This window comes from Chlorocebus sabaeus, chromosome 6 (genome assembly GCF_047675955.1).
Source record: "Chlorocebus sabaeus isolate Y175 chromosome 6, mChlSab1.0.hap1, whole genome shotgun sequence".
Taxonomy (NCBI): Eukaryota; Metazoa; Chordata; class Mammalia; order Primates; family Cercopithecidae; genus Chlorocebus; species Chlorocebus sabaeus.
The window spans coordinates 29,608,792-29,752,970 of NC_132909.1; positions in this window are offsets into that span (position 1 = coordinate 29,608,792).

Below are 144,179 nucleotides of genomic sequence, written 5' to 3' on the forward strand. Positions count from 1 at the left end.
CCTGGACAGGTGATCCGCCCTGGCTCATGCCTTGCATCTTGCCACCACCCTGAACCCTCCTGGTATGTGCCCCATCAATCACTTGCCTTAGCAGCTATGTGTTCCTGTCAAACCCACATGGCTGGGCTGCGGGCATTAGAGGTGGGTGCTGCCAGCACTATCTATCTCCAGCTTTGTTTTCACTTCTGTCTTCCCAGGACTCCTCTCTCAGGCAAAGTCTCCTTTCAATTATTTCAAAAGGTCATGCCCTCAGTGACAATGATGTGTGCCATTAATTTGACTCTGGCTGAGGTGACAGGCTGTGGTGGCTTCATCTCTCCATTCCAGGCCCAAAGATTCTGAAGACCCTGGGTCACCTCCTGCCCCGGGGGCACGAGAAACAGAATGGCTTTCAAGGGAGCCTTGTGGGTCTGCGGAGCTTACAGATTCCGACCCCTGCCGGGTCTCCAGCCTCCCCTGAATCCTCCCTGTATTCCTCCCTTCTGTAGAGCTGGGCACCACACGCATGCTCACTAAATGCTGGTGGAGTGAATGGAGGAAAGAACAGATGAAAGAGTGTCATTAGTCACTAAGCAAACAGATACAACAAAGCAACAGCTAAGCTAAAACTCCTTAGGTGGTTTCAAAGGTCTTTCTGGTCTGTCCCCTGCAGGGTGTTCATTTTCTCTTCTGCTCTGTACCCCTTAATATTTCACACTCCAACGATACAGAACGATGGGCAGTTCTCCAGTGTTGTGGCAGTATTTCAGACCTCCAAGCTTTTGTGCAAGTTGTTACACAGGTCTGGAATGCTTTCCCCCTCTTGGCTGAGCTCAGATTATATCCTCCCAACACCCTACTTCTGCACCCGTTTGCTGAGAGCCTGTCTCAAAAATCCCCCATCACCAGTTTTTGCCTCTCTGGGCCCCCTCTGTAATTAGTGCACTGGGATTCTGCATTGTAATAATCTATGACTTTTTTTTTCAGAGACAGAATTTCACTCTTGCCACCCAGGCTGCAGTGCAATGGCACAATCTCAGCTCACTGCAACCTCTGCCTCCTGGGTTCCAGAGATCCTCCTGCCTCAGCCTCCCAAGTACCTGGGATTAGAGACACCTGTCTCCATGCCTGGCTAATTTTTGTATTTTCAGTAGAGATGGGGTTTCACCATATTGGCTAGGCTGGTCTCTAACTCCTGACCTCAGGTGATCTGCCTGCCTTGGCCTCCCAAAGTGCTGGAATTACAGGCGTGAACCACTGTGCCTGGCCTAAAACATTTGCTATAGTCTATTTGGTGAAATGCTGTCCAAAGATGTGGTCCCGCACAGGGGTTCTGTATCAGCATGTTAGGAGGAGGAGGCTGCAAACTGGACTCTTCTTGTTGAGCTTCACGGCAATCACTGTCATTGTCAAGGTTCCAAGAAGCTCAAGAGTAAAGAAAACTGTTCATTTTTTATGCAGTAGTTCCTAAATGTTTAAATAAAGACCCGCTTTCATTAGTAGTTATTAACGTCCCACACATGAGTTTTCCTTTGCATCCTCTGGGCAACATTACTTGGTTGACATCCCATCATCTCTGAGTGGAAGACCCAAGAGGGCAGGGGCTGGGAACCCGACACCTAGCACCTTGCAGGTGCACAGTCTAGAAATTCAGTTCCTGGGTGTCAACAGGCTCACTTTTCAAGGCAGTGTTCTCCACAGCTGATGCTAAGAATTGTCACTGGTGCTCCTGCTAATGCCCCCCTTACCATCACTTGTGGGTGGTGACACTGATCAGCATTGGCAAATGAAGGTGAGCCCCAATGAGAGGGAGGGAACGTGTGTGCCTTTGGAGCTTTGTGCTTGCCTGAATGTCTTCCTCGGAGGCTGTCAGATGGGCGGCAAATCTGGGCAAATGATCAGGAAGGGAGGCCGAGAGGGGCCACAGGTGATGGTGGTGAGGGGGAGATGAGGGTAGGCACAGGTGAGAAAAGCAAAGGACAAAAGGTACTCATTTATCTAGGAAGCATCAGCCCAGCTGCTGTATTGCGACTGTGCCAGGGCATGATGTGGGCGGAGGTGTTAGGTCTGGAAGCCCTGGGACTGGAAATGCCAGTGGCAGCTTCCCAGGAAGGGTGAGGCTAGAGCTGGCGCCTCCAGATGGACATGAGGAGGAAATGTGTGATGGTTAATATTGAGTATCAAATCGACTGGATTAAAGGATGCAAAGTATTGTTCCTGGGTGTGTCAGTGAGGGTGTTGCCAAAGGAGATTAACATTTGAGTCAGTGGACTGGAAGAGGCAGACCTACCCTGAATCTGGGTGAGAACTGTCTAATCAGCTGCCAGCAAGGGGCTAAAAGCAGGCAGAGGGACATGGATGAACTAGCCTGGCTGAGTCTTCTGTGCGCCATCTTTCTCCTGTGCCGGATGCTTCCTGCCCTTGAACGTCGGACTCTAAGTTCTTCAGCTTTTGGACTCTTGGGCTTACACCAGTGGTTTGCCAGGGCCTCTCCGGCCTTCAGCCACAGACAGCTGCACTGCCAGCTTCCCTACTTTTGAGGTTTTGGGACTCGGACTGGCGTCCTTGCTCTTCAGCTTGCAGACAGTTTATTGTGGGACTTCACCTTGTGGTCATGTGAGTCAATTCTCCTTAATAAACTCCCTTTCATATTGTATGCTATTAGTCCTGTCCCTCTAGAGAACCCTGACTATGCAGAAGGCTTTCTTGGGAAGCTTACAGTGAGTCACACGGTGTATGATAGTGTGAAACAGCAGGGCACACAATGGGCGCCAAAGGGATGCTGGAGTCCAGGGGTAGTGGGTGAAGAGGAGCTTGGACAGCAGGCAGGAGTAAGGTCACCAAGGGCCTCTTAAGTTATGTCATAAAATCTACCTTCTGCGCAGTAGGAAGCCACTGAAGGGCTTTCAACAGGAGGTGGAAATTGCTTTACATTTGTGGAAGGCTAACTCAGCAGAAGCAGAGAGGTTGGAGTAAGTGGGAAATAAACTAGAAGCAAGAAAATTACCAAGGAAGACATGGCACTCAGAAATACAGGGGCAGAACAGTGGCAGAGAAGTCCGAATACATAGGAAAAATTTGGAATCTTTTTTGTTTTTAATTTGCCACTGCTGAAAGACTTGGCGCTTAATGTGATGTGGAAATGGCCAGTGTCTCAGATGGCTTCCAGTTTCTGCCTTGGGTGACTAGATTTGTCTACATGAAAGCATCGGAATTAGAAATTAGCACATAACTTGGCCTTAGCCCTGGTGACCAAAGTGGCTGGTGTTTGTAACAGGTGACAATGGTGGTCAAGTTTCTGTCTTTTTCTTTATTGCTGTTTTCGCCTCCTTCGTTTTTGTCTGAGTCATCTTTTTCTGGCGAAGAAAGGCCCTGCCAGACTAGGTTTATATTTGATAAGTTTATTCAAATTCCACAAATCTTGTTTTCACAGCAGGGAAGAAAAATATCTTCATAGTTTAAAAAACAATTCCTTTTAAAGACAAGATCACGCTCTGTTGCCCAGGCTGGAGTGCCGTGGCATGATCACAGCTCACTGCAGCCTCAACCTCCTGGGCTCAAGTGATCCTCCCACTTCAGCCTCCTCCTGAGTAACTGGGACTACAGGCTACCTTCATATTTTTATTTACAAGTGGCTACAGTCAAGGCAAAAGATACATTTGCCACTCTCTCCCTTTGTGGATTTAGTTAGGACCTACCTGACCCCATGTAAACTACTGGGCTGGGATCTTTTTGGGGATCATGTCTGATCCATTCCTGAGACACAGTGCCATCCACACTGGGTGCAGCATATCGCCAGCACCCAGCAGCACATACTAACACAGTACTACTGCTCCTTGTGCCCTGGCACTTCTGAGCTGTTATTTCTCATTTATGGGGTGTTAGTCTGTACAAGTCCATATTCTACCTTCAAGGCCTGTTCACATGCCCCTTCTCCACAGAGGCTTACATGATCCTCCTGGGAAAATGCAATCTCCATCTTCGGATCCCACCAAACTCTACCTGTGCTTCCTTTGAGGCCCTGGCACTCCTGAGCTCTTATTTCTTATTCATGGAGCGCTAGTCTATACAAGTCCATATTCTGTCTTCAAGGTATGTTAACGTGCCCCTTCTCCACGGACGCTTACCTGATCCTCCTGGGAAGAAGCAATCTCCATCCTCAGATCCCACCAGACCCTACCTTCTCCTGCATTGTTGTGATCAGCAACTGGGTCTCAGAATCAAGCACTCGGGTTCGAATTCCAGCTCCACTGTTTTCTATCTGGTGAAACTTCAAGAGCATTGATTTCCTCCCTGGGGCAAATGCAGTTGGCAGTTGCTCCTTTCAGGGGGTTGTGGATGTCAAATGAGTTCATGCATATAAAGTGCTTAGCGCAGTGCTGGTCATCATAGGGATTTACTTTCTGTTAGCTATTGCTATTGTTTTTATTTTAATGAGTGTTTATGTTAGAATTTTCTCAGATTCATTTGTGGCTCTATCTCCCCTATATACTACGAAGACAGGACTGTGACTGTTTCACATCTTCATCCCTGTAGAGCACTCGTCGCAATGCCTGCCACATAGTAGGTATTCAGCACATGTGTAGTGAGTATTGAATGAATAACCCTGCACAATCCACTCCAGAAACCATCTCCACCCCTGTGATTTCTCTATTTACCAGCCCTTAGCCATGGAGTCACCAATGGTGTGGTGCAGGTGGCCCTCTCCAGCAAGCTCTCACTGTGTTATCTTTGGTCCCTGTCCCTGTTAAGATGTCCTCGAGGAGCTGTGATACACCCTAGCACTAGCATCTGCAAATAGTTTTTGCTTTCATTTGCTCAGGAAAAGAGGCAACCACACAGATTCCCACAGTTTGTGTCCCTACCAATTCAACATACGCATCCTATCAACAGCAGGCAGACATAACAATGTACAAGACAGACTGGGTGCAGTGGCTCACGCCTGTCATCCCAGCCCTTTGGGAGGCCAAGGTGGGAAGATTGATTGAGTTCAGGAGTTTGAACCAACTTGGGCAATGTGGCAAAAGCCCATCTCTGCCAAATATTAAAAACAAAATCTGGATATGGTGACATATGTGCCTGTAGTCCCAGCTACTTGTGAGGCTGAGGTGGGAGGATCACCTGAGCCTGGGAAGTCAAGGCTGCAGTGAGCCATACATCATACTACTGCACTCCAGCCTAGGCAAAAGAGCAAGACCCTGCCTCAACAAAACAACAACAAAAACCCAAAACAATTTCCAAGACTTGGAGCAATAGTAGGAAGCTTGAGTCATGGGTCGATGAACACCTTGAGAAGCACAGTCCAATAACATCTGTCTATATGGTTTTTTCAATAAATTAAGAAAAAAATAATTTTATATTTACCAACATGTTTATCATTTCCAGTGCTTTTAATTTCTTCCTGTAGATCTGAATTTCCATCTGGCATCCTTTCTCTTCAGCATTTATTGTCTACAGGTGACATTTTTCTCCCCTTCCACTTAGCTGCATATGTCTTTATTTCACCTTCATTTTTAAAGGATATTTTCACTAGATATATAATTTTATGTTGACACTTTCTTTCCTTTTTGTTACTTTAAACATATTGTTTTAGATGTCCTATGATCTCTATTATTTCTTTTTTTAACATTTTATAATTTTTAATTTTTGTGAGTACATACTATATATACTTATTAGGTACATGAGATACTTTGGTACAGGCATGCAATGAATAATAATCACATTATGGAAATTATGTATCATCCCCTCAAGCATTTATCTTTTGTGTTGTAGACAATCCAATTATACCCTTTTAGTTGTTTTAAAATATACAATAAAGTTATTGACTATAATCCCTCTTGTGCTATCAAATATAATACTGGATCTTGGCTGGGCGCAGTGGTTCATGCCTGTAATTACAACACTTTGGGAGGCCAAGGTGGGTGGATCCCGAGGTCAGGAGTTCAAGACCAACCTGGCAAAGATGGTGAAACCCCATCTCTACTAAAAATACAAAAATGAGCCTGGCGTGGTGGTGGGCACCTGTAATCCCAGTTACTGGGGAGGCTGAGGCAAAGAATTGCTTGAACCCGAGAAGCAGAGGTTGCAATGAGCTGAGATCATGCCACTGCACTCCAGCCTGGGCTACAGAGCAAGACTCAGTCTCCAAAAAAAAAAAAAAAAACAAAAAAAAAAAACAAAAACAAAACAAAACAAAAAAAAACTGGATCTTATTTCTATTTCTTCTGTATTTTTGTACCCATTAACTATTCCTGTCTCCCCCCATCCCTCCCGCCACCATTCCCACCCTCTGATAACCATCCTTCTACTCTCCATGTCCATGACTTCAATCATTTTGATTTTTAGATCCCACAAGTAAGTGAGAACACATGATGTTTGTCTTTCCGTGCCTGGTTTATTTCACTTAACATAATGATCTCCAGTTCATCTATGTTGTTGCAAATGACTGGATCTCATTCTTTTTACGGCTGAACGGTATGCCATTGTGTAGAAGTAACACATTTTCATTATCCATTCATCTGTTGATGGACTCTTAGTTTGATTCCAAATCTTGGCTATTGTGAGCAGTGCTGCAACAAACACGGGAGTATCTCTTTGATACACTGATTTCTTTTCTTTGGGGTATATACCCAGCATTGGAATTGCTGGATAATATGGTAGCTCTATTTTTAGATTTTTGAGGAACTTCAAAACTCTTCTCCTTAGTCGTACTAACTTACATTCCCACCAACAGTGTACAAGTGTCTCTCCCCTTTTCTCCACATCCCCACCAGTATTTGTTATTACCTGTCTTTTGGATAAAAACCATTTTAACTGGGGTGAGATGATATCTCATCGTAGTTTTAATTTATGTTTCTCTGATGATCAATGATGCTGAGCACCTTTTCATATGCCTGTTTGCCATTTGTATGTCTTTTTTTGAGAAAGGTTTATTCAGATATTTTTTCTGTTTTTTAATTGGATTATTAGAATTCTTTTCCTATAGAGTTGTTTGAACTCATATGTTTTAGTTATTAACTCCTTGTCATATGGGTAGCTGGCAAATATTTTTTACTGTTCTTGGGGTTGTTTCTTCATTTCATCAATTGTATTCTCTTTGCTCTGCAGAAGCTTTTTAACTTGATGTAATCCCATTTGTCCATTTTTGCTTTGATTGCCTGTGCCTGTGGGGTATTACTCAAAAAACTTTTGCCCAGACCGATGTCCTGGAGTTTCCCCAGTGTTTTCTTTTAGTAGTTTCATAGTTTCAGGTCTTAGATTTAAGTATTTAATCAATTTTTATTTGATTTTTGTATGTGGTGAAAAATAGGGGTGTAGTTTCATTTTTCTGAATGTGAATATCTAGTTTTCCCAGCACAGTTTATTAAAGAGAATGTCTTTTTGTCAATGTATGTTCTTGACACCTTTGTAAAAAATGAGTTCACTGTAGGTGTGTGGATTTGTTTCTGGATTATCTATTCTGTTCCATTGGTCTATGTGTCTGTTTTTATGCCAGTACCATGTTGTTTTGGTTACTGTAGCTCAGGAGTATAATTTGAAGTCAGGTAATGTGATTCCTCATTTTTTTCTTCTTGCTCAGGGTAGTTTTGTCTACTTTGGGTCTTTTGTGATTCCATATAAATTTTACAATTGTTTTATTATTTCTGTGAAGAATGCCATTGGTATTTTGATAGGGATTGCATTGAATCTGTAGATTGCTTTGGGTAATATAAACGTTTTAACAATATTGATTCTTCCAATCCATTAATATGAAATATCTTTTTTTGTGGGTGTGTGTGTCCTCTTCAATTTCTTTCATCAGCATTTTATAGTTTGCTTTGTAGAGATCTTTCACTTCTTTGCCATTAATTCATAGGTATTTTATTTTATTTGTGGCCATTATAAATGGAATTACTTCTTTTGATTGCTTTTCAAATTATTCACTGTTGGCATATAGAATTCCTACTGATGTTTGTATGTTGACTTTGTATCCTGCAACTTTACTGAATTTTTTTCTTTTTTCTTTTCTTTGGGACAGGGTCTTGCTCTGTTGCCCAGGCTACAGTGCAGGCTCAGGCGCTCCTCCTGCCTCAGTCTCCTGAGTAGCTGGGACTACAGGGGTGTGCTACCATGCCCAGATAATTTTTAAAAACATATTTTGTAGAGATGGGGTCTCACTATGTTGTCCAGGCTGATCTTTAACATCTAACCTCAAGTGACTCACCTTGGCCTCCCAAAGTGCTGGAATTAGAGGCATGAACTGCTGTGCTCAGCCAACTTTACTGAATTTGTTTATCAGTTCTACTAGTTTTTTGGTGGAGTCTAGTTTTTTCCAAATATAAGATCATATCATCTGCAAACAAGGGTAATTTGACTTCTTCCTTTCCAATTTGGATCTTACTTTTTCTTGTCTGATTGCTCTAGCTAGGATTTCCAGTATTATATTGAATAACATAGTACTGGAAATACTATCTAGAGCACTATGTTCAACAAAATACTATCAAAAAAGTGGTAAAAGTGGGCATCCATGTTGTGTTCCAGATCTAAGAGAAAAGGGCTTTTAGTTTTTCCCTATTAGGTATGATACTAGCTGTGGGTCTGCCATATATGACTTTTAATAGTTGAGTTATGTTCCCTCTATGTCCAGTTTTTTTAGGGTTTTTGTCATGAAGGGATATTGAACTTTATCAAATGCTTTTTCAGCATCAATTGAAATGGTCATATGGTTTTTGTACTCATTCTGTTGATATGATATATCACATTGATTGATTTATGTGTGTTGAACCATCCTTGCATTCCTGGAATAAATCCTGCTTGGTCATGATGAATAATCTTTTTAATGTCTTGTTGAATTCAGTTTGCTAGTATTTTGTTGAACATTTTTGCATCAATATTCATCAGAGATATTGGGCGGTAGTTCTCCCTTTTAAATGTGTCTTTGTTTGGTTCTGGTATCAGGGTAACACTGGTCTTGTAGAATAAGTTTTGAAGTATTCTTTCTTTCCATCTCTATTTTTCAGAACAGTTTGAGTAGGATTGATATTAGTCCTTCTTTAAATGTTTGGTAGAATTCATCAGTGAAGCCATTGGGTCCTGGGCTTTTCTTTACTGGGAGACTTTTTATTATGACTTCAATCTCATTACTTGCTATTAGTCTGTTCAGCTTTTGCATATCTTTATGATTTGATCTTGGTAGGTTGTATGTGTTGAGGAATTTATCCATTTCTTCTAGATTTTCTAATTTGTTGGCATATAGTTGCTCATAGTAGCTACTAATATTCCTTTGAATTTCTGCAGTATCAATTGTAATGTCTCCTTTTTCACCTCTGATTTTATTTATTTTGTTCTTCTTTTTTCTTAGTCTGGCCAAGATTTGTAAATTCTGTTTATCTTTACAAAAAAACAGTTTTTTGTTTCATTGACCTTTTGAATTGTTTTCTTTATTTCAAATTCATTTATTTCTGCTCAGATGTTTATTATTCCTTTTCTTATACTAATTTTGGATTCAATTTACTCTTGCTTTTCTAGTTCTTTAAGATGCTTTATGAGGTTGTTTATTTGAAGTTTTTCTTTTTTTATATAGACAATTATAGCTATACATTTTCTTCTTTGTACTGCTTTTGCTGTATCCATAGATTTTTGTTATGTTGTATTTCTTTTATCATCTGTTTCAAAACAATTTTCAGTTTTCTTCTTAATTTTTTCATTGGCCTACTGGTCATCCAAGAGCATATTTTTCAATTTCCATGTGTTTGTATAGTTTCCAAAATTCCTTTTGTTATTGATTTCTAGTTTTATTTCATTGTGGTCAGATAAGATGCTTGATATTATTTCATTTTTAAAAAATGTTTTAAGACTTGTTTTGTAATCTTATGTATGGTCTATCTTTGAGAATGATGCCTGTGCTGAGGAGAAAAATGTGTATTCTGCAGCCATTGAATGAAATGTTCTGTTAGTATCTATTAGGTCCATTTGTTTTATAGCGCAGATTCAGTCTAATGTTTCTTTGTTGATTTTCTATCTGGTAGATCTGTCCAATGCTGAAAGTAGGGGTGTTGAAGTCTCCAGCTATCAATATATTGGGATCTACCTCCCTTTAGTGCTAATAGTATTTACTTTAGATATGGATGCTCTAGTGTTGGGTGCATGTATATTTACAATCATTAAATCCTCCTGGTGAATTGACACTTTTATCACTATGTAATGACCTTCTTTGTTGCTTCCTACAGTTTTTGTCTTAAAATCTATTCTGTCTGATATAAGTATCTTGGTTTCCATTGGCATGGAATATCTTTTTCCGTCCCTTTATTTTTAGTGTATGTGTGTCTTTATATGTGGAGTGTATTTCTTGTAGGCAACAGATCATTCGGTATTGTTTTTTCATTCATTAAGCCATCTGTGTCTTTTGATTGGAGAGCTTAGTCCATTGGGACTTACTCCAGCCATTTTGTTATTTGTTTCTGGTTGTTTTGCAATCTTCTCTTCTTGTCTTTCCTTTCTCCCTGTCTTTCTTTTAATGAAGGTGATTTTCTCTGGTGATGTGATTTAATTTCTTGCTTTTTATTTTTTGTGTATCCATTGTATGTTCTTTGATTTGAGATTATTATGCCATTTTCAAATACTATCTTATAACCCGTTATTTTAAACTGATGACAATCTAACACTGATTGCATAAACAAACACACAAATAAGAAAACTAATAAAATTCTACACTTCAACTTGATCTCCTCAATTTTTATCTTTTTGTTGTTTCTCTTTGTCTTACTGTACTATATCTTGAAAAGTTGTAGTTATTATTTTTGACTGATTCATCATTTAGTTTTTCTATCTAAATCAAGAGTAGTTTACATAACACAATTACAGTGTTATACCATTCTGTGGTTTTCTGTGTGCTTCCTATTACCACTGAGTTTTGAACTTTCAGATGATTTCTTCTTGCCCATGAACATTCTTTTCTTTCATATTGAAGAACTCCATTTAGCATTTCTTGTAGGACAAGTCTGATGTTGATGAAGTCACTCAACTTTTGATTTTCTGGAAAGGTCTTCATTTCTCCTTCATGCTAAAATAATTTTTTTTTTTCTGGATATACTATTCTAGGATGAAAGTTTATTTTCCTTCAGCACTTTACATATGTCATTCCACTGTCTCTTGTCCTATAAGATTTCTACTGAAAAGTCTGCTGCCAGAAGTATTGGAACTCCATTGTAAGTTATTTTTTTCTTTTCTCTTTCTGCTTTTAGGGTACTTTATTTGTCCTTGACCTTTGGGAGTTTGATTATTAAATGCCTTGAGTCATTTAATAACTTTTGGGTTAAATTTGCTTGATATTTGATAACCTTTTTTACTTGAATGTTGATATCTTTCCCTAGGTTTGGGAAATTCTCTGATATTGTCCCTTTGTAAACTTTCTACCCCTGTCTCTCTCTCTCTACCTCTTCTTTAAGGCCTGTAAGTCTTAGATTTGCTCCTTTGAGGCTATTTCATAGATCTTGTATGTATGCTTTATTGTTTTTTATTCTTTCTTGTCTCCTCTGACTGTGTGTTTTCAAATAGCCTGTTTTCAAGCTCACTTTCTTCTGCTTGTTCAATTCTGCTATTAAGAGACCCTGATGCATTATTTCAATCTCTTTGTTAAATGTATCTGATAGAATTCTTAATTCCTTCCCTGTGCTATCTTGCTTTTCTCTGTTTCTTTAAAACAGCTATTTTGAATTCTCTTTCTAAAAGGTCATATATCTCTGTTTCTCCAGTATTAGTCCCTGGTACCTCATTTAGTTGGTGAGGTCATGTTTTCCTGGATGGGGTTGATGCTTGTAGATGTTCATCGATGTCTGGTGTTGAAGAGTTAGGTATGTATTGTAGTCTTCACAGTCTGCGCTTGTTTGTGCTTGTGCTTGGGAAGGCTTTCCAGCAATTTGAAGGGACTTGGGTCTTAAACCCAATAATACTGTGGTTTTTGCAGACTTGTAGAGGTACTGCCTTTGTGGTCTTGGATAAGATCAAAAAGAATTCTCTGGATTATCAGGCAGACTCTTGTTCTTTTCCCTTACTTTCTCACAAACAAAAGGATTCTCTCTATATCTCTGCTGAGCTACCTGGAACTCAGGATATGGTGATGCAAGCACCCCTATGGACACTACCACTTGGCCAGTGCTGAGTGAGACTGGAAGCCAGCACAGCACTGGCCTCACCCAAGGCCCTTTCCTTCAGGGCAGCAAATTCCTTTGGGACCCAGGCATCTCCAGTGATAATGTCTAGGAGCCAGACACTGGAGACAAAAACCTTAGCAATTTGCCTGATATTCTATTTGACTGAAGCTAAACTGGCATAGAAACCACAATATAAAGTCCTTTCCATCCTTCCTTTCCTTTTCCACAGGCAGAGGAACCTCTTCCTGTGGCCTCCACTTCCACCAGTCCACAAGGGGTTGTGCCAGGCCACCCAAGGGCTCTTCTGTCAGCTGGTGGTGAATGCTGCCAAGCCTGAGACCCACATATCAGGACTGTGAGCTCCCGTCTGGCCCAGGGCAGGTCCAGAGGTGCTGTCCAAGAGCCTAGGCCTGGACTCAGGGACCCTAAGAGCCAGCTTGTTGCTCTATCCCACTAAGGCCAAGCTGGTACCTGATTTTTGGTTCTTGTGACAGTGCTTTCCTACATGCAGGTAGTTGTTAAAATTTGGTGTTTGGGGGAGCAGAGGGGGTAAATGCTGTAGGCTTCTCTTCTGCCATCTTACTCCACTCTCTGTTCTTTATTATTTCTGATGAGAAGTTAACTGTTATTGTTTCCTTGAACATATTGTATGCCAACTCCACCTCTTGGCTGGTTTGAAGATATTCTCCTTATCTTTGTCAATAGTTTGATTATGATGTGCCAAACTGTGGTTTTCTTTGTAATTATTCTTTTGTTTTTTTTTTTTTTTTGACAGAGTTTTGCTCTTGTTGCCCAGGCTGGAGTGCAATGGCACTATCTCGGCTCACTGCATCCTTCGCCTCCTGGTTTCAAGCAATTTTCCTGCCTCAGCCTCCTGAGTAGCTGGGATTACAGGCATGTGCCACCATGCCTGGCTAATTTTGTATTTTTAGTAGACAGGGTTTCTCCATGTTGGTCAGGCTGGTCTCGAACTCCCGACCTCAGGTGATCCACCCACCTTGGTCTCCCAAGTGCTGGGATTACAGGTGTGTGCCACTGCGCCCAGCCTGTAATTATTCTTAAGTGTTCTGAATTTCTTGGTTCTAGAAATTGTTTTTCATCGTTTTAAAAAATTCAGCTATTAGTCTTATAAATATGTTACCTATCTTTTTCGTTTTTCCTCTCTCCTTGCCTTCGTGGAGTCCAAATCACATGTGTTAGACCACTTAAATTGTCTCACAGTTCATGGAGACTCTATTATAATAGTTTTCAGAATCCTTTTTTTTTTTTTCTCTCTCTCTTTCAGGGCTTCACTTTGGACAATTTCTATTAGTTTCTCTTTAAGTTTACTAATTTTTTTTCTTCTGCATTGTTCAGTTGACTATTAAGCCCATCTATCTTAGTCCTTTCAGGCTGCTATGACAAAGTACCTTTGTCTTATACAGTGTACAAGTATACAGGTATCGTGGCTTATACACAACAGAAATTTATTTCTCACAGTTCTGGATGCTGGCAGATTTGATGTCTGATGAGGTTCTGCTTCCTGGTGCATACATGCCTTTCTTTTAGCAGTTCTCACATGGCAAAAAGGGAAGTGAGTCATTGGTGATTTCTTTTATAAGGGCACTAAGCCTGTACATGAAGGCTCTGCCCTCATGACTTAATTACCTCTCAAAGTCCCTATCTCCAAATATCATCACATTGGGAATTAGGTTTCAAAATATAAATTGGCGATGAGGGGCATGGCATAAACATTCAGTCTATAGCACCACCCAGCTGAATTTTCCACTTTAGGTATTGTGTATTTTAAGTTAAAATATTTCAATTTTTAGTGTTTCTGCATCTGTTCCAAAATATGCCATTTCTTCCTTATAATATCTGTGCTTTCGATGACATTGATGAACATCTACAAATTTTACGATATTTATAGTAGCTATTAAATAATATTTGTCTGATATTTTCAATATCTGGTTCATTTACAGGTCTGTTTCTATTGTTTTATTTTTTAAATTATAGGTCACATTTTCCTGCTTGTTTGAATGTCTAGTAATTTTTGATTTCATATCGAACATTACAGATAATAGAGACTCTAGATTCTATTATCTTTTTCTGAAAACTGTTGGGTTTTATTGTAATAGGCAGTTAAATTACTGAAGAATAATCTTGATGTTGTGGAGGCTTGGTTTTAGGTTTTGTTGGAGCACATATATTTCCATTTTTTCTTTATTCTTAGGTCATAGTCCATAGTCCTAGTATAATCTTTATTCTTAAGGTGTGGTTCTTCTGATGTTTCAATAGATAGCTCAATGTATTGAACGAACTCCTCTAACTTGGTAGAATTTGAAAGTCAAACCAGTAGTTGCTGAACTCTCTGCTCAGCATTTTAGCCATTCAGCTGTTGCTAACTTCTTGGTTCTTGGGAGCAGTACCATCAATGCATGACATTTAAGACTCATCCAAGGTTTTGAAGACAGTTGTACACAGATATGAGGATCCACCATTTGTGGCTTCCTCATTCTACGAATTTCCCCCTCAATTTTCAGCAGTGTTCTGGCAGCTCCAAACTCCAACCTTTAACTATTAAGACTGCCATTTTATACCTGAGCTCTATACCCTGTGCTCTGCAAACTTGTAGGACCCTTGAGAAAAATAAGTAATGTAAATCCCACCTAGTCTGCTTCCTTCTTTTTGAGGGTTATGTCTCCTCCATTTTATTCCAGATTTTTGTTGTTCTCTAGTGCCTTCCAACAATTTCCTTTTAAAAAAATTTTATGCAGACTTTATAGTTGTTATTGGCAGGAGGGTTAGTCAGATATAGTCTATGATGCCAGTACTTAAGCTGAAACTGACCTGTCCAAATACATATTTTAAAGCCCTTAAGAGAGTAAGAGGAGCTTCTTTGATTGAATCAAGAAGCTCTGTAAAGACTTTTCTTCCTTCTTTAATTCACTTAGTAATATTTTTTGGGCCCTCAAATGTTTAAGAATCTACCCCAAGAGTGCCACATACTCTATTCCACTTCATTTACCAAGCTACAATTTGGCTGCAACTTATCACAATTGGGAATTGATTTTATAACCTCTGATGTACTTTCTAACCCTCAGAATCTACAGTTTGATGAATTACGTATGGACCCTACCCTCAATTTCTCTGAAGGTGTTTCCGGTACATAATATTAAAATATACAGTTAGCTTTGGTTATAGTGGATGTCATTTTTTTTTTTCCCCTGCCCAGAGTCTATTTTTGCTTCTGATAAATAACTAGAATTTCCCTTGTGAAACAGTTTCTCTCCCCACACTCTTACATCATGGTTCAGGTGGGGATACTCTCAGAGGTGGAGCATGTGACTCTGGTTTGACCAATCAGAACACCAAATCCTAGTAGTCACAGGAGATTGACTAAGGAATTGCAATATGAGTCAAACTTAATCAGTGTAATTACATCTCTTGACCACAGTAATTGTTTCATTATACCAAGGTGAAGATATTGGTCTAAAGAGTGTGAGTTAGATAATGTGAGCAGATCTATTTATTAGAGAATAAACTCCTGCTTAACTCTCAGACCTGAAACTATGTCTTGAAATCACAAGTAACTGAAAGTAAAACCATACAGAAGAGAGCAGAGCCAACATTTGGAGAGAGGTGGGGAGAAAATCATCTGAGGGTTTGGATACAGCTGCACCTGAAGCTCAATGACTGTACTTTCCAGGTATATGAGTCATATAAGTTACCTTTGTTTTTCTTCCTTAAGCCAGCTTGATTTGGGTTCTCTTTCCCTTGAACAGAAATGTTCCTGACTGGCACATCAGTCAAGGGCCTAAATGGGGTGTGTCAATTATGCACCCAAAGAAGAAAAGGTAGGTCTGGCCATCCCAAATTGTTTTTGGCTGAACACACTTAAACAAGCCACATCAATCACCAGGTTCACAGCTGACAGCCTTGCTTTGGCACCCTGCAATCATTCTTCTGCAATTTTCTGGAATAAGTGGAGGCAGGCACTAGATCAACAACACTGATGATATGTTTGTGTGCTACACATTCTGCAATCAAGCTACATCTCTCTTTCCAAGTGGATGGAAATTCTTCAGGGATATTAATATTCTGTGTGTTTCTTCTCTGAGCTGGGTTTTGGTGATTATGCAACCTCAGTCCCTGTCTACTGGATGAGAGGTAACCTTTGAACAATTTGTGGGAACAGTTATACAATCTAATTTCTGACTATTCCTGATATAACTGAACTTTAAAGGTACTTACATGATCAGAAAATTCCACATGTTGGTTTAGAAAATGTGCTTGCTTCTCTTCTCAAATATAAGCCAAAAATTATTCAGCAGTGCCTCCCAGATATTTTCAAAATAGAGTCCCTGACATCTTACCTATTGGATCTGCAGGAACATTTTATTTTTTTTTTCTTTTAATTATTGTAGTTTTCAAGACCCGTTGAGCAAATTTCAAACAGAAAAGGTAATTGCAAAACAGGTATTGTCTTTCCCCCTTTTTCTTCTGTGATTTGCTACAATGGGCCTTTCTCCAGGGCACCTACAAACTCAGAAAGTCATAGGGACATAAAGATTTTCAACAAGCAGCAAACTGTCACTCTTGACCGGATAAACACCCCCTTTTCCTTTCATAATGTCTACTTTCTCCACAGCAGCATGCATCTAGCATGGCCATTATCCCCAATCATAATTTATTTTGGACCAGATTGGCCTGTCAGTCATTTGTCACTCTGTGCCCCTCAGAGTTACCTCAGCAATCCTGTGTCTCCTTCTCACTGAACTTGGATGTGCATCTGCTCTGACTTCTTCAGTTAATTTCACAGATTAGATTTTTGTTGCATTTTTCCCAGGTACATTTATAGAATTCTTTACTCCTGTCTACCAGAAAACATTAGCTCAGCCATGTTTGAAGAAGGGAAACATCTCCCTTTGTTGAAAGAAGGGCACATCATTTACTAAGACCATGTCTGAACACAGGGATGAAATTCTAATAATCATCTGATAGAAAGTTAGACTTTATTCTTCTTTGCTAAAATGGAAGGGCCTGAAGGAAGGTATTGTAGCGGGCATTTCTAATGCTCACCTAGTGTCTAGTTATCCTTTCCTTCATGGGTATATAGGAGCCTGTACTCTTCAACCCTTTGCATTAAGTCTGGGCCATGTGACTGCTCCTGGTCAATAGGATGTGAGAAGAAGTAACTTATGTCATGTCTGGGCAGAGGTGGTTGAAAGCCCCTGCAGGTTCACCAGTCTCTCTTCCTTTTTAAGAAAACTGGCAGAGGCATCATGATGAGATGCAGAGATGTAACACGGAAGGGACCTGAATCTTAGTCACAACGTGAAGGAAGGCCACCCTGGACAGTTGCCCAGTCCTGCAGTATACTTTGAAAAAGAAATAAAAATTAGTTGTATTAAGACATTAAGATTTGGGGATTGTTACCACAACATAGATTGTGGACTTAAACAAAATTGAGATACAATCTATGAACAGTAAAATACTTAGATTTTATGTGCACAGTTTGATCTACCTTGACAAATGCCTACACTTGTGTAGCCCAGACCCATTTTAAGACACAAGGTCAAATATGTCACCCCAGAAAACTTTCATGTGCCCCTTGCCAGTCAATCTCTTCCCTCCAGGAAGATCACTCACCTTATTTCTTTTACCATAGAGAGTTTTACCAATTCTAGAAGTTCATATAAATAGAATCATACAGTGTGTACTTTTGTATGTGTGTCCGGCTTCTTTCACTCACCATAATATTTTTGAGATTTATCCATGTTGAAAGAATATATGAGTAGTTTTTTTCCCTTTCCAAGGAGTGGTCCATTATGAATTTACCACAGTTATTTATTCTTCTTTTGGTGGACATCTAGATGTTTACAGTTTGGGATAATTATGAAGAAATAATTGTTTATAAGGATTTTTGTGGATATATATTTTTGTTCCTCTTGGATAAACACCTTACTGTGGCATTTCTGAGTCATAATATGTATATTTAATATTCTTCAAAGGTTAAGGAACTCTTAAACTGTTTCTTAAAGTAACTGCATCATTTAAACTTTTACTAGCAACATATGAGAGTTCCTGTTGCTCCATGCTCTTGCCAACATTTGGGATTGTCAAGTTTTCTCTCATTTTAGCCGTTCTAATGGGTGTGTAGTGGTATTTCATTGTTTTGATTTTTATTTCCCTGATGATTAATAATGTTGAGAAGTTTTTCATATGTTTATTGGTCATTTACTCATCTTCATTTATGACATATCTGTTCATATTTGTTGCTTTTGTAGAAAAGTAGGCCATTTGTTCTTTTATAATTGAATTATAATAAATATATAGTCAGATATGTTATGAATAATTTTTCTGGTCTGTAGCTTGCCTATTTATTTTCTTAATGATTTTTTTGATGATAGGATACTTTATTTTGATGAAGTATAATTTGTCGTTTTTTTTATGATTAGTGCTTTTTGTGTGCTAAGACTCTTTGCCTACATCAAGGTCATGGTGATATTTCTCTATCTTTTCTCTTTGAATCATGTTTTTGTCTTAGTCCTAACATTTATTTTTGAATTCACTTGTCTGTATGGTGGAGGGTAACACTCATGGATTTTTTTCTTGTATGAATATTCAGTTGTTAATAAAAATATATTGAAAGCTGTATATGGTGGCTCATGCCTGTGATCCCAGCAACTTGGCAGGCCGAGGTGGGTGCATCACCTGAGGCCAGGAGTTCGAGACCAGCCTGGCCAACATGGCAAAATCCCATCTCTACTAAAAATACAAAAAAATTAAAAAATTAGCCAGACGTGATGGTGGGTGCCTGTAATCCCAGCTACTCAGGAGGGTGAGGCAGGAGAATCACTTGAACCCAGGAGGTGGAGGCTGCAGTGAGCCAAGATTGCACCATTGCACTGCAGCCTGGGTAACAAGAACAAAACTCCATCTCAAAAAAAAAAAAAAAAAAATTATTGGATAAAATTTTCCCCGTTTAATTGCTTTTCCATTCTTATCACAAATCACTGGATTTTATATATGTATGGGTCTATTTGTAAACTCTTAATTGTGTTTCATTGACATATTTGTCTGTTCTTTCAACAAAAAATACATTTTCTTAGTCATGATAGCTTTATAATGAGTGTTAAGGTCAGGTTGGATAGGTCTTATGACTTTTTTTTTTTCAAGATTGTCTTAGTTATTCTTGGTCCTTTGAATTTCCAAATAAAATGTAAAATAATATATATTATTTTATATATAATATATTTATATATTTATATATTATTTTATATATATTTATATATATTTTATATATATAGTATATATATAGACACAATTCCAAGGCTGGCTTTTGCTGCCCTTACACATTCTGGAACAAATAAAGCTAATAATATTATCAAGCCCCCCAAAATAAATTTAAAATAAGATTTTTTTTAACATTCAAAAAAAACCTACTTGATGTTTAACTGAATTGGATTAAATCTATAGATAAATTTTGGGGAGAACTGATACATTAACAATATTGAGTCTTTCAATCCATGAAGATAGTATATCTCACCATTTACTTAGGACTTCTTTAATTTCTCTTAGCAATGTTTTATGTTTTATAATTTTCAGTATAGAAGTCTTGTGCACATTTGTTAAATTTATTTCTAGGTAGTTTATATTTTTAATACAATTTAAAATGGAATGTAAAAATCAGAATGTTTTTGAAACTATAATATTGCTTTGAGTATTTAGCACATTTGGGCATTAGCATATGCAATGCCCCTTCTCTGCCTCTGTCACCTTGCTTATGTGGTTATCTCATACCTACCCATGCTCTTCCCTCTGCTCTGGGTATAATACAACCCTGTTTTCACATCAGCACTTTCCTACTCTAGGAAGATTTAGTTCTAATTGCTATGCTCTTGTAGCTCCTCTTGCCTTCCCTCCTCCATTTATGTATCATCCACTCAAGCATTCATGAATCAGAAAGATGAATTAGACAGCTCCTGTTTTCAAGAAACATAAGTTGCATGAGAGGAGACAGTAAATGAATGAATGAATAAATAAATAAATAAATAAGAAGTAGAAAAGAGGTAATGTCATCTGAAAGTTGACAAACAAAATGAAAGGCACATTTAGCTGGCAAGGACAGTGAGATTAAGGAAGTTGTCCTGAAGGACTGTTTGAGTTGTAATTGTCTTTAGGGTGCTATAGCACCCAAAATACTCTTAAGCATTGTCTACATTCTACAAGTAGACTGCATGCTTTGTGACAGGTGGGACCACACATCATATTTTCTCTATTGTCCATATGAGTACTTCTCAAACCTTAGTATACTGAAGATTCACTTGGGATACTCTATTAAAAATTCCTGTTGCCACACCAGGTCCCTAGGAGTTTGAATTAGGTAGGTCTGTGGAAGAGCCTAGAAATTTGTATTCCTAACAAATGTTTTTGGTGACTGTATTCAGATGGCCTGAATAGAGTCTGAATACAGACTGCTGAAAAATGCCCTATGGTGACTGGCACATTTTTAGTCAAGTAACATTGACAGAGTACTAAGTTGACTAATGACTGCATCTGGACAGCATCATGGCCAGTCAAAAGAGACTAGAACCTTAGTGAAAACCTTACCACATTTTTTGTAATCAGGATACTATAACTTCATTTGACAAACATCTCTGATAAAGCCTTGATTCTCTTTTTTGTGTGTGTTCTTGCTGTCTTTCACTTAGAACTCTTTTTGTTACTGTTTGTGTGAAATGACCTTGTAAGTTAGGCTCTCTGCTTTTGCAAAATCCTGTCTTTCTTGGGTCCTTGCCATCCCGATCATCTCCCTGCTGGAATACTTCTTTGGCTTTTACTATCCTTATCCCTCCCAAACTGAGGCTCTCTTTGCTTCAGTTACATTCCTACATTGTTCACTCAAGAGGAAAAATCCATTTTCATAGCAGAAGAAAATAGCCTGTTTGCTTACTGTTGACTGTACTCCAGCTGTTCCCTTGATTGGGATAACCCACACCTCAGACTTTCTGGGTGATGTACAACTCATGCAGATCAGTTGTTATGACAACTATATTTTGTTTCATACAAGGCTTTCTCCTGTAACTCTTTACAAGGCCTAATCCTGCATTGTACTCTGCACTCTAACATATAGTATATAGTCTGCTATAGTTCTCCAAGACACCTTAGATCAAGGGTCTTGAATTTCAATGATAATGGCTTCTTCAGAGCCAAGCGAATTGCAGTTCGACTATATAGCTACCGTTTAATCTCCCAAATGAGACAGGGAGAGGCCAGGTAGGACATTTTTCATAAGCAAAAAGGTTTTAAACCTTGAATGTAGACTTTAAAAACTTGCATATATTTCAGGTAACTGGTACTTGGCTGCTTTATAATGAAAGGTCTCCTCAATAAATATTCTAGAGCAAGCTCAAACTAATCTTAGGAATGGGGGTTGGGGAGGGTCACTCAACCATAAAGAGTTCATTTTGGCAAAATGATAGGTGAGAGGGGGCTTCCCCTCATAACTGAGTTACTTATTTCTGTTTAGTTCAAGTAATATACTTTGAATTCAGCTCTCTAGCCCCCTTTTTTTCCTTAGGGCACCCAAGAGAATGGATTGTGGTTATGTAAACAAACTGACTGAGAAATAATGTATGGATGCCCTGGCCACTGGACCTGTCCCATTTACACACCTTTCCTGACAACCCCTTCCATGCCCATTCCTCCTCCCTCCAATAGTGACTCATAACTCTGAGCCTTGACTGGAGGAGGCTTGATAAAGACAAGCCTAGGACATTTATTGTGAGGCGCCCATCAGCAAGAATCATGAACATAATGGGCAGTTTAAATCACGTCTGAAATGTTATCTCCTCTGGCCAGAGGCTGTTGACCACTGAGCTCTTGTTCCCCCTTCCTTTCGCAGCTGTCATGGTGTGTGTGTGTGTGTACACATGGTGTGTGTGCATATGTGTGTCTATGCACACAGGGGAACTGTGGGGAAAAATCATTTGGTGCATTGATTCAGCTTGTACTGCTCTTGAGTTAACATGGGAGGCTGGGGAGTGGAGATATAATAGTGGTAGTGAGGCTGCTGATTTGAAGCTTTACGAGGTTGACAGAGACTACAGAAGTAAATTCCAAGGAGTAGCCAATTTATCCACTCTTCATGCTCACACCCTCATATCAATACTTAGCCTCCCCTTCCCTGCATTCTGCATGGTACTTTTTTTGATGGGAATGCTAATAAAAGCCCTTCTGTGCCTCAAAGATCAGCTCAGGGACCACTGCCTCCAGGAAGGCTTCCAGACTCTTACGGCACATGTTGTATCTGCTCTCCTGCCTTAGTTTGGAATGGATCACCCTCTTTTGCGTGTATGTGATTGTGTGTAACTTTGTAAGCCTTTCTGGAGTTTTTATTTAAATAGTAATGCATAATGCTAAAAAAAAAAAAAAAATGAACCTACAAGTCAACCAGACTGAGGATCCATAGTTCTCTGCCACTTAACAGCTCTGGGACTTTGGAAAAGTTACTTCCATCTCTCTAAGTATCATTTCTTATCAGTGAAATGGGGAGTATTAACTCCATACTTCCCTATACAATCCCTTTTAGAATTGTTGGAGGAATTATATGAGGTATTTGTAAAGCATCTAACCTAGGACCTGCTTATATATATGTGTGTATTAAAGGCCCATTAAATGTTAGTTATTATTGTTATTATATTCATTTATTTGTTAAACAAATATGTGACCATCCCTGTTCAAGGTACCACAGATACAGAGATGAAGTTTTTGGCCTTGAAGGAATTTACAGGCTACTGGGAAGAAAGACACACACAATGACAAGAGTCTATGAATTGCAGTTCCATGAGATAAATTTGATAGTGGAGATATGCACCTTTGTGGGGATGCAGAGGGAAGAACTGCAAACTCTGCTTCCTCTTACCAGTAGCCTGTGTGTGTCTGTTTGTACCACTGGGCTGTAAGTTCCTGAGGTCAGAGCTAATTTCCTGATTTGCTTTTCCTCAAGTCCTTGGCAAATGGTGATTAAGTTAAACTCACAATAATTTATTGAATTCAAAACACAGAACTAGGCTTTTCCTCACCTTCCCATGTTTCCATGGGAGTTCATCTGCCTTTGCCTCCTCAAGCTGCAAGTCGCTCCGACTAAGTTCTGAAGGGCACTCTCAGTAAGGATGAAGTTTTAAAGTTCCAGATTTTCCTGGGCAGATGACCATGCTGGATGACATGAAAAGTCCCTGGTGGGTGCTGTGCCAAGTCAGGTTGACTCACTGCCCTTCTCTCGGCCAAGGTCAACACAGTGGGCAAGAGACTTCCAGGAGCAGGGAGGTCTTGGGGGACTCTCACCCTGGTGGGTAGTTACTTAAGTTTTTACGAGCACAGCTTGATTAATTAGCTTCTGAAAGGACAGTAGTTATTCCCAGAGAGGCTGTTAGGAAGCACCTATGTTATTTGGTCCTTGCAAGAAACGATTAACTGAAATTCACACTCTGCAAAATAATTAACCAAGAACGGTGACACTATATTATACAGTCATTTTCAAGAAAAGGTCTCTTACATTTCAACTTAAAACTTTAAATTATTTTGGAGACTAGCTTTGGCTTTTAGCTAGATTATAATAAAAGCAAATTATTATACATTTTAATAACTGGCTTCTTTGGAAAGGGAGGTCTGATATGAGGCTGATGACTGTGATGTATCTCATAAAAGCTAATTGACAATCTAGTTCTTTAAATACCACAAGAATCCATCATGGTTAACATTACTACGATGAGTTCCAAAGGAATTAAAGATGATTTACCAGCCACTGGGACACTTTGCTAATATTATACATACTGAAGGAAGTAGCAGAAGAGATGAATACTTTTCAGCACCTCCAGTTGCCTAATTTGTAAACAGGTGCCGTGCGCAGCACCTCCAGTTCAAGGGCATGTACCTGGCTGGGATGAGTGCAGCATCCTAATCACACAGATTGCTTTATCTTGTTGCTATGTTGTTCTTTCCCTGGAATCTGTACAGGCCTATTGGGATACAGTGGCTCTTTTCTTGGGAAAAACTGTTTCCTTCATTCATTTGTTATTGTTGCTGTGTCTGTCTTCTTTGTGCCTCTGAAAGCCCTCTTTAGGACTCCAGAGCAAGGGTTGCCCTGCAACCTCACGGGACCCCTTGGAGACAACTCAGTATGAGACAGTCCACACTTACTGAGTTTACCCTGACCCAGGGGTTTGGTGAGAGGAAAGAGGAATTTCACAGTGAAAGGGTTCCTCTCCAAAAGATGCTACAGCGCAGTCCTGGCTGAGTTGGGCTAGGGCATTGAAATCTTGGTTTACAGACCAGAGGTCACAATTTGATGAACCCAGGGTGCCCTGTCAGTCCTCAAAGTGTTAAAAAGAGTTTTGAATAAATATTTAAAAATGTAAGACTTATAGAATTTTATTTTATTTTTTTGTTATTTTTTCATTTCAATAGTTTTTGGGATACATACAGGTGGCTTTTGGTTGCATGGGCAATTTTTTAGTGGTCATTTCTGAGATTCTAGTGTACCTGTCATCTGAGCAGTGTACATTGTACCCAATATGTAGTCTTTATTCCTCACCTGCATCCCACCCTTCCCCCTGAGTCCCCAAAGTCCATTATATTATTCTTATGCCTTTGTATCCTCATAGCTTAGCTCTCACTTGGTCTTCCATTTCTGAGTTACTTCACTTAGAATAGTGGCCTCAAGCTCCATCCAAGTTGCTGCAAGGCCATCATTTTGTTCCATTTTATGCTGAGTAGTATTCCATGGTGTATATATGCTACATTTTCTTTATCCACTCATTGGTCGATAGGCATTGAGGTTGGTTCCATATTTTTGCAGTTGCAAATGGTGCCACTATAAACATGCATGTGTGTGTGTCTTTTTCATATAATGACTTCTTTTTCTTTGGGTAGATACTCAGTAGTGAATTTGCTGGATCGAATAGCAGGTCTACTTTTAGTTCTTTAAGGAATCTTCATACTGTTTTCCACAGTGATTGTACTAGTTTACATTCCCACCAGCTGCATATAAGTGTTCCGTTTTTATAAAATCTACACCAACATCTATTTTTTTTAATGTTTTAGTTGCGGCTGTTCTTGCAGGATTAAGGTGGTATCTCATTGTGGTTTTAATTTGCATTTCTCTGATAATTAGTGACGTTGAACTTTTTTCATATGTTTGTTGTTTGTTGGCTGTTTGTACATCTTTTTTTGTAGTTGTTGTTCTGTTTTTTGAGACAGAATCTTGGTCTTACCACCCAGGTTGGAGTGCAGTGGCATGATCCCAGCTCACCACAACCTCTGCCTCCCAGGTTCAAGTGGTTCTCCTGCCTCAGCCTCCCAAGTAGCTAGGATTACAGGCACCCATCACCCACCCAGCTAATTTTTGTATGTTTTAGTAGAACAGGTCTTCACCATGTTGGCCAGGCTGGTCCTGAACTTCTGACCTCAGGTGATCTGCCCACCTTGGCCTCCCAAAGTGCTGGGATTACAGGTGTGAGCCACTGCCCCCCATCTGTATGTCTTTTTTGATAATTGTCTACTCATGTTGTTTGCCCACATTTTTGATGGGATTATTCATTTTTGTCTTGCTGATTTGAGTTCCTTATAGATTCTGGATATTAATCCTTTGTCAAATGCATAGTTTGCTAACATTTTCTCCCACTCTGTGGGTTGTCTGTTTACTCTGCTGAGTATTTCTTTTGCTATGCAGAAGATTTTTAATTTAATTAGGTCCTATTTATTTATTCTTGTTTCTGTTACATTTGCTTTTGGGTTCTAAGTCCTGAATTCTTTGTGTAAGTCAATTTCTAGAAGGGTTTCTCCAATGTTATCTTTTAGAAATTTTGTGGTTTCACATCTTATATTTAAGTCTTTGATCCATCACAAATTTATTTTTGTATAAGGCGAGAGATGAGGATCCAGTTTCATTCTTCTAAATGTGGCTTGCAGTTTTCCCAGCACCATTTATTGAGTAAGGTATCCTTTACCCACTTCATGTTCTTGTATGCTTTGTTGAAGATCAGTTGGTTGTAATTATTTGTCTTTATTTCTAGGTTCTCTATTCTGTTCCAGTGGTCTATCTGCCCATTTTTATAACAGTATCATGCTGTTTTGGTAACTATAGCCTTGTAGTATAATTTGAAGTCAAGTAATGTGATGTCTTTGGATTTGATCCTTTTGCTTAGCATTGCCTTGGCTATGTGGTTTCATATAAATTTTAGGAATTTTTTCTAGTTCTGTGAAGAATGATGATGGTATTTTGATGGAAATTGCTTTGAATCTGTAGCTTGCTTTGGGTAGCGTGGTCATTTTCACAATATTGATCCTACCTATCCATGAGCATGGGATGTGTTTCTATTTGCTTGTGTCATCTGTGATTTCTTTCAGCAGTGTTTTGTAGTTTTCCTTGTAGAGCTCGTTCACCTCCTTGTTTAAATGTATTCCTAAGTATTTTATTTATTTATTTATTTGTTTTTTGCAGCTGTTGTAAAAGGGATTGAGTTATTGATTTAATTCTCAGGTTGGTCATTGTTGGTGTATAGCAGTGCTGCTGATTTTGTATCCTGAGACCTTACTGAGTTCATTTATCAGATCTAGGAGCTTTTTAGATCAGTCTTTAGGGTTTTCTTGGTATATAATTATACCGTCAATGAACAGTGACAGTTTGGCTTCTTCATTACCAGTTTAGATGCCCTTTATTTCTTTCTCTTGTCTGATTGCAGTGGCTAGGACTTCCACTACTAAGTTGAATAGAAGTGGTGAAAGTGAGCATTCTTGTCTTGTTCAAATTCTCGGTGAGAATGCTTTCAACTTTTCCCCATTCAGTATGATGTTGGCTGTGGGTTTATCATAGATGGCTTTTATTACTTTGAGGTGTGTTCTTTCCATGCCAATTTTGTTGTGGGTTTTTATCATAAAGGGATATTGAATTTTATCAAATGCTTTTTCTACATCTATTAAGATGATCATATGATTTTTGAAAAATCTAGGTTTCTTGACCTTTTTTAGAAAACCATGAATCTGACAAAACCGGGCTTAGAATTTCACAGGACAGGAACTTGGAGCTGGAATATGTTGTCCCTTTTAGCCAGGGCACCAGCCATACCCCCATCATGAGGTTGGCCAGGTCCATTTTTTGTCTTACCTGCGTGGACCTCAAGTATTGAATCTGGGGGCTCTGTCAGAGACCAGTGACTCTAGAATGTGATTAAAAAAAAACCCCAAAACAAACCAACTCTAGGGAACGAGATTATAGGAGGATCCCACTTTCCCCTTCGGAAGGGTCTAGACTCCTGGTTTTATACACAAAGCCCTCTTATTTGGCCTTGTAATTCCCAGGCTTAGCCCTCACCATTCCACTCATTAGACTGAAACAGCTAGCCCTCTGCTTCTCCAGCTGGGAAGAAACATGGCCCAGTTAGAGATCAGAAAATAAAATACTTTGAATGATAAAACAAGTGTATATAATGAAGTTAAGAGTATCAGGAAACCAGCAACTCCAGCCATCCCATGCTGATTTTTGATCACACTTTGGGTCCCTTGTGGGCAAGGTAATGGGAGAAGCAGCAATAGTGTTAGGCCCCTATATTTTGTTACTAAGTCACCGGGGCTCTGATAGCTTAGCTCTGTAGCACTTCTCATCCTGCAAAGTTAATATTTTGTTAACTTGCTCTTTCTTCCACTAGTTGGTAAGTTAATTGAGGGAGCAGGAATGATGTCATATCCATCTGGGCATAAACCGAGTTTCTCTGGGCCTCACTTGCCCATATAATCAATGAAGCAACAAATTCCATTACATAGTTTTGACTCTGTACTGCTAACTTAGAGCTCTATTCCTCTGTAAAAGGTCACTCAAAACTTTTGGAAGGCCCCAGGGAGTGGTCCACACTTTCTTACAAGTGAGTGTGTTCAGTTGTCCAAAGTGAGATCTCATTTGCTTCCACTGCCACTCCAGAGTCCCTCCGCTGGATCTGGTCACACTTACAGACCTTCTGAGTCTGCTGGCCATGGCCACTGAGGCGCATGGACAACTGTGTCCACCTGGCATGCAGCATCTGCTTTTGATGACCTCATCTATAGCAAGCAGGGTTCACAGTCATTTCTGCCCCGTCTATCACTGTCTTCTGACAGGTACCATGATGATGACAACCAGAACTTCAGAGAGCTCCCCTAACAAAAGTTTATTACAAAGAATCAGCATTGCACACATACTGAGTTCCAGACACCGTGCTGGAAAGTTCACAGTCAGTCTTAAACTTCAGGGAACACAAACCTGTAAACATGCAATTACACTAAGATACGTAAAGTGGAAGCACAGAGGAAAGACCATGAGTCCAGACTTCTAAGAAAAGTACCATAAAGTACGATAAAACTGAAACCTGATGATGACCAGGAGTTAGATAAGAAAAGGCAGAATATAGAAAAAAGAAGGAAAGAGAGAAAAAAGGAAGGGGTGGTAATAGCATTTGAATACCTAGAGAAGAGGAGGATATGGGATTCTCTGATGATTGCAAGTGATTTAATCCTGCTTCAACAAAAAAAAAGCTTCGTGGGAGATGACTGATAAGAACAGAGCTGGGAGAGATCTACAGAGGCAAGATGGAGGTGACTTTTAAGCCATGCAAAGGGTGTGGTGTGTTCCTTGGGGCAATGTGGAGTCCACACAGATTTTCAACAGAATGACTTAAATTTTTTTTAGTCAAATTTTTTGTGCTGCTGTTAATCTAATATCACAGTGAAGACTGGAATGTCTAAAATCAAGGAGCTGGCATCTTGTAAGGGCCTTCTTCCTACATCCTCACATGGCAGAAAACATCACATAGTGGAAAGGCAAAGAGAGGATGAGAGAGGCGTTAAGTTCATTAAAATGCCTCTTAAATATCCCACCTCTTAATACTGTTACAGTGGCAGCTAAATTTCACTATAAGTTTTGGAAGGGACAAGAATTCAAACCATAGCAAATGTGAACCTTATAAGTATAATTTTATGTAAAGAATAGATGAAAATTTCAATTTCCAATAGAAAAAAATAGACTAGGGACTCTGGCAAATCTTTCTGTTAAAATGCTGGATATCTAACTTGTTGGAAAATGCATCATCGAAGAGTGCATTCATTGGGAATAGTCAGAGGTCAAAAGCTAAGTAAAACCAGGAGCCCAGAAGCAAGAAGAGCATTTAAACCAGCTTTCGGTTTGAGGATATTTGCCAAATTGAGTAACGCTGAGTTTTGGATTTTGTGGCTCTGTAGAGCACACAGTAAGTCTAGAGTCTGTTCAAAGGTGGGAGTCCAGTAGAAATCTCTTCCTTCCCCTTCCCCTTCCCCATACTGAAAGCTTATATCCCAAATGGCCAATGTTCCTTGTAATTGTGAACTAGAAATAAACCACTCACTCTCATGATTGACCACCCACCAGGGAACTTTAAAGAAAATTGTCCATCTCAAAGTTTGAAACTGAGTAAGTGGAGAGTAAAATACAAACAAACGAAAAACTCTTAAAATTTGTAATCACAAACTATCTCTCATGTAGGTTTGCAACCCAAAATTGAACCACCCCAATAGACCAATTTTTTTTTTTTCCAAAAATTTAGTATAACTTGATTCTGGCTGCTAGATCCAAAGGCATGAGGCAGAAGCAAATCACAATTCTCCTTGGGGATCTTGCTTTCTAACCAGGTCTCCATTTCCACAGATAAAATTCTAAAAATATAACCTAAAATAAAAAATTACACACATCTAAAAGGAGTCAGGAGCACCAGAAATGTAAGTATTAGGATAAAAAAAAATTCAGATAGTAAAATTATTAAACACCTACAAACATGTTGAATATGCTTTAAGAAATAAACGAAACACAAATAAAGAGAAAGGGACTACAGAATAGGACTGATTGTATTAATAAAATAATTCTAGAAATCAAAATATAATAGCTTATAATGTGCACAATAAAACACAAGATAGAGCTGAAAAAAAATACCCAGAAGATAGCACAGAATCAAATAAATGAGAAAACTGTCAGAAGTTATGAGAATGAATAATGGAGAAAGAAGAATGAAGTAAGATGTTCCAACATACTTCCAATAAAAGTTGCAGAAGAAAAAAGGAAAAAGAATGGAACAGAAGCAATATTTGAATAGGTAATGGTTGAGAACTTTCCAGAAGAGATAAAAGAAGTCATTCTATAGATTTGTGAATTCTAACAAAAGCAAAATAATTAAGCAAAAAATACATCCTATATGTCACAGAGAAAGACCAAAGGCAAAGAAAAAACCTTAAAAAATCAGATTAGAGAAAAGGGGTAATTGTTAAAGGAAAGACAATAAAACTGACAGTAAACTTCTTGGCAAAAGTTGTAAAAGCCAGAAAACCATGGAATATCACTATTTTTACTGTGCTTAGAGAAAAACTTGTCAACCTAGAATTATATACCCAGCAAACACATTTTTCAACAATGAGAGTAAAATATAGATATTTTCAGACAAAAACTGAGTAAGGTTTCCCACAACACACTCTCATTCAGAGGAATCTAAAGGGTGCATTTTAGGTAGAAGGACTGTGATTGTAAATAGAAGGCCAACATGAAGGGAAAAATTATCAAAAAAGGATGGGATAACCATGTAGGTGAATCACACAAACTCTGGTTGCATAAAACAATGAGAACATGTCATGGGGTTTTAAAAAGAAGTAATATAAATGCCAGCAATAGCATAGAAGTAAAGAGAGCATGAAGTCAACATGGTAGTATCTCAAAAACTGTTCATGTGAAAGCAAGATACAGAATAATCCATATAATATTATACCTTTTAATTAATGTTAAGGGCTTGCAAAATAATACTCTACATTGCATATGGAAACATGCCCATATAGTACGAACATAAAGCATTCATGAATAGTGTATGCACACACTTGAGGGCAGCAGTTACCTCTTAGCAGTGGTCAGAGAGAGGAACACAGGGAACTTTAATTAAAATGATTGTTTTATTTTTAAAATACAAATGTATCTGAAACAAATGTAAACAAGCGTTAAGAGTTGTGCAAAACGGGCAGTGGACACAAAGATATTTCTATGTTTGAAATATTGTACTAAACACATTATTTTGAAGTCAACATGGCTGAGTAGGAAAGCTTACAGGGTAGTAATTCTTTCTAAAGTAATTCTAAAAGAGAATTCAGCATGTTTTAATGCCAACAGGATGAAGCCAGTGGAGAGGGTAATTGACATGATGTGGTCTCTAAGCAGGGAGCAGCTGTCTGCATTCCAGAGCAGCCCTGCGGTGTTTGGCCTTGTATAGAGAGAGGAGTTCTGCTCTTTTAAGTGGTGTGTGCGAGGAAACCAGATGTACTTACATATTGGGTAGAGGAGAGCTGAGGTGTTCCCATCTGATTGCTTAAGTCAACTTTGGGAGGTCCTCTGCTCAGAGGGAGGGAGTAGATGATTGAGGAATCTGGACAGAGCCTTGAATATGGGTTGAGAGGTGCAGTAGCCATGTTTGGCAAAGTGTGAGGAAATATATTTCCCTCAATTTGCCTAATATGCTCTCTGTACCAAAGCTGTATCTGTCTTTAACCCAACAAGTGAACAGAGTTTCAGTGAAATATCTCTTCTAGGGGTGCCACAGCATTTAGATATGAACTAAGGGGCTGGGTGGAGAGGGTTTCTGGTAGACAGTAACCACCTGTACCTGAGTACATTACCCTCTTCCCTCAACAAAGGGTAAAATCAGTGCTTCTCAGACTTTACCAGGGATCTTCCTAAAATGCAGATTCTAAATAAGTATGTCAGGGTGGGCCTAAGATTTCTGTGTTTCCAAGTGATACCGATGTTGCTGGTTGGAGGGCCACACTTGGAGTGTAAGGTAGCCTGGCTCACTTGCTTAAGCATGCTCACTTGTGTGCACACACACACTCTCTCTCTCTCTCTCTTGCTCTTTCTCTCACTCTCACTCTCTCTCTCTCACTCTGCCCCCCAGTACTCTTTTGAGAGGTTCTACAATTCTCCATTCAAGTAGAGTTTTGGTCCACTATCTTATCAGTTTCCCAGACATGCCCATTCCCTTTGGAACACCAGGCTAAATGGTTTGGCTCAAACTGGGTTCTTTTCTCCAGTTGGGCTTTAGAGCTCAGCTCTGCTTTGGGTCAGAACAGGAGCTTAAGACAGTGGGAAGTTCACTTCTGGGAGAACAAAGTCATCCTGAGGCTCAGCTCCAGGCAAATCTCATGTCTTGCCTCTTTCCTTTAAACAACACAGCGCAGCACAGCACTACACCAGCATAATCAGCAAATGGAACTCTCTGCTACTCTTTAAGTCTTTGGTCACATGATCCTCACTTATCTCATTAATAGAAACCAAATATCAGTATTACGGTTGAATATTTCCTCCAAGATCAGAGACACCATTCTACACATGAAATACTAAGCACCTCCTGACAATACTCATCCCTCTTGTACAAAACTGTATGTGGCTTGTGTTCATGGCATCGTAGACCTCCTGCACGGGCTCTGTGATGCTTGTTGAGCCTCCTCAGACATCTGCTGTATCCCTCTTAGCAGAGAACCCCCAGTACGGACCTAAGCACTCCTTCACTGTCACTGAGTTGGTCTATTGAATTTTCTTACATTGATAGTAATAAGTAAAAGCTGTGGTTCCCATATTCCCCAAAATCTGTGTAATCTGGTATTTTCAGATTTTAGATTCATTCAGTTATGTGATACTAACAGTGTGCTTGAGGGTCCTTTGATATTAACCATAGACTGGGATCCCCCTACAGAAATGCTTGGGGAAGTAAGCACAGAAGTTATCAGTGTGCATGGGCTGGTAAGCCTACAGTGGTCAAAGTGCTTCTGGAACAGGGTTTCCTAACTTCAGCACTATTGATATGTAGAACTAGATATTTCTTTGTTATAGGGTGCTGTCTGTGCATTTTAGGGTGGTTGGCAGCGTCTCTGGCCTCCTCTTACTAGATGCAAGTAGTCATCCCCCCGCCAGTTGTGGCAACCAAAAACGTCTTCGGACATAGCACGTGTCCGCTAATGGAGAACCACTTTTCCACAAGATCCTCTAAAACAGAGAGAGAAACAGAGATCAATTAAGTGACCTGGGTGTTGGACGACTCATTAATTTAGACTGATTTCAAGGAGGCCCTATCTGTACTATAAAATATGTTACCCCAGTGCTATTGGTTAATGCATTAACCAATTAGGCCTGCATGCTTGTGACTATCAGTTTTCTGCCTTGGGCCTTTTTATTTCCCTAGTTGCTCCCTGAGTATCTCATTTACTTCCAGGGTTTCAGTGATACCTAGTAGGTTGAAGAATCCATAGCAGCCTTAACCATTATGCTGAGTTCTGAACCAATGAACTAAATTTCTTACAGAATCTGGACATTCTGTAGATATCTCATACTTAATTTTCTCCAGATCGACTCATTACAGAAGCCAGGATATTTCAACACTAAAATTTTGTTGATATAGTTTTTCTTGAATCTTTTTGTTGGTACCCCATCACTCTCAGGAAAGCCCAACTTGTTCAATACAATGGAAGAGGCCTCTCCCGCTTCATTTCCTACCAGTCCTTCCCCTCCTTTCCCTGGTCCCTATGCTCCAGCTGTACCCGTGTTCTCTCTCGTCTCTGGGCATTTGATTGTTTTCCTCTTCCTGGCTTAGGCTTACCAGATTTTCAGGCTCTAACTTAAATGTCACACCCTCCCAAAGTAATCTCAGAGTCCCAAAATTTGGGTCTAATGGCTTGATTATGTGACCGCAGAGGGAGAGGACTCTGTTTTTTCTTTTACAGTGTTTTTTTTTCTCTTGAGACCAGGTCTTTCTCTGTCACCGAGGCTGGAGTGCAGTGACATAATCATAGCTCACTGCAGCCTTAATGTACCAGGCTTAAGCCATCCTCCTGTCTCAGTCTCCCAAGTAGCTGGGGCTACAGGTGAGGTACCACACCCAGCTAATTTTTTGGATTTTTAGTAGAGATGGGATCTTGCTATGTTGTCAAGGCTGGTCTTGAACTTCTGAGCTCAAATGATCCTCCCACCTTGGCCTCCCAAAGTGCTGGGATTATAGTATAGCCATGAGCCACTGTACCTGGCCTATAGTGTAAAGTTTTGCTAGGAAGATTTTTCTTTTTTAACTAGGAAACCCACAATTCCCAGGGGCTCCATGTACTTTCCTCCACAGAGAGCTCGGGACAATTGGGGCATGGAGCTGAGGTTCCTGAGGCCACTCATTGTGAATGATATTTTGTAAAGACTCTGAATTCTGTTATCTTCTTCTTAAGAGTGTTGAGGGTTTTTTTACTCATTTTTTTCTCTTATTACTATGTTCCCAAATCTTCTTTCTTTTTCCTTCCTTCCTTCCTTCCTTCCTTCCTTCCTTCCTTCCTTCCTTCCTTCCTTCCTTCCTTCCTCCCTCCCTTCCTTCCTCCCTCCCTCCTTTCTCTCTCTCTTTCTCTCTCCTTCCTTCCTTCCTCTCTCTCTTTCTTTCTTTCTTTTCTTTCTTTCCTTTCTTTTCTTTCCTTTCTTTCCTTCCTTTCCTTCCTTCCTTTCTTTCTTTTCTTTTCTTTCTTTTCTTTCTTTCTTTCTTTCTTTCTTTCTTTCTTTCTTTCTTTCTTTCTTTCTTTCTTTCTTTCTTTCTTTCTTTCTTTCTTTCTTTCTGTCTGTCTGTCTTGTTCTGTTGCCTGGCTAGAGTGCAATGGAACAATCATAGCTCACTGTAGCCTTGAATTCCTGGGCTCAAGCAATTCTCCCATCTCAGCCTTCTGAGTTATCAGGATTACAGGCATGTACCACCACTCCTGGCTATTTATGTTTATTTTTGTACAAACGGAGTCTTACTACATTGCCCAGGCTAGTCTCAGACTACTGGCTTCAAGTGATCTTCCACTTCAGCCTCACAAAGCACTGGGATTACAGGCATGAGCCACTGCCCCTGGTCCCAGATAAATGCCTGGTAGACCATCCAGAGCCACTGGAGGCTTGGTTAGGGTAAGTCCATTGTTTTGCCCTTAGACCTAGGAAGAATCCCTTAATTCAGGGGTAGAATCTTATTTCCTAAGGTGTAGTCTTTCTAGGATTTCAATGGAATGCCTGAAGTCTTTCTCAGGCCCCTTTAACTTGCTAGGGCACAAACTCCAAACTCTGACTCCCATGCATAGAAAAGGAACTGACATATCTGGTCTGATTTTAGCCTTCCAGCTGTTGTTACTTCCTTTGATTCCTCGAGTTTCCGTCAGTCACATGCAGTTTAAGGATGAGTCTAGATGGGAGGGTAGTTTATAGACAGATTTGATGACTCTACCTTCTCTGTGACTTCTTCCTTTAAAGGATTCCCCCTTGATCTTTCATCCACACCAGCAGTTTCAAACTCCCTTCTTTGACATCTCAACTCAATATAACTACAGTTTTTAGCTTGCACCTCAGGGACAAAGTTTTATGAATATGGATCATACTCTCTGTGCACTCTCTTATTTGCAATGAAAAATCTCTTCAGGTTCTGCTTGCTTCTGGTTGCTTCCAAGTTCCCTTAAGTGGCCAGGTCTTGTATATTTTTTCCCCTAGAATTTGTAATTGCTATCTGTGGAAAGGTTCTACCATGCCTGGAACTGGAAATCTGAAAATATTATTGAAAAGAAAAAAGAAAGAATAAAGCATTTTTTAATGTTTGTGTTTGTATAAAGAATGGCATAGAGAGGCAGGGTATGGTGGCCCACACCTGTAATCCAAGCACTTTGGAAGGCCAAGGCGGGCGGATCACTTAAGGTTGGGAGTTCGAGACCAGCCTGGCCAATGTGGAGAAACCCTGTCTCTACTGAAAATACAAAAATTACTGGGCGTGGTAGCTGGCACCTGTAATCCCAGGTACTTGGAAGGCAGAGGTTGCAGTGAGTTGCTCCCCTGCTCTCCAACCTGGGTGATAGAGTGAGATTCTGTTTCAAGAAAAAAAAAAAAAACAATGAAATAGAGAACTTTTGGCTTATTTCATATGAATAGTGTGCTTATCTTATTTGAGATTGGTTGGAAACACCTTGGTCTTGATGATTTGCATTGTCATTCTGTGATTTTTATTCTTTCTGAAAAGTGCTATGTAGAGGATAACTCCAACAGAGTCTGGCTCCTCATCATACATTAATATTAGACAGTAAATTAAAGGGTTTTTTTGAAGCTGGTGAACCAGCAGGTCACCTTTCCAAATAGCTGATATATCAGCAAAACTCTACAAAAGAATTGCTGCTATATTTTTTCTCCAGTTCTTATGTTCTTATGGCTACACTGAAACTGCTAATGACCTACACATTGGCCAGGAAATTGTCAATTATCAGCCTTCATCTCACTTGGCCTATTTGCAATGTGAAATATTTCCTAAATATTTGCAATATTTGAAAAATTTTTCCTCCATAAACATTTTGTTCGTTTGGCTTCCAGGAAGCCAGACTCTTGTAGCTTTTCTTCTATGTTACTGGGTCTGCTTTTCGGATCCCTTTGACATTTTCTCCTCCTTTTCTTGATTGCTAAAATTGGAATGTCCCCAGGCTGTCTTTATACGTATCCTCTCTTTTATTAACGGTCTCTCTCTCAGTTATTGCCTTTAGTCTCATGACTTTAAATACCTTCTACACATGACAAAAATGGTCATTTCCAAATGGTCATTTCTATCTCAGACCTTCCCCCTGAACTGTGGAATTGTGTACCAGCTACCTACTCTCCAGACCCGCTCAGGTGTGTAACCATCTCAAACCCAACATGTCCAACATGAAACTCCTACCTTCTACCACCTTCTCACAAGCTTCTTCTATTTTCTTCCTCACACCAGTGAACAGCAACTCCGTGGATGGATGACCCATTCTCAGGGTCATCCTTGACTACTCTCTTGAAGAATAGCCTAAATCAAATCTTTCAGCAAATCTTGTCAGCTTTACCTTCCAAGTATGACCAAAATTCCTTAGCCACCATCTCATCTCTAACCTAGATTATTGCAGATGTCTCCCTGTTTTTGTTCTTTCCCTCTGTAGTCCATTCCAGGGTGATGTTTTAAAAATAGATGTCATATTATGACCTCTACTATTTAAATAATCCAACTGTGCCCCAGGCACTCAGAGTAAAAGCCAGCATTTTTACAATATCGAAGGTCCTATACCCTCTACTTTTTGTTACCATTCTCACTCCATCTACTTACTGCTCACTCTCACACCACAGTGGTCTCCTTAAAGCATCTAGGCACAGATCTACCTCAGGGCTTTGCATGGACTGTTCCCTATGCCTGGAATACGCTTCCCTTAAGTAGCCATATGGTGTACTCTTTCACTTTCTTTAGACTTCATAATCTTACTGTAAGAATGCCTCTTTACCCTTGACATACCTTTTCTCTTTCCTGCCTTGTTTTTTTTCCCAAGTACTTATCACCCTTTGAGATCCTTTATATTAATTTTTTTCTTTCCTATTTGTTGTCTGTATCCACTGACTTGACTGTAAGCTCCACAAGGGCAAGGATTTTTGCATGCTCACTGTCATTACTCTAACTCTGGAATATCGATGAGGACTCTGCACAGAGTAGTTGTTAAATCAGTATTTATCAAATGAATTAATAATGAATGGAGCGTAGATCAATGTAACTTTAGATTCTCAGGTTCACAATGGTTGGGTTCTGGAAGAGGTGGTTCTTATTGTCAAATGGGCTGTGATTTATGAGAAAATAGAGGATCTAAAGAAACTGAACTCAAGCCAAGTGTGCTGGCAGCTTCCCCTCCATTCCTTCCCTCTCCTTGTCCTTTTCCTGTTATGTGTGAGGCAGTGCACATGTTATAACACTTCCGTTTCTCTCTCTGTATGCCCACTGCACATTAATTAAATGTCTTCTAGGGCATTTGTAGGAAACAATGGATATTTTAACTTATCTATTCTTCTTCTTTTTTTTGATAACAGCACCATGATTTTTTCTTGGGGAATTAACCTTTCCTCCAAGTGCAGTCTATGACATTTGAATGGAGTTAACACCTCTTTCCCAAGGATCCTGGTGTGAGTCCATAAACCTGTCCTTGCCAATTAAAACATTTCTTTTCCATGAATGGCTACTACAGTAGGTTAGGGATTGCTCTGCAATTCAAGATGATCCAGTCAGAACAAGCCAACTCTTTAATATTTGCTAGAACCGTAGGGTAAGAGACACTTTTCCTCCTGAGATTGCTGCAAGGCTAATGTAAACATGAACCCTCAGAAAGCTATATGAAGAGACAGACTGTCTGAGAATGAAGCCAACACCAGGAAGAGACGTGGAGAGATGCAGAGTTCTGATGACAGTGTTGAATCTCCTGCATCCAGCTGCATCTGAAACCAACTATTCAGTGGCATGAACCGGTAATTCCTTTTTTGATTAAGTTGAGTTGGGTAGACTTACGTCATTTATAACCCAAGGAGTCCCAAGAGAGCATTTTATAATTTTGCAATGCATACACCAGTCTCCTATGCTCATGTCAGCCTCACTCCAAAGAGATCTTATTGGATTTATCGTATATGTACAATATCACTCCCATGTTCTAGATAGGAGGTGCTTCATACATGCAGAATGGATCAGAAGAAATTTCCTGGTTTAAATTGTTTATGCTTTATTTGTTTGTTTTGTTTTTTGAGATAAGGTCTCACTCCATTGCACAGGCTGGAGTGTAATAGTATGATTACAGCTCACTACAGCCTTGACCTCTGGGGCTTAATTGATCCTCCTGCCTCAGCCTCCCAAGTTGTTGTGACTACAGGCATACACCACCACTCCTACCTAATTATTGCATTTTTTGTAGAGACAGGGTTTTGCTGTGTTGCCCAGGCTGGTCTTGAACTCCTGAACTCAAGCGATACTCCCTTCTCAGCCTCCGAAAGTGATGAAATTACAGGTGTGAGCCACCACAGCTAGCCCTTTTATTTCTGAATAGGGGCTTCCATTTTATCCTAGGAAATGCAAAGCAATGATCTTTGCTCTGTAATTGTGGGCTTCATGTTTATAAATTTCACTTATAGGAAAATATCCATATTGTTTTGTGCTTTTTTTTTGAGGCAGAGTCTTGCTCTGTCGCCCAGGCTGGAGTGCAGTGGCATGATCCTGGATCACAGCAACCTCCACCTCTTGGGTTCAAGCAATTCTCCTGCCTCAGCCTCCTGAGTAGCTGGGATTACAGGTCTGTGCCACTACCCACAGCTAATTTTTGTATTTTTTTTTTTTTAAAGTAGAGATGGGATTTCACCATGTTGGCCAGGCTGCTTTTGAACTCCTGACCTCAAGTGATCTGCCCACCTCAGCCTCCCAAAGTGCTGGGATTACAGGTGTAAGCCAATGCACCCAGCCGTTTTGTGCCATTTCTAAAAGCTGCTTTTAAAAATGAGTTTCTGGATATCATCTGGAGCCAATAGACTCAAGAATAAAAAATACGTTATGGACTGGGCGCAGTGGCTCACACCTGTAATCCCAGTGCTTTGGGAAGCCGAGGTAGGCGGATCACGAGGTCAGGAGATCGAGACCATCCTGGCTAACACAGTGAAACCCCGTCACTACTAAAAATACAAAAAAATTAGCCAGGCGTGGTGGCGGGCGCCTGTAGTCCCAGCTACTTGGGAGGCTGAGGGAGGAGAATGGCGTGAACCCGGAAGGCGGAGCTTGCAGTGAGCCGAGATCGCGCCACTGCACTCCAGTCTGGGCGACAGAGCAAGACGCCATCTCAAAAACAAAAACAAAAACAAAAACAAAAAAAACTATGTTATGAACAGGGAACCTGTGGCAGGATAGAGAGATTCTGGCCTTCTGTTTGGTTTCTTAAGGAGAAAACGTGACTAGATGTCCAAGGATGGCTAATTGCGACCAGAAGTGACTGTGCATCTGGCTGGTTGCAGAGGATGACTTTGGTTTTCACTGATTCTCAGCCATGTTCCAGGGTATAACTGATGCAGATAAAATTTTACAGTAATCTAATACTTATCTATATGCCTTATTAGTTGGTTTTGAGTTAAAGACCATTACTTTTTTAGTTCCCCCGTATTTCCTCATATTGAGAGTATTATAGTGATTCCTTCATATTTTTGTGCGAACTGGCAATTATGATAAAATGTTTTTGAATTATTGCTTGAATACAATTATCTTACATTGTTTTGCATATTAAAATGGAATTTTAGATATCTCATTCAAAGGCCGGATTATTTTTCAGACTTCATTAAATTCCTGTTTTAATGTTAAATGAATGTTAACTTAATTTTAAAATATTATGAAAAAGCCCCAAGCCTGAGCTGGCTTTGTTGGTGATAAACTCATTCTAAAGCTTTTCATTTTCTCTTAGAAGTCCCTCTTTGTTCAACTGCTTTTGCTGCCGGAAAAACCTAAGTAAGATTTTTCTCAGCCTCAAGGAGCTGTTTTGCTTCCACAAATTCTTCTCTGTTTCCTTGGCCTGGCAATGGCCGATTATGATAGAGCAGGTTTTAGGAAAGTCCAAAGTGATTTACTTGTTCCAAGGCGCGATGAAATGTCCAGACCATTGCCTTCTCTGCTGGAGGAGGGGGATTTTGCACAGATCTCTTGGAAGATGATAAAGGGCTTTCCATACTCACTGGAAGCACTTGTCCATCACAGGAGCCCCACTCTGCAGACCCTCTAAGCCAGGTATTTATTTGACACTCAGTGAGGAGAGGGAATGCTAGTCCTCTCCCCAAGCTTAGCTGTGACCAGAAGTATGATCCACTGACTGGGCCAGGGTCACCTGCAGGGCCTGCACAGGTCAATGAGCATGGCAGTTATTTAGTGGTGGGAGGTTGCACGCCGCCTCCAAAGTGAATTGCTTCCCTTAGCTCTGTTCCAGAGCCTCTGATTTGTGCTGAGAAGCTGAGATTTACATTCTTATGTGCAGCTATCTGATTTGAAACTATTGGCAACTAACTCAGTGTTTTATGAAATTCAGTGAAGCACTTCTATGACCTGTAGATTGAGACTACGTTGGTTGACTCTTTCCTTCCTTTTGTCTTGTCCTTCTCTGCTTTCTTCCCTCCTTCTAGGTTGGGGCACAAGAGGAGGTGATTTCTTGTATGTTGTGGCTAATGTCCGGTCTCTGTGGGGACCTGTGTGTCCTTGGTCTGCCCCTTCACGGCCTGATTCCCACCACCGGCCAGCTGGGTGCATTTGGCAGTCACTTAATTTCTGTGCCTAAGTTTGTTCTCTAAGAACACTTAAATCCCTCCAAGCAATCGAGGGATAATTATAACAATCATGGTGCCACTTCCAAGGACTGGGATGCAGATTAATGAAGTGCTTCTCACATGTCTGCAGGCACCTTTGGAAGAACTTGCTGCTTTCTCACAGAACGTTATTCATCCCCTAGCAGGTGGAAATTACAGACCTAATAGGGCAATGTTCTTCAAAGAGTGGCAAGCCTACCTCTGCACCAGAATCCCCTGGGGGACCGAGGATGGAGTCTTCCTTGCTAAAATGCTGATTCCCAGTCTCCACCCACTCTACAAAATGAAATCCCGAGAGATTGGTGCTTGGAGCTTTGTGTTTTTACAAGCATGCTCCCACCTACCAGTGATGCTGACATTCCTTAAAGTTTGATAAGAACACTTGAACCTTGGGGGAAAGCAAAGGGGTGTCTGTGAAAGAAGTATTGGGTGAGAAGGGGGCGTGAAAAATAAACACAGCCGGATACTAGTTAAAGTGGCGGAAACGGATGTTATCCAGTAACTACTGACGGTCGGGGAAAGAGCCAAGTCCCATTCTGATTCCTGTAGAGGTGAGCTGGGTGTATTAAAGGGAGAAGGAGGAAGTGGGAAGAGTGGGGGCGCAGTAGAGCCAGAGAAGGGAAAATGGACAGAGGGTTGGTTGGGGTAAATGTGGGGAGGCCAGTTGGGTCTGCCAGTGGGCAGTGATCTAAGTTAGGGCTCCATTCTCTGACAGAGGCTGGGAGACAGAGGCTCTGTCCTTCTTGATGACTGTATTTCAAAGGAACAGCTCTTGTGTCCTCCACAAGGATGCTCCTGAGTTGCAAAAGGTACATTCACAATTATAAGCTCATTTTAGTAAATGCTTCAAGAAAGGGAGGTCAGGGGCCCTTGTCAGGTGTTGCCTGGAAGGAAAAGTAAACTTTCCTGGCAATGTTGAGCTTTCTCAGACAGGCATTTTAATCGGGGGCTGGGGTCATCCTGGGGGCATGACCTCATCCTTCTGGGGCCCATGCTGGAGTTTGGTCAAGCATCTTAGGGCAGGGGTCTGAACAGAGTCTTTAAGTTCTAAGAGTTCTACAGTTCTTAGGGACATCTAATTCAGTTTTCTTCAAGCCTCTAACAATTGCTTATTAAGGCTGTGGAATTATTTAATGCAGAATAGAAGAATAAGTCTGGACATTTTTAATGATGGGCAGAGGTGGTGTAGACAGCTCTGGAGACCTAGAGAGCTGGGTTCAAACCCAGGGCTGAAGTCAGAGAAAGTTTACTTCACCTTTCTGAGCCTCAGTTTCCCCATTATGGCTCCAGGACAAAAGACTAGGGGGTGACTCTCCCATAGAAGCTGGATGCAATCAGGGCACCCACAATTAAGTCAGGAGAATTGGACATGAGTGTGGTCAATGCTACCTGGATCTGCCTGGAATCAAACAGGTAAGAGAGAATTTTAAGAGAATTCTGCTGCAAAAGAATCACAAACCTGAGCAAATACAGCCCAAGGCTGTCTAAGGCTTAAAACAACCCTTGAGTCCCTGGCCTCATCTGGTCAGAAAACACGCTGAGGAAACGGAACTGTTTCCACAAGTAGAGCTCATTTTTTTGCCACCCTTATTAGAGATGGACAAGAATAATAGAACAGAAGAAAACCTCTTGTGCCATAGATTTTGTTTTTGGAGTCTGAGAATCTGCATTTTACCTTATTTTTACTTTAGATTCAAGGGATGCATGTGCAGGTTTGTTACTTGGGTGCATTGGGTGATGCTGAGGTACAGGTTTGTTACATGTATATATTGCATGTTGACGAGGTACAGGTTTGTTACTTGAGTATATTGCATGATGCAGAGGTGCAGGTTTTTTACTTGGCTATATTGTGTAATGATGAGGTTCAGGTTTTTTACTTGGATATATTGTGTGATCCTGAGTGCAGGTTTCTTACTTGGGTGTTTGGGTGATGCCAAGGTGCAGATTTGTTACTTGGGTATATTGTGTGATGCTGAGTACAGGTTTGTTACTTGGGTATTTGGGTGATGATGAGGTGCAGGTTTGTTAATTCGGTATACTGTGTGGTGCTGAGGTGCAGGTTTGTTACTTGGGTATATCATGTGATGCCGAGGTGCAGGTTTGTTACGTGGATATATTGCGTGATGCTGAGGATTGAGCTTCTAATGGTCCCATTGCTTAAGTAATGAACATAGTACCCAATAGGTAGTTTTTCAACCCCTCTCTCTCTCCCCCATTTTGGAATCCCTGAGGTTTATTTTTCCTATCTTTGTGTTCATGTGTACCCAACATTTAACTTCTATTTTTTTTAGATGGAGTTTCACTCTTGTCCCCCAGGCTGGAGTGCAATGGCACGATCTCGGCTCACCGCAACCTCCTCCTCCCGGGTTCAAGCGATTCTCCTGCCTTTGCCTCCCAAGTAGCTGGGACTACAGGCATGCGCCACCATGCCCTGCTAATTTTTGTATTTTTGGTAGAGATGGGGTTTCACCATCTTGGCCAGGCTGGTCTCGAACTCCTGACCTCATGATCCACCCACCTCAGCCTCCAAAAGTGCTGTGATTACAGGTGTGAGCCATTGCACTCAGCCTTAACTTCTATTTTTTAAGTGAGAACATGCACTTAATGTTTGGTTTTCTATTTCTGCCTTAATTGTCTTAGGATAATGCCAGGCTATAGATTTAAGAGGCACAGAAGGCAAGGTACTGGGGACCTTCCCATGGAGTAGTATCAATATCCACCCAGTAGGGCTGAGACTGCTCCCATCCCTACCCCCACCTGTCCCAGCTGGGAGTGTCCCTGTGGCCACCCTGTCTCTGTTCCATGATGCATGTTATCTTTGTTCAGGAGGTCAGAGAGGTCACTCTGCCCCACAGAGACAGTCCTGAGATGGGCCTTGAGCCTGATGTTATGACTAGCTGGGCCACCTCCCTTGGGAGAGGGCTATGTGTTCTGCATGTGGAAAGAGAATAAACTGAGTATTTGTGGCCCAAAGAGAGGGCTGGATTATCGGATTAGATGGATTGAGTGTAGAGGTTGGATTATTCTTTTATGTTCCAAGGACATTAGGCTTGGGCTAATGGAATATGGCCCAATGATGTGTGTTATTTCAGAGCAGAAGCTTTAATCATTGCACATGGCTCCCTGTGTCCTCTTTCCTATCCCAACATGCTGCAAAGTCCCAGGCAGAGCCTGCCCCTGCAGCCTGGGCCAGAAAGAGAGACAGAGTGCAGAGCCACAGCTGGCCTCCATAGACCTGCAGTGGGTCCGAGATATGACCTTTGTTGCTCTAAGCCAGGGCTGAAGAAAGACCAGAGAGAAATATTTTAGGGTTTGTAGGTCATGTAGTCTCTATCAAACTTACCCAACTCTGCCTCTGTATCTGCAAAGCAGTCATAGGCAACACTGCAAACCAATGGACATGGCTGTGTTCCAATAAGACTTCACTTACAAAAACTAGCAGCGGGCTGGGTTTGGCCTTTGGCCACAGTTTGACAGTCCCTGATGTAAGTCATTGAGATCTTGGGGTCTGTTTTTATACCTAGTCTGGTGAATCTCAAACTTTAACACATCATACTTACCTGGAGGCGTAGCTACAGAAATGAACAAAACCCTTTGTAGCAACATAGATGCAGCTAGAGGCCATTATCCTAAAGTGAAGAAATGCAGAAATAGAAAACTAAATACTGCATGTTCTCACTTAGACGTGAGCTAAATGGGGCCAGGTGCGGTGGCTCATGCCTGTAATCCCAGCACTTTGGGAGGCCGAGGCAGGTGGATCACCTGAGGTCAGAAGTTCAAGACCAGCCTGGCCAACATGGTGAAACCCTGTCTCTACTAAAAATACAAAAATTAGCTGGGTGCGATCATGGGCGCCTATAATCCCCACTACTTGGGAGGCTGAGGCAAGAGAATTGCTTGAACCCAGAAGGCAGAGGTTGCAGTGAGCTGAGATCGTGCCATTGCACTCCAGCCTGGGCGATAGAGCAAGACTCCATCTAAAAAAAAGAAAAAAGTGTGAGCTAAATGTTGGATACACATGGACACATGGACAGAAAGACTGGAACAATAAACTCAAGGAGGGAAGGAGGGAGATGAGTTTTGAAAAACTACGTATCAGCACTATGTTAACCTCAGCATAACGCAATATACTCATGTAACAAAACTGCACATGTACCCCCTAAATCTGAAATAAATAACTGACTAACATAAAAAAAAAGAATCCCTTGGAGGGCTTATGAAAACCCAGATGGCTGGGCACTGCCCACAGGCTCTGATACAACAGACCTGGTCTGGGACTAAGAATGTGCCTTTCTGCAATATTCCTAGGGGATGCTGATGCTGTCGATCCAGGGAGCACACTTGGAGTGTCCCTGCCCTGCCTTCTTGATTGAGGTAGCACCTGGAAAATGATGATAACATCAGAACTTACCTGATAGAGCTGTTGTCCCAGTTAAATGAGATAACATGTGACATTATTAGGATAGCTGCTGGCATTTGTAAATTCTCAGTAAGTGTTCTCAGCCACTGTTATGGTGTGAGTCACCACACACATCACACATATGATGTGCTTCTTACATTATCAGAAGATGAACACAGTGAATGGAAGCAGGACCGTTTGCTTTACAGGTGAGTCTTCGCATCCACAGACTCCTCCACAGGATTTACTCAGGTAGCTCCTCACTGTGGTGTGCTTACAATGGGGATTCTATGTGGACCTGACCTCCAGCTAGAGGGTGGCTGCCACTCACAACACATGGGCCTTTGTCATCCACAGAGATGACCATCTCGTCTCTGGCTTCTCTGAGAGCAAGATAGGTGAACGTCGTCCTTTCAGAGAAGCATTAAAATCAAAACAAAACAAATAATGTGAACAGGATGGTCACAGCTGTTCTGGGAAGGTGGGTCCTGAGGCCTGTTGGTGAGGCTAGATGGAGAATGTGTCTTGAAGTGTGGACTGAGGATGTGCATAGGAGTCCAGAGACGAGGTCTCAACCAAGCTGTTTGACAAATGTGTGACGTTGGCTGCTCGCTTCACCTGTGAACCTCAGCTTCCTTACCTACAGTGGGAGCAGTAGGACTTACTGAGAAGATGAAATGAGTAAATGCCAGGCATTTGGGAGGTGAGGACCTTCAGGCTTCCTCCCCTCTGAAAGACTTCCTGCCCTTCCTTTCTTTGAGAGTGAAATGCAGTGGTTGGGAAAGCAACTGCTGGAGGCCACTGCCTGGGCTGAATTCAGGCTCACCCCTGTGTTAGCATTGTGTCCTGTACGAATCACTTAGCCCATCAGTGCACTGGTTCCTCCTCTGTCAAAGACAGATGCTAATGTGTGTCCTCCTTAAAGGATGACCATCACTGTGAAGGCTAAAGGCATTTAAATGCCTGTGAATACCTAGAGGGTATGTGGCAAACCCAGGCCAGTACTCTCAAAGCAGCTCTGCAAGTCCAAGAGAGTGTTCTCATCTCATGACAGTGACACTTAGTGACCATGACTAGTCCTTCATTAGACACCCACCACATGCCAGGGTTTTCCCAAACACCTTCACATCTCCTGTAGTCCTCCCACCACATTCCATAAAATGGGCATTGGTATCACCCCCATTTTATTGATGAGGAAACTGAGTCCCACAGTTGGTGAAGGCCAGACTCCAGCCCAGGGCTTTGGGTGTGGAGTTCACTCTTGTGACCATGCCACCATGTTATTTTGGTGCCAGAGCACTTATTCTATAACCTGGCAATGTGCTTTGGGGCTCATTCATCTCCTTTCCCCAGCCTCTGTGAGGAGGTTTCTGTCACCTGGGCCTTCTCAGTTTGTTGACTGGATATTGGAAGGTGCTGATAAGAGAATGAATTAATGAATGAATGAGTGAATGCTGATCCACCATCAGTCTTCAGGGGCTAGTGCCTAGTCCTTCCTAGGGAAGGGGGAGGGACACCAGGGTTTCCTTTCCACGCAATAGCAGTTGAAGGAGCAGGCTGCTACCATGGTGTTGTCAGAGCACCATGGGTTCTTCTTGTCAGTTACTTAGAAAAGCCAATACACTGAGACAGCAGGCGTTGCAGCAGAGAAAGGGTTTAATAATCACAGGGCAGCCACACAAGGAGATGGGGGAGAAATTCTCAAATCCACTTCCCTGAAAAATCAGAGGCTAGGGTTTTTATGGGTACTTTGCTGGGCAGGGGACTGGGAAACTGAAACAATTGATTACCTGGGGATAAAGTCACTGAGGTGTGGAAACTGGCTGAGTCATTTCTTAGCCAGGGGTCATAGGACCAGTTGAGTTCATCCCTTGGTGTGGGTCACAGGCCCAGGTGGTGACTCTTAGCAAAATGCTAAATCAGAAAAATATCTCAAAGACCAGTCCTTTATGTCTCACAATAGTGATGTTACTTGTAGAAACAGTTGGGGAAGTTGCAAATCTTGTGACCTCCGTTACATGACTCTGGGGCAGTAAAATTAAGCTGAGCTGGCAATGGCTGATTTTTGTTTAATATTGCCCATTCTTTAGCAAATTCTCTACCAGAATTCTGACCTTCTGGCCTTTGATCAGTCTTTACAGATACAGTTTCAACCTTTGAACAAGGCGGGGAGAAAATCAAGAAAAGGACTATTATGGCCTCTACATAAGAATTAGCAAAAGCAATTCAGCATGGTAGAAGTGAAATGCAGTCAATTATGTTAGATTTTCTTTCTATCATTATTTTTTTAAAGGTGGCTTCAGAGGAGGAACTGCTGTCAACCTCCTCCCCAGCGGCTTGGAGTGTGGATGGAGGGTATGCGTAGGAGTCCAGAGATGAGGTCCCAATCCAGCTGCTTAACAAATGTGTTATGTTGGCTGCTTGTTTCACCTCTGAACCTCAGTTTTCTCACCTACAGTGGGAGCAGTAGGACTTACTGTGAAGATGAAATGAGCAAATGCCAGGCATTTGGGAAGAGAGGACCCTCAGGCTCCCTTCCCACTGAAGGACTTCCTGCCCTCCCTTTCTTTGACAATAGAATGAGTAAATGCAACTTTGGGGCATTGCTTTCTGAACAAGGGTCCTGCCAGCTCCTGGTAACCATCTTCCTCCCAATGCCAGCAGGTGCACGGCATGGTTTGGCCCAAGCAGAGTTAATCCTCTCTATTGCCTGAGCCTGCTAAGTCCACAACTGGATTCTCTCAGAACTGCTTCTGAAAGCCCACCATTTCCATTCCTTCCCTGAGCACCAGGCTTGTTGATAACCCAGGAACTGACAGATCCAGCCACTACACAGAGACTGACTGTTCTCAGGCAGTCAGGAAGCTGAGGAGGAGGAAGCAGCTACCTCCCTGTGCAGCCCCAGCCTGGAGGCCCCTTTCCTCAGATGTGAGGAAAAGCAGCATCTCTGTGATTTATATGGAATGAATATGGGCCAGTTCTCCCTCGGGTTTCCTTTTGAGGGTCTTCTATCTGTTGGGCAATTTAGGTTAGTGATTTTTATATATAATCATCAAGGAAATGAGAGCCTTATTAGGATGGAATGCATTATTTAGTTTCCTCATTTATTTATAAGTCAGTGTTGATAACCCTCTCTATTGAAGCATCTGAAGTGCAGGCTGCAAGTTGGCAAACGAGATCCTAGCTTCAAATGGCACAGTGGCATTTACAAACCCTGTGGCTTCCAATCCACATTTGATTTGGATGGAATGAAAACTGGGGAAGCTTTGGAAAAGCCATCTGCTCAATTCTCAGTGGCTTATGTTTCTCGTTTGGTCTGAAATGTGGACTCAGGAGGGTGAGGGAGGGATATGGTGGGCAGTTCTTCTCCCAAACCTGCTTATCCCAGGTGCCCTGGAGCCACCCTTCTCCACACCCTGACCCTCAGTTTCCTTGACAGTCTCTGAAACAGGACCCTGTGGCTTATGAGGCAGTTAGCCATCATTTCCTACTGCCTTCTCCTCCTCACCATGTCACTTTAGTCTTGTCTTTCTCACTGAGCACTGTCAGGCAAGCACAATTAACTGTCACTGTTCTGTTTTTTGTTCTCCAATACACCCTGCCAAATTCATTTTCCAAAAGCTGAGCTCTAATCTGGTCATTCCTCCACTCAGAAACCTTTATCACCTCCCTACTGTCTAAGGAATGAAGTCCAGACTCTAGCCTTACATCCAAGTTTCGCAATCTGGCTTCACAGGTAACTTTCCTGCCTTTTTCTCTCCCTCTTCCCAATGTTCCCTGGAGCAGCACTGTCAGTGCCTATCCATGCCCCTTGTCCCTACTGCCTCCCAGGCCCTGCCTGAGGGCTTTCCTGCCAGCCCAGGCCCTGCCTCAGGGCTTTCTCTGGTCTCCAGAGCAACTTTGCTGCCTACCCCAAGTGCCAGAGAATTAACACCATCCCTATCCCCAAGCAGTAGTGTTACCAGTAAACAGAGTTCTTTTTCCACTTTGTATTGGTCATTTAAAAAAGTCTACTTGGAAAAGTCAACTAGTTTCTGTTTACCGGCTAGAAATGGAGATGGTGAGCTGATACTCTAAATACATCTTCTCCCTGAAGCCTAGGATGCATGGGGTTTTTAAAGACTGGTTACGGCTGGGAGAGGAACTTGAGCATGCGAGACTCCAGATGTGCAGGTGCGATTCATACACATACATCTTCATACATCACATGTATAAAAGATGGCAGAGTTTTTTTCAAGGGAGGGAATTTTAGCATCATAATATCTTTTTTTTTTTTTTTTTTTTTGAGGCGGAGTCTTGCTCTGTGGCCCAGGCTGGAGTGCAGTGGCATGATCTTGGCTCACTGCAAGCTCTGCCTCCTGGGTTCACGCCATTCTCCTGCCTCAGCCTCCCCAGTAGCTAGGACTACAGGCGCCCACCACCACGCCTGGCTAATTTTTTTGTATTTTTAGTAGAGATGGGGTTTTACCATGTTAGCCAGGATGGTCTCGATCTCCTGACCTCGTGATCCGCCCATCTTGGCCTCCCAAAGTGCTGGATTACAGGTGTGAGCCACCGTACCTGACCAGCACCATAATATCTTAATGATCTAAAGGCCACCAGGGATCCTCTTTTCCAGTTTGCACCAGTTTGTGGGGTTTTATCTTCTTCTGGTATCTGACCAGAGGTCAAGAAGCTCTGGCACAGTCCCTGGTTTCTTTAAGTAGCTGTGTCTATAAATGAAGGAATAAAGAAAAACGATAAGAAAAATAAACTTTCCCACTTATTTTATCAGGGCTGCCCTGGTAACAGCAGCCCTCAGCTCGTGGACGTTGGTGTATAAATACCCCAGCTCCCTAAACTTGAGTCAGATAGCTGCAGTGCATGTTCTACACTAACTCCCAGTTTCCCCATGGGCATTACGTGTCATTGTCTGCAGAGGCCCCTGACTGCACAGCAGTGTCTACCTGCTGCCATCCCTTCCTTGCCTCACTCCACTGCTCCTCCACCAGTGTTTCCTGGAGTCCTGCCCCTCAAATCTACCTGTGTGTGCATCCTGGTCTCTGGGTGGGCTTCTGGAGGAACAAAAGCTAAGATGCTCCTTGCATTAGTTTCCTGAGCCTGTCATAACAAAGTGCCAAATACTGGTGGCCCAAAACAACGGTAACAGATGGGCTCCCAGGCCTGGAGGTAGAAGTCTGAAATCAAAAGGTTGGCCATCTCTCTTTTGGCTCTAGGGGAGAGTCCCTCCTTGCCTCTTACAGCTTCAGGTGTTGCCTGCAGTCCTTGGCATTTCTGGGTCACAGGGTCGTCCCCTTAAGTGTCTTCATATCATCTTCCCATGGACATCCTTCTGCATGTCCTCACATCATCTTCCCATGGCTGTCTCCCCCTGTATTTCCTCACGTGGTCTTCTTGTGGATGTCTTCCCCCTGCGTGGCCTCATGTCATCTTCCTGTGGCCATCCTCCCCCTGCATGTCTTCACATCATCTTCCCATGGATGTCCTCCCCTTGCGTGTCTTTACATCATCTCCCCATGGTTGTCATTCCCCTGTGTGCTCTCACGTCATCTTCCCGTGGATGTCCTCCACCTGTGTGTCCTCCTGTGGGCTTCCTGTGGCCACCCCCCCGCCACGTGTCCTCACATCATCTTCCTGTGGCTGCCTCCCCCTGCGTCTCTTAAAATCGTCTTCATGTGGCCGTCCTCCCCCTGCATGTCCTCACGTGGTCTTCACGTGGCCATCCTCCGCCGTGTGTCCTCACGTGGTCTTCCTGTGGCCGTCCTCCCCCTGTGTGTCTTCATGTCCTCTTCCCATGTCCTCCCCCTGTGTTTCCTCACATGGTCTTCTCATGGACATCTTCCCCCTGCGTGGCCTCACATCATATCTTCCTGTGGTAACCCTCCCCCTGCATGTCTTCACATCATCTTCCCGTGGACATCCTCCCCCTGCGTGTCCTCATGTCATCTTCCCAGGGACGTCCTCCCCCTGCGTGTCCTCATGTCATCTTCCCGTGGACATCCTCCCCTTGTGTGTCCTCATGTGGTCTTCTCATGGCCACGCCCCCACCCCTGTGTGTCCTTACATCATCTTCCCCTGGCCGTCTCCCCCTCCATGGCTTCAAATCATCTTCACATGGCTGTCTTCCTCCTGTGTGTCCTCACGTGGTCTTCCCATGGCCATCCTCCCCCTGCATGTCTTTATGTCCTCTTCCTGTGGCCATCCTCCCCGTGTGTGTTCTCACATCCTCTTCCTGTGGCTGTCCTCCCCTGTGTGTCCTCACATCATCTTCCCATGGCCATCTTCCCCCTGCTGTCCTCACATCATCTTCCTGTGGCCGTCCTCCCCCTGTGTGTCCTCACGTCATCTTCCCATGGCCATCTTCTGCTGCGTGTCCTCGTGTCCTCTTCCCATGGCCGTCCTCCCCCTGCATGTCCTCACATAGTCTTCCCTCTGTATGTGTCCATCTGGGGGTCCACGTTTCTCCTTTTTACATGGATATTGGACTAAGGCCCATCCTAATGACTTCATTTTAACTTGATTATCTCTGTAAAGACTCTGTTTCCAAATCAGATCACATCTGGAGGCACTGGGGTGAGGACTTCCACATATTTTTAGCAGGGGATGCCGCTCAACATCTGCTTCCCCCTTGTTCTTCCGCAGCTGGCAGGTGCTTCTGCATTTCCTCATCCTGTGCACAGCTCTGTCCCTGGGTTCCACACTCTCACAGCCACCCTTCCAGACCTCTGAGCATGTTGCAAATGCTCCTCTGCAGGCCTACCCTGCCTGCCTGGTGTTGTGGTGGGGATGCTAAGCCCACAGTGGCGCTATGGAAATACTTGGTGCATGAGGCTGTAAAACCTCAATAAACCAGAATGCTCAGGGAATGGATTATTTTAGATTAGTTTTGAAATCAACTTGGGCTTCCAAATAATTATTTTTATTTTAACACTGTCAGCATTATTTCTGGAGGAGACAAGTCTATCTTTCTGCCTCAGGAAACCTAGTTTGTTAAATAAGATGGAACTGTCCTTGGATTTTGAAGACCAGCAGTGACTGGGTATTTTACCCCTGAGCATGGCTCCACCCCATGTAGGAGGCAGCTGCAGAAGCTGGTGACCACCTGGGAGGTGTCTATGGGGCAGAGGCAGCCCCCAGGAGGGATGTTCCAGGCCTTGCATCTCCAGCACTGCTCTCTATCAGCTGTTACTTTCTCCTAAATGTCAAATTCAGAGAAAAATAATTCTGGTGACCTGAAGTTCATGGGACCTTGGGGCGCTAGGTTTATGGAGCCAGTGATGGTTAGCTCCCAGGATGTCATCCTAAAGTAAATTTTGAGAGCAGATAGTTCTATTTTTAGAGTGCAGATCTCACAGTTATTTGCTGGTTTCCTAAAGTGTATCTAGCAGCCCATGCTTCCTTAGTGCCTGTCTGGTGGAAGGACATTTCTGTGTGGTGCTTGGTGATAACAGAGAAAGAGAGGCACCTCCTGGGTCCAGCCCAGCATGGCATTGTGGCCCTGCATACATGAGCACTCACACCTGATCCTTGGAAATTGTAATGACAAAGAGAGAAAAGAAGTAAGACCAGTGGTTTTGCTCCTTAAGAGATTTGACTAAAAGTGCAGACATTTTTCACCTCCTCACAGACTTCCCTCGGGGTTCTGGAGTAGGGAAACCTCCTGGAGCTTGTTCAGACAACTCCCACTGGGATGACTCTTAGGTAGGGCATTGGAGTTGAGCTCACTTATTATTATTACTTGCTCTGTGTGCGATGCAGTCACATTCAACCCTGCAAAGACCCCAAGGGGCAGATGTTACTCTCTGGCTCCAGCTATGAAGAGACTGAAGCCCAGCGAGGTTCTGCAGTGTGCTTGATATCCCAGGGAGTGACGGTGGAGCTGAACTCAGTGCAGCCTGATGGACTCGCAGGACGGTCCTCTCAGCCCCCAGCTGAATATGTTCACTGCTCAATTCAGGCAGCCATCCACCGAGGGTGCTGCACCCAAATGCAAAACACTGATTTGAATTCTACGAGTGATGTCTTCAACAGAAAGCCAATTTCAGGAGTCCATGGCTACCAGCAGAGAACACACGAAATCAAGAAAGAACGCCAGAATCGGTAAGTCAGAAACTTCCACCCCCGACACTGCCTCATCCTGGGGAATATAAATGACTTCCAGAAAACAGTGTCTTCTCTGTGCCTCTCCTTCTATCGCCTGGTGCTCTGCCTTGGATAAATAATTTACTCTCCAGCAAAGAGAACCAAATTTGATTTATAAGCCATAGTCCAGATATATAAGACAAACTTGCAAAAAGTCTGCCTATATAAATCCTAGCCGTCCCAGGGGTGTTTATCATTTTATGTATATGGAGAAAAGGGAAACAGAGGTTTAAGTCTTTTTAATCTGTGTTCATTGAAAAGTGCTTTTGAACTACCGGCATTCAGGGTCCCACAAGGAAGCAGGAATAGCTCTGAGCTACAAATAGTCACGTTTCCTTCAGAATTTTCCTGCCTCTGTACATTTCTTTTGGTCTGTCTTATGCCTCACTTCCACTGGCTCCCAAACCTTCCTCAGTTTTTTTTCTAATTCATCCTTCAAGGCCTGGGTTAGATACCACCCCTGTGTGACTCCTGGGCCTTTCAAACTCAAGTTCTGCCCCTCCTCTTCTTGCCACCCTCTTCCTCTTCCTATGTCCTGCATTCTAACCCGGCCCTCCTCAGGCAGGGGGTTTGAGGCCATGCAGCACTCTACAGTGTGTCCACAGAAGGTTGCATGTCCAGCTCCAGATGGCTCATCTAGGAGACCTGGCACCACTGGGGACTCCCACTTACCTGCTGAGGTGAGAATTGCGTGACAGGCAGGAGAAAGAATGGGAATTGCTCTAGGGCTCGTCATTCTAGGTGGGGAGCTGGGCAGGGATGAACCAGGACTGTGGAAATAAACAAAAGCTGTTTATTCTGTGCTTGCTATAGCAGTGGATGATATGGTTTGACTGTGTCCTCATTCAAATCTCATCTTGAATTCCCACATGTTGTAGCAGGGACCCTGTGAGAGGTCACTGAATCATGGGGAGATGTCTTTCCCACTCTGTTCTCATGATAGCAAATGATTCTCATGAGATCTGATGGTTTTTTTAAAAGTTTCCCTGCACAAGCTCTCTTCTCTTGTCTGCTGCCATGTGAGATGTGTTTTTCACCTTCCACCATGATTGTGAGGTCTCCTCAGCCACATGGAACTGTAAGTCCATTAAACCTTTTCTTTTGTAAATTGCCCAGTCTCAAGTATGTCTTTATCAGCAGCATGAAAACAGACTAATACAGTAAATTCATACCAGTAGAATGGGGCATTGCTGAAAAGATACCCAAAAATGTGGAATTGACTTTGGAACTGGGTAACAGGTAGAGGTTGGAATAGTTTGGAGGGCTCAGATGAAGACAGGAAAATCTGAGAAAGTTTGGAACTTCCTAGAGACTTGTATGGCTTTGGCAAAAAAATGCTGATAGTGATATGAACAATAAGATTGAGGCTAATGTGGTCTCAGATGGAGATGAGGAACTTGTTGGAAATTGGAGCAAAGGTGACTATTGTTATGTTTTAGCAGAGACTTGCAGCATTTTGCATCTGCTCTAGAGATCTGTGGAACTCTGAACCTGACAGAGATGATTTAGGGTATCTGGAGGAAGAAATTTCTAAGCAGCAAAGCATTCAAGAGGTGACTTGGGTGCTGTTAAAAACATTCAGTTTTAAAAGGGAAACAGTGAAAGAGTTCAGAAAATTTGCAGCCTGACGATGTGGTAGAAAAGAAAAAACCCATTTTCTGAGGAGAAATTCAAGCTGACTGCAGAAATTTGCATATGCAACAATTTGCCAAATGTTGATCACCAAGACAATGGGGAAAATGTCTACAAGGTACGTCAGACTTTTGTGGCAGTCCCTCCAATCACAGGTCCAGAGGTGAAGCTGTAGGAGGAAAAACTTGTTTAGTGGGTTGGGCCCAGAGTCCCCATGCTGTGTGCAGTCTAGGGACTTGGTGCCCTCTGTCCCAGCTGCTCCAGTTGTGACTAAAAGGGACCAAGGTACAGGTCAGGCCCTGGCTTCAGTGAGTGCAAGCCCCGAGCCTCAGTGGCTTCCACGTGATGTTGAGCCTGTGGGTACACAGAAGTCAAGAATTGAGGTTCAGGAACCTCTCCCTAGATTTCAGAAGATGTCTAGAAACATCTGGATATCCAGGCAGAAGTTTGCTGTAGGGGTGGGGCCCTCATAGGGAACTTCTGCTAGGACAGTGTGGAAGAGAAATGTGGGGTCAGAGCCCCCACACAGAGTCCTTACTGGGGCACTGCCTAGTGGAGCTGTGAGACGAGGGCCACTGTCTTCCAAACCCCAGAAGGGTAGATCCACTGACAGCTTGCACCATTCACCTGTAAAAGCTGCAGACACTCAACAGCAGCCTGTGAAAGCAACCAGGAGGGAGACTGTATCCTACAAAGCTACAAGGGAAGAGCTGCCTAAGACCATGGGAACCCACCTCTTGCATCAGCATGACCTGGATGTGAGACATGGAATCGAAAGAGATCATTTTGGAACTTAAGATTTGACTGCCCCATTGGATTTCAGTCTTGCATGGGGCCTGAGCCTCTTTGTTTTGGCAAATTTATCCCATTTGGAATGACTGTCCTTACCCAATGCCTGTACTTCCATTATATCTAGGAAGTAACTAACTTGCTTTTGATTTTACAGGCTCATAAACAGAAGGGACTTGCCTTGTCTCAGATGAGTCTTTGGGCTGTGAACTTTTGAGTTAATGCTGAAATGAGTTAGGACTTTGGGGGACTGTTGTGAAGGCATGATTGGATTTGAAATGTGAGGACATGAGATTTGGGAGGGGCCAGAGATGGAATGATATGGTTTGGCTGTGTCCCCACCCAAATCTCATCTTGAATTTCCATGTGTTGTGGAAGGGACCTGGTGGGACGTAACTGAATCAGGGGGGCAGGTCTTTCCGGTGCTGTTCACCTGATAGTGAATAAGTCTCATGAGAGCTGATAGTTTTAAAAAGGTGAGTTTCCCTGCACAAGTTGTCTTCTCTTGTCTGCTGCCATGTGAAACGTGTCTTTTACCTTCTGCCATGATTGTGAGGCCTCCCCAGCCATGTGGAACTGTAAGTCCATTAAACCTTGTTCTTTTGTAAATTGCCCAGTCTTGGGTATGTCTTTAATCAGCAGTGTGAAAACAGACTAATACAGGGGAGTTGGCCACCTTGACCAGCACTCACCTGCCAGCATTGTCCTCTGGGCTTTACCTACCCTCACTGATCTTCACAGTCACTCAGTAGTATACAGACTGCTCTGTTTTCCAGATGGGTAAGCCAAGGCACAGGGAGGCAAAAAAAACACAGGGAGGACTGAGGCTTTCAATGATGAATGGGAAGATGATGGAGCAGGCGGCAGGAGCGGCTGGTGGTGGAGTGAGGGTGTTTGTTTCAGATGCCGTGAAACTTGTAGAGGGCCCTTACTTCTTTCCCTGCTCTCCCTCAGGCCTCAGCTCTGTTCCTCCCCAACAAAGCACAACTAAAAGGAGGCAGATGCTCATCTTCTCCACAAGTGATTGAGATTTCATACTAACATAACAGTTGGGATCACAGTGCAAAGATGTACAATGAGGTTGACTGAAAGCAAGGTGCACACATGTGGGAGACAAGCAAGGGTCATGTATTTTACATGCATGCCACCAAACCTATGCTCCCCAGGAAGGAGGCCTACCTGTCCCCACGTTTTTGCCCTGAGATTGGGACTGGCCCCTTGGCTGTGATCACAGGTCCTGGCAGCCATCTTCTCCAGAAGGAGAGGGGACAGAGAGGTATAAAGAGAAGAAAGGCCAAAGAAGACATCAGTTCCCACCAGGTCCCACTGCAGCAGCCAGGGGCCCAGTCGTGTAGATGTAGGAGACAGCAGTCCTGTCTCCTGGTGGGAGAGCGGGATGTGAACATATGGGAGCTGATGAAGCTGCCTGTTGTGGTAGGGAATGCACCAGCTCCCAGCCCCCTGGTTAGGTTCCCAGGGACAGCTATTCCCAGCATTTTGTAGAGCTGGGTAGACTAGGCTGTCAGTCCCCATCTCCACCCAGCACCGTATTCCTTCCCTGTGACCATGTCCTCACTCATAAGGTGTTCCTAAAGCAACAAGGACAGGCAGAAACACCTGACATGACCTGTACTCCTAAGGAACACCTGTGTCCACTGCAAGAGAAAGTCCAGGACTTGCAGAGAAAGAGAGGGAATGGCAGACTCCTGTGGCTGGCCAGATAGGGGTAGAGACTGCTGGAGGACATGCCTGATCTCGGCTCCATCCTCCCACAAAGAACAAAATGCAGAATAAGGGCCAAGTGCTGGCCCCTGCAGTGAGGCCCTTAGGCAGCAGGGGGCAGCACAGGGAATGGAGATGTCACTGTTAATGATGGGCAAAGACAGGAGTGAGATACCTCTAGGGGAGCCGGTCCTCCGGCCACTCCTCCTCATGTTCCCCGTGCAGTGCAGTTGTTTTCCAGTCCTTGGGTGACCTGAAGCCCTTGTCTGTATGTTTGCTGACTTGTTTACAGTCTGTCTTCCCATCAGCAGCAGGAGGGCAAGGTCTTTGTCAGCCATGCCTGGAGTTATCCCAGAGTCTGCCAGAGTAGTCCCACAAGTAAGGTTTGTGGAATGATCTAAGTGACATGTGGGTACACTGTGGACTTCTCCTGCCTGCCATTGTTCACAAAGAGTCAGTGACTTGGCTTTAGAAAAATCAACCTCCAGGCTAGTTGCTTGGCTCCATCTACACCTAGCCCTGACCTGTCCCTGTCCCCTCTCAGAATCCGAGCAGCTCATACAGCTGCCCTGGGCCCTGTCTGACCAGATCCGTGGTGGTCACCTGACTTTCCCCTGAGCAGGGAAGGAGACCAGACATCTGGAGAATTGAAAAGCGTGACCCCAGGCAGCCTCCTTCTCCTACCTGAGCTTCACCTTGCCCATCTATAAACAGAGTGGCTGGCCAGGACGATTGCATGGCTCTTCCCATCTCTGACATCCTACGAATACTCAGTCCCATATTGGAAGGGCACCCAGTTTGACAGAGTCAGCTAACCAGAGCTTCCACCTAGGCGTTCTGCTCACTGCAGTCAGCTGAACAAATGTGCTGACATTTCACTCCTTAGTGGGCTGTGAAACTCTTCACTTATCCCCAAGTTCTTATTAGGTAGCAAGGCTACCCAGGCCTGTTCCAATAATGAGAATCTGTTCTGCTTCAGCCCGTGGAACATAGCTCTATTCTCTGCTGCCGCTCGGCTATCTCCAGTGCTTGGCCCAATGTGACCCTTCTGCTTGGGTCATCCTCATTGGCAGCCAGGTACAAATTCTGGTCTCTGCCTCACTGGCGTCTCTGAATTTAGGCTGCCTCCTGAGTCTGCCTGCGGCTCCCCTGCAGCCTGGCTACTCACAAAGGTCAGTCCCTTCCTTGCGAGGAGGTCTGAGTGTGCTCCCCAACCTGGAAGGAGGGGCTGCATAGACTGTTTCTCTGGGCTGGCAGAAAGGCAATTAAAGCATTGTTTGCTAGGTGTGTGGTTTGCACACCGTTTCTCCAAGAGGAAACAAATATTTTGAGGAGATGACTTCACAGGAAAGGCACGTTGCTCAGCAATTCTGTTTTCCAGACTCCTTGAGGTGAAGGCAGAGTGCGGGGGAAAGGCCAGCACCGTCATATTAATAATGGATGCCGAGCTGCCTGGAGGCCCGCTGTCATCTGTGCCTGTGCTTTGCAGAAGTCCAATTAGGGCTGAATTATAGTAATCAATAGAGCAGCAGGATTTAGATCCAAACAAAGAACACATGGCCCTACTCCACCAAGGGGAATTGATGAGCGGGAGATGCGCTGGCGTAATTGGAGGCTGTGCTTGCAGGCGAGGCTGCAGGCTCTCACAGTTCTGGGATGACTTCGACGGCACATTCCCCACTGACAGAAATCCAGCAGGCCCTGTGTAAACCTAAGCGCTCAGGCCTTCCCTCCGGGGTGGGTTGGGAAGGCAGTGTCTGGTTGAAAGCAGGCCTGCGTAATAGCAAGAGTGTGGCCTTGGAATCAGACACCTAGGACTCAAGAGTCCAGCTGGGGGACATCAGGCCATAGGTTTACCTTTCTGAGCTTCACGGTCCTCATGTGCAAAACACCTGCTCTCAGGACTATCGTGAGATCCCAGCAATTGCCTTGAAACTGTCCCAGCCCCTGGTACATGGGGGCCACCTGGATGCTCTCCTTTCCACCTCTCCTTCACAATAACACCTTGCACAGTGCACCTCCATGCCTCTGGTCCTGCTGTCCCCCTTTCAATTGTCCTCCCTTTCTTGTACTTGCCTGTAGAAATCTTATCCATTGGTCAACAACGAGCACAAGCCCTCCCCTCCAGGCTGCCTACCCAGGTTACCCCAGCCACGCACGGACCGCGCTCCTCCAGGGCTCCTGTGTGTGCACACAGAGCACTCCTACTCCCTCCCTTTTAGATAGTGTCCATTTCTTGTTCTCCCACCTGGTCTCAGCGGCCAGAGCCTGTGACACCAGGTACAGCTCAGCCCTGCAGGTTTTCTGCCCTCTGGTGGTCAGAAGGAAGAAGAGGGCTTCCCAAGGCCCTGTGTAGTTCCCAGCAGTAAGAGTGAAGAGCTGATGAACCTGCCTGCCAGCCCGGGACCTGGATCCTGGCGGTCCACCTTGTGGCCATCAGCACCTGTGTCTCACTGGCTCACGCAGGGCAACCTGGTAACAGTGTGCATGTCTCCCCCACTGCTGGGAACCATATAGCACCTTTCTGAGGGCTGCAGGGGTCATAGCCCTGATGGGTGCTGCTTATGTGTGTGTGACCTGAATCATGATGTTTCTAAAGCATCAGGGAAGATGAAACAGAGAAAATTGAATTAGGGTAAAAGAAGTAAGAACAGGACAGGGTGGGGAGACTGAAGGTTTCCATTAGATATTGAACGATCTGAATGCTATTGAATAGGTAAGAGTAAAAAATGTATTGGAAATGAGCATGGCAGAGCTGAAGTCTTGCTTTCAGTGGACGTGCAAATTGTTTCACTGGAACCTGCTGTTATATTCACCTCATTAGGAACAAAGTGGAACCCTCGGTGTGATTCTGTGCAAGCCGGGACACAAGCTTTTGTTAGGTAAGCAGCCTCAGAGTTGGAATTCTCAGAACTGGAAGCAGGAGACCCGGGCCACACCTGCCAGCTTAGCAGGGGCCATGCAGCGCCCTCGACCACGATGCACTTCTCCTCATGGCCCCATAAGGGAAGATACTCTTATTGTGTCACTCTACAGATCAGAAAGAGGAGGCCCAGAGAACGGATGGGATTTACCCAGAGCAGCACGGATACTCTCTGGGTCCCCCCCAGCCATCACTTCCTGGTAGCAGCAACAATTGAACCATCAGTCACAGAGGACACTGGCTGCTGTCATTTAAACATTGTTTTAAGGAGTCAAATCACAAAACTCTCTTTTAATTCAAGTCAGCAGGTATTTACCTAGCACAAATCGTGTGCCCTGAAGCCACTTAGACTGTGAGTGGCCCAAGTCTATCCTTTCAGGATAGGCTTATGGCCAAGACTAACCTCTGGTCCCCGGGAGCCTGGATTCTCCTACAAACATAGAGTTCGGCAATCAGACCCACTCTGGCGCTCACTGCTTTCCTAACCATCAGCGTGAAACCATCTCCTTTTACTTCCAGGAGACAGAATGCCCGGTGACCCCTGGCTCTGACCACAGGGTTGGCTTTATCCCTCAGAACAGGCCCCTCATTCCATTAGCAGAATGGCTCCAGGAGCACAGAGGGCATCATCTTTGAAAGCAGAAAACACTCAGCTGCCTGACACTGGATCTTCCGAAACTAACAGATATCCTCTTCCACCCGGAGCTAAGGCAACCCTCAGAGCATCGCACAGCACACAGGGTAGACCCTGATCTCTGATGGGCTGGGAGACAGCCAAAACCAACAAAAACGACACCCTCCCTTTCCCCCAACGTAGACTCCTCCTAAGCTGGAGAGAAGCTCGGGTGCTCTGTCCACATCACACTTCCACCAATACCCAGGGGTAAGGCCCAGCCGTTCAGCTTGGCCTCTCAGCCCCATGTGTTGATCTCTTAACTCTGTCTTCATGTTCACCCCCCTGCACTGTTCTCCACAGTCTACTGGCAGAATGCTCATGCTAACTTCTCATGAACTGGAAGGAGGAGAGAGGGAGAGAGGATGATGGATGAGTCGGGGGTGGGTAGATGGAGAAATACGCAGTCAAACTCTGATATGAGTCTTCCTGACTCATGTGGTCCAGTCCCTATAGAGACAAACCATCTGGGCTAAAAATAAATAATAGTTGTAGTAATAATAATAACTTAAAGTCTTTAACTTCTCCTCAAAGTGATTAAAAGGAACCCAACCTCACACACACACACACACACACACACACACACACACCTGTCCCCATCTCTTCTCCTCCGCATCTCCCACAACCCCTGAGCCACCAGGGCCTCCCTCTCACAACCTCTAAAGGGAAGCCTCTCCCTCTACTGCCCCAGCCTCCAGCCCTCTCCTTCCCACTTCTATTTTATGCTCACCTGTTTTCTCTCCCTAGCTCCCCCTGCTCTGAACTTGTTTTCTCCCATCAAGGCCCAGGTCTTAGCCAAAGAGAGGGAAGGAGAAGAGGTGGAGAGGCACAGAGAGCAGGTGTCTATCCATACAGGAAGGGGAAAAGAGTGCACACCAGTCCAGTGCCCCACCAGGTCCTGCGACTCACCCAGCAGTGAAGAGCTTCCACCCACACCATGGGATCTGCACATCACCACAGCCTCCAAGCCATACAGCCTCCAGCAGCTGTTAAACCTTGGCAAGGAGGGGGCAGCAACCCCTGCCCTTCACTGCCTTGGGGTTAAAGAAGTGAACGTATGGAATGCTTAGCACAGTGCTTGACACAGAGCAAATGTGTCCCATCATTTAGGATTGTTCATTGCCCTCTCATTTGATGGAAGGGAAGGTTCCCATTAGATACTGATCTAAGGTCTTAGATTAGATGGGAAGGAAAGCTAGAGTTTAGTTAAACACCTTTCCTTGCACTACATTGCCAGCAGGTAGGCAACAAATCATCAAATGCTGTATTAGTATGTTCGCATGCTGCTATGAAGAAATACCTAAGACTGGGTAATTTATAAAGGAAAGAGGTTTAATTGACTCACTGTTCTGCATGGCTTGGGGAGCCTCAGGAAACTTACAATCATGGCAGAAGCACCTCTTCACAGGGCGGCAGGAGAAAGAATGAGAGCCGAGTGAAGGGGGAAACCCCTTACAAAACAAACCATCAGATCTCATGTAAACTCACTTTCATGAGAACAGCATGGAGATAACTGCACCCACAATTCAATTATCTCTGCCTGGTCCCTCCCACGACATGTGAGGATTATGGGAACTAAAATTCAAGATGAGATTTGTGTGGGAACACAGCCAAACCATATCACATACCTTCTTTCAGGGATAGGGAACTCACTGTCCACCCACAAGTCCTGAAGAAACAGAAAAGAGCAAGAGAGAAGAGGAGAGCCTTCGAGGAAGGGACATTCTCCAGAAGAGGGGAGGATAAAGTGCTGTGTCATTTTCTCCCCAAAAGAAGTGTATTAATCAGGACTCACAGAGAAAAACTATAGAAAATCAACTGGGATTGCTTTAAACTAAAAAGGACATACATTGTTCCTCTTAACTAAAAAGTCCAAGAAAGGGCTTTCAGGCAAGGCTGGATCCAGGAGCTCCAAGGAGGTCATCATTACATTCAGCATTACAGGAATCTTACGTTCACCATCTGTTGATTCTATTATCCTGTGCTGACTCCATTTCAGGCTCAATTCCCTCTTGTCAGAGCCAGCAGCTCCAAGTTCATATCCTAGCCATTTAGTAATCTCGATTAAGGAAAGTCACCTTGCCCAGGGCAGTCAGCTGTCCTGCAAATGAACCTATAATTGTTCTGGCTGAGGGGTCTTGGGTCACTTGCTGCCTCTGATCCAATCACTGTGTCCTGGAGAATGAAGTGCAGCTTGGCCAGGCCTGCATTCTGCACCACACCTACATCCAGAGGGTTGCTCAGCCTCTCACGCTCTACACGAGCTGACAGAAAAAAAAGTAGTATCTTATTTCCAAAAGGTTGGAATAATGGATGCTGGGCAGGAAAAAGCAATGGAAATCCACCAAGAGAAGAACATTTAGGGTGAGAGTTGTTTCAACTGCATGGGGACCCTCTGCCCCTCCCTGTCCTCCCCCAGGACCCTGGTCCTGCAGCACTGTGTTAAAATGAGGACCACCCATGGGAAAGAAGCAGGACCCACGTCTATGCCATGCCCCCTTGAGGACTGACAGGGAGCCAGCAGTGAGGGCAGGGGGTGGGAGCAGGACCTGTGATCATCCCCTTCTTGGCACAGGGGTTTGATTCCTCCTCCCCCTGTCCCAGGCTGATGGGACGGCTACCTTCCTGGACTCTGAGGCACCTACTGTCCACACTTCCCACCAGTCTCACTCCACTGCCCTGGGACCTCTGTGATCCATGCAAGAGCCTGCACCCTTCTTGGCTGGGCTGATGTTTCTTCACGGCATGGCCTTCATCCAGCCCAATCTTGTGGTCAGGCACAAAGTAGGTCCCCCGACTCCCTCCTCTTATGAAGGTTCACAGCCAGCTGGTAGAATGTGGGGGGCAGGAATGCTCCAGTGGGTCGGTGGGTGGAGTTGATGCCACAGGGTGAGTAGAGGCCCCGTGCTGAGAGCACCTCTCTGGGCTTGGAGACAGCTGGAAATTGCGCTGAAGCGCTGGGCATGGGCCCTTTTCCCAGACAGCAGAAAGATGTTAGGGCAGAATGCAGAATGGCCCTACGACCCTGGAGGCAGCAGAGAGAGAGAGAGGGAGGACGGGAAAGGACTGTGAGCTCAGGTCCTGAAAACTCTCCAGTAGAGAAAGCTTGCTCTAAAGGTGGCATTAGAATTCTATATCCAAGGGAATCCTGGAGTTGATTCCACTTTAAGCCTGGGATTTTGCATAAAACAAACTATTCTTCCTTTTCTTTTGTCGACTTTTCTTTTCTTTGTAAACCTTTCCTGTGTAAACCTTCTTAGAATGGCATAAATATTTTCATTTAGGAAACACGCAGATCTTTGAGTAATTAAGGCCCTGTGTGAATGCTGGTCCTCGACATCATCTTTGAAGGTACTTAAGGTGGAGTGTACTTAGAAACACCACACTGCAGGGCTGGGAGGGATTACCTGGAGTAAACATCCAATCCAGAGAGAACTCCCTACTCGTGACCTTCGCTCAATGTTCAGTGTTCAGGGTCTGGGCGAAGGCTCCCTGGTTATTGTGACGTGGAGAGCTATGGCTCTTTCCCAGCCTTACAGGGGATGGCACATACAGCTCCTCTGTTGACTCTTGAAGATCTGTGACACAGCACCATTTCTCTAAAGCGAAAAAAGTGTGGAAATTTTCTAATGATGATTAAACACACAGTGCTGGAGGCAGAATGCCAGGGTTCACCCCCAGCTTCATCACCTGCTAGAGTGAGTCCCAGCCCCACCATGTCCTAGAACAAATCGCAGCTCCACCACCCCCTAGAATGAGCCCCAGCCCCACCACCTCCTAGAGAAAGCCCCAGCCCCACTGCCCCTAGAGTGAACCCCAGCCCCACTGCCCCCTTAGAGTGAGCCCCAGCTCCACCACTTCCTAGAGTGAAACTGACCCTGCGTGGTTCCTATCACCTCTGTGCGATGAGGTTGACAAGGGAGCCTCAGTTGCAGAGTTGCATCCAGAATTGAAAGAGTTGGCACAGGGGAGGGACTTCATCCGTTCCTGGCACATCCTGTCCATGGCTACTATGATACCTGGCTGTCTGGGGACTCAACCTGGAAACCTTTCAAACACAGCCTCCATCCATAAACTTGGAGCTGGGTCCCGGGAAAGACTCTGTGGAGGTGGCAGTGATGAGCACTGACTCTAAGCAGTCTAATGGGCAGTGGTCATACACTGGTGAGGACTCACTGATGAGCAGCAGGTGGATGGGCGAGATGAGTTCCACCCCTTGGGGTCGAGATGAGCAGGGTCCTTCAAGGCTGTGGCATCTGAATTGGCATTTGCAAAGGGGTCTGAGGGAGCAAGGGTGTGGAGAGCTTGATGGAGATGAGTGTCCGTGTGGTGTCGTGGGCAGTAGTGACACGACAGGAAGTCCAATCAGTGGGCTCCTATGTGTCCAGCACATGATCTTGGATTTGGTTTTTGTTTTTGTTTTTTCTTTTGAGACAGGGTCTCACTATATTGCCCTGGCTTGAGCGCAGTTGTGCAATCAGGGCTCACTGTTATCTCCACCTCTTGGGCTCAAAAAATGCTCTCACCTCAGCCTGCCATATAGCTGGGACTACAGGTGTGTGCCATCACACCTGAAAAAATTTTTAAATTTTATAGAGGCAGGATCTCACTATGTTGCCCAGGCTGGTCCCTAACTCCTGACCTGAAGCATTCCTCCCACTTCAGCCTCTCAAAGTACTGGGATTACAGGCGTGAGCCACTGTGCCCAGCCTGACCCTGGGTATGAGATGAGAAGTCATTTTAGGTTTTTGTTTGTTTCAATCCTTAAAGCAGTTTTTGGCTAATAAGAATTTATAGTAAAACATTTTGGGGAATTAAAAATGAAAGTATAGAGTTAAAAAGTAGATGGTGCCACAATTGAGCAGATTTTCAGAGGACTTATTTCCAGAACTATGACTTTATTCCATCAGTGACAATGACCAGGAGGGCTGTGGGCTTTCCCTGTCACCAAGAAGGATCCCACCATGAGGGTCAGGGAGCAGTAAAGCACCTGAAATCAAGAAGCACTTCAGCAACTCCCGTGGTCAGTGCCGGACTCCTCTCCCAGATCTGCTGAGCATCTCTTTCTCTTGGGTTTCCTTCCTCCTCCCAGCTCCCACCTCAAATCTTGCCTCCTTATATCTTCACCTTTATCACAGTAAAATACCTGCAGACAGACACACCTTTCTGTCACTACGTTTGGGCTTTATTTAATTCACTTTTTTCTGCTAAAAGACTCCTTCCATCAAGGATGGAGTGGGACAAGACAAAGGGGTGAGGGGGACCTAGAACACCTCTTGTGTCACTGGTGGGAATAAGAAAGGGGGTGGGGGAGAGTGTATGAGGTCTCTGCTCCTTCATCTCCCATCAACTGGGATGCCTCTGAGGACCTTGACCGTGAGGGGAATGGAATAGCTGCTGTTGGATCTTGATTGGGTGTAGTTTGGAACCACTTTGCATAAGCGCATATTGGTGGGATTCCTGTGCACCCCAGGCAGCGCTCTGTCCATCGTCATCTGCATTCCAGCTCTCTGTTTAAATCTGAGGCACTAGTGGAGTCCCCTGGGTTTTCCTCCACTTGCCTCCCAGGCAAACGCGGTCTCCTGTGTAAGGTAGGGCCCTCCTTGCAGTCTGCCTTCCCTAGCTCTTGGCCCAGCAGAAATCCACAGTGTTTCTGCCAAGGGGCTGTCTTTCCTCCGGAACTTCGGCACTGACACAGTCTTTCCCTGTTCTGTATGCCAGCAGGAAGGTGGGAGTTGGGGAGGGTTAGATGCACAGGCTCAAATCTCTGTCTTACAAAGAAACTTTATGATTTTCTCTAAAAAGAAAAATCAATAAATCACTAATGGTACCTTTAGGGAAGATGAAATGAATGAACAAAGCCTACTTTTACCCTGCGATAAAGGTCAGGCTTTACAGACCTGATCACTAGCTAAAAGCTCGGCAGGCCTTGGGGAGAGTTTGGCCAGCTGCCTTGCTACGCTGTCCTGCCAGCCCCGCCAAGGGAGGCCAGGGATCAATCCTGTTGGCTGGTGGACGGTTGCTGTTCCTCAAGCCTCTTCCCTGTGGACTCCTCAGGAAATTAGCCAAGCTAGCTTTCCGGGCGGGAGTTCTGGCTTGGCTAAGAAAGCCAAATTGCTCAGTCCTTGACCTGTAATAAAATCTGGATGTCTTCAGTTTCTTGGAGAGGTGTGTGTGTAGGTATGCATGCATGCCTGTGTGTATGTGTATATGTATATACATATATGTGTTTGTATGTATGTATGTGTGTATATATGTATTTTGTGTATATATGTATATGTGCATGTTTACGTATGCATTTGTATGTATATGCATATATACATGCATGTGTGTACATGTGTATATGCATGTATTCAAAGAGATTTTCAAAGTTCAGGCAGGAATAGGATAAAAATAGAAGACCCATCACATTTGTAGGTGTCTATATTTTACCAAGCACAAGTACATCTGTGGTCCCCTTTGTGCCTTAGAGTTTAGGGGAATCACCTAAGCCAGAGATTGCCAACCTCACCTTGTGGACAGGAAACTAAAGTGAAGAGAGATGAAGCAACTTACCTAAGGCCACCCAGTACACTATTGATAAAACTAAGACCCAATCTCAGACTGCTGCTTCCTAGCCCACTGAGCTTTATATCAACTTCAGAAATTGAGTTTGGTTACCGGGAATAATAAGGACTTCAGGAGTGAGATATTATCTCTAAAGTGTATCTTTGACATTGATGAATAATCAGTCTCCCAGCATAAACTCTAAATAACACATCCCAGTTCTTGCAATCTTGTTGATTTCAAACAAATAATACAACAAATACAATGAAAACTATCGACACACTTAAATGAATTGGAATACAAAGTGATAGGTGTGGTCCCTGAAAAACTCTTTTCTCCCTATACCCCAAAATACAGCCTCCCCCTCCCCTGTTCTCAGGGAAATGCCATTCTCATTACAGTTTTTATTTTTAATAGGTTTCAATGGTTTGAAAGTCATACAGGTTTAAGGTCACAAATACGGTGAAAGCTCTCTCTCTCATTCCCTTCCCTAGTCACCCCACATCTAGTATCTCTCCCAGGAAGTAACCAATTTCACCTGTTTCAAGTGTCCCTGCAGAGAAAATAGATTTGCATGCAAATGGATGTCTTTGGGCCACTTATGTGTAACAAAAGTTCCAACACTGCTATTCTTCCTGTTTTTGCACTTGTCTGTCCTCACTTGCCGTATCTTGGAGACTGTTCCCTGGCAGGACATAGCGGGTGTCTGTACTGCTCTTGATGGTTGCGTATGCCCCGATGTTGGGCATTTGCACCTATTATATAAACAGTGTTTCAGTGAATAACCTTGTGCATATGCCATTGTGTTATTCTTCTTAGAAGTGGGATTACCAAGACACATTTATTAATTTTGATAGATATAGACAAATTGCCCTCCACACATGCAGAACAGCAATGACTCCCCATCACCCTTGACTGCACTTGTTAGTCCCACACCTGGATGCCACCTGTGTCATCTTTATAAAGCCTGAGCAGGGTGGATGGCCACATCATTTCAGCCCTTGAGAGGCCATGGAAGATAATAACGAGTGACCTCACTCATGTCACCAGCGACCTTCAGGTTGCTAAATCCAGCGGCACTTTCAGTTCTGGTATTGCTTGCCCTCAGCAGCCCTTCGCACTGCTGACCACTCCTTCCTACTTGATTTCCCTCTTTCTCTACCTGATATGTTCTGTCTCCTTTGCAGTTTATTTTCCAATTCCCAGCCATGAAGTGAGGGTCTTCAACCCTAGCTGCTCATTAGAATCACTTGGGAAGCAGTTACAATTTCAGATGCGGGGGTCACATCCTAGACCAATTCAATGATAAAATCATAACCTCTGTAGCTAGAACCCAGGCATCAGCATTTCTAAACCTGTCCACATGACTCTCATGTGCAAACTAGATGGAGAATGATTTCACCAAATGATGGCCTTCACAGGGATGAATCCATTTCTGTTCTCTTATTATATCATCTCTCAAGAGAGCTGCATATATGCTCATAGCTTCAATCACCATCTGCATACAGAGGGCTTACAAATTTACACCTTCATTCCAGGACTTTCCTTCATGCTCCATGCCTGAGTGGGGAGTTAACTTAGTGTCTCCCTCATAGACATCCCAAACTCAGTGGTCCAAAAGCAAACTCATGACCTTCACCCCCCAACCCTGATATTCTGCCATGTTTCTATTTCAGTGAATGGAGCCACCCTTCATTCAATGGTACAGTCTAGAAGGCTGAGGACCACCCCGCCCCACCCTTGACACCTCTTCATCCCTCCCCAGTTCACTGCTGTCTCAGCCACGCGGCAGCATCCTTGCTGGTCCATCTGCTGACACTGGGAACCCCCTTCAGTCTCTGTATCACGTTGCAGCTGGAGTGATCGCTTCAAAAGCACACCCATCTGTAGCATCCCTCCCTACTCTGCTGCAAACCCTCCAAAGGCCCTCCCCTGACCATAGGATGGAGACACACCAGTTGTCCTACAAGGCCCTCCTTGGCGGGGCTCTTGTCTTCCTCCCCAGACTCCTCTCCCACCATGTTTCCCATCAGACATTTTTCCCCAGCCACCCAGCCTTTTTTCACTTCCAACATGTCTTACTCCTCTTCCCACACATTGGCCTTGCTGGTGCTCTTCCTGCTGTCATTGTTTTTCTCCCCTTTTGATCTATTTGGTCTCTTCCCATCTTACGGATCTCATAGGTGTCAACACAAGGGTTTCCACTGAGAGGAAGCTTTCTCAGACCTTGACTGGGCATCTCCCGTGATGGTTCCCCAACCCATGACCTGTGTTATTTTCCCTTTACAGTACTTCCAAATTTACAATTTTACACCGTCTTCTGTAATCCCTTGATTCATGCCTGTCTGCCTTGGAACCACAAGCTCCATGAAGGTAGGAATGGTGTCTCCTTTTCTTGCCGTTCTATTCCCAGAGCCTTGTAAAATGCCTGCCAGCATGCTAATACATGCAAAAATGATAAGTGAACTGCAGGAATGATTTCTTCTCATTTCTTAATTTGGGAGATGGCAGTAGGGAGTGAATGAGTTTGCCACTGATCACCAGGCAAGTTCAGAATGGTCCCAGACTGCCTTTAGTTCGGAAAGAAGATCCCAGGAGCAGCCCAGGTTGACCCTGTGGGGGACATTTTCCCTTTTACCATCTTTAGGTTGAGCCGGTTGGCAGCGCCTTCAGAATGAGAGTTATCAATGAAAATCATTCGCGTTTAATAACTTCTAACAGCACTACATAAATACTTGAAAAAAATATGGAGAGGTGTTTACAGTAGCTGCATCTCATAAGGGAGATTTACAGGACTATTAAAAATTATTAGACCTCTTCTGCGACAGAGCGGCTTTCACAGGCTGTACTGTGCGACTTCATATCCCGGTTCTGCAGAATGTTTATTTTCATGTTTTCAAAATACCGTATTTCTTCCACCATTAAATTTTATCTCAGAGGCGTTGTTTTAAAGCACGAATTTCCCCAACTCTCTGATCCTGTAATTCAGCTCCAAAATATGTTGCTCTGGAAACCCTCTGGAGACCATACAGGGCCAGGGCATGGCTCGGGGGACTATGCTGAATAATGCACAAAGCTTCTGAGGATTGCAGGGACATAAATGTCTGTGTCAGGGCCACAGGCCTGCTGGCTGGCCATTGGCTGGGCCTCCCTGGCAGCGGGAGGTGGAATTTCCATCTAACTACAGGCATGAGAGCAAGGAGGGAGCAGAGAGAACCAAGACCTCATTGGGCTCTGAGCCCAGCTTGGTCGTGGAGGCACAGACCTGCTTGTCACTATTACTTCTGTGACATATGCACCCCCAATACATGCATAATATGCAAGGGAACCTTTCTGGAGAATTAACTGTGCCGTGGCCACCTGTAATCCCAGCACTTTGGGAAGCCGAAGTGGGCAGATCACTTGAGGTCAGGAGTTCGAGAACAGCCTGGCCAACATGGCAAACCCCATCTCTACTAAAAATACAAAAATTAGCCAGACATGGTGGTCCACGCCTATAATCTCAGCTACTCAGGAGGCTGAGGCAGGAGAATCACTTGAACCCAGGAGGCAAAGGTTGCAGTGAGCTGAGATTGTGCCATTGTGCTCCAGCCTGGGTGACAGAGCAAGACTCTGTCTCAAAAAAAAAAAAAAAAAAAAAGAGAGAGAGAGAATTAACTGTGCCGACTGCCCACATCCCCTGGCAGCCCCCAGTATCGCTGAGGACAGATGGTGCCTCCCTCCTTAACAGGTTGACCTCATGACAGAAACCAGGGTTCTTGAGGCAAAAGAAGACATCAGACATCCATGTGTGGTGATATGACACTGTTTCTGGTCCAGACCCCACTTCACAGCAGAGGCTGCTTGAGCCATGTCAAATGGAGGATGTCTATGATGTTATAAACATTGTAAAATGTGTCCAAGAAGGAGTTTTGAGAACTTCTCTGTCACCAGGATTTATGTATGTATGTATGTATTTTTAGACAGAGTTTTGTTTTGTAACCCAGGCTGGAGTGCAGTGGTGCAATCAATGTAGCCTCGACCTCTTGGGCTCAAGAAGTCCTCCCGCCTCAGCCTCCCAAATAGCTAGGACTACAGGCTTGCACCACCACATCTGGCTAATTTTTTTGTTTTGTAGAGATGGGATCTTGCTACGTTGCCAGGGCTGGTCTAGAACTCCTGGGCTCAAGTGATCTGCCCACCTCAGCCTTCCAAAGTGTTGGGATTACAGACATGAGCCACCGCACTTGGCCTGTCACTAGGATTTAACATCAACTTAGCTAGCATTAAAATTCCCCAGCTTTTCCTTCCTTAGGCCTTGGTTCCAGCTGTTTCTCCTGCCTAGAATGCCTCCCACTCAGCCCAGTTTCAGAAAGCCAGCAACACACCGCTCCCACTGTTGGTTAGCAGTGACTCCTCCCCAAGGTGGTGGGACCTTTGTGGCTTTCAGGTCTTGTGCTCTGTCCCTGCGTGCCTGGCTTCTGGGTACTTCTCAGGCCCAGCCCTGCTGTCTAGAATGTGAGCTTCCCTGACACAGGCGTATCAGGGGCGGAGCTGGTCAGGTGAGCAAGGCGTGCAGACCACGGTGGCTACACGGGTCAGGCGGCCCTGTTTAATCCAATCTGCCACCCGGAGAAATGCAGGCTCCATGTGGCAAAATTTTCAGATTTTCCAGAAATCTGGATTTCTATGGGAACTTTTCTTTTTTCACATTGTCCAAATTGCAAAATTCTAGAGTTCAAATAAAATACATGTGACTAGTGAACAGCACACACCAGACAGTTGGGGTCACTCACCTCACTTCCCATCCTCCTAGGCCCTTCCAATGTTCCAGCGTCCTTTCCCTAAGAGGCTCAGGGAACCCCAAAGTCGAGTGGAGACAGTCAATGTGAGGGGAGCCTGGGAAGGGCTGGGGAGGAGGAGGAGGACCAAGGGGATCAGGGAGGTGGGGATGAACAGTGATTGGTTCTGTGGTTCCGCGGGCTCTTCAGTGTTCCTGACCTCTACAGGTCTCTCTCTGCCCCCTCCTTTGCTCCAGTGACCAATTAATTATGCTACTTAGGAATCCTTCCCGCTGTGGAGAAGGAGCTGGAAAGGGATGGAATGGAGAAGCCCCTGTCCTCCACACCAGGAGAGCCGCTGGACTGTGGACTGGGGGTTGGGGACCAGGAATCCGGGGGGTTGGAGCCTCTGGAGGGCTCCACTCCCTATTTCCCTAATGAGAAGGTGACTCTCGGTTGCCAAGCCCAGTGTGGAAGTTTCAGTGAGCTGCACCTGTGCTGGGCGCCTCTGCCTGCTGGCCCCAAGCATCAGGGAGTGCCCTGAGCTATCCAGGCATCCAGCCCCACGAATTAATTAAACCCCAGGCAGGGCGGGACACTAATCATAATTCACACAGCCTCATCAGGGCCCAGCTTCTCAATGGTAAATCAAGACGAGGAAAATGGTTTATTCAGGGTAATCCTAGTTAAACCAGACAAATTTTCTCCATATCCCACTGGCCCCATTTATGGAGGAAGGGAATGTGACTGGAATTGCGGAGGGGGAGTCTGTTTCCCAGAAGCCTGCGCTGAGAGGCACTGAGACCCCCCCGCCTGCAGCATCCTGGAGCTGTGTCAGGGCCCCTCTGCTTTCTTCCCTACTGATCAGGGTCCCTCTGAACCACTTAGCGGAGCCTGCAGGTCACTGAGGACTGGGTGGAGCACTCACCCTCACCAGCATCAATGCCGGGAGCCACGGCGGGTGGTGGCGGGAGCCGTGGCAGGGATGTGGCGGGGGCTGGGAAGCGGGCTGTTGGCTGCAGGGAGATAGGAGAGTCTAGAAACTGCTTCCTTACAAGGGGGCCAGAGCTCCCCTCTTCTCCTGAGACAGAAGATCCTGATTCTCTGAGATTCCAGGGCTGTTCCAGTTTTGGATGAATCTGAAGGGGAGAGTCCACTGGGTAAAACCTCCTTCTGTGAGCACAGGGATACCCTAGACCCTACAGTTTGCCCTCTGAGCAGCCAGAGCAGTGGGTTCACAGTCAAGTCCTTCCTGTCTCTCTTTATGTTTTCAAGGCACTCTTCAGACCCTGTCAGCCTCACACCTCTGACGTCATCTCCCACCGCTCCCCCGTCTGCTCCAGCCCCATAGGGCAGTGCATGTGTGTGCATGTGTGTGTGCATGTGCATGCGTCTGCATATATGTGTGTGTGCATGTGTGTGCATAAGTGTGTATGTGCATTGTGTGTATGTGCACGTGTGTACGTGTGCATGTGCCTGTGTGTGTGCCTTGCATGTGTGCATGTGCATTGCATATGCATGTACAAGTGTGTGTGCATAAGTGTGTGCATTGTATGTGCATGTGTGTACGTGTGCATGTATGTGCATGTGCATGTGTGTACATGTGTGTGCGCATAAGTGTGTGCATTGTATATGTGCATGTGTGTGCATGTGCATGTGTGTGCATGTGTGTGTGCATGTTCATATGTGCATGTATGTGTGTGTGCATGTGTGTGTACATGTGTATTGCATAAGTGTGTGCATTGTATATGTGCATGTATGTACGTGTGCATGTGCGTGTGTGCATGTGTATGTGCTTGTGCATGTGTGTGCATGTGCATGAGTATGTATGTATGTTGTGTGAGTATGTGCATGTGTGTGCATGCACATGCATGGGTGTGCATGTTTGTGTGCATGTGCATGTGTCCGTGTGTGCTTACTGTTTTTCAGACATGCCAGTCTTGGGACAGCTGTGCCTACATTTGGGCCAGGACTCATTGTTCCCCAGATCCACAGCTGCTTCTTCACATTGATTCAGGTCTATGTTCAGAGGCCTCCTCCTCAGGCCCTCTCTGTGACTCATACGCGCTTAACCACATCCCCCTGTTTTATTATATCCTCCACAAACTGATTCCAATGCAAAATTATGATTTTTTACTTGTTTATCTGTCTTCTCCATGACAACAGGGACTTGATAATGTATAAAATTCTCAGTGCCTGGCTCAGTGCCTGGCGCTTAGTGGACATTCAAAGGATAGCTGTTGGACAGAGATGTGACCACTGCCAGGGGTGTGGCCTCAGAGCAGGGAGTCCCCTGGCCTAAGCTCAGGTGAGAAGTGCCTTCTCCTGCAGGTGAAAGTTTGGCTCCCACACTTCCGTAAGATGGGCACTCTCCACCCAGCAGGGGCTTCTCCTGCTTCAGGATCAGCTCAAGTGCTATATCCCTCGTGCACCCTTCCCTGATTTCTCTACCTCCCTCCTAGGACTCATTCTCTGTTCCTTCCACAGCCTCTTGCTGTATCACACTATAGCGCCTCTTGCTCCATGCAGTGTGCCTGTGTACTCATCTCTGCTTTGACACCTCTCCCACCCCTCTGACCTAGCCCAGACTCTCCGGCACAGGAGCTCAGGACGGGGTTGGGAAGTCAAGTGTTGGATGCGGCTGTGAGAGGACCCAGAAGAGTCCATTCCTTATTTGAAGATGGCCATAGTGTGAGTGCCTCAGTTAGATACTGTTCCTACGTGTCTTCACATAAGAGGGGAGGAGAAGACACGTGTCTTCATGTGTCTTCACATGTCTTCAAGGAGGCAAGCAGGACACAAAAGGCTTAGGGACATTTTTGAACCTGATAACTTAGAAGTTCTCCCGTTTCATCTTCTGGGTTTTCTGCCTCAGCTATCCCTGCTCCTGGTTTCCAGACCTGCTGCTCCAGACGGGGCATTGCTTTTACTCAAGACCTTTCATTCTATTGAAACTTCACTGTCCCACACCCTACTGTTCTGTCGACTGCATTAGCAGAAAGCTCTGTCAGACAGAGCCCTGGACAGATGACCATGCCTGGTGGTGGAGGGGCTGGGGCCACTCTTTCATGGAGAGACCTTCTGGAATTGGTCTTAAATATGGAAACTTTGGGCATACACCCAGTGAGCCTACCTGGCAGTGGTTGTGGGGGTGGCTATGGAGAGACTTGGAGTATGGTGAGGAGTGGTAACTGCTGGGGAAGACCATGGGCACACCAGCTATTTGTGAGGGCCTCACAGGGGACAAGTTGCAATGCCATCCCTCAGAGAGTGTTTGGAACCCTCTATCTCTACCTTCTGTTTTTCCTACCACTTGGTCTCTGGAGATCTGGAAAGGGTGCTGTTTACCAGCAAAGCCAGATGAAAATACACATAGAACACCTTCCTCTGCTCAGTACTGGCAGGTCTCACGTTAGGAACTATACTAGTTTATTCTTGCCCTGCTCTAAAGAAATACCTGAGAATGGTTAATTTATGAAAAAAGAAGTTTAATTGGCTCACGGTTCTGCAGGCTGTACAGGAAGCATGACGCTGGCGTCTGCTCAGCTTCTAGGGGAGCCTCAGGAAACTCACAATCATGGCAGAAGGTGAAGGGGAGCCAGCGCTTCACATGGTCAGAGCAGCAGGAAGGGAGAGATGGGGAAGGTGCCACACACGTTTAAACAACCAGATCTTGTGATCACTCACTCACTCTCATGAGAACAGCAGCAAGGGGATGGTGCTAAACTATTTATGAAGGACCACCTCCATGATCTAATCACCTGCCACTAGGCCCCACCTCCAACACTGAGGATCACAATTCGACATGAGATTTGGTGGGGACACAGATACAAACCATGTCAGGAGCCATTTGGAAGGATCAAACAAAGACTCACTTTAACATCAAATTTAAGATTTGTGTGTAGGAACTACCCTTTACTTATTACCCTGGAGGCAGAACCCAGTTAGCTGAAGTGGTTGGGCAAGTCATCATTTATGATAGATTCTATAACCTAAGACTGGGCAGAGGACGAGTGTGCTTTTAGCGTTGTGCAGCCAAAGTTACATTAGCAGAGAGAATTGTCAGGAACTCTGAAGGGACTGAGATTTTATCCTACTTGCAGGATAAGTTAGTGAGTAGAAAAAACACAAAGTTTTTCACATTCTTGCACTCAATAACAATCAACACAGAATAATTCAGTGGCAAAATGTTTCATTTTTTTTCCCACACACCAAGCAAGCAATCAATTCTGCATCAGACACCAGCTGGGTGTCTTCCAATTCAATTCTGACACTGTCTAACTGGAGATAACATCAGATCCCACAGGTTGAAGACTCAGTCCCAAAAGACCATCCCACCCTCCTTCAGGCACTAGTAGCAAGTCTGGTACATGTAAATCAGTGTTTCTCTGCATTCTGTGAGCCACTCTAGCAGGGTAATTGAACCCAAAGAGTGGACCTTGGAAACCCCAACTTCTGACCAATTGGTTTCAAGTTGGGGGTTCCCAAGACCTCCTCTTTGGGTTCAATCAATTTGCTAGAATGGCTCACAGAACTCAGAGGAACACTTACTTACATTTACCAGTGTATTATAAAGAATATTTCAAAGGATACAGATGAAGAAATGCATAGGGTAAGGTATGGGGAAAGGGATGGAGAGCTTCTGTGCCCTCCCTGGGGCGCACCATCCTGCAGGAACCTCTGTATTTGTCTATCTGGAGGCTTTTCAGGAACTAGGAGAAGAACTCTGTTCTTATGGGTTTTTACCGAGGCTTCATTACATAAGCATGATTGCCTAAATCACTGGTCATTGGTTATCCACTTAACTTCAGCACCTCTCCCCTTCCTGGAGATTGGGGGTGGGGCTGAAAGTCCCAACACTCTAATTCTGCCTTGGTCTTTCCATGACCAGCTTCTATCTTGAAGCTATATAGGAGCTCCCAGCCATCAGTCAATTCATTAGCATACAATAAGACATTCCAAGCATACAATAAGACATCACTTGGAAGAGTCTAAGGAATTTAGGAGTTGTATGCCAGGAAATGGTGTCAAAGACCAAATATATATTTTACAACATCACAATTAGCCTGCCACAATTTCATGGACATTGGCAGAGGATGAAAGACTCCTAGGTCAGAGACAAAGAAGTTTATTACTCACAGAAATAGCAATAGCCCAAGTATCAACATTTTCTTATGCTGGTTTCTTGAGCCCTGAATCCCACATGGTGATGTAAAAGCCAGGTGACATCTGCACACTCAGTGGATGTGTTGTAGGAGAGGAGCTCTGAGCTTTGAGAACCTGGATCTTTTATATTGGGCAGTAAGCAAACCTAGCCTTTGCTCCAGAGGGAGACATTCTCTTTATCTTCCAAGGGTGTTCACTATACAGTGATTCTTTTTAAGATTGTCCTGAACAAAGGCAGTTAGTCCCTCTCCTCACAAGACATGCAGAAACATGGAAGACCCATAAGGATAGGAATATTTTATGTCAACTCAATGACATAATTTTCTTCCCACGCACCAATGAGGGTTTCTGCAGATTGTCTTTTGCAGTATAAAATATGACTCATTTACTTTAGATGCTCAGGAACAGTTGAAGAAAACACAAAATAGGCAGATTTCAACACAGACTAAAGGTCATGCAATCCCTTCTCTAGCCAACAGTGGAAAATGACAGGGGAAGTAAGCCACGCCTGGGGCTATAAACATACCAGACAAGAAGAAACTAGTTCTGGAAGGAGGGTAGAGGGCTGGTGGAGACTTCATACAGGGAGAAGCTGAGAGAAGATGGCCTTCAGGGAGGCAGGAGTGAAAGGAGATACAGTGTTTTTACTGGGGTCCAATGCCCAATTTTTCACTTAATTCTGTTTATTTTGAGTTTTATCACTGGAAACAGAAAGTTCATTGAATCATCTCCCGGATTCTAAGAATGAGGGATCATATGGGCAGGAAAGAGCTCTCCCCTCCTCATGCTCCATGCAAACACCTTCAGATGGGAGGTAGGGGGGTGAATCCCCTGCAGGGAGGTGGTGGTTGTGATTCTCTTGGTATTTATTCCCCTTTTTCTTCAAAAGGATGGATAAAGACAGAGAGAAGTGCAGAGACAGTGCCACAAAGAGAAGGAGCTGCTAAGTCACACCTGGGTTAAAGGGGACTCTCTTGGCTCTGATATTGTTGCTGCACACCTAGGATTCAGCCTAGATCCAGTTGCTTGCTGCACAGAAAGCCAATCACTGAGACAATCAGTATTGCCAGGGAAGAAAGGCTTTGCTGTGGGTGACATCAGCCAGAAGATGGGAGACAAGTCTCATATTCATCTCCCTAAGTGACTATTGTCAGGGGTTCATTTATACAGGAGCTGGTAACAGGCAGCAGGTGGTCTCACCATCTGGATACAATTATCTGGAAAGCTTTAGCTCCCTGATACTACCTGGAAAGCCTGATGGTCAGCTTCCTGAAAAAGGAAATTGTACAAATGTAAATTTCTCAAGCTTCAAGACTGGGAGGGTCAATTTCTGTATTTATTCAAAAAACCCACAAACATCAGTTCTATGGGAAAATCGGGCCAGTTTCAACAGATGGGCCAGTTTCTGCGGACAGCAGCATCTGAGTCAAACACCAGGGTAGGGCTCAGCAAAGCACAAGAGTGGATGGAAAATTTGCTTCTTGACATAATAATTCACAGGTAGCCACAAACTCCTGCAAGAACCTGACACATCCTCTTTCGGGGAATCTGAAGGCCAGGTCTGGACCTGTTGAGAAGGAAGAAGAACATCTGGAGATGCTCATCCAAGATTCCAGACTTGGGAGACTTGCTGGCCTCTGCAGCCTATGTTTTCAGAAAGCAGCAGCATGGAGGCAAGGGTGTGGACCACCCTGCCCCTGTCTGGCCCTGGGACTTAGAACCCCTGCCCTTGGGGGTAGGCAAGTTCTTCCATGTGAGACATTAGATAACATTCACCAAGGCCCAGTGGCCTCAGCTCCATGGGATCAGAGAGGTCGGGGAGCTGTGAGTCACGCTTGGCTCAGAGCTGGGTGGGGCTTTCCCACTCAGAGGCAGGGAGCATTCCCATTCTGTTGTAGGCAGTGCAGCATGCCCAGCAGAGCTGCATGTGGTGTCACACTGCTTCCCAACAATCTTTCAGAACAAACATCCAGGGCGTTTCAAGCAGTGCCAAGTGGACTCTGGAGTGGAAACAGGGAGACTGCTTTGAAGCATAGCAGCTCTGCCACCTTCCCACTCCCAGGGCACTGCGGGGAGTTGGTGGGGGGTGTTAGCAAATGGATGAACACCCTTAATTGCCTTGCCTGTGGGCCAAATGTGGTTAGTGAGATATAAGTTCCTCAAATACGACACACTGGAGCTGGATTTCACAATCAGCTGTGATGTGGACATGAGTCCAGAGAGGAGTCGTAGGGCAGTGCTGGCAGTGGTGCAGGCACAGGCGTGGCCTTGGCTGCCCACTGGACTTCGGGACAGCCCTCCAGCCAGCAGGAGCGTGGGAGCAGGGCAGGAGGATGAACCCATGCACTTTGGCAGTTAGTTTGAGGAGTTTCTGAGTCAGTGTACTAAGAACCTTTTATTCAGTGTCACCGTGTCCGAGGTGGATGGACTTTCATTGTTATCTCATCTTACATCCCTCTTTTGTGGATGGAGAGACTGAGGTCTGGATAGACAACTTAATAAAAATAATTCAGCTCACAGCTGTCTTTCTTTGGGACTATCCCCATTTAACAGATGGAGAATGGGGCTTGCTGCAAACCTGCCAGTCACTGAGGGGCAGAGCTGTGACCTCAACCATCAGCCTATGGAAAACAGATGTCTGCCCAGTTCCTGGGATCTGTACTTGTCTCAGTCCGTGTTCCTATAAAGGAATACCTGAAACTGGGTAATTTATAAAGAAAAGAGGTTGATTTGGCTCATGATTCTGCAGGCTGTACAGATAGCATGGTGCCAGCATCTGCTTCTGGTGAGGACTCAGGAAGCTTCCACTCAGAGGGAAAGGTGAAGGGGCAGCCAATGTGTGCAGAGATCACAGGGCAAGAGAGCAAGAAAGGAGAGGTGCCAGGCTCTTTTCAGCAGCCACTTCTCACAGGAACTAAGAGTGAGAATCACACCAAGCCACATGTGGGGGATCCACAGCCATGACCCAGATACCTCCCATCAGGCCCCACCCCAGCGCTGGGATCCAATTTGAACATGAGACTTGGCAGGGCCACAGCAGTGCTCCTGAAACAAATGTGGCATAGCTGGGCACCTGTTACAGGCTGGGCACTGCTTTGGGCACTCAGGAGATGATGGAAAGTAAGATGGAAAGGTCCCTGTTCTCACAATTTCCCCAGAAGTTACACGGAGATTTGGTTCCTGGGTGCCAAGACTTGGCAATGTTCGAGGATACCCCACAAGGTGCCCTTTGTAGGTGAGGCAACAGTAATTCCCTTGAGGACTCAAATTTCCAGAGACCCCAAACACCATAAATTTGAGAGACATTTTCTCCAGACAAAGAGGATGAGAAAGAGAATATCCCACCCAGAGATCATACTCAGAACTTAGGAAACAGTTCTTCTCACGTTACTGTATTTAGATGCTTAGTGTTCTTTGTTCTTTCCTGTTTTTCATCTAGAGTGTCATTCTCATCAAGGGAGCATCTTTCTCCTCATTAAAATAGGAGGGGAGATATTCAGAAAGATATTTAATTTTACAGTGCAGGGAAACAAATACTATTTATTTATTAGTATAATTAGGACAAGAGACAAAACACATCTCAGATGTGTTTGAGCCTTTTATTGCTGCAGATATTGTCTTTCAAAACATCTGAAAATTAAGCCATGAAGCAGCATTTACATTCCCCCAATTACCACCAGGATGAGTTTCCCTGGGAAGGCGAGGGGAGTGGGGAGCTGCCGCAGCTGGATCATATGCACTTTATTCATTAGGCTGTATTAAGAAATTTACCATTTTTCATAAAGAGGCCATTTCAGATCCCACCAACCAGTGAGCCAAGGCTCCAACAGGTGGGAAATTCTGCACCCCCATATGCATGAGGAAGCAGAGTCACACCTAAAATATTTAAGCTAAAACTCTTTAATAACAGCATAAAAGCAGAGCAGGTGTTAAACTACTGCAGGATTTGTACTGTCATCCCAGCCCAAATGTGGATGCTCCTGAATGATTGTGACATTTCTGCCATGGGGGATGGGGTGACTCAGTCCTGCTAAGTCCGGCTGGTCAGGCTCTGGGGCTAAGGTGATTGAGGAGTATGCATAAGAAAAGAGAAGTGCACAAGAAAAATCCTGTTCTTGAAAACTGGCTAGCCATAAGTAGAAAGCTAAAACTGAATCCCTTCCTTACACCTTATACAAAAATTAATTCAAGATGGATTAGAGACTTAAATGTTAGACCTAAAACCATAAAAATGCTAGAAGAAAACCTAGGGAATACCATTTAGGACATAGCATGGGCAAGTACTTCATATCTAAAACACCAAAAGCAATGGCAACAAAAGCCAAAATTGACAAATGGGATCTAATTAAACTAAAGAGCTTCTGCACAGCAAAAGAAACTACCATCAGAGTGAACAGGCAACCTACAGAATGGGAGAAAATTTTTGCAATCTACTCATCTGACAAAGGGCTAATATCCAGAACTTACAAAGAACTTAAACAAATTTACAAGAAAAAAACAAACAACCCATCAAAAACTGGGAAAAGGATATGAACAGACACTTCTCAAAAGAAGACATTTATGCAGCCAACAGACATGAAAAAATGCTCATCATCAGTAGCCATCAGAGAAATGCAAATCAAAACCACAATGAGATACTATCTCACACCAGTTAGAATGGCAATCATTAAAAAGTCAGGAAACAACAGGTGTTGGAGAGGATGTGGAGAAATAGGAACACTTTTACACTGTTGGTGGGACTGTAAACTAGTTCAGCCATTATGGAAGATAGTGTGGCGATTCCTCAAGGATCTAGAACTAGAAATTCCCTTTGACCCAGCCATCTCATTACTGGATATATACCCAAAGGATGATAAATCATGCTACTATAAAGACACATGCACATGTATGTTTATTGCAGCACTATTCACAATAGCAAAGACTTGGAACCAACCCAGATGTCCATCAGTGACAGACTGGATTAAGAAAATGTGGCACATATACACCACGGAATACTATGCAGCCATAAAAAAAGGATGAGTTCATGTCCTTTGTAAGGACATGTATGCAGCTGGAAACCATCATTCTCAGCAAACTATCGCAAGAACAGAAAACCAAACACCGCATATTCTCACTCATAGGTGGGAACTGAACAATGAGAACACTTGGACACAGGAAGGAGAATATCACACACCAGGGCCTGTTGTGGGGTGGGGGGAGAGGGGAGGGATAGCATTAGGAGATATACCTGATGTAAATGATGAGTTAACAGGTGCAGCACAACAAAATGACACATGTATACATATGTAACAAACTTGCACGTTGTGCACATGTACCCTAGAACATAAAGTATAATTAAAAAAAACAAAAAGAAAAATCCCGTTTTTGAGGAACGAAAGCTGATGGTCATGCCTCTGGCTGCTCTGCCTACATCATCCGGTCATACCAAGAACAGAGGACAGTGAGCTTCTGCACATGTCAAAAGTGGTTTGCATCAGATGTGCTTATTTTGTGTAGCATCCATGCCTTCTTCTGGCAAAAGGATCCCTGGTTCCTTTTGGTTTCCTCTGTTCTGTTGCACGCAGGCTGGCTGAGATTGTCAACCAGGGCACCCTGCCACTCTCACTGCATTAGGCAAGGAACAGGCATGTGACAGAAGACAGCCCAATTGGCTTCTCTCTTGGGACTTCGACTCTCAAGGTACATGAGGCAAGGATGAATAGAATGGTTAGGGTTGATGAGCTGCCAATTAGCCCCACCTGCCTGGGTCCCTGGAGTGGCCCTTGTTTCTGTTTCTTGCATGTCTCTGTCTGGGTGTTCCTTTGAGTTGATGCATTATCTAATATCTTCCCATTAAATTTCACTTTTGCATAAGCTAACCAGAGTTGATTTCTGTTGCTCGCAATTAAAAAACCTTGACTGACATAAAAATAACAGCAGCAACAACAACAGTTGCAGATGTTGTTTATTAAGAGCAGAGCTTTATAAGATGTTACCTCATCTAATGTTCACAGAGTCAAAGTAAAGTAGATATTATTATTCCCGTCTTATACCATGGAGTATTCAGAGTCAGAAGCAGCCCAGGTCCAGTGGTTCTTTAAAAGCATGGCTTCTCAATGAAGTCCTCTGTATCAGTCAGAATTCCCCAGAGAAACAGAACGAGTAAGACTTATATGTGTAGATAGATAGATAGGTAGATGTGTGGATGAATGAATGAATAGATGGATGGATGGATGGATGGATGGATGGATGGATGGATGGATGGATGGTTGGATGGTTGGATGGATGGATGGATGGATGGATGGATAGAGTTAGGTATATAAGGAGAGATTTATGATGGGAATTTGCTGACATGATTATGAAGGCCAGGAAGTCCCACCATAAGCCACCTGCAAACAGCAGAACCAGGAGGGCTGGTGGTAAAGTTCAGTCTGAGGCCAAAGCCCTGAGAACTGGGGGAGCCAATGGTGCAACTCCCACTTTGAGACCAAAGGCCTGAGAACCAAGGGGCACTGTTGTAAGTCCTGGAATCCAAAGGCCCAAGAACCTGAAGCTCCAATGTCTAAGGGCAAGAAAAGATGGAGGTCTGAGCTCAAGAAGAGAGAATTCACTCTTCCTCTGCTTTTTTGCTCTATCTGGGCCCTCAATGATTGGATGATGTCAGCCCACCTTGGTGAGGGCAGATCTTTACTCAGTCTACTGATTCTAAGGCTAATCTCTTCTGGAAACACCTGCATAGAGATAACCAGAAATGGCTGGGCATGGTGGCTCACACCTGTAATCCTAGCACTTTGGGAGACTGAGGCAGGCAGATCACCTGAGGTCAGGAGTTCGAGACCAGCCTGACCAACATGGAGAAACTCCGTCTCTCTTAAAAATACAAAATTAGCCAGGTGTGGTGGTGCATGCCTGTAGTCCCAGCTACTCGGGAGACTGAGGCAGGAGAATCGCTTGAACCCAGGAGGCGGAGGTTGCAGTGAGCCAAGATTGCACCGTTGCACTCCAACCTGGGCAACAAGAGCAAAACTCCGTCTCAAAAAAAAAAAAAAAAAAAAAAAAAGGAAAGAAAGAAAGAAAAAAAAAAAGAGATACCCAGAAATAAGTTTCCACCAGCTCTTTGGGCATCCCTTAGCCTAGTCAAATTGACACACAAAATTGACCATCACACACTCTATACGGAGCCTCTAACTTTCCCTGCAGTCTTGTCTAGAGGGATGACTGCATGGCTTAAGTCCCCAGAATCAGGGCGAAAGCAGTTTCCAAATCATCTCCACTGATGGCAACAGATGGGCCTAGAAACTTGGGAAGGAGCTCTCTCTGATTTTAACCTCCCATTTGAGAGGAGTGTGTATCTTCCTTCTGAATTAATTATTTATGTGAATCCAGAAATCTCTAATGAGAAGAAATAAATTCTCAGTGGGTTTGGTTCTCTGGCTTCAGAGGGCCAAAAGCCTGCCATTGAGAACTGAGCAGAAACAGTGCCCAGGATGAGAGGAACAGGGATGGGATGCCTCTGGAGGTAGCAGGTCTATCCTGTGACAGAGTGCAGTCTTGCACAGTAGCCTTCAGTGCTGGCCTCGAGTCACTTGTGGGTGAAACCCCTCAAACTGAGGCCCAGTTTGAGATCGGCCCTGTTCAGAGGTTGCAGACTCAAGTGTCTACAGAAGCCAAGTGATGGCATGAGTGAAGCGTCTCCCTGCAGTTACCACAGCAGTGGGGGTGAGGTCTGTTCCCATAGTAAAGGACTCAGGGGGATGCCCTTGATCTACTACTGGAATTTCAAGTCTTTCAACATTTGGGGATAGAGTTGATTTGGAGGCGAGGGACTCTTCTAGTTAACATGAAGAGAATAACATTTTATTTGCCAGATTTTCTTAGAAGAAGAAAGCATGCTTTCTTAGAAAAACAAAGCGTCAGGAAAAACAGGCACGCTTTGACACATGCTTGGTAGGAGAAGAACTGTCCCACCTGTCTGAGAACTACCTTCTAACTAATTGCATTGGTAGCCAACAGTTACAAATTGGGCATTTCCTTTAAAAGCCTGAATTCTTCCTTTCTTTTTGTGTGGTACATCTTCTTAGCCCAGATTAGCTAACAGGCAGACGAGAGCAAGGCCCCATGAGGCTGGGACATGGGGTAGGTACTGGGGTGCTCTGAGGGTGGCTGAGAATAGAAATAAATCAGCAACTTCACTGTTCTGTTAAGGACATGCATGTCCTTCACACAGAAAGTTTAATTTATCCATGAGACGGCTGTGATTTAGAATAGTCTATCAGAGGTGGTGATCAATTTAGAGACACCTGGGCCCTCACCAGCAATTCTGGCTCCTCAGGTGAGCCTGGGGATGTCTTTCTCATGGGACAAGACATATTTCTCCTGCAGGCCAAAGCCTGCCAGATGGCTGTGTTTGTATCCAGAACTGGCTCCTAATCCCAAAGACAGCGCTCCACTTTAACTCCAGAGGCACTGGCAGTGTGCCGACATCCTTGTCCAAAAGATTGGAATAGTCTCAATTATTTTGGGCAGGCTGTGTTAAACAGGAGGTTCTGATCTAATAGTTGGTCTTTGTAAATTGCCTTAGGTGTAATTTCATTTGCATAACATTTGCATTCACATTTAAATTCTCAACTATCTGAAGAAGAAATAGTCACTGGACACAGACTGGGCTCGCCTTACTGTCCCTGTGACTACCACTTCCCCCACGTACGCCCCTGGGCTGAGCAATCTAAGGTCAAGGGTGGTGAATGGGATTTTCTTGAAGAAAAATGGGTTGTCAGTGTGTTTCTTCCCACACCTAACTGCCCAGTAACAGGAGAGCGGTGCTGAGCTCCCAGAGGCCTGTCCTTGGAAATCTCCACCAAATCACTAAGACTCCACTGAAGAGCCAGGAAAGAGGCATATTTTCTCTCCTCTTCCCCCACTGGGGTGTGTGGGGAGGAGGAGGTGCGGTGATGCTTCCCAAAGCTACATAGGCATCAGTCAGGACTGAAACAGTCTAGGCAGGCAGGGCATCCTGGTCAGTTCAGGGTGAAACAGTCCAGACAGGCGGGGTGTCCTGGTCAGTTCGGGCTGAAACAGTCCAGACAGGCGGGGCGTCCTGGTCAGTTCGGGCTGAAATAGGCGAAGCAGGTGGGGCATCCTGGTCAGTTCAGGGCTGAAACGGGTGGGGCAGGCGGGGTGTCCTGGTCAGTTCACGGCTGAAATTGGCTGGGTAGGCAGGGTATCCTGGTCAGTTTGGGCTGCTTCAGCAAAGTGCCATACCCTGAGTAGCTCTAACAAGCAACCATCATTTCTCACAGTTCTAGAGGCTACAAGTCCAAGGTGAGTGTGCCAGCGTGCTCAGGTTTTGGTGAGTGCCCTCTTTCGGGTTGCAGGCAGCTGATTTCTTGTTGCATCTTCACATGGCAGGAAGACAGGGAGGAAGCTCTTTAGGTGGGGGCGGGGGTCTCTTTTGTAAGGGCGCTAATCCCATTTATGAGGTCTTACACCCTCATGACCTGCTTATTTACTGAAGGCCCCTGCTCCAATGCCATCACCTTGGGAGTTAGGATTTCAGCATGTGAACTTCAGGTGGGGGGTGGAGGCACAAGCATTTGGTCTACTGCATAGCGGTCAACGGGAAGCATATGCTTTGTCTAAAAGGAGCAGCAGCTGCTAAAATGCCCAGTGTTTCACATCTTCTGAATTTTCTCAAGAGAATGAATGTTGTAGTTTTTCTGTGAAATCTCTAAGTTTTAAAAATGTTGGTTAAGAGTCAGGTGTGGTGGCTAACGCCCGTAATTTCAGAGCTTTAAGAGGCCCAGGTTTAAGGATTGCTTTTGCTCAGGAGTTCGAGACCAGCCTGGACAACATAGTGAGACCCTGTCTCTACAAAAACAATTTTTAAAAATTAGCCAGGCATGGTGGCACATGCTTGTAAGTCCCAGCTACTTAGGAGGCTGAGGTGGGAGGATCACTTGAGCTCAGGAGTTGGAGGCTGCAGTGAGCTGTGATTATAATGCCACTGCACTCCAACCTGGGCAACTGAGGGTGATCCTGTCTCTAAAAAACAGATAAATAAATAAATTATTAAAAAGCCAAAATTTAAATATGCAATGATGACACTGCAGACTGGATCTGAACCACAGGCCATGCATGATGTGTGATCTGGGCCATCCCCCTCAGGATGGATGGCTGCTTTTTTTTACCATCTGCATTGTCAGGAGAATGGGACCACAGTGTAAGAGGGATAAGCTTTTATAAGACACTTCGGAGGCAAACAAGAATTTCATTGTGTTTATGCCAAACACCAATGGTTTCAGTGCCAGAGGGCATTTCATCAATGCTGCTGGTGGCAGGTGGCAATGGGAAGGGTCTTTAATTTGGAAAGTTTAGGAAGCTTCAGTTTATATACTGGGATCATTAAGGAAGAGGATACTTTGAGCAACTTCTGAGCTTTAACTTGATGATGTTAGAGTCCAGAAAAGGCCCTGGTTTTCCACCGCAAGAAAAGCAGCATGAGTGACTGTGCGGGCTGTACTTGTGCCTGGTCTCAATGGCTCCTGAGCATTGTTTCAAGGAGACATTGGCTCCTGGAAGCTCTGGGGGCTTCTGGGAAGACAGGACAGCTGATTCATTAGCATACACTTTAGGAAGCTGCACATGAGTGTCACACTGTCAGATGCATTTTACAGCTTTCTAAATGGTAAGACTTTTTTGAACGTTTATGTAGGCTATGGGTGGACCATAATTTTAAGTTCTTAAAGCAGAGTTGCAGATGATAAGGGCTGTAAACTGAGAGGAAAAGCTGGCACATAACTGCCGTGCTAATGGCTGCGACCTAATGCTCTGGAATGGTGTTTATGCAGAGTGCTCAGGGTGAAATTGGCAATGTAATGTGAGGGCAGGGGGCCTCTCTGTGGAATTTCTGCAGACGCCCATTTACCCGAGGTAAAGTCAGGGAGGGGGATGTTAAAACAACTGTTCCCAGCTCTGCTGTGGTGCTGTCTCTAGTGAACCAGAAGGAAGGCTTTACGCAAAACATTTTTTTTCCTAATTAAAAGAGGCTCAGAATCAATGTAAAGAAAAAAATACATAGGAAAGAAGAAAATGAGAAAATCCCAATTCATCTTCAAATTTACCACTCACAGATCATCAGAACTAACATTTCAGTGTGTGACCTTCCAGGATGTTTTCTGTGTGAGTACGCACGTGTGCCTACACAAACCCATTGCCTCCTGTGTATTTCTGGAGCTGGCTTGCTCCTCCCAGCACTTTAGCATTCCACACCACGATGGACCGATGTAATTGTGGTTAGGTTGCATTCCACGCTTTGGAACAAAATCCGACTTTGCCCTTCTTGTTGGAAATTTTGAGTACTTCCAGTTTTTAGAAGCACAAATAGCTCTGCCATGATTATCCTTAGGCATACCCTCCTGCACATTTCTGATGATTTCCTTGGAATACATTTTTAGAAGGAGAATTTCCAGGGCAAAAGGCATGCAGCTCTGTTTATAGTGGTCGCACTCTGCAGATTTTCTCTACTCCCATGGCCTCATGTCCTCTCTGTGCAAACCACATCTAAATCCAGCTCCATAGCCGGACCTGTAGCTTCAGGCTCCTAGAGTCAACAGTCTTCACTGGTCATCGTCTCAGCCACCTAGAGTGAACATGCTGAAAGTGGAACTCAGAACCTCCTATCCAGCCCACCATTTGCAGGGGACCGAGGATGGAAGCCAGGAGTCCTTGTCAGTGTCTTCCTCTTTCTCACTCCCACACTGAATAAATCCCCAAGTCCTGGAAATACTTGCCCCTAAGCATGTTAAATCTGTCTGTGTTTTCGTTTTATTTGATACTACCCAAGCCCAAGACACCAGCTTATGTCCAGGGATTTCTTTAGAGATTCCTAAGCTCTACACATTCTCATGAGAGATGAATGTGCCTGCTACACACATCCAAACCAATGTGATGGGACATGGAGATTCTCTATACTAGGAAGCCACACTTTAAAAGAACACCCAGGCTACACTTGATCTGAAGATAGGTGAGCCATTGGGCCAATCATGGCATTTGGTGTATAGAGATTTTTGAAATAAGGAGCCTTCTGATTTCCTCTGATTGGAGATATTGAGTCAGTGCCTCTCCTACATTTGAGGCTGACTCCATTCCTCATTCTCCCTCTTAAAGATAGTGACATGTCTGAGTGACTTAGGTGGGGCTTTTTGCAGCACCAAAGGCTGGACCATGGCCCTGTACTGGTACCCACAGCCCAGGAACTTCTCTTTTGCCAACCGGAGTCCCTCCCAGACACAAGCTGAACTCTACTCCCTCAGTGACCCCAAGTCTGACTCAAGTCCTAAGCACACCAAGCGCTCAGGAGGTGTTTAAAGGAATCCAGAACATGGTTCAGGCCCACGCTGCACCGGGGGCTAAGCCAAGATGAGAAGCATGGCCAGAATCCCTGGCCTCCAGACCTGAGTGACTTAGGGAACTGCTCATATAAGGAAGCCCTTGCCTCTGTCAAAGAGACAGCTGTGGCTTGTGTCATCTGCCACCTGCACAGCCACCTGCCATGTCTCCCATCTTGGCTGCCTTGTGAGCAGGGTTCAGATAACAGGGAGGGACTCAGCACGTGTATTCAGGCCACACACTGCCTGGAGAATGTGTTCATAAATGACTGGCTGTCCTCAAACCAGGGGTTGGCCTGTAGACGTGTACCTCTTGGATTCCTGTGTGTTCACAGTCACTGCAGTTCACTGAAGGATCTTGGATACTGGACTATCAGCCTCTCATTCTGCTTTTCCCACAGTGCCTGCCCCATTGTGAGCTTCCAAGTGCCTGTACACAGGAGGTGCTCAGCTGCTGGGCTGCCATGCTCTTTGTCTGGGGATGAGAGGGGGTCCCCCTGAAACTCTACCAGGAGAAGGGGCACTGCTTTAGTTGGTGTCACTGAAATGAGTACGTGTGGAGGTGCCACTCTGGAAGCTGGGCAGACCTCAGCCCATCTTGGTAAGTTGCAGGAAATGCTCGGCTCTCAGCAAAGCAAATCGAGCCATGAGAAGCTGGTTTCCAAGGAGCTGCACAGAAGGGTTTATTTATGTCCTTTCTCACAAATGCATCAAAATGTATTTGGACAATTCAAAGTCCAAAATGAGTTTAAAATAGTGCTGGGGGACAAAGCCAGCACAGAGAGCCCATTAGCACTGATCCACATTAATGACCTCCAAGGCCTTGGCCGCTGACAGCAGGCACTGGAGGTTGGGAGCTGCCAGCTGCGGTCACCGCACAGTCCCCCTAGACGGGCTTGGCCCCAGGGATGACAGACTGAACAACATTCGCTTTCAGCCTGAGCTGGTATGGGGGTGGTCTCTCCCTCATCTGAGCTAAGATATGTCTTTGGGGCTAGGAGAATCTGGGGACAGAGCCTTGGGGGTGGGGACATTCTGCTTTGTTTGCTGACATCAGTGTTGGGAGGGATTTTTCTGGCATGAAGAGAAAATAAAACTCTGGGATGAGGAAGAGCTTATGGGAGCTGATGGGAGAGGGCACTTGGAGCCGTGCCTCCCACCCCAACCCCCACCAGCTGCAGGTGTTTTGTTTCCCATCAGTCGCGAGCCAATACTTTTGCAGAATTCAATAAAACTTGAATTATGAGAAAAATGAAATTAAAAGAAAAGCTATATCAAAATACAAGCCCCCAATTTCGTGTTATTGGATTGAACAGTCGTACTCCATGACTCTGTCAAATGGCTGCGGTGGTTTCTAAACACTCCGGATGTCAATCTTCACCCCACCACACTCGGCGGCACAGCAGAAGGCTCCCACCATTCCTGGACTCTCCCACCTCCATGCCTTTGCTCGGTGCCCCCTCGGCCGGGAATTACCCCTCCTTAACCTGTCTCTCCATGTGGGGTGGAACATCCTTTCGGACCAGGGCTGAGTGTCCACATCTGCCTCTCCCCTCTCCATCTCCAAGATGGCTTCAGACAGGGACCTCCCACCTCTCACCTAAATCCACCTGCCACCCCCTCGCTGGGGCATCTGTGTCCCTTCACGCACCCTCCTGCCCTCCCTTTGAAGGCTGCCAAACAGATCCACATCTTAAATCACACATTTCCCATCACATCACCTACCAGGTAAGGTTCCTTAGCAGCTCACAGGTAACCACAGGGCTAATCCCAAGTACCTAGACTGTGGACAAGACCCCACCGAACTCCTGCTGCCTCCCTCCCTCTGGGCCCCCCACTGCACCTTCCATCCCCAGGCAGCTCTGGGGACCTCCAGCTATCCTTGGATATGCCCTGTTCCCTCTGGTCCCACAGATCCACCCATGTTGTTTCTCCAGCCGCATCTGCCTGTCTCCTTCCCCTTCACTTGGGGACAGATCCTGTGTGATTTCACACCCAGGCCCTTGCCCCTCCTTGGAGATGCCTTCCCTGCTTCTCTCACACCCAGATCTAGGTAACCCCATAGAATAGTCCTCAATCCTTTTTCTAGCTCTTGTCACCCTGGAGTTTATTGTTTTCCCCAGATCCTGTTCATAGAACACTTCTTGTGGAAGAGTCTCTGAGTGCGGCGTCTGCCTCCCCTCCCCAGGTGTGGGGCCTGTCCTCAGGAGCCACTCCTGAGCTGTGTGCCCAGAGACCAAAAGAGACTGGGAGGCAGACACCATAGCATCGTCACCCCGAGAGAAGTGGGAAGATCCGTGGAGGCCGGGGTGAAGAGGGGTGGGAAGGCATCCCCTCAGGGGAGGGACAGGTGCCCACCTGGCACAGATATCCAGATGCTGCGATCATCCTGGGCCTGCTGAATAAATACTGGCTTCCTCACCTTTGGAGTGGGACACCTTGGAGGCTTGTCTCACACCCCCTCTCCTCTGAGCAGATGAGTCCTTGTGCCCACGATGGGACCCTGGCCTCTCTTCTTCCTCCTGGTTTCCCGCTCCCTCACAGGCCTCCTGGGATCACCTCCCACCCAAGATTTTTGTCTTGGATGCACCCAGATTTTTGTCTCAGGTCTGTTTCTGGAGATCCAGAGCTAAAACCAAGAACCTCCTGGCCACCACCCTGGAGTCACCATCTAGTGCCAGAGATGGGAAAAAAAGAAAAAAAAAAGTAGATCATTACAAGTCGTAATAAAGGTTCTGAAAAAAATGAACCAGGGCAAAATGAAATACTACACAGGACCAGTCAACGAAGGCCCACTGGACACAGTGACATTTACAGATTTGCAATTGTATGCAGCAAAGCTTCCGGCCAGGGCAGCGTGTGGGGCTCAGAGAGGTAGCCAGTCCTATCAGGTGAGGGAGCATCTCACAGAAGTGGAGGTTGAGCCGCGTGCAGTGGTCCAAGTGTCGGATAGCTACGCGGAGCTGAGAGAGCCTGCTAAGGCAGCAGGGGTATGATTGATGCCCGAGTCGCCAGAAAAGTCACCTTCCACGGGGCATGTCTGTGTGGCAGGCCCTGGCTCACTGTTTCCCATGCATGACCCCTCTAGAGGCCCACAGCAATTTTCTGGGCTGTTCCCAGTCCACAGAAGAGGAAGCCCAGGCTTGGTGCCTTGCCCAGGGTGTGAAATCAGGGGAGTGAGAGACAGGGAGGACCATGGTTACCCCTACCAGTGATTCCATTTAAGTACCTGTGCACCAGGGTTCCCTGGGGCTACCTCATTCCAGGACCTGAGCACCGCCGATTGCTCTGGATATTTATCCCAGGATGGCTCTTTCCAGATTAAACATTAACATTAATATCTGTCCCATGTGAATGTGCTTGTGTTGGGCAAGATGAGTGTGATTTATGTGCTTGTGAAAGTGTCACCAGGTGTTGGGGACCAGAGAGCTGCTCAGCGCCTTGCCCTGTGACATGCACCGCACACGTGCTGGATGACGGAACAGCCACCTGTGCTTCTGCTGCTGGCAAGGGACAAAGGTGAAGGAGAGCCAGGGAATGGTCAGGTGGCAGAATGAGGCAGTCCCCTGGGGCTTCCAACCTCCCAGGGGCCAGGCTGGAGCCACCCCACAGGCAGAACCAGCACCGCCACCCTACAGTGGACAGCCCAGTGCCCACAGCCCTGCCTCGCCAGGGAGGCTGCCCTTCCTCTCCAGAGCTGAACCTGCCCAGGCCTCGGGAAGCTCCAAAGCTCCAGCCTGCCTGGCACTGCTCTCTCTGTGTTTCTGTCTCACCCTGTGTCCTCACTGTCTGTCCCTGTCTCTGTCTGTCTCTTTGTCTCTGTCACTCTCTGTTTCTCTGTCTCTCCGTGTTTCTCTTTCCGTCTCCACCTCTTTCTGTCTGTTTCTCTGTCTCTCTCCCGGCTGTCTCTCTGTCACTCTCTCTGTCTCTTTCCCTCCATCTCTGTCTTTCTCTCTGTGTCTCTGTGTCTCGTCTTCTCACTGTCTGTCCCAGTCTCTGTTTCTCTGTTTCAGTGTCTTTTGGTCTATCTTTCCTTGTGTCTACCTTTCTCTGGCCCTCTGTCACTCTGTCTGTCTCTGCCTCTCTCTGGCCATCTGTTACTCTATATCTCTGTCTCTCTGTCTTCTATTTGTCTGTCCCAGTCTCTGTCTTCCTCTGTTTCTGTCACTTTGGATCTATCTTTCCCTGTCTCTGCCTCTCTCTGTCCCTCTATCCTTCTCTCTGTCTGTCTCTATCTTCTCACTGTCTGGCTCCGTCTCTGGCAGTCTCTCTCTGTTTCTCTATCTTGTTTCTGTCTCTCTCTCTGTCTCCCTGTGTCTGTCTGGCTGTGTCTGTTTCTAACCTCAACCGCCTCCCACCCTGCCCGCATCACAGTCCTTGGCAGCCGCTGCCTGTCCTTCTCTCCTCACAGCTTCATCTGTATTGGCTACATCTCCAGGAGCCTCCCTGACCTGCATGTCCAAGGACCCTCCTCCCGTGTGGGTTTCCATGAAGCCACGGCCAGAGACCAGAGCCTGAGAGGCGGGGCCGAGTGAGGAAGCAGGCAGCCAGCCAGAATGGGGAGAAAGTCCCACCAGCGTGCTTCTGGAGCCAGTACCCCTGCAGCCACTGGGGCTCGGTTCCGTGAGGTGCCTTTGAAAACCTGCTCCTCTGTGCCTAGGACATGTCCACTCTGCAGCATGGGGCCTGGGCACGTGTTCCCACCTAGGCCAAGAACTTTGCTGGACTTCTGGGTTTCACTGGGAGCAGAAGAGGGAGCTCCACAGAGGTGGGGAAGGGCCCGGGGAGGAAAAGTGCAGAAACTCAGAAGGTGCTTGAGGTGGGAGCTGACCCTGGCAGGAGAGTTGCAGCTGGTCTGAGCTGGGCCAGGGACGGGACACAAAAACATCATTTACAACTCCTTATTGCCTGCAAAACTACACCAGGACCCTCGGTGCAGTATCTAAGGCCCCCAAGACGTGGCCGTAGCCAACATTTCACCCATTGACTGCAAAAGCTGCCTACCCCTCATGCCTGGCAGCTCCTGGTGTCTGCCCGCCTCCCAGCCTTTCTTCTCTATTTCCAAACCCCGATGCCCCCGGCCCCAGGGCCTCCCTCCGCACCTGTCTCATACCCACCTTCCTTTCTAGTCCTGCTTCTACAGGAGACCTTTTTGGGCCTCTCTAACCCAGCGTGAGGTCTTTGTTCTGCTCGCAGTGTCTGAACCGCCAATTTGTCATTTATGAGATCTGCTCTGCCTTCTTCTTTCAGTCACTTTTCTTCAACGTGCCTCCTTCAAGATCACAACCATCTGGAATTGGCCAAGCTCAGCGCCAGGGCCTGGGACATGGAGACATGGCCCCTGCTGATGAGAAGCTTGCAGTGCATGCAGATTTGATCCCAAGGGAGCCTGAGTTCTTCAGGTTGAGAATTGTCATCCCTGCTGTGTTCTAGAACCCAACAAGGGGTTAGCCCACTGAAGGCACTGTTATCAGCTCTCATTTTCATTCTGAGTATGCAGCTTCTCCCTCTTCCCATTCAGTCGAAATCCCTCAAACAAAATGATACCTGCCTTGCCAAACCTGGTCTCCACCCCGCAGCCTTAGGGGTTGGTGGAGCCTCTGTAAGCCTGGACACCTGTGCAGTTGACATTAGAAGCAATGGAGGAGAACAGGTGACCCATTAGAGGTAGAGAACGGATCACTCAGGGCCAAGAAACTCGGTCAGAACTTCCCTGAGAGATGACTGCATTCTCACGGCAACGGCAACCCTGCCTCTGATTCTGCTACCAGAATTCTCCCAGATACTGGCCCCCATGGTGTCCAGGCCCTTTGGGAGGCTGCAGGGATGCTGAGACCTATCCCAACATCAACATGATGATTCATCCCAGCATCAACAGTGTCCCCTGGCCAGACGTCCCCAGACAGGTGCCAGGACTTAGTGCTGCAAAGAGTATGTACTAAACCCGGAAGAGATCTGGCAGTTTCACTTGTCTTTCTGCCAATCCTTGGGACAAGCTAAGATAGGCTTTTTAAAAAGTCCAATCAACTAACGGCTTGGATAGATCGGGAGGTTCTGATTTTTAAAAGTTTTTAAATTGTGAAATATGTTCTATCTTAAAAGGTATGTAATATTTTTATAGTTTAATAAAATGAGCAGTCATGAACCTACTATCCAGTTTAAGAAAGAAAACATCATCCCATGTGCCCCTCCCTGAGGCATCTTCCTCCCTCCCACTCCAGGTAACCATTACCCTAGAGTTTATGTTCACCGTTCCTCAATTTTCTCCATAGCTTTCACACACTGCGTATGTTCCTAGATAGAATGTTTAGTCATGCCTATTTTTAAAACTGAAATTTAAATGTTTCCACTCTATATATGTGTTTTGCAATATGCTGTTTTTGCTCCATATTATGCTGTCAGACATTTACCCATCATAATGAATATACCTGTTAATTTATTTCACTGCTATATAGTATTCCATGACATGCATTCATCCAGTTTGCTGTTAATGGATACTTAGGTTGTTTTCAGAGTTTTGGGTTTTCTTTTCTTTTTTTCTTTTTTTCTTTTTTTTTGCTTTTACTAGTCATGCTGCTGTGAATCCTTTTGTACATGGCTTTGGGATACATTTACCCCAAAAGAATTATTATTCTCAACACCAGCACCACCCTTCTGACAAGTATTTTATGATGTTCTTTTTACTATCTTGAAAAAGTAAAAAGATCCTGTCCTATAACCCACTTACCCATAGAATTTTAAGAAATCAGTGTAATGCTCTGAATGTGATATGAAAAAGAAATAAGACAAAGAAAGCAATTTATAATAAAAGGTGATTGAACCAATATGTAAAATTTAAGGAACAATTATATCAGAAGCTAGAATAACAATGTCAGATGCTTGCACCTGTGGATAGAATTACCATAATTGTTCCAGCTACAAATGCAAACAGTCATAGGTGTTTTGGGTTGATAGCCCAAATACCATGTACAAGGTTCCCAGCAGAGAAACGATTTTTTAAAATGTTAATCAATCCTCAGTGAAGTTCTAAACAACAATAACAACAGAAAGCACAATATCCCTTCAATAAAAGGGATATTTTTCAGGAAAGTGATTGCCTCCTTGAAAAATTCAATATGTTAAAGACATGAAAACAATGCATTTGAGTTTTTAACTGTTTATGTGTAAAATAAAGTTAGAGTTAGATTGCAGGATCAGGTAAGTATCAACAGACATTCACTTGCATAAATTATGTGGTCCCACATGTAGTCATCCATCTTTGGGTGGAACTGCCCCAGAAACCACATGACGTTTAGCATTCCTTGCTCTACTTACTAAATGCCAGTAGCACTCTTTACTTATTTCGACATTCGCAGGTTCCAAGACTTCCTTTAGGATGTGGTAATGACTGCATTAAGAATCACTCCTAGAGTATATACTTAAAGAGTGGAGTTGCTTGTTTAGACAGTAGGTGCATATTTGACTTACTAGGTAATAACAAATGATTTTTCAAGGAGGTTGTATCAATATGCTATCCCATCATTAGTGCATGAGAATTTCTGTTGCTCTTCTTCCTTACCTACACTTGAAGTTGTCAGACTTTATAGTTTTCCCTGTCTGGTAGGAGTAAAATTGTCTTTTATTGTATTTTCTTAACTTCCCACCTGGTTAAGCACTTTTTACATGTTTCTGGGCCATTCATGTTTTATCTTCTGTGAAATTGACTGCTCATGTCATTTTCCCATGACATTTTGTTGTTTGTTTAAGGGTCCTTTTTTCCCTCCCCCCTGAGACGGAGTCTTGCTCCGTCACCAGGCCAGAATGCAGTGGTGTGATCTTGGCTCACTGCAACCTCTGACTACCTGGTTTAAGCGCTTCTCCTGCCTCAGCCTCTCGAGTAGCTGGGATTACAGGCACACACCACCATGCCCAGCTAATTTTTGTAGTTTTAATAGAGACAGGGTTTCACCATGTTGGCCAGGATGGTCTCAATCTCTGGACCTTGTGATCCACCCACCTCGGCCTCCCAAAGTGCTGGGATTACCGGCTTGAGCCCCACGCCCCACCTGTTTAAGGGTTCTTTATTGTATTGTATACTAATCCTTTGCCAATTATATATATGCAAACACTTTTTCCCACTTGGTGACTTCATGTTCCTACCTTTGTGTTTTATGGTGTCTTTTGATAAGAAACTTTCTAATTTTTGCTTTATACCAAACACATATAAATTTGTCTAGCCTTATGACTTTCCTTTAGGAAAGGATTGTGAGTGAGCTCACTTATTTATCCACATTTTCCTATCTTAGTAAAACATATAATTCCTGTCCCCATCTGCCTCTCCCACATACATGCACTTTGCACTTCAGACCTCCACGAGGCAGATTTCCATGCCACCCTTAAAATTGCTGTGGGTATGGTGGGATCCTGTTCTCTCTACTATCTTGAGTGTTGATTTAATATGTGGACCTCAGTGAATGAGGGATAGAATGCTTAAAAGCAGAGCTATCCATGACCCCAGATATCTATGGGGAAGCAGTGGTCTGTCTGCAAATTCCAGGGTTAACTGAACCCTCAGAATCATCTGACAAGTCTGATGTAGGTTCTGAGGGAGGGCAAGGCTGTGATGCCACTGCCTGCTGATGTACAAGTGGGAAAGATAAAGAAGAAATTGAGAGAGAATTGTGCATCTTGGGCTTACCTTCCAGTCTCAGGCTCCCCATCTCTACAATGAAGTTACCTCTGAAACAGCCAGGTGGATTGATGGGTTATGGCGTAGGGAGTCTTTGAAAGCAAAAGTCTAGTGAAGTTGGTGTATGCTGTTTCTCCTGCCGGGTAACAAAGTGAAGAAAGTTGGCCAATTATAATAATACAGACTTATAGGGAGCTAACCACTTCCTGTGTGAACACTCAGTTCTATCCAGCCTCTTTCAGTGTTCCTAGAACACTTCACAAGGTAACCTTTCTGAAGCTTACCCAGACCACCCCAAGCCTTGCGCACCTCTGGCGCTGAGAATTGGAGCCCTCCAGAGCTCTCTGTAGCAGATTTCATCGTCAGACCTCTCTGACCCCAGCCCTCTTGGTGGGGGTCTGACCAAGCCTTTAGCCCAGGGATAATCAGATGGGTTTGTGCTTAATGCATTTTCCAATCAATACAACAATTTGCAGATTATGAACACTGAATATGAGGACAAAATACTGCATTCAAAACCTACTTGTCTTGATGAATTAAAAGTTAGTTTTGGAGATGGATGCACAGCAGGCTTGGGAAGTGCACAAAACAATAAGTAGACAGATCTCTCCTTTTTCCCAGAGAAGCACTGATACTGTCCCTAAGGATGCAAAGAGGGCTTGGAAATTGAAGGCTCTTCCCAGGGGGCTATATTGCTTCCTTCCAATATGCTCTAAATGCGTTGCTTCTTCCTTTTCATCCCAGTAACAGAACACAGACTCTTCAGTCTCCTAAATGTGCCACTGCCTCTAAAAATGACATTTGGGAGTGTGTCTTCAGGTCTGAGCAAAACCCCAAGCAAGCCAGCTCTCCAAAGCAGAGTCACTTTTGGGTAGACCTGGGTCAAAGAGCCAGTGGTTTCCACACTCCTGAATTTCCTTCTGGGCAGAAGAGAATCTTGCATCTAAGGGCAGAAAAGAATTTTGCATCTAAGTACCTATCCCTGGACTCTGATGCTAGGAACGTGTGTTGGACAGATCTGTGTTACTGTTCTCACAACAGGCTTTAAAGAACAAGCTAACAATCACAACGCCGCTCACTAGAAAACCTGAAAACCTGCAAGCCCGGTGGAAAGCTGTGCATCAGAGAAGAGGGGAAGGGGAGAACTGCTTGTTTTATTGCATTTGGTTTCTATAAAGGCCAGGGAGAAAGCACGAGAGAGTCTCTGTGGTTGGTATGAAAGGCAGCATCTGGCGGAGGAAATGCTCCCTGATGGGACATGGGTGCAAATGTTTCTTGGCAATTCCAATCAAGGACGGTTCTCGTTAGCATTCAAGATGGCTGGGAAGATAAATGATATGAATAATTTTGGTTCTTTGTCAAGACTTGGATGATATCTTTCCGCGACACATCTGTAGCCGTGCATACTTGATTACCAACTAACGAACAGACAGGAGGCATGAAGTGCGGGCACATTCCTTATGCTACAGAAATGACACATGCATTCCATGGGGCGTGTGTTCAAGAAACAAATGAGACAGCAAATTTCTCAGCTGGAGCCCTCCCGAGATCTGCTTGTGTGAGAGAGGACCTGGCCTGTCACTTCTAACTGGGAAGAAAGGAGGCTTTGAATTGAGCAGGATTAATTTAGGGGCTGGGGCTGGACCTGCGCAGCAGCCACCATCTCTTACCAGGCTCCTTTGAGAACAGCTTTTGCATTCCTGAATTCAGATCAATACATGGGGACCATGACAAGTCTTAAACATTGAAAGCATACCAAGCATTACATAAGCACTTCATAAATGTCTCTGGTCTGACCACCTTTATCAACTCCAGGAACTAATACAAAGACACCACTTGGGAAGATAATTTACTTGAAACTTTAAATGTTCTGTTAGGAGCAAGTCTCATCTGGTGTAGGGGGACAGGTCATTATTACCTGATAATTAATCTTTTGAGAAGCCAGAATAGAGGGATATTCTGGGCCTGATAAAACCAGTCTCCTCTGAAACATCCCTCCTGTGTTACTGCTGGTCTGTCTGTCTCCGACTTTGTCTGTCATACTAACGTTTTTCTCCACTCCACTTCCTGCTCCTTGTTGGCTGTTGTAAACCTCTGACTACAAAATGCAAACAGCTTAAAGTAAAATTACAGATCTTAGAGAAGACTTTCATGAAGTTAATGAAAGTGATGAGAGAGAACTGTTTGCGTCCTATGCACACCCGCTGATAACCAAGGATCCGGTTCGTTAAAGTAACAATGGAAGAGAAAATTAAAAGGAGGATACAGAAAAGGCCCTTAACAAAGGAATAATTTGAAAATCAACAAATAAAGAGGGCCCCTGGGAAAACGGAATGAAGGAATTTTTGGTGACAATTATCTTTTTATAGCAGTATCGAGAAAATAAAATATGAAACAAAAGCTGATGTATCTTCCTAATCTTCCTGTCATACTTACTATCAGCTTAGTGGTACCTGCAGCACAGCCACTGGTTGATAGGTGGGGTCAGAGGAACTTTCAGAACCAGCCACACATGCTGGGATGAAATATGCTCCTCGTTAAAACCCCCTTTCCTCCACACGCCTTAATTTCAGGAACCTTATAGCCCTGAGCCCCGTAGGGGACCCCTGCTGGGCCACCCAGTAGGATTCAAACCTTGGAAAATGGGATGAGGAGGTGCAGCCCATGATGTGCATGCTACTGAAACGTGAGTGGAAATGACAGCTTCCATTTCTGGGAAGAAGCTTTATGAGCTTACACCGTTGCTTTATAAGCTTACTTTTCTGACTTTGGAATGCCTATGGAGGCATCCATCAAGACAAAATGCCACAGACATCTCGCTCCAGGGTGACATGGGACAACTCTTGTTAGCCCCGTCTGTAAAAGATGAGGAAACTAAGGCTTAGAGAGGTTGACCAGCTGAGCCATAGTCACACAGTAGAACAAGGTGTGATCTTTGGTTTCTCTAACATGAAACTTCATGACCTTCTAAGTTTCTGGCAGCGCCCAACCCTAACAGCTCACACTCAAAAAGCCACCTCTCCCTCCTTGCACCGAGTCGGCTCCTGGCAGGCTGTGCGTGGCGTGGTACTCTTGGCCTAATGGGTCGCTGAGAGTGCACAGGTCTCCAGGAGCGCACACACACAGCTACTTGGAAAAGATGACCTGTGCATGCCTGTGACTGTAAACGCATCTCCAGGAAAGTTCTGAGTATAGATTACTCGGCGTCGGCACAGGGAGAGGCAGCCCAAGGGTGGTATGGGCAGGTGATGGCACCGGCACTGGGGCACAGGGCTGTGCTGGGCCAGGTGGAAGTGTCGGCTTGAGTGCCTCAGTAGAGCTGGCTGTACACGGTAACTTTGACTTTTCACATCTGCTTCTCCAGGAAAGGGACAGGGCCCTCCAGAGAAACATGACCCTGTATACTCTGACAGGGTGGCACTGCCAAGGTCATCAGTGTCTGCGACTTCTGCAAGCTCTGGCTGAACTCTGGCTGTACAGAAGCCCTGTACTGTGCGTGTGCCCATGTGTGTGTCTTTGTGTGTGTGTCTGTATGTCTGTGTATGTATGTCCCTGTGTCTATGTGAGTGTGTTTCTGTGTGTGTCTGTGTGCATCTGTGTCTCTCTGTGTGTATCTGTGTGTTTCTCTTTGTGTGTCTGTGTGTATCTTTGTATGCCTCTGTGTATGTGTGTGTATGTGTATGTCTGTATGTGTGTCTGTGTGTTTGTTTGTCTCTGTGTGTGTCTGTGTTTGTGTGTGTGCCTGTGTGTGTCTCTGTGTGTGTGTGTGTCTGTGTATGTCTCTCTGTTTGTGTTCTGAGTGTGTAGTGGGGGAAAGGAGGAAGGAGCACAAGGGGCAGCTCTGCCCCCCGCCCCTGTGCAGCTCCCAGTCTGATGATGCTTGAAGCAGCTCTATTATGGGTGAGTGTGGATTGACGTGGAAGCCTTTCTAAAAAATACTAAATGGAAGTGCAAATTGCAGAACTGAATATACAGTCCATGTTCAATGGTGGGAAAACTGATTCGAGTAAAATTTTATTCAAGCCCTACCCTGTGCAGGTCAGTGCAGAAGGCTCCCATGGTCTTATGGAGCCCCCTTGTCCCGTGTCTGTGTTAGGTACCGAAGCTGAATTACTGAGCTCACGTTCTCCTCACCTCCTGTCTCTCTCTCCTCCCAGTTGGAACTCAGTCTCTCCCATTTTCGCCACAACTGCTAGCACAAGGCAGGGGCTGCTTGAAGTTGGCAGAGGTGGTGAAGCTCTGGCTCTGGGTGGGGCTGCCTCCACTGCAAAGGCTAGCCTGGGTGGAGGCAGGGCTGGGAGACTAAGAGAGCTCAGTTCTAGAGCAGGAAGCTCTGTGGGAGCAGGAGCCGGGAGGCAGGAGGATGGCCATGATGAGAATCAGTCCTCAGTTTGGAAAGTATGTTCAGGGGCCTACAGGAAGCTGGCTGCTGAGGCAGTAGGGCTCAGGTCCTGCCTGGGTCCTCGGATGCCAGCTGCCAGGTGGGACCTTGTCAATAGCCTCTGAAGAATCATTGACAATCCCTGTGGCCGGGCCTGAGCCCTGCTTAGCCTCAGCTCTCTTGAAGAAGGTACAGGAAAGAAACACTGATCCAAAAGCCATTTCTAGGGCCAGAATGAGGTCAGCAGACTGAGAGCCTGCTGTGAGCTCAGGCGAGGGGCTTTGGGGGAGAAGGGCACAGAATGAAGGACCCTGGAGCCTCTGGAGGGAAAGGGTCATTGGCTGGGTGCAGGGAGAGCCAGAGGAAGCCACAGGCCAGCTGCTGCCAGAGAGCAGCTGAGGGCAGGCCTGTTGGTGTTAGTGGTTAGCGCTGTGGTCCAGGTACAAGCTTGCCATGGAGCTCCAGCCTCCAGGCTGAGATGGTTTGGGTGTGTGTCCCCTCCAAATCTCTGTTGAAATGTGATTCCCAGTGTTGGAGGTGGGGCCTGGTGGGAGGTGATTGGGTCTTGGGGGCGGATCCCTCATGAATGGCTTGGTGCACTCTCTGAGGTAATGAGTTCACTGGAGAGAGCTGGCTGTCTAAAGGTTCTCTCTCTTGCTTCCTTTCTCTCCATGTGACACTCACCTGCTCCCCCTCCTCCTTCTACCATGATTGTAAGTTTCCTGAGGCCTCACCAGGAGCAGATGCCAGCACCATGCTGCTTGCACAGCTGCAGAACTGTGAGCTAAATGAACCTCATTTCTTTATGTATCGCCCAATCGCAGGTGTTCCTTTACAGCAATGCAAATGGACTGTCACACGTGGGGATAAACCACCCAGCAATGAATAGCCCGTTGTTGCTGGGCCTGAGGCACCTCAAAGGAGCAGAAGGGGCTCAAAGCGAGGACCCTCCTCCCTCTGCTAGAGCAGGAGAGGCTGCAGCACCAAGGAGAGGAAGTTAGAGCTGGTCCCTGGAGCCTTAGGAGTTGTACAGGCAGGGAGAGGTGAGGCTCCTGGGAAGGAGGGCATTCCAGACAGATGGGGCCACTGAGGGTACAAAGGCCAGTATGCTCTCGTAGGCTGTCTTTCACAGAGTGAGGAGAACCTATCAGGTCAGAGCAGACAAATCAGACCTCTGGATCCTGCCCTGGGGTTGGGTTCTCCCTCAGACTCTAAGAGCTCCTGGCTATAAATTTTTCATTTGCAGCCCAGGTCAAGTAGAGGCAAGTTCCAGCCTCATGGGGTGGCTGAGAGAGCACAGCCTCATGCACAGTAGGTGCCCAACATTGTCTCTTGTCATTATTTTATCCACGGCCTTTCAAAAGACAGAGGAAGAGTGCTCCATGCACGCACGTAAGTCCTTCAGTGTCCAGGGAATCCGTGGAAACCCTGACATATTAGCCCCGAAGGCACAGGAGGTGGAGATCACACAACGCTCTCAATCCGCAGCTCCTTCCAGGTCCTTCGCGTTCTCTCTAATTGTATCTGGCTCTTATCAAGGACACGCATGTGTCTGAACACCTCTAGTCACATAAAGGGAGGTTGTGAATGCTGCCATCTTCCCTGTGTGGACAGAAAGGTTATCTGTTGATTTAACAAGGTTCAGGGAACTCTCAATTTCCATGCAGCACGAGAGGAAGGATGATGTCATAGCCCAAAGCATAAGCATTAGACTCAAAGCATTGGTGCCCAGCTAGCTGAGTGAAAAGTCCAGTGCTGCTAGGTTTCTGCCCATCCTTGCTGTGTGATCTTGGACGGGTTGTTTCACCTTCCCGAGCCTCAGTTTTCCTGATGTGTAAAGTGGAACTTTAAAGAATCAAAGGTGGGCCAGGCATGGTGGCTCATGCCTGTAATCCCAGGATTTGGGGAGGCCGAGGTAGGCAGATCACCTGCTGTCAGGAATTCGAGACCCGCCTGGCTAACATGGTGAAACCCCGTCTCTACTAAAAATACAAAAATTAGTTGGGCATGGTGGTGGGCACCTTTAATCCCAGCTACTCGGGGGTCTGAGGCAGGAGAATTGCTTGAACCCAGGAGGCACAGGTTGCAGTAGGCTGAGATTGTGCCATTGCACTCCAGCCTGGGTGACAAGAGTAAAACTCTGTCTCAAAAATAAAAAAAGAAAATCAAAGATGATAGTATAGTATACATTTGTAAAGTACTTAGTGCAGAGTCAGATAAATGTTAGTTGCATGTTTATTACGTATATGGGTAGATACTTTCCTTACGTAAGGTCATATATTTACAGTCACATATATTTGAACTTAAGCTGACATAAACTTAACAACAAATGTGACCATCTTCAAGCATGCAGATTGCTTGGTGAGATTATTGCTAGATTATGGTATGTGAGGGAAGAATCGACCTTCTGAGATTGCCTTGAACTTATCCACAAATATTTCCCTGATGTTTTTGTCAAGAGGTTTTTGCATGTGTGTCAAGCCTCTTCCATTTCATTTGTAACCTGAATGTGAACACATCTGGGGAAATTTCTTGCCTGGGTTAAACAGGACTTTGATGTTTAAATCTGCCCTTGATGTCAAGGGTCCCCATTGTTGCCTCGGTGGGACTAGGGGCAGATTGTGGTGCCCCACGAGGAGATACTCAGGCAGAGCACAGGCTACCCATGTCTTCATTTTGAGCCACGTCAAGAGCTCAATATTAAGTGCTGGCCGCGATTAGCAGCCGTTTACATGCCAGCTTGGCCATGAAGGAAGGTTTTACGAACACGTGCATTTCTGAATAAATTGAATAAGAAGTGGGTCAGACCTCATACAACAGCCTCCCCACTGCTGAGAGGCTGTCTCTGCCAAGACAATTAGGGTTAGATATTTCATCAAGAGCCGCTGGAGATGGTTGAGTTCATTTTCTTATCTTATAGGTCAGAAAACTGAGACCCAGAGCCAAGAAGATTTCTCAAGGTCAGAACCCTTTCTCCAGCGTCCCCTGGAACACTGTGTGAGCAGCTCAGGCAGTAATTGGCTCTGTGGTTTAATTTTTGCAATTTATATAAAATGTTGCTTTATCGCCAATGGGAAACTTTCTCCTGAGCTCTTGGAAGTGAGGAAGGTCAAATGACTACAATTTAAGGGAAACCTTAAACTTTGGGTTCAGCAATTCACAAGGCGGGGAAAATGGGCCAAGTGATCACTGCGGGCAAATGGAGGTGGCACAGCCCTGTCCGGGAGACCAGCCCCCACGGAAGGCCGGTGGGTCTGAGTGTGACAGGATTCTGGAACAGTGTTACTCGTATTCATGATGATTCCACATTTATCTGATTTGCTCTGGTTTTTCTGGAGAAGATAGAAACCCAGACTTTTACATAAAACTCTCATTTTTCAGTATTGGCAACTCACCGAGCCAAGCCATTCGTATCAGCAACCCCTCATCGGTTGCAACCTCTGACTTGAATATGCAACAGGCTGTCAAGCAGCATGTCGCTTGGGTGAGCTTTAGGAGGTGAGTAGCTATCATGAAAGTCTCACGCCACTTCTGTGGTGCATGCAGCTTTCCCCAGCAGTGAGAAGATGGATAATTCCATATTCCCTCTACATCACTGTCTTATGTCATCAAAGATGACACTTTTCCCATTGATTTTGAAAGCAGAACTTTCAATCATTCTGATGAACTCAGAGCCTCAGAGTGAGACTGGAGAAGCATGCTTCACTGTCTACAATGGCAAAATATTGTGGAAAAACTTTGCCTTCAACAGTTCTTTTTTTCTTTTTTTATTTTTTTTTATTTCTTTTTTGAGACAGAGTCTCACTCTGTCACCCAGGTTGGAGTACAGTGGTGTCATCATAGCTCACTGCAGCCTCCGAAATCCTAGGCTCAAGCAATCCTCCTGCCTCGGCCTCCCAAGTAGCTGGGGCTGTAGATGCACACCACCACACCCAGCTAATTCAAAAAATTATCTGTAGAGCTGGTGTCTTGCTGTGTTGTCTAGGCTGGTCTTAAACTCCTGGACTCAAGCTTTACTCCTGCTGGGATTGTAGGCATGACCCACCATGCCTGGCCACTTCCTGGTCTTTGCTACAGCTCTGGTGGGGCCTGGGGAAGAGTCAGGTATAGGAGGAGAAGAGGTGACTACACAGGCAGGACACAGGCTACCCTCCCTTTGCTCTGAGTTTTGAGCTGTTTTGTGAGCTCAGTATTCTTAAGATTATTGCCCTAAAGCCTGTCTGTTTAGCATCAAAACCCTGAATTTTGCTTTCATATTCCTTGTGCCCTGGGCTCTAGTGAAAAGAGGTAATTACCAGAGAACATGCCCTTTGAAACTGAGGCCTAATTTACACACAAGTCAAGTGTACCGTCTACTCAATTTTGGCACATGCATAGCAAGACAGAATATTTACATACATCCCAGAATATGTCCTTCCACACCTTCCCAATCTATCCCTCCACCATTTGGCGTACACTATAACTTCATATAAATGGAATCACATTGCATATACTTTTTTGTGTCTGGCTTCATTCGCTCAGTGCATTTTGAGGATTCATGCTGTATGATAAGTAGTTCATTCCTTGTCATGGCTGAAGTGATTTCCATTGTGTGAATTTATCACAGTTTATGCACCTGTTGATGGACATTGGAAAGTTTTCAAACATTGGGTTATTGTGAATCAAGCTGCTGTGAACATTCTTGTAAAAGGCTTTGTGTGAGCACATATTTTCATTTCTCTTGGATAAATACATGGAAGTAGATTTGCTGGGTCATAGGGTAGATGGATGCTTAGCATCTTAAGAAATCACTGAACAGTTTTCTAAGTATTGTACTGTTTTAAATACTCAACAGCAGTATAGGACTATGTAATTATTCCACAGACTCTCTGACATTGATTTCATTTTGGTCACTCTAGTGGACTTGTAGTAGTATGGTATTTCACTGTAGTCTTTAGAACATGTTTTTGTTTGTTTGTTTGTTTTGTTTTGTTTTTTTGAGATGGAGTCTCCCTCTGTTGCCAGACTGGAATGCAGTGGCCCAATCTTTGCTCCCTGCAAACTCTGCCTTCCAGGTTCAAGCGATTCTTTTGCCTCAGCCTCCCGAGTAGCTGGGACTACAGACACACACCACCGTACCCAGCTAATTTTTGTATTTTTGGTAGAGACAGGGTTTCACCATGTTGGCCAGGCTGGTCTCAAACTCCTGACCTCAAGTGATCCGCTCACCTTGGCCTCCCAAAGTGCTGGGATTACAGGCATGAGCCACTGTGTCTGGCCTAGAACATGTATTTTTGAATAGATTTTAATTTTTAGGGCAGTTTCAGGTTCACAGCGAAATTGAGCAGAGAGTACAGAGATTTCTCATATACTTATGCCCTGACATAGGCACAGTCTCCCCAACTATCAATATCCTGCACATATGTCGTAACTGCTGAAACTACACGAACCCTTCACCATCACCCAGGTCCATAAGCTACATGAGGGTGCCCTCTTCGTGGTGTGCATTCTGTGGGTTTGAACAAATGCGTAACAACATGGATCCACCGCTGTAGAGTCACACAGAGTAGTTTTGCTGCCCTAAAATCCCCTGTGCCCTGCGTGTTCTTCCCTGCAACCCTCGGTGACCACTGATCCTTTTACTGTCTCCATAACTTGCCTTGCCTGGAATATCATAGAGCTGGATCATACGGTATATGGTCGGTTCAGATTGGCTTCTGGGAAGTCTAATGTGACTGTTATCTTCGCCCCTCTATAGCTAAGGTGTTCCCCACTCACCCTGGCTTCTTTTAATATGTTTCTGCATCTTTGATTTTTCGCAGTTAGAATATGATGTGCATATATATATATATATATTTAATTTACCCTGCTGGGTGTTCTCTGAGTTCCCTGGATGTGTAGTTTTTGGGGTTTTTTTTGTAATATTAATTTGGGGGAAATTCTCAGCGAGTATTGCTTCAAACACTTCTTTCACTCTTTCTTCTTCCGGTATTCCCATGACTTGCAGGTTACACCTTTCTTAGCTGCCCCATGGTTCTTGGATATTCTGTTCTGTTTTGGGTAGGTTTCTTTTCCCTTGCTTTTTCATTTTGAAAATTTCTATTGACATATCCTCAAGCTCAAAGATTCTTTCCTCAGCTGTGTCCAGTCTACTAATGAGCCCAGCAAAGACATTCTTCATTTCTCTAACAGTGTTATCGATCTCTGGCATTAAAAAAATGTTTTCTTAGAGTTTCCACCTCTCTGCTTACATCACCCTTCTGTTCTTGTGCGCCGTCAACTTCATCCATTAGATAGAGCCCTTAGCGCGTTATTAATAATCGTTTTAAATTCCTGGTGTGATAGTACCAGCATCTCTGCTACATCTGAGTCTTCTTATGATGCTTGCTGTCTCTTCCAAATGTTTTTTGCCTTTTAGTATGCTTTATACATTTTTCTTGTGCATGTAATAGCCAGACACTGAGGTTACCAGGCCTTTAGTAATGCGGTGATGAGATATGGGGGTGCCTTCTATAGTCCTAGAATTAGCTCTCAGTCTTTTAGTGAGCTCGTGCCCCTAGACTGTGAACTTCACCAGTGCTTCTCAGTTTCGTACCTGCCCATCAGGTGGGACAGGGTGGCCAGAGTGCACTGGCATTGGGTATTCCCTGTTCCCATGTCGAAGGCTAGAGCTGGCTAAAGTTGGGTATTTCCTTTCCCTCGTGTGAAAAGCTAAGCTGGGCTGGAATTGGGCATGTTCCTTTCCCCAGGATGGCTCTGATAAAACTCCAATGGTTAGGCGCTAATGAAATAGTTTCTCCTGAGGCTGTGTTAATAACACAATGCTCTGGAAGATTTCAAAATGGTTCCTTTTCCTTTTCCCTGCCAGAAGCCCCGGGAGATTTTTCTCTGATATTCACTATGAGAACCTGGTTGAGCTCCTGAAGGTAAAACTCACAGAAGCGTGTCCCATCCAACCCCTCCATGACCAGGTCCTTCTGGAGTTTTTAACTTGTCCGTGTGGAGCCTCCAGCAATTTGTCAATGACATTTTAGGTTTTCCTAACCCGGCTTGGGGTCCCTCAGAGGTGTTTGCTCATGGGTTTCTGCTCTGATAACTTGTGAGGAGCTGTATTCACCTGTCTGTCTCTCCAATTTTGAGGGCAGTGTTTGCCCGGTGATCTCACTTTTCTGATAGATCTGAGAAGACGGATTTTTCCTTGGGTTCAGATTTTTGCTTGTTAGGATGCAGTGATGAATTCCAAGCTCTGCATGCTGAACCTGGCGTCAGAAATAAGAGCATGCACTTAAAAAATACTCTAAATAATTTTACTTACAAACTTTTATGCTAAGAATTATAATTCTATAAGGCTTCCTCTGGGCAAAAGTATAATCACTTAAGTAATAGTTAGTTTCTTGAATTAAAATGAGAGATAATTCAAAATATTTTTTAAGTCAGTTGTTTTTTCTACTTTTCTAGATGTTCATTAGTAGGTCATTTGAACACTGAAATTCAGCCCTGAAGATAATGCAGTATTATTCTCATGATGGCAAGTGAGTGGCGCAAAGTCTAGCACATGGGAAAAGAAAATGGTGAGAAATTCTTGGGGGATGTTGTCTTTGTTATTAATGAAAGATGTGGCAGGCCAGAAAAATGTGTGTGTCGAGTGGGGGTGGGGGATGTCCGTGCATGCTTTCTGGAAGTGCAGAAAATCATAGAGGCCTTTGCCATCCAGTTCTCCAGCAAAATAAATGTAGAATTACAGGAAGAGTTTGGGGGACAAAGTCTGGGAGCAAAAGTGAGAATGTGAGTAGAGAGGCGTAAAAGTATTTTCTTAAAGACAAATGGTATCCTTTGGCGAAAGACCATGTGGGAAAGACTCTGTAACATTAGCTATTTTTAAAACAATCGATGTTTGATGGATTATGATTTAGGGTCCAATGACTTTGGCTTCTTAAATAACAGCAATCAGTTCATCCAGTTTTGCTTGTTTAGTTTGTATTTATTTTTTTGAGACGGAGTCTCGCTCTGTTGCCCAGGCTGGAGTGCAGTGGCATGATCTCGGCTCACTGCAAGCTCTGCCTCCTGGGTTCACGCCATTCTCCTGCCTCAGCCTCCCAAGTAGCTGGGACTACAGGTGCCTGCCACCACGCCCGGCTAATTTTTTTGTATTTTTAGTAGAGACGGAGTTTCACCGTGTTAGCCAGGATGGTCTTGATCTCCTGATCTCGTGATAAGCCTGCCTCGGCCTCCCAAAGTGCTGGGATTACAGGCCTGAGCCACCAAGCCTGGCCTAGTTTGTATTTTTTAAGTTCTATTTCTGTGAAATTTATTTCACTGTGAGCCATGGAGTTGGCCTCATTGACTTTTTTACTAATAGTCTCTATACCTGCTATTTATGATGGCTCTGTGTAAAGGCTGGTATCTCGAGGATGGCGCTAGGCCATCACATCACTTTAAATTAGTTTGGTAAGTTGAAAAGCAAATTATTTATTATTGCTCTTTATAGCTGTTTTTAAAAAATAGAGCATAAAGTTCTTCAAAATTAGGTAATGGTGACAACCTTTTCCACTCATGCCTTCATCTCCCAAGGAAATCCAGAGGTGTCAGAACCTGGAATCTGCTTTCGGGGGAGGCCATTATACCTTGATGAGCTTCTCCAGGAAGATCCCGGCACCCAGCTCAGAGCCAGTCCTCAGGCCTTGAAGAAGTCCCAAGTCTACTACAGGCAGGCCTGTGGCTGCCCTGCCCTGCCCTGCTGAGCCATGATGCACACGCAGAGCACCACACAGATCTCTCCTCACAGCAAGCCTGCACTTCCTCACCTTCTCTGGCACAGTCGTTCCTTCCTGTAGAACAGTTTCCATCGGGTATCATTTCCCTTCAGCCTGAAGAATTTCCTTTACATTTCTTTCAGTTCAGGTTTATGGGCAAGGGATTTTCTCAGCTGTTATGCATCTGTAAGTATATATTTTGTATATTTTTGAAGGACTTTTTTGCTGAGCATAGAATTTTTGGTTGAAAGAGTTTATTTTTTCCTTCAGAATTTAAAGACATCTTCTGACTTTCATTATTTCTGATAAGTGAGCCACCATTTTTATCATTTTACCCACATATTTAATGTGACTACTTTTGTGTGAATATATTTGGTTGTAAGAAGTTTAAAAATGATCAGCCTAGGTGTTATTCTCTTCACTTTTACCTTTCTTGGGTTTTGCTGAGCTTCCTGCACCTCTTGGTTCAGGTAAGTCGCTACATTTGCAAAAATGTAGCCATTATTTCTTCAAACACCCTTTCTATCTTTTATTTCCTTCTGGAACTCTACTTGCTAGTATTTTATATCATTTGCTGTTTGTGGCTAGTTACAGATGCTTTATTTGGCTTTTATTTACCTTCAATTATTTTTCTCTGTGCCTCTGTTTCAATTATTATTTTTGTATTTTTGCCTTAATTTAACAATGCTGTCTTTTGCTGTGTCTAATATACCAAATAATATACATATGTATATATTCTTACTATATCACGAATCAGAGTCATATTTTATCTTTTAAAATATATTGCTAGATTCAATTTCTAAAATCATGTTAATGATATTCGTATACATGCTTATGAGAGAGATTAATCTGTAGTTTTTTTTTTCCTGAAATATTCTTTTCTACTTCTAGGATCATGGAAATTCTGGCCTCATAAAATTAGTTAGAAAGTATTCCCTTCACTTCTATCTTCTGAAAGAATTTTGTAGGATTGATACAATTTTCTTCTCAAAAATTAGGTAGAATTCACCAGTAAAGCAGTGGAGCTATCAGGCCTGTAGTTTTTTTCTTGTAGAAAGGTTTTAAACTGTGGATTTAATCTCAGGTTATCTATTTCTTCCTAAAATGGGCTTTGGTAGTGGTAGTAGTTTGATAGTTGTGTCTTTTAGAAATTGGTCTAGTCTGACAAACACGATGAAGCCCCATCTCTACTAAAAAATGCAAAAATTAGCTAGGCATGGTGGCGGGGGCCTGTAATCCCAGTTACTTGGGAGGCTGAGGCAGGACAATCGCTTGAACCAGGGAGGCAGAGGTTGCAGTGAGCCAGGGTCACGCCATGACACTCCAGCCTGGGCGACAGAGCAAGACTGTGTCTCAAAGAAAGAAAGAAAGAAAGAAAAAAAGAAATCTGCCCATTCAATGTGCATTAATTAATTGGTATAAAGAGCTGGGTTCCCCACCCTCATCACAATCTTTCCTCTCTTTTGTGAAGAATAGGTCTAACTTAAGAACTTTCTGGCTGGGCCTGGTGGCTCACACTTGTAATCCCAACAGTTTGGTAGGCCAAGGCAGGCAGATCACCTGAGGTCAGGAGTTCACGACCAGCCTGGCCAACATGATGAAATCCCGTCTTTACCAAAAATTAGTTGGGCGTGGTAGCGGGTGCCTGTAATCCTAGCTACTAGGGAGGCTGAGGCAGGAGAATCACTTGAACTTGGGAGGCAGAGGTTGCAGTGAGCCAAGATTGTGCCATTGCATTCCAGCCTGGGCAACAGAGCAAGACTCTCTCAAAAACAAACAAACAAACAAATAAAAAAACAAAAAACAAAAAAAACAAAGAAAAACAACAACACAAACAAAAAACCCCAAAGTTTTCCCAGATCTGTAGGGCTCCCGTGAATGAGAGAGCAGAGCAGTTCTCTTCCTGGTGACCTCCGAGTGCAGAAGCCTTGGAGAATATGCGTAGGGAGTGCTTTATCCTGATAATACAGAAGTAGTTTTCTGAGTTTTGAGTGGTTTGTCAGCAGAAGAGATGGGGATGCAGTTAGTCCACCATCACTGAATCTAATCAAACATGGTCGAGAGGGCCCTTTTCAGGAGGGCTATCCTCCGGAAAGTATGCTGTCCTTTTGTGGGGAATGAGGCCTGGGGGATAAGCAATTTTGCAGCCTTTCTAATCTGGGGGATACATCATATTGGGAACAGAACAGCATTGTTTAAGGGAAGCATAGCTCATGATGATGAGGACGGTAAGTTTATGATTTTCAGTATTTCTTATGTGCCGCATACCTTAGATATCTTAGTTTTCATTCTCGGAACTGCACTATTAAGTAGATGTCATCATTCCAATTTTACAGATAAAGATCCTGAGGCTCTTAATTAAGGCATGCTACTTATTTTCTGTTCCCAGCCCTTCCCCACATTCATTCCCTCCCCAGCCTGCCTGTGCACCAGGAGGCTGAACCCTGCTCCCTGCCTCTGACTGCCAGCTGCGCTCAGTCAATGGGAACCACTGTCAGGGAACTGGAGGGTGAAAGTGGAGCAGGGTCAGGATATTTCTTCTCCATGTCCTCCATGTTTCTGCACCATGTCTCTAATAGGTGCTGACTCGTGCCTCAATCTCACTGGGCTAAACACTCCTTCCTCCCCTCATGTTTTCATGCATAGGGGGTTAATATCTTTCCATCTTGGTTTTCTCCTCTAAGAAGGTGACAATCCCTTGTTGGCTTCCTTAGCTCCTACCACATCCCCATCGCTGTAGACAGTCACTGCATTGCAGCCTGTGAGGGTGGACTTTCTGAGGGCAGTGGGTCTCCTGCTGGAACCCTGTCTGATATGCTAAACTTCGCTTCCAGGATTAGTTAAGTAAATCTCATTGTGGTTGAACAACTCTATCCCTAAGGGTCAGTTTGGGTGAGCAAGCAAATCCAACGTGGGGTGGAGAGAGGATCTCATTCTCTTTCATCCAGCAGTGAGATGGATGTCGGCCCCCACAGTGCTGGAATGAGTCGTAGGTCTAGAAGAAAGACGCAGTGGGGTTAGATTAGAAGCCTGGAGGCCCTGGTTCTTATCCTACTTTGAATGGCAAATTGCTGATGAAACTTGAGCTCTGTCTTTCTTTGTGTAGGAGAAAGGGGTCCCTCAACCTTCCGATTTTTCTACCTTCTGGGGTTTCAGTGAGTGCCCCAGTGAGAAAATGACCTTGAAAAGCGCAGAGCAGAAGTGTATAAGGTAACTGCGTTTTCCTGGTTATCAGTGGTAGAGGCTGCAGGCTGTGGGGCTAACTATTGTTCTGTCCATTTCAGTCCTGAACTTGAATGGGATGAGAAGAATCAGGGGGACACTTCCATCTCTCATGCCTTTGGGGCTGCCTGCTTCTCTGCCATGCTGGGTTTGGGAGGGGGAAGAATCATCCTGATGTGGCCTCACACGGCCCTAGTTTAAGGTTTGTTCAGGTCCTGCTGGGGAGACAGCGGATTTCTGGCTTTTAAGGAGAGTATGAATTAAATCTGCAGCAGCAATGAGCTTACCTTGGCATTTTTCGTGATTTTCTGCAGCGTTAAAATCTTTTGCCAATGTTTGCATTTAATAGCTTCTGCCTTGGTGAAATTATCGAGGTTTCCAACTGTGATTTCAATAGTTCTTGGAGTCGTGGGGCATTTATAAATTGCTGCCAGAAATTAATAGCAATGGATGGGAGGGAGAAAAAAATAATCGAACAGGAACTAGTGAGTGAAGATTTAAGTGAAAGAAAGGGGAAAATATGTATGTATAGATAGATATGTATGTATGCATGTATACATATGTATACACATTATATGTATTTTTTACTTTGATGTTTGTGCTTGATATAGCAGAAGAAATGATTGTAAAAATAACCGTACTTACAGCAGCATGCCCTGTGCCCAGCTCCTCCCCGTCCCACCCCTGCCCAGTGCAATTCTGGAAACTAGCCCCAATACCTTTCCAGCAGCTGGTCGGGGTATTCGTATTTTGTATTTTAATGCCTGAAAAAGAGCTTGCAAACCCAAATGGCTACAACTGGAGATCAAATGCTCCTTAGACTTTTAGTGGGAGCCAGGAATTCAAAATTGTATATAAAATCTTCCATTTTAAAGATTGGAAACACATTTTTGTTAAAAGCACACACAGTTCAGACCCAACCAAAAATACTTGGTCGAACTTAGGAAATTGCCGCTTTGAGGGACTGTATGTTGGCTGTTTGCCATGCTTGGTCTAAGATAATTAATTTTTTCGGGGTGGGGTGTCATATTTTAAAAACTGCAGTATCACACACACACAGTAACACGTGTCTGTGCATGAATACTGAGTGTCCAGCCATTGCATCTCACGTTTACGCCCACCTGTGTCTGTGTGGCCGCCGGCTAGATGAAGATATATCCATAGAACACTTTAGCACCTAAAAGTCTCCACTGTGGTCTTCCCCGCCAGTACTCACTTCCTCATTGAGGGGGTCTTCAATGGAGGACACAGCCTAATTAAGCGGGGGCCAGTGAGCCTCCCTGAGGGTGGGAGGGAGAAAGAGACATTGGGGGCTTCAGGGGCAATGAATGGAGACCTGTGCTGCCCTAGGATGTTGGGGAGGGGACAGCTCTATGACATCCCTTAGGGAAACTTCCCAGACATTCAGCACCTTGAGTTCTGAAAGGGCTAAGGTCCCGTGGACAGGGCTGGTGTGGAAAGAATGGACGACAACCTTGCAGTTGACTTCGTAGACCTGAGTAGGCAGGGAGCTGAGAAAGTGACAGCCTTGGGCACTGAAGACATTCGAGTGTGCCCTATGCAGGCAATCAGGGTTCCCATAGACCCCAAGGGCAGGAAGAAGCCCCTGCAGGGCACTGTGGGGTTTCTCCACAGCCCACTCATAACAGGTGGCGAGGGAGTGGGTAGGAGGCAGTGAATGAACCCGAGTCATTTATTTAGGGGACACAGACACGCAGGGCTTCTGTTTCTTGCATGGCCTGTAGGGAGCAAAAGCGCAGGCATTACACTAATTGTGTTTGAATTTCTAATTGGCAGGGCCTATCCTGCCAGGCCGCGTGCCAGGCTGCATTAGTTGACGTTCTGGCCCAGCCAGGAAGGGCTTGCACAAAGGAAGCGACATTTCTGCTGCTGGTCAGCCACCGGTGAACTTGCTTCCAGATTTTATGTTTTCCCACAGGTCTTAGAGTCTTTTTCTCTCATACACAAAGGGGAGGCTTTAGGAAGGGGCGCATGGCAGGGAATTCAAGCCCATCAGTGAAGACAGACTCAGGTTTGCAACTCTTTTCTAATCCTGAGGTAATTGGCTGCCACCCCTCTGTGGTGAGAAGAGATGCAAATACCTTCCCCCCCTGTGCAATCAGCAGGGCCTCAGAGGCTCAATTTTCACCTGGTGACTTGTTACCTTGTGTTAATGAGGCTTTTAAACTGTCTTTTGCACTTTCTCCCTCAGATGGAAGGTGGCCTTGCTTGGCAAGTGCTAATGGCCCCTGTTGTAACTCTCGGCAGTGGAGTGGAGGAAACTTCTTCTCTCCACTCCCAAGGAGCCGACTTGGAGGCTTGTCCTTCCTTTCAAGGTGACTGAGCAAGTAAGTCTCACCAGGTCTTGGGGATGCACCAACAGCTCTCTTGGCCTGGCCAGGTAGGACAGGGACCTTCTCAGCCAGCTCCCAGCAGCCTCATTTCTCTCTCTCCTTGGCATCCCATGAGCACAATTGCTGCCTTGTTCAAATGAGGGTGGGGGGCTGAGAGCCCCTGCTCCAGATCCAGCAGCCACAGACATCCTTATGCCCCAACTTTGAAGGGGAGGCTTTGTCGTTCGGCAGGTGTGGTGGAAGCGGTCTTTACAACAGAAATGGAAACTGCATTAATAATGGCCAGGACTGTTGTGGAAACTCCAGGTACACATAGTTGGGCTGGGCCCTTTCTGTCTAGGTTCACCATAGTCTCCTGAGGAAGGAGTGGTTTTATTTCTTTAAACAGATGAGAAAACTGAGATTAGAGGATTCTTTTTAAATTATTGTTGTTGTTGTTTTTGAGTCGGAGTCTCACTCTGTCACCCAGGCTGTAGTGCAGTGGTGCAATCTTGGCTCACTACAACCTCTGCCTCTGGGGTTCAAGTGACTATCCTGCTTCAACCTCCTGAGTAACTGGGATTACAGGCACACACCACCATGCTCAGCTAATTGTTTGTATTTTCAGTAGAGACAGGGTTTCAGCATGTTGGCCAGGCTGGTCTCAAACTCCTGACCTCAGGGGATCGGCCCACCTCGGCCTCCCAAAGTGCTGGGATTACAGGTGTGAGTCAACGCACGCAGCTTTTTATTTTATTTTTTTATTTTGTAGAGACAGGGTCTCACTATGTCGCCCAGGCTGATCTTAAACTCCTGGCTTCAAGCATTCCTCCTGAGGTGGGGTGAGTAATGCCACCTCAGCCTCCCAAAGAGCTGGGATTACAGGAGTGAGCCACCATGCCCAGCCAATAGAGGATTCTAAGTAACTTGTCCAGTGACTCTAAGCTGGGATTCTTAATCTAGGTGTCTCGGGTCCTGAGTCTATTCCCTGTTGAAACAGGAGTTTGCCTGGGGAGTAACAAATGACTCTCCACGAGAAGGCAGAGAAGGCAGGTGTTGATCAACAGGAGTTTTATTACTTGGCACAAGTAAGGAGGACATGGGCGTATTCTCCCAAGCAGTGTGTCCCCGAGGGAAACGGACGGCAGGGTTTTGTGGGGTGATGGAGAGGGGAGAGGATGTGCCATCGCATGGAGGGGGAGTCCCCTGGTGCAGACGCAGTGAGTTCATGCCAGCACAGGGGTCACGTGTTATGGTGATGAAGCCGTGGCTCCTCCCGGAGTGGTCATAGGGAAAGCTCTCTTGGGTTCATTTATACTTTGCCCGGTTCTGTCAGGAGCTGGTTTTAACCAAGTAGGTGACCACATTCCTCACAGGGATGAAGAGAAACAGGCTGCAGGGCAGGAGGCTGTGCACCAGGCTGACCGCTCCATTGATTAAATTCCTGTAATCCCGGGAGACCCTCCCTGTCTGCTTACGTATCCATGTATTTTCTGGTTCCCCAGGAGCCACAGAGGCAAATCAAGCATGGAACCCTCTGATATCACACAGGTCACATGCCCATGAAGCCGGCCCTGGGTAAGGTGGACTGAGTGTAATACACGTAGACACTAACAAGCAAGAAAATGCTGGGGGGATAACCTCCTAAGGGGAGAAGTCCAAACTCACTCCCCATGACTTTGCCATTAAGAAATGCAGGTCTCGTATGCTAAGAACTCAATCTTCAAAAGAGCCAATAGAAATTCAAGGTTTTGTAGGAAGCTGCCGGTTACTTAATAGTTTGTTCATTCACCCACCTAATATTGATTCTCCCATCTTACTTGATGATAGAATCGCAGTTTCATCAAGGCAGAAACATGCTCACCTAAACACGGTGCTTCCCAGGCCCCCAGTGCCCTGGGCCAACAGAACATGGGCAGAGGTCTGCTGGGGACACCTCAGAAAGTTTTACTTCCTGACCCAGGTGGCATTCCTCTCTTCTAGGTTCTTCCGTGTCCTTCTGTCTTCTTGGCTGCGGTGAAGTGGCCGGGGAACACCTGTAATGACAAGGTGGCCTTGAGAACAAAAGCACAAGCTAGGGATGGTGAGCTGGACAGCCCAGAAGCCTGGGGTCTGGGTAGCATCTCAGAGTCACCATGTCAGCCCCTAGCTGCCTCCCTGGATTTCCTGACCCACTAGAAAACAAACAAACACACTCTATGAGGCTGAGCTGCTGGAGTTTCTCACACACGCAATGGCAGTCTCTAACACACACGGCAGCTGGTTCGAGCAGTTTTAAAATCCAAGCAGCAAACCACCAACTCACAGCCGTGGCTGCACCGGTCCCCAGCCTGTGCAGTGAGGGGCTCTGAGCAGGAGTGAAGAGTGTGCCTCTCTCTTCTCCAGCCTCCCATTCTTGCTGACCCTCTCAACAGCCAGGCTGGCCCTTCAGCGTCACACTGCATTCCTGTACCTGCTGTGGGGGACATCACCCTGGCTGCCTGCAGCTGGTCTCTCTCAAGAAAGGCATACTTCTAAGTCCCCTTCCCAGTTGGGCAGGGTCTCGCGAGGACTTCTGGCTAACTGATGTGGGCAGTGCCTGGGCTGAAGCTTAGAAGAGTGCTGTGAGGGACCCATGTGAGTGTTTCTCCTGCTGCGGCAACAGTGGAGGCCTGGGGTTGAGATGGTGGGGTCACCAGACCAGGGCAGCCTGGATCACTGAGTCACTACGTGGAGGAGGATGGCCACAGAGTCACCTAGATTCACAGTGGACTTTGCAGGGGTGAGAAATAAATGCGGTTGAAGCCATGGCATTTTGGAGTTATTTACTATCCCAGCTCAACCCGGTCTAATCTAATTCGCCTCCTGCTTCCATTGCAAACGTGCACTAAGGGCAGGACTCAGGAGCTTGGGTTAGAATGTGTACTGTCAGGTTCAAAACCAGCCTGGCCAACATGGTGAAATCTTGTCTCTACTAAAAATACAAAATTAGCCGGATGTGGTGGCTGGCACATGCCCGTAATCGCAGCTACTCAGGAGGCCAAGGCAGGAGAATCACTTGAACCCAGGAGGCCAAGATTGCAGTGAGCTGAGATCGTGTCATTGCACTCCAACCTGGGCCAAAAGAGCAAAACTCTGTCAAAAAAGAAAAGAAAAGAAAAGAAAAGAAAAAGAATGTTTACTGTCAGGATGTACTCCTCAGTTGGGGGTGTTTTCACCTGCATGGTGAGATTTGGGGCAGCATATTGGGGGGTAGCTGGGGGTCTGGAGGAAGTGGCATATCTTCAGGTATCTCATGTTATAGGTACCAGGTATGGGCTAAGGCACAAAAGCATAAGCCCTGGGTGTGGTGAGCTGGGGCCTAGGGCTCCACTCGTGCCCACACAAAACTTTGGGCCTCCAATCACTGTCTCGTTCACCCACAATCACTGTTGAAAGTGACAAGGTCTTGCTTCAAATGGCTGAAGCTACAAAGAGAATGAACTGGCCTAGAAATTAAGAAGTTCTGGGTTTCAGGTGTGACTGAATCCAGGCGCTTAATCAGGTTGTAAATCCTCCCTCCCATTTCACTCTCTCTCGACTCTGTTTCCTTCGGGGTTAGTGTCCCTCTGAAGCAGGTATCCTAGACACCGTGGATCTCAGCACTCCAGCCTTCTTTTGATCAGGGTTGAGAGGCAGCATGACTCCCCCAGGCACCTTCCCATGGGGGTCCTGCCTGCGTGGCAGCTTCCCCACCAGCCCCTGACACTCATATCCAGGCTGGGGCTTGGGGTGCTCAAAGCAACCAGCACCTGGTGACCCCTGCCTGGTGGTCTCTTGATGCTTTCAAGCCTTGGGAGGTCCTTGTCTCCACTGAATATCCTCCAGGCCTCCTTGTGGCTCTCCTTAACTCTCTTTCTATCCTGTCTGAGCTTTCTAATAGGGTTCTGGAAAATAAAGGGAAATAGAAACATGACAGATGACTGTGCTGTCCAGTTGAGCATCTCATGGACATGTAGAGGGGCTTCTGCTACCCGGTGCTGTGCAGAACTGCCCCAGGTCATTCCATTACATGCCTGAGGATAGGTTTCTTTTCTTTTCTTTTCTTTTCTTTTCTTTACAGGCAGGTCTTGCTCTGCTGCCCAGGCTGGAGTGCAGTGCGATCTTGGCTCACTGCAACCTCCGCCTCCCAGGTTCAAGCAATTCTCCTGCCTCAGCCTCCTGAGTAGCTAGGACGACAGGCACTTGCCACCATACCTGGCTAATTTTTGTATTTTTCAGTAGAGATGGGGTTTCACCATGTTGGCCAGGTTGGTTTTGAACTCCTGACCTTGTGATCCACCCACCCTGGCCTCCCAAAGAGCTGGGATTACAGGAGTGAGCCACTGTGCTCGACTGAGGATAGGTTTCTTAAAGTGAGAGGGATTTGGTTCTCGCATTAGCTTCACAGTCATGTTGTTTCCATGGGGCTCTCAGACATGACTTAGAGGAGGATCACTACACTGCATCTCAGGGGTGCTCACCGTCTCGTCTCCACCAGTAATGAATGTTGTGTGTGTGTCTGTGTGTGTGTGTATATGTGTTGGCACGCATATGTGTCTACCCCCCCAGGGATTTGTGCACTGTGTATGCAGTGCCGGCACTGGACTGTACCAGCCATGGCAGCAGCCACTGCTTGAACAGCTGTATTGGGTAGGGAGGGCACTCCCGTTAACCTTCAGATGGGAGCACCTAAGACTGTGCTTCCCCAATCCAGAGGAGACAATGCTTGTGAGGACTCCCTAGTGGGAGCTATCCCCAGGAATAGCCAGGAGGGATGTGGGAAGTGGGACTGGGAAGAAAGGGAGACCCAGCAAGGATGTGGTATGAAGCCAAGTCTCATAGAGGATGACTTTGGAGACTGCATTGGATCTCAGAGCTGCCCACACCCAGGGCAAGAGGCCTGGTGTGTTTATACCCCTGTAGATGCACACACCGTCTGGTGTTGGGTAAGTGTTGGCTGGGGTGGGGTTGAGGGGGTGCACATGTCCAGGTATTTTTGGCTCTTCCTTAAAGGCACACAAAGTAGATTCCGGAAGTTTAAGGTCAACCTTCCAACTGAGACACACCCCTTCTGGCTTGGGGTGAACGCGAGGACAGGGGACTGGTAAAGGGACCCAAGGAACTATGGGCAGAGTCTGACAGTGTCTACTACAGTAAGTTATGTAACCCTGAGAAAGTTCAACCCAACCCAACCTAAGACACTGACATCTAATGTTCATTATTCCCACTGAGTAGATGAGGAAATTGAGGCTTGAAAAGGTGAAGAAACCGATCGCATGTCTCTGTGCAGAAGCCGGAATTCAAACCCAACCTCTCCCTCCCAGGACTCTTTCCATGCACAGGGCTACAGGGCCCTGGGAGAGCCCCTGGGCTGGCCTCGTGGAGTGGAGGGTGAAATAGTGAATGAGAGTTGTGCTCCCACACAAAGCACAAGGGTGACTCCAGCAGACAGAGGACTGCCAAGGAGTGGCCCCGGCTCTTGGATCTGTTTGTCTAGGCTGGGTCCCAAATCTCTCCTAAGACAGGTCGCTGGAGGTGGGGCCAGAAGTACAGGCAGGATTTTGCCCTTGTGAAGAAAGTTCAGCATCAGAGCTCACAGTGTTGGGGGCCTGGAGGGTTGGATGGGAGAACCCAGCACCCAGCGTGTGCTCATAAAGGATAGAGTCCTGGACTGAGGACTTGACTCCTAGGATATACATGGTCCAAACGCTCCCGTAATATAACAGGAGAACTGACACCAAGGAAGAAAGGACTTGATCCAGGTCACATGGTATAGTTGCCAGGACTCCAGAAGATGAGTACATACTTTTAATGCTACAGCACACATCTCAGGAACAGACAATTTCCTAAGAGCTGGTTTTCACCAGACCCTTCTCAGGGATCTTAGGCAGGGGAGAGCCACCTGGTTGTGAGTGACTGAAACTCATCTCCAAGTGACCTGAGCAACTCCCACAACTGAAGGGACTGAATTGGCTCCTACAGCTCAGAGGGCAAGATTGCTCCAGGCTCCCAAGAGGCTGCCATGCACCTTCACACTCTACTACTCGGCTTTGCCTTCTTCTGTGATTGCCTGAACTTTAGGCAGAGTCTACCTATTTGTGGCCAGGTGGCCCTCGGCTGCCGCTTGCAGATGTGCAAGCGCCACCTCCCCAAGGATTCCAGCAGCATTCCCAGGGCAGAGGCTTAGCTTGGATCACACGCCTATCCCAGAGCCAACCCCTCACTTCTTATTGGCCAGGCCTAGGCCAAATGCCCTTCTGAAGTGTGTGTGTGTGTGTGTGTGTGTGTGTATGTGTGTTTCTGTGTGTGTGTGTGTGTGTGTGTATGCTCACAAACTTTTTAGATTGACAGAAGTCTGGTTCCACAGAGAAAAATCAGGTCACTGTCACTAGAAGAATGGAACCTGGATATTGGGCTGGAAGGAGCTGCAGGAGCCCCCTCCTTCAAATGCTGTTCCCTCACATGGACTCAGAAAGCTGGGAGGCCAGGGCAGAAGGATCACTAGAGGCTAGGAGTTCAATACCAGCTGGGCAACATAGTGAGACCCGATCTGTACAGATATAAATATTAGTTGGGTGTGGGGGTGCACCTGTGGTCCCAGCTTCTCAAGAAGCTGAGATGGGAGGATCCTTTGAGCCCAGGAGTTTGAGACTGCAGTGAGCTGTGACTGCACCACTGCACTGCAGCCTGAGCAACAGAGTGAGACCCTGAGTCAAAAAAGGAAAAAACAAAAACAAAAACAAAAAAATCCAGCAGCTTTCAGGTTAAGGAAAGCTGTGGCATCAAATCCAGTGTAGTTCTTGATCCTTAGAGCAGGAGGGTGTTCTAGGTTAGGCTTTTCTGAAGCTGTGCCTGGGATTCAGGTGCAAGTGAGTTTTCAAGGAGAGAGGAAAGAGAAAGGGCAGGCTGGAGAGCAGCAGGATCAGGAAGGGGGACACTGCAACAGAGGCTGTGAGTGCCCAGCTTGTCTTCAGTGAGCTGGGAGCAGATTCTTCAGTTGCTGAGTCTGGGCTGCTTGTGACTCACCATTCTCTAGAGAATCACCTTGGGTTGACATAGTTTGTATTTCCTAAGATTGGCCCATAGCAAAGGGCTAACTGATATGGGAAAATGAAAGACCACCCTGTTCCCTCAAGTGGGACAACTAGATAGAACTGTCTCCCCTCTCCTCCCAGAGCACCCTCTGTGATCAGGCTGAGGCCAGACTTCAGTGGAACCCATGTCTTTGCCTGCCTCTTCACTGCTCCTCCTTGCTTTCCCCACTACTGTACACGTTTCATCAGAAAGTGTTCTCTGTAAAAGAGTTTCATAAAAATCCTCCTCTCAGGTTCTACTTCGAGGGACCCTAACACAAGTCCAGCTGCAGGGTTGCAATTTCAGGGCAAGTCCTAGACATAGCCTTATCCTGTGGTCTGGAGTCTAAATATACCCGAGTTTCTCCCACCTCAAGGCAAGGAAGGTGGGCTTTGCAAGCTCACACCAGTGATTAACCAGGATGAGGAGTGGAGGTGGAGAGCATAGCTTCCAGGCATTCCTGACTGTCTGCTTGGAGGAGGTGGCTCTGGTAGCCCAAGAGAAAGTGCCTGAAGGCCCTTGCAGGTGGGGGCCTTTTGTAGCCAAGCCCACAAAATAGAAGATGGGCTACTACAAAAGGATTGAAAGGATTGAGTGGGTCACCAGCACTGCCTACCTCATAGGGAAAGAAACCGGGCTGCATAGAACTTTGAAAATCAAGATTTCTAATTTCGTACCAGCTTAACTATTGGCAGCCACAGGGGTGCTGTAATTAACTGACAACAGGTTGCTGTTCATCAATTTGTTGCTACTCATGTAACAAGAAGTAGAGAATACAGTACTTATAAACCCTTGTAATGAAATATTTTTCCTTTATTGAGGCTGTGTTTATATAGATGCACATTAGTTTAAACTTCTTGACCTCATTTGCATTCTAAAATTATAGCATCATCATTTCCTTTTCCCAAATCCATTCACTCTTAATTAATCTTAACCACTCCCAAGCTTTTCTGATTTCTATGATCACTATTTAAAGTTGGGAAGACTATTAATGGATGTAAATCACATATTCAAATTAGTTTCTTTTTCTAAAGTTATAATGACTCGAAATTTTATTTCATTTGGGCCCAAAGTATTACCTGAAAAGTAATTTGATTGTTTTATAATTTAAATCATCTGTGTGGAATAAAATTCATTAACCTCATTTACATGTGTGTAAAAATGATGATACTCTAACCAATTAACACTTATAAAAAGCATGCCGTATTTTACAGCATGAAGTTTTGACTTGTACTCTGTCATCCACCTCTCTGAGCCCATTTAGCTCCAGAAACCTAGGATAGGAGTTGATTGCCAGTTTTGGCTAAAACTAGTAATTTAGTTGTTTATCTAGTCAATGTGGTATGTGGAAGTTGTGTCTTCACTTCGCAGGACTGAGGGAGCAGTGGGCTATTGAGGCAAAACTTCAGCATCATCTTCCCAGGATAGTAGGGGAGCACTGACTCCCAGAGGGCCTGGCCTGGAGACCCTTACTGGGAGCTTGAGGCTATCTGTTGGGAAATGTCAAACCCTGGATATTGGATCCTTTCTTTCAGAGATCTACCCTGGAGACGCACAAACATGTCATTCTCTGGCCAGCCCTTCCTAGGCACAGTGCCAGAGATTCGATTCTTTTTTTTTTCTTCCCTTTTTGTTTTTTTTGGGACAGAGTCTCACTCCGTCACCCAGGCTGGAGTGCAGTGGTGAGATCTCAGCTCACTGCAACCTCTACCTCCTGGGTTCAAGTGATTCTCCTGCCTCAACCTCCTGAGTAGATGGAATTACAGGCATGTACCACCACACCCGGCTAATTGTTGTATTTTTAGTAGAGGCAGGATTTCACCATGTTGGCCAGGCGGGTCGCAAACTCCTGACCTCAAATGAGCCACCTGCCTCAGCCTCCCGAAGTGCTGGGATTACAGGCGTGAGCTGTCCCACTGGAGATTCTTTCCAAAGCAAGCCTCAAGGAGTTCCTGATGTGGTTAAGACACTCACCTACGAGGCTGAGTGCAGTGGGTCTAGCTTTGGCTTTGTTTTTTATTTAAATTTTATTTCGACTTTTATTTTAACTTGGTGGGTACATGGGTACATTTGTTACATGAGTGTATTGTGTGAGGTTTGGGGTACGATTGATCCCATCACCCAGTTAGTGAGCATAGTACCCAATAGGTAGGTTTTCCAGCCCCTGCCATCTCCCTCTCTCTCTCTCCTCTAGGGGTCTCCAGTGTCTGTTACAGTTTCCATCTTCGTGTCCATGTGTGTTCAATGTTCAGCTCCCACTTGTAAGTGAGAACATGCAGTGTTTGCTTTTCTATTTCTGTGTTAATCCTCTTCGGATAAGGGCCTCCAGCTGCATCCATGTTTCTGCAAAGGACATGATTTTGTTCCTTTTTTGTGGTTGCATAGTATTCTGTGGTGTGTATGTACCACAATTCCTTTATCCAGCTCACCACTGATAGGCACCTGAGTTGATTCCATGACTTTGCTGTTGTGAATGGTGCTGTGGTAAACACATGAGTGCAGGTGTCTTTTCTGGTACAATGATTTATATTCCTTCACGTCTATACCAGTCATGAAATTATTGGGCCAGATGGTAGTTCGATTTTTAGTTCTTTGAGAAATCTGCAAACTGCTGTCCCCAGTGGCTAAGCCGATGTGCATTTCCATCAGCAGTAGATAAGCAGTCCTAGGCTGTGCTTGAGTCCAGGCTTTAGCTCCTGCTACCTGTGTGATCCTGCATTTCAAGTTCTCTGTCACCTGGACCATCAACAGAGCCTCCTTGCAGGCCCTGTGTGCTGCCCTCACCTCCAACATTTCGTTTGCTTTATTTATTTCGAAGCATGAAGCCAATCGAATCAATATCTACTCATGAGCTTTCCATGGCTTTCCACTGCTGCCTGCATGGACAGAGCCCATCACCTTGGACAGCTCGTGCACCACCCCACCCCTGTCCCCCAGCCCCACCGCCCTGCATCCATCTTTGCACTTACTGCGTCCTCCCGAGCTTTGGCAGGTGCTGTTCCTTTGCTTGGAGTGTCCTTCCCTCCCTTCCTTGCCAAGTAATCTCTAACTCACCATTCCTGCTTCAACTTGAAGGTCACTTTGACTTCCTTGACTGGGTCACATCCCACATGGGCCTCTTGAAGAAGAAGTTGCTTATCTTCCTCTCTGTCATGGCCCTGTCCACAATTGCAATTTCCCATTTGCTATTGTGACTGTATCCTATCTCTCCCTTATGCAAAAGCTCTGTAAAAAAGTCAAAAAATAACAGATGCTGGCGAGGCTATGGAGAAAAGGAAACACTTATACACTGCTGGTGGGAATGCAAATTAGTTCAGCCACGGTGAAGAGCTGTTCGGAGATTTCTCAAGGAACTCGGCGCTGCCATTCTTCCTAGCAATCCCATTGCTAGGTATATAATTGAAAATAAAACCAATCCTTCCACCATAAAGACACCTGCACTTGTGTCTTCATCACAGCGCTACTCACATTAGCAAAGACATGGACTCAACCCAGGTGCCCATCAGCAGTGAGCTGGATGAAGAAAATATGGTACATATCACCATGGAATACTACACAACCACATTAAAGCATGAAATCATGTCCTTTCCAGACACACGGATGCAGCTGGAGACCATTATCCTCAGCAAATTAATACAGAAACAGAAGACCACATGTTCTCACTTATAGTGGGAGTTACACAGTGAGCACATGCGGACATAGAGATGGGAGCAGCAGACACCAGAGCCTACTTGAGGGTGTGGAGCGGAGGGGGGTGAGGACTGAAAAGCTACCTATTGAGTACTATGTTTATTACCTGGGTGATGGGATCATTTGTACCCAAAACCTCAGTGACACCCAATTTACTCATGTAACAAACCTGTACATGTACCCCTTGAATCTAAAATAAAAGTTGAAAAAACCCAAAGTTCTGTAAAGGCAAGAGCCAGCTGGTTTCTTGCTTCCCATTCTCTTCCCTTCCTATAGCTTAAGTCTGGCTTCCTAATTAACATATGTTGAGTTAATTATGAACAAGTATGACTTCATTGTTCCCTTACTTTAACAGAAGGAAACTCAGTCTCGCAATCTCCCTATGAGGTTGATACTCAGTGAGTGTATATGTAAGGCATCTAGCCAGTTGCCCCCAGCGGTACCACCTCTGCCCTCCCCTGGGGATATGTAGGCTTCTGGCTGGAAGCCAGCAGCGGTGGAGCAGGACAAGTTTCCATTTATCGGTCTAGGTGCACACACCTAATCACAGATAGGTGAGTAAGAAAACCACAGCACGTCTCTGATTCACACCTCTGTCTTTGATTTTCTATTTCTAACACTCTGGGCAGTGAATCCCATCAAAAATAAATAAGATAATCCCATCAAGAATCAAGAAGGGAATAAAGACAGTGCATTGCTCTTGGAAGCTTTGTCTTGAATATCAGATTCTTCTTGGGCTCAGAATTACCCACCTGAAATGAGAACGCTGGATGAGGGCCTCCCACACAACAGGCACTGCCCCTCAAGACCCGGTCCTTCTCTGGGCTCTGGACGAAACTGAGCCTCAGGCGTCTCTGTGAGCTGGGCTGATGGATGTCATTTGCTCAGGTACGTCCCTGGTGAAAACTTCCTGTCGCCATATCCTTGGCTTCTGGCTTCGGCTCTGTTTGCATTTTGGCTCTGCAGGCAATGGGAAAGTCACAGTGAACCTCAGAAACGTCCCCCAAATCCCCGGGCCTCAAATGACAAGAATGATAGTTGGTAGACAGTGAGGAAGCTCCTGGGCATTATTTTGGGGAAAATCTCTACAGGACAGAAAGAGGACTCTGGAGACTGTTACCAAGTCTAGGAACACTACAGGGCTGGATATGTCACACTTTCCTTCAGAAGGGAAACAGGTCAGGTGCAGTGACTCATGTCTGTAATCCCAGCACTTTGAGAGACTGAGCCGGGAGTATCACTTGAGGCCAGAAGTTCAAGACCAGCTTGGGCAACATAGCAAGACCCCGTCTTTACAGAAAATAAAAATATCAGCCGTGGAAGGTGGCACGTGCCTGTACTTCCAGCTCCTTGGGAAGATCGCTTGATCCCAAAAGCCCGAGGCTACGGTGAGCTATGATCACACCACTGCACTTCAGTTTGGGTGACAGAGCAAGATCCTATCTCAAAAAAAAAAAAAAAAAAAAAAAAAAAAAAATTCACAAAGGGAAACCTGCCGCCCGAGTGCAGAGACATGGTCCCAGCTCCACTTGGTTCTGAGGTGGGCCGACTCGATGACCGCAGCCTACCACCTCCTCTCTGCTGGTCTTGAGTCTTCCTTTTGTAAAAAGAGCGTGGTCATATTGGGTTGACATCCCCTGAACCCCTGAGCCAACTCTGTCATTCTTCAATGTCTTCTGGCCATGGCCACTTGCACAGTAGTCCAAGGAATTCTAGGTGTTTGGGTCTCCAACCTGCTGCTAAATTGTGTGGGTGCAGACTGGGTACTTTTATTCACAGCCTGAGGCATGGTGGTTTTCTTTCTGCCAAGATGCAAATTTTCTTCTATTTATTGTCAATGGACCCCAGGCAGTTCTGTCTCCCTGAAGACCCCTCTCCTTGTTCACTGCTGGGAAAGAGGAGAGGCGAGCCCATGGCTGTTCTATGCAGTGCCTGAGACATGTGAATTCCCACCGGCTCATTGAGAATGATATTCAACGGCGACCCTTGCAGACCTCGTGGTACCATTAACTCTCCCTTAATGCCTCCAGGCCCTGTTCCTTTTGCAGTCTGGTTTTCTTCTGTGTGACTGAGCAGAAATTATGTCTCCAAGATCTTGGTGGACTTTCAGGACTATTCATTCATTAGTCCTGAAAATACACCTGCTTTGCAGCTCAATGCTGCAGGCACCTGCGTTTCTCGAGGCCTCACGGCACTCTGGTCAGAGCAGGTTTTCTGGTTTTCTAAACAACAGTAATTCAGACCTCACTGGTTCTGGGCAGGACCTTGGTTCTCTGAAAACTTTCTTCTCTGAGTGATTTAGAAGATACCAGCTGTGGGACTCACAGAGACCTGGAAATAGTCATCCATGTTTGGAGGGTTGAATGGTATCCCCCAAAATTCATATCCACCACGAACCTCAGAATGTGACTTTACTTGGAAATAGGGTCCGCAGATTAATTAAGACGAGGTCATACCAGATTAGGGTGGGCCCAAAATCCAATGGCTGGTGTCCTTCTAAGAAGAGGACAGACACACACACACACACACACACACACACACACACGAGGAGGCCATATGAAGACAGAGGCCCAGACTTAAGTGATGCTTCCACAGGCCAAGGAATACCTGGGGTCCCCAGGAGCTGGAAGAGGCCAGGGAGTCTCCCCTGGAACCTTCAAAGGAAGTGTGGCCCACCTGACACCTGTGGATTTTGGACTCCTGGTCTCTGGGACTACGAGAGAATACATTTGTGTTGGTCCAAGCATCTGGTTTGTGGAATCTGCCATGGCAGCCTCAGGAAACTGCTGAACATGCTTCCGCACCAGCCCTTCTTTGACATTCTCCCCACGAAACCCACTTGAGGATGGGGCCCCTGAAACTGCGCTTATTGCTGTCCTTGGCAGCCATCCTTGCTCCTGTTCTGCAAGGAAGTATTTGGTTGTAAGTCAACACTCCTGGGATGCCAGTGACTTCAGTGACAGGACTGTGCTTTTCTATTAGAGTGATAAATATAAAAGCAGGATATTTGTGGGATTTTAGAAGCTCAGAGTCTGCCAAATTCATTTCTGGGTGTTCTCTCCATCTTCCCTCATGGTTGCAGAATGGCTACTGGAGATCTGAATATTCTATATCTACAAGCAGGAACTACTAAAGGACTCAGCTCTCTTTCCTTTTTCACCAAAGAAGAAATGATCATCTGAAGCCCCCAGCAGTTCCTCAAGTCCCCTCAGCCAGAACTCGCCCTTTGCCCACCCTGACCACCTCCCGTGAGGGCAAGTTTCCTGGAGAGCTCAGCTCCAGGCACCTGTGTCTGGGAAGCTACCTGGTCAGCAGCTGCTGCTCCCAGCTCTCCAGCCTTGTCAGTTGGCTGTGAACTTAAGCTTCCTTTTCTCTGCTGGGGTGCTCCTCTGCTCACTTTTATACCCAAAGTGGTGGCCTGTGCTAGGTCCTTTCTATGTCATTGCTGTTCTGCTGCGGGTCCCACTGCCAAGTGACCCAGTCCTCACCAGCCCCATGCAGATTGCAGCAGAGGGGATGGACTAACCCAGCGCACATGCCTGCGAGGCTGGCGCTCACCTCTCATTCGATTGCTCATTGCTAGGAGGTCACATAGGGGATCACATACCCAGTGGGGCCAGTGGGTGGGGCTGATTTTGGAGAATGGGCTATGCTCAGGGTTGAAGCCTTAACATATGTCTAATGTGAGGTTTGTCCACCAGAATGTTGACAGGAAAGAAGGTGAAATGTCAAGAGAATGGGCAAGTCTCACCCAGACTGACCAGTGGACTCAAGAATTTTTTTGTTTCACTGTTAGTTAGGTGCATTAAAAATGAAGTAAAAAAAGTCGGGCGTGGTGGCTCATGCCTATAATCCTAACACTTTGGGAGGCTGAGACAGGCAGATCACCCGAGATCAGGAGTTTGATACCAGCCTGGTCAACACGGCAAAACCCCATTTCTATGAAAAATACAAAAATTAGCCGGGCATGGTGGTGCAAGCCTGTAGTCCCAGCTACTCAGGAGGCTAAGGCGGGAGAATTGCTTGAACCTGGGAAACAGAGGTTGCAGTGAACTGAGATCGTGCCACTGCACCCCAGCCTGGGTGACAGTGCAAGACTCCATCTCAAAATAAAATAAAATAAAAATAAGGTAAAAATAAAGTAAAATAAAAATAAAAACTGGAAAGGCCCCTGGGCAGGACAATGCTTACCTTCAGAACATCCAGCCTTCCTTTCACACCTAGTGTGCTCTTCTCTTTCTTTCATCACAATCCCACTCTTCGGTAAAGTATGGTTTATCTTACTTTATCAAGCTTACAGTATGGTCATTGTTGCAGAGCACTCCTGGGCCTAGAGCTGGAACCCAAGAGAGCATTCACAGAATTCCTGGAGCTAGGGCCTAGGGAGAGTGAGGGGACACTGTGTATGCAACCCAGACCCCTTTCAGCAGCCAAGGATTTATTCCCAAGCGGTTGGAGGATAGCCAGAAGGTGGCCCTCAGCTGTGCTTTGGATAGTATTTTTGCTGAAGAAAACAGCCTCAGCCAGGACTTTGGGAGCCTGAGGAAGAAGGATTGCTTGAGCTCAGGGGTTCAAGACCAGCTTAGGCAACATAGCAAGACCCCGTCTCCACAAAATACATCAATAAATAAATTATCCGGGTGTAGTGATGTGCATCTGTAGTCCCAGCTACTCAGGAAGCTGAGCCAGGAGGATAACTTGAGCTCAGGAGGTAGAGGCTGCAGTGAGCTATGATCACATCACTGTACTACAGCCCAGATGACACAGCAAGACCCTGCCTCCTAAAAAAATAAATAAACATTACAGAAGAAGAAGAGGAGGAAGAAGAAGAAGAAGAAGAAGAAGAAGAAGAAGAAGAAGAAGAAGGAGAAGGAGAAGGAGAAGGAGAAGGAGAAGGAGAAGGAGAAGGAGAAGGAGAAGGAGAAGGAGAAGGAGAAGGAGAAGGAGAAGGAGAAGGAGAAGGAGAAGAGAAGGAGAAGGAGAAGGAGAAGGAGAAGAAAAGCCTCACCCAAGGTGACACAGGCTTCCCAATGACTGGTCAATGAAGGCTATAAAGTTTCAGCCCCACCCCCATCAGGAGGATCTCTGCAGGGCCACTGCAACTCCAAAGCTCCGTGCAAGGTGGCTGCAGTCTTTGTTGGTCCACATCCCAGCTGGATATCTCCCTCTCCCTCTGCCTAATCCTGCTTCTTTCCCCTGCATCCAACAGATATTGATCCCAGTAAGCATCCTGACTGCTCCTCTCCATCTCAGAGCCTGCTCCCTAGGGAACCTAGTCCTGCATGGAGTGCCCTGAGGCTTATAGGCTTTGTGCCATCAGGTTGAACCCATGCCTGGAGCAGCCCCACAATATTACAAACACCTCTGAGCTGAGGGACAGGGCAGGGGCTGCTGGACCATGGGCCTTGCCCCCAAGCCTTGCTTCATGTCTGGCTCCATGTCTGGCCCCTGTGTGACCCCTTCTAGAAAGCCCTCAGGAAGACTGATCAGGCAAGTGCTAGCAGAGGGTGGGCTGCCCAGGTCCACTGGCAGACACCCAGATGGCATGTGATCTTGTGGAGCAGCACAGGCTCATGCTGTGACATTCAACAGCATTAGGTGTCCAAGGGAAAGTGGTGGGGGTGGGGGGGGCAGTCTGCTTCATGTAGAACCCTGATGCCTAGGGCTCTGTCCTTGGCTATGGGGTGACTCTGGGCTAAAATGTTGGCTTTCTGCATGAAGCATTCAGCTACTAGAGGTGGGCAGGTGGAAAACTGCACACCCCCACACTGAGAGCACTGGGAGGGGACCTCCGAGGGGCCCCCGAATGAGGCTTGTTCTGTTGGGAGAATCCTGGCCTCGACACTCTGTTCATCATGGAGAATTAATCTTCTTTCTGCCCACCCATTGTCTCCTCCCCACTACTGAAAAAAGATTTTTTTAAAAAGGCCCAGGAAGAATTCTCCATTCATCCTGCATGACTTGCAAAATCGAGTTAAGGGCCCCCAGGGGTCTTTGTTATTTTTATGTGACACTGATTAACCACTTTACACTCCCCTGCATCTGAGCTCAGTCACTGACATTTTTGCACAGAAAAGCAACTTTCCTGAACTTCGTTCCTTCTTGTAAACAGAAGCATTAAAACTGCTCCCAGCTGGTCCTGGTCTTTGAGTGACAGTCTTTGGTTCCCTGAATCTTCCTGTAGGATCCTCTCTCTCTACTGCATGTCTTTAGGGCCATCACTGGGGACACAGCACTGGAAGCAAATCTTAACAGACTATTATTTTTAAAGGATTTTTGTCTTAATAATTCTCCAAACGTAAGAAATTGGAACCCTTGTGAGACTGGAAAGATATGCACTTGTGTGAATAATTCTGACACTCTCAGCCCTCAGTGAGATTTGAAAATCAGATTCTTTGAAGGCAGGGGGTCTTGGTGAAAAGCAGTGGCCTAAGCTCTGCTGGGAGTCCTGCCTCCATTCTCCTTTGATCTAGGCCTTTGTCTTGGGGAGTGTATTAGCCTGGCTTCTCCAGAATAATGGAACCAGTAGCATAGAAATAAATATAGATATAGGTATAGACATGGAGATATACAAAGAGATTTACTATAGGGAATCAGCTCCTGTTTACTATTGGGTCAGATTTACTATAAGGAAATGGCTCAGATTATAAAGGCTAAGAAGTACACATCCTACAGCTATCAAGCTGGCACCCATAGGAGCCAATGTGAGCTCTAGTGTGAGTCCAAGGGCCTGAGAACCAGGAGAGCTGATGGTATCAGTTTCAGTCTGAATCCAAGTCCAAGGGCAGGAGACAACAGACATCCCAGCTCTAAGACAGTCAGACAGAGGGAAAGAATATTTTCCCACTCAGCCTTTTATTGTATTTAAACCTTTAACAAATTGCATGAACCCTGCCCACCCACCACATTGAATAACTCTGCTTTACCCAGTCTATCAATTTTGATGTGAATCTCATCTGGAAACACCCTCATTGATATGGTTTGGCTGTGTCCCCACCCAAATCTCATCTTGAATTATAGCTCTCATAATTTCCATGTGTTGTGGGAGGGACCCAGTGGGAGATAATTGAATTCTGGGGCAGTTTCCCCCATACTGTTCTCGTGCTAGTGATTAAGTCTCATGAGATCTGATGGTTTGATAGGGGGTTTTTGCCTTTGCTTGGTTCTCATTCTTTCTTCTCTGCCGCCATGTAAGATGTGCCTTTCACCTTCTGCCATGATTGTGAGACTTCTCCAGCCATGTGGAACTGTGAGTCCACTAAACCTCTTTTTCTTTAGAAATTCCTCAGTATTGGGTATGTCTTTATCAGTGGTGTGAAAACAGACTAATACACTCATAGACACACCCAGAATAATGTTTAACCAAACCAAATGTCTTGGCACCCCACAGCGTCAAGCAGACACATAAAATTAACCAGCACAAAAAGGAAGGAGCTAATGATATGGTGGATTAGTCAAAGAACCCCCCATAGTCCCTTGTCCCATAGTCCCTTGGCCAGGTTTGGGATTAGAGAGGCAAGGGAGCTGATTTGGGACTGCAGTGAACAAGCAGGAGTGCCTCTGGGTGCTTTCTGTCTCTCAGAGCTAGAGGATCTCGTGCACATCACTTCCCCGGTGTGAGCCCCTCTGTGGGACCTGCAGGCCTCCAGGTTTCTCTGGCTGGGTATCCCTTGCTAGCTCGTGGCCCTGGCCCAAGGTCCACAGTTCAAGTGGGGTTTTCATCCTTGTTGGGCTCACTCTTGGCATAGAGAAGACGTGGGCTTCTCCTAGGAGAAGGATCTCTTATGGAGATCCTGAAAGCAAAGACTTTCATTTGAGAAAAAGGCATCTCACAAAAAGGCAGCTGCCGTGGTTGGGAAGTTTTGACCCCTCCAAATCTCATGTTGAAATGTGGTCCCCAGTGTGGAAGGTGGGGCCTGGTGGGAGGCGTTGGGTCACGGGGGTGGATCCCTCATAGATGGCTTGGTGCCATCCTCCTGGTGATTAGTTCGTGGGAGAGCTGGTTGTTAGAAAGCCCGGCACTCCTCCTCTCTCTCTGCTCCCTCCACACCATGTGAGGCCTGCTTCCCTCCACCTTCTGCCATGAGGAGAAGTTTCCTGAGGCCTCACCAGAAACTGAGCAGAAGCTGGTGCTGTGCCGCTTGTACAGCCCACAGAACCATGAGCCAATTAAACCTCTTTTCTTTATCAATTACCCAGCCTCAGGCATCCTTCATAGCCACACGAGTGGACTAACACAGCAGGCATATGTGGGTCCTCTGTCAATTAGGAATTCCTATCAGCGCAGAATAGTTAAGACCTGAAAAATAGCAGCTTAAATAAAACAAAAGAACAGAAAAATACACAAAAGAACAAAAACGTTGTATTTTTTCCTCAGGTAATGAAAGCTATGAGCAGCCGGAACTATATGCAGCTCCACTGGCATGGAGGATTCTGTCTCCTTCCTCCTGGCAACTCTGCTTGTCTTGGGCAAGGACCCTCAGGTTCCTGATTCTCCAATGAATCTGGGTGATGCAAGGGAGAGAGGGGGATGAGTCTGGCAGTGATGGGCATAGAGAAAGGAGCCTGTCCTCTCAACCCCTCTCCTCTTTGACAGAACTTTCCCAAAAGTTCTGTCCCATGACTTCAGCTGACTTCTCATTGGCCGTCCCTGCCTGGAAGGAAGCTTGGATTTGAACCTCTGACACCCTGAAGAAAACCGTGACTCTGCACATCGGTATCCTAGCCACCTGCTTGCTGGTGCCTGTTTGCCATGCGACTGTCTGACCTTCCTTGCCCTCTCAGCCCCGTTTGTTCTTAGCGAAAGCTTTAGTATGATATCAGGCCCTATGTTCTTTCTCCCACTTGTTCAGAATGTATCTGTGTTGTAGTTATCAGGGACAGAACAATGATATCCTACTTTAAGCCAGAAGAGTAATCTATAGGCTCCAGCAACCACACTGTGAAGGAGCAGGATGGAGCTCTCCTTGACCCTTCCCAGAGTCGGGGCCTGGGAAACCATCCAGTCTCTAGTCCCCCTCTCTGTCTTACTCTCGTTCCTTTCACTTTCCTCTGCACAGGGACTTTGGCTATGTTCCATATATTTAAATCACTTTTGCCTCCCATCACAGGTCAAGGATGGGGGTGTACAGACTCCTGTTCTTCCATTCCACAACCAGAGCAGACAGGACTCTTCTTCACCTCCCCAGTGTGAAAAATCTCAGAGGAGACTCTGATTGGCCCAACCAAGTCATGTGCCCATCTTTTGCCCAATCACAAAGGGCTGGGAATGAGATCATGTAATAGAATCAGTTTTGTTTTCCGTTTTTTGTAGACAGGGTCTTACTCTATTACCCAGGTTGGAGTTCAGTGGTGTAATTATGACTCACTGCAGCCTCAAACTCCCAGGCTAAGATGATTCTCCCACCTCAGCCCCCAAAGCAGCTGGGACCACAGGCACAAGCCACCATGACCCAGCTAATTTTTGTGTGTGTGTGTAGAGATGGTGTCTCACTATGTTGCCAGGCCAATCTCAAACTCCTAGACTCAAGCAATTCTCTCACCTCAGCCCCCAAAGTGCTGGGATTATAGGCATGAGCCACCACACCCAGCTGTAATAGGATTTTTTATTTTTTTATTCTTGAGATGGAGTCTTGCACTCCAGGTTGGAGTGCAGTGGTGTGATCTCAGCTCACTGCAACCTCTGCCTCCCAGGTTCAAGCGATTCTTCTGTTACAGCCTCTCAAGTTGCTGGGATTACAGGCACATGCCACCATGACCAGCTAATTTTTGTATTTTTAGTAGAGACAAGGTTTCACCATGTTGGCAAGACTGGTCTCCAACTCCTGACCTTAGGTGATCCACCCACCTTGGTTGGCCTCCCAGAGTGCTGGGATTACAGGCGTGAGCCACCGTGCCCGGCCCTATAATAGGATCATTTATACCTCCTCAGAGATCATGGCTAGATCAGGGTTGAGGAGCAGAAGCCAGAAGGGAGCAGTCATTCCTAAGAATGGGGAATGGCAGGGGTGCAGCTGCAGAAGGAATTGTGTTTCATTAGGCAGCCACCCTGAGTCCCGGGAGCTGCACTTTCTGTGTCTGTTTTCCCACTGATTCATATACTGCCCTTCCTTTGCTCTGCTCTGCATAGCAAGGGATCTTACTGCTATTGGCTGCTTTTCCCAGGCTTCCTTCTTTGCCTCCAGTTGGGGACAGCGATGAGATGCACTGGGGAGACTGCAGGATGCGAGAAGTCTGGTGCATCTTCCCCTTCCTCCCTGTCTCGGGCAGCTTCTCTGGCAGCAGCTGGTCTTTTCTGTGGCTCTGGCTCTGGCATGGATATCCCTGTAGTCTGAGTTTTAGAGGGCTGACCTCGGTCCCACAAACTCTGCCTCTTCCCTTGGTCCCACTGGCCCAGGGAAAGTCATGTCTTTCTTTTCTTACTAATCTTTGCGTTTACATCATTTCTGTAACCATTTAGCTGAATTAAACTTCTCCTGTCGTAAAACCTTAGTTGTTTTCCTGTTTCGGCCTGATTTGTGCACCTCCTTCCTCTACACGCACTGCTCCTCCTCCTCATTTACAGGAGACACAACCTTTCTCCCTGGACTTTTGCAATGGAAGCCTAAGCTCTAATCTGGGAATAAAAGGCTGTGTCTCCTGTAAATGAATTTCAGACTTCAGTGAACAGGTGCAGGAAGAATGCTCTGAATAGGGAAGTGGGTTGCAAGAATCCCACCCCTCTAGGCAGTCAGCCATTCAGGTCTTTCAGAGGATGCAACCGGCTCCCAATTAACTGCGAACGGGCGTGCCTGGAGAATCCTAACCCAGACCTTCGTTCCCTGCCTGTCTCCACCTGCCTGTCAGGAGTAATGAAGACTTTTTAATGTGAGCAGACAAAAAAACAAACAAACAAAAAAAAAAACGAAAGCAGAAAGTAAACCAGCAGCAAAACAGCCAGCATATGAGGAAATCACAGCCAAACGGTTCTGGGGCTCCTGTGCGACCTGCATTCTCTGTTACACAATCAATTGAGACTAGACATAATAATGAATTTTTTACATTTGATTACACACACCCTGGGATGTCAATCCAGGTAAAGGTCACACTCCTGTTATGCTGGCTGGAAAACCAGTGCTAGATGACTTTTTCCAACGCTCTGATTTGGGGAATGGAAATGGTATTTATACTGGTTTTTTTTCCTCCTCTGGACTAATGCTACATGTGAACTCATTTATTTTCTCAACATCAGACCCCTCAACCTAACTTAAATCATGTCCCTCACGTGCCTCTTCCCTCCTGTTTTAATAAGCGAGGGTTTCTGCACCAGTTAGAGTAATGCAGTGTCTGTCGTTGTCGCGACATCTAAGATTCAGACGCTTATGACAGTAAGAGTTATTCCTCGCTGTGGGCCAAGTCCACGGAGGGCAGGGCACTGCTCCACGTGTCCTCCCTCTGGGGCCCAGGCCAATGCAGCAGCCGCTCTCTTTAATATTGCTAGTGCCTGGGGCAGAAGGCAGCTTACTCTGACCACAGTTCATGGTCGTAGAAAGTCCCATGTGACACTCAACTTTTTGTGACCCCTACCATTTTCCCAAAGTTGTATCTCTAGCTCTGACTTTAACTGAATCTCTGCTTTGATGTCTTATCATAATCTCACATGTATGGCTGGGCATGGTGGCTCATGTCTGTAATCCGAGCACTACCAGAGGCCGAAATGGGAGGATCGCTTGAAGCCAGGTATTTGAGACCAGCCTGAGCAACCTAATAAGACCTCATGTCTATAAAAACAAGAAGTAAAAAATGAGCTGAGTGTGGTGGCACATGCCTGTAGTCCTAGCTACTTGGAAGGCTGAGGTGGGAGGATTTTTTGAGCCCGGGAGGTAGAGACTGCAGTAAGTCATGATCATACCACTGTACGCCAGCCTGGCCAACAGAGTGAGACCCTGACTTAAAAAAAAAAGTCTCAAATGTAGTGTTAACAAAATGGGACTCTTAACTTTCTATACTTCTAATTACCTCTCATCTCGGTAAACGATACCCTTCTCTACCCACTTGCTTAAGTGAGATATCCAGGCATCGTTCCTAATTTTCTCTCTTTCTTTCAGTTGCCACATTCAGCCCACCTGCAAGTCTTATTCAAAAAATAGCTTAGGAATCTACCTTTCTCCATATTTACTGCATCCACTTGTCTTAGTTTTGGTTTCCCTTAGAAGTGGATCCTGCTATTAAGATTAAAATGCAACTTATTTATCTGGGTGGTACCTGAAACACTGACAGGGGAGTGGGAAGGTGAGACAGGTGAGACAGTGACTGTAAGGTAAAAAGAAAACCTGGCCAGGTGCAGTGGCTAACGCCTGTAATCCCAGCACTTTGGGAGGCCGAGGCGGGCGGATCACCTGAGGTCAGGAGTTCGAGACCAACCTGACCAACACGGTGAAACCCCTCCTCTACTAAAAATACAAAACTTAGCTAGGCATGGTGGCGCATGCCTGTAATCTCAGCTATTCAGGAGGCTGAGGCAGGAGAATTGCTTGAACCCGGGAGGTGAAGGTTGCAGTGAGCTGAGATTGTGCCGCCACTGCTCTCCAGCCTGGGTGACAGAGAAAGACTCTGTCTCAAAAAAAAAAAAAAAAGAAAGAAAGAAAAGAAAGAGAAAAAAGAAAAAGAAAACCTTAAAACAAAGGAATCCCCTTCTATTTCCATGGTTGTGGTGGGGTCATTACTAAGCCAGAACCAACTGTGGCTAACTAGAGCTGAATCCTGCAGGAACTCCCTAGAAAATGATATAGAGCCTATGTCTTAGGGTTATCCTTTTAGCATGGGGGCTATATTATCAATGGAGACCTGGTCCTGGTGAATATTAATTTTTTGGATTTCTAGGCCGTGCTCCAAGCAGGCAGAGTGGCTTCAATATGACTTTGGGAAAAGTCTTCCTGAAAAAAGACACAGGTATTGGCAATTTGAAGTCATCTGGCTCACGGCACTAGTATGGCTAGGAGGAATATGGATGGGAGACCAACAGCATTCACTGTGGTCCATCCGTTTACCCCTCAGGTTCACTTGTGACCCACATTAAGTTTACCCTGTTAACAACTTCTCTTCATGGTCAATCACAGTTTGTCAATCATCAACAGGAAATTTTGTGGGACAAGCTGTAGCTGGGGCCAGTTGCTCCTGAGGTTGGGGCTTCCTATTTGATATCTCACTCCTTTGCCACCACTTCTACGTTCCCATCACCATCTATCAACATTCAGTATGCTATAGGCTGCTTGCCTGGTAACCTGGACTTTCATGACTGATGGATCTGGGCATTTGGTTCTCATACGGTTGTCAAGCCATGTCTTTGAAGTTATCAACATTAGCAGTTATTAACAAACAAGGAATCATCAAGATCTGCTGCCCAAGTAAGTTCCCTGAGCTCCATACAAACTCCTCCTGGCTTCCCATACACAGCAGCAACTCTGTCATTCATGATAAGCTTGGCCAATACCCTGTCAGGCTGGTAACTCCTTTCTTTGCTTACAGGTTTACTGCGGTAAGGAACTGCAAATGACAAGCCAGCAGCTGCAGCTTCAGGTTCAGTGGAATCCATACTGTGTCTCCTGGTGGCAGTGTTTCTTCCAGGGTGTCTGGCCCAGCAGAGCCTGAAGCTTTGGGGACAGGCAGCAGAAATTCCCCAGGTAGGCCATTTGACTTAATAGCGGAGTCTCCTCCTATTTTCACTCCTTGGTTCCCAGACAAGTGTGCCCTATCTATTGTGGACACAGTACCATACGTAGTCTTTGGTTCCAAATAGAGATTGCATTTTGAAAAATTCCACCCCTAAACCCACAAAGGACTCTTCCCAATCTGGTGTTCATGTCCTTGAAGTGGCCATTCCAGCATTTTCTCAGGCTGCTGGCAGCTCTGGGTGATGTAGCGTGTTAGCACCAGCGGTTTCAGTGGTGTGTTTGTAAACTGGTTTGTGTGTAGGGGGAAGGGGGAGGGATATCCAATTTGTAGAGATTGCCTAAGTTTTGTTATGTAAGTATTTTCGCTATTGCCAATTTCAATCTCCCAGAGATTTCACAACTGCCTCTCAAAATTCTTGAATATTTAACAGCCAACTCTCCTAAGCCAATACAAACTGGCTCCAATGCACACACCATGGACTGGAGTCCTTGGTTATCTGCCATTGTGGAACCTCTTTCATTATAAATTTGGTCCCTTGGTGGGAGCCAATGATATGTGAGATTCTCTGAACAACTAGACACTGAGACTCTTCAGGCAGAGAAGCCAAATTCTTCTTAAGAATATGCAACAGTCCCAAGCGAGGGTGAAACACGGCTTCCTCCATGGGGCAATGTGCCCAGTAGAGTCCACTTGTCACCATATGGCTAGCTGGTAACTGTGGCAGTCATGGAAGCTCAGTTAACTGACAGTAGCCTCCAGCTATGAGTGCCTTCAGAATTTGCCTCTGGTTTCAAGCTGAGGCCACAGATTCCTCATGCAGTGGAACCAGGCACCATTCCGAGCCATCAGTCCTGCCAGATCTCCCTTTTGGGCTGGCAGAGACATTCTTAGAGTTGCACCTGTCAACCGAAGAATGACGAGGTTCACAAATTTGGAAAAGAGAGCTTTATTTCTTATAAAGGGTTGCAGCCAGCAGGGTGGTCATTCTGACAGGCCAGGAAGCATAGCCTCTGGTCGGAAACCAAAAACCAACGCTTGGAGGGAGAAGAGAAGAAAAAGGAACAGACATTTATGCTGAGCAGGATAGCTAAGTATACATATTTAATAAGCTATAGGAGTAGTCATGAATATTTATGAAAAGAGACATGCGCACACGCACAATGGAGCTTCACGCCCTTTCATGGGTTCCATGTACAAAATATGGTGTTAGCATAAACCGAGGGTGGAGTTTTCAGCCCCCTGACATTAAAAGGTGAAGCAGAGGACACAAAAACATTTACTGGGCATTCTCTCTCCATAGACTCACCAGAACCATGCCATGATCAGTGATCTCTTGTCAGGAAAAAATGCTGGTCAATTGTGTTGAAACCGCAAAACAGCGTGGTGGCATTAGGTGGTTGGTTGATACCAGTGTGGAGTCTGTTACAAGGGCTGGTTTCTCTTTGGTTCTTAGTGAGGAAGGCGTAGTGGTGGTTAGCAAGGGAGGGGGCGTAATGAGGTGTGTCCGACCTCCCTCCTGTCGTGGCCAAGAATTCAGTTTGCAAGGTCACTCTGGGGTCCCCTTGACCAAGAGGAGGTCTACTATTTTGTTGGGTGGAGGCTTAGAATTTTATTTTTATTTCTCATGTCTTAGATGGTATCTCTTCTTACCCAGTCCTCCTCCTTTCTCGCTCCCCCTGGGAAAGTTTGCCTCACATCTGGCAGGCTTGCCCTTCCTAGTCTCCCCCTCTTCCCTCTATCTTTCACAGGCATTACCCCCAACAACTCTCTTATATTCCTGACTCCATCTTGACATCTGCTTCCTGGAGAACACACTGGCACACTGTTCTTGGGAGCTGGTACCCATGGAGGGCCCAACCTTGGCATCAAGTACTCATCTGTCAGATCTTCAATAACGACAGTGGCTGCATTAGTCCTGATGAGCAACAGCCCACTTGGAACTGTACGTAACCTGCACCACTGCCACCCACTGCCTCTGTGGCTTCTCTGCTCGTGG